Genomic DNA, 144,179 nt, shown 5'->3' on the forward strand with positions numbered 1-144,179 from the left:
ACTTAAAGGTTAATGATTTGATGAGGGGCTCTTAGCACTCTCTGGCAGCTCTGACCACCTGACATGCCAGCCACCAATGGGGCATAGGGAAACATCCTTAGTTTCCTCTTCACCATAGCAACCAATGCATACTGACCCCTGTCTGTCAGTTTCTAGGCTAGCGACTCTATACAGAGTCTACCTGTGTCGTAGCAACAGGAGAAAGCTGCAGTTGACGTTAGTTTTACAAATACCCTGGAAACACAGCTTCCCATCCCAGACCCCCAATTTTTTTCTGCTGTTTCCTGGGTGCAAAGCTGTTTGGATTCTAATAGGAGTTGGAAGCCTGAGAGAAAAAATGTGGGAGGGAGAATCTGGGACAATACCAAAATTGATGACAGGTGTGTGTAAATCGAGCTGTCAGTTGGACCAGTAGGAAGAACTAAGTTTGAATCTTAGGGGAAGGGAGTGAATCACATTCACAAAGGCACCTTGGGAAAATAGGTCAGGAGGTGAATTACATGTTCTTTACGCTACGTGAAATCCAAGGTTCAAGGAAAATCAGTCATGCTTTGTTTTTGAGGGTTATTGAGGACGGATGGGCCATTACAGTCCAGCACTATGGTGCCTCTGAAATGTATTGAACTCTTCTATGGTCCAAACATTCCACATTCATTTAATTCATAAGGCTAATTCTTTGAGACAGATATTATAACCTCCCTTTTAGTGATCAAATAACTAAACTCATTGGAGTAATTGGATCAATGGAACAGAACAAATGATCCTAATACACAGGACGACTTTATTATAGATAAAAGTGACATCTCTACTCAATAGAGGTATGGATAAGGATAGGAATTGACTGTTTCTAGAAGAAGAAACAAAAATGACTCAAACTTATAAAAGGATGCTCAGCCTCATTAAAAAGAGAAATTTAAATTAAAACAACACTGAGATACCATTTCCTTTGCATTCTGCAAAACTCCCAAAGTTTAATAAAACGCTGAACTGTGGATGGCTGGTGGGAATATAAATCAATCAAGTTTCCATGGGGGGCACAATTTGTCAATATCCTTCCAAATTACAAATGTACATGTCCTGAATTCCAGCAATTCCATTTCTACAAATGTCTCTGGCAAGTGTACTCACACATGTGAGGTGACATAGGAGATGCTCTTTGCTGCAGCACCATTGTTAACCATTGTTATTATTATTCAAAGGGGATACAGTATAAATAGAAGACTTAAATAAATAAAGGCATGTGATACATAAGAAATAATGAAGAAAGTCTTTGTGTAGTAGTCTGGAAAGAGACCTAGGGTATATTACCAGGAGAAAAGAGCAAGAAATGGAACAGTGTGTATAGTGTGTTGCCATTTGTGAACTGTGAGTACAGGGAGTTGACTCTCTCCCCACATGGAAGAATCTGTGGCTACTCTCTAGGGTTATCTGTGGGGAAGAGGGCACACAATTCTGGATTTGGCTTTTGCTGGAAAAATTGTTGACCTTCCCCTGTCTGGATAAATAGATCACATCCTCAGGGATCTACCAGTGCTCACTCCTCACTTGCTGTCAGCTTTGTACCTACTGTATTGGTGGGAACCAGGATTTTAGATTCTCTGTGAACTAGGACTCCCCTGTTGGTCCTGGGCTGAGTCTAAGGATGGTCCAGGCATTAGCATTCAAACTCGCTTTTGTTTTATTCATACCTAGTGAATTTATGTTGGCAATATACATGTTCACTAAAGAAAGAAAAAATGTTTAATTCCAACTCTGGAACTAGAAAACTCATCTTTAACTAGATGAAGATAACCTGGTATGTCATTGGCTTCTACAAAGTGGATTTCAGTGGTTAGTATAGTTGATGTCATGTTTCCACTAACTCCTCCTCCTTCTTCTTTTTTAAATAAAAATCCCTAAAAATTTGTAGGTTTTTTTAAAAACTTTTTTTAGTTGTTGATGGATCTTTATTTATATATATGCAGTGCTGAGAATTGATCCCAGGTCCTCACACATACTAGGCAAGCATTCTACCACTGAGCTACAACTCCAGCCCCTCTACTACCTTCTTAATTGCCTGCAGAACTTGGACTTGCGGATTTAATAATGTGGCGAAGTGTTCATGACATATAAAGAGGGAGAAAGGAAAAACTGGCCTCAAAATAAATCACAATAGGGATCTCATTTAAACAGTGTTACACATGTTTACACAGACACTGACTCGCTATATACCACAGATTATTAGCACTCATATTATCAAATGAGAAATGGGAAAGTAATTCTTTTAAGATTATTAATATGTTTCTACAACAAATATGATTACTCTTGCAATGGAGCATCTTATAAAAGTGATTATGAAAATACCTTTCTAAGCTCCTCTCCCAATCCAGTTGTAGTAGGACAACCCAGGGGACTGGGGAGCCACCTCCAGAGCCCATATCTCTGCCTTGTCATCCCAAACCCACGCAGATCCTGCGGGAGAAACTATTCAGACCTCTGTGCAGTACCTAGCAATTGGTGTTTGTGCAAAACACTTGAGTAGAGGTGCATGTAAAAACCTATACCTTTAGTAAAATTCTCCTCAAGCATGTTCCTGGTATTGCTAATAAGAGGGAGGAGAAAACAATAAGAAATTAATTTCATCCTCACAATCATCCAGGGGACCACAAAAGAGCAACCCGTGCCCCTGCCAATTTTTAATGGAATTTTGATTGGATTTTGTCCTGAATATTTCAGTAGACTTTGAGAAACAAACAAACAAATAAACAAACAACTTTCTTGAGTATCCAGCTGCAGCGTCCTGTGAGCACATCCTGTTCTGCTCATCTCTGCTTGGAGGACTCCATAGTCGGTTGCTATGGAAACAGTAGTCAAGTCAAACCTCAACTGAGGCCCTCGCTTGTATCCTCAATAACATATTGTTTCCTTCTGTTTGGTTCCGTTTGGTTTAAGTGGCTGTGTAAACCCTCCCTTTCTGAATAACCTGTTTTCTGTGGCCGGACATTGATGAATGGATGGCCAAAGAGAGCAAAGAACTCTAAACTGTTGGAGATGCTCCTATTGGAATGGGCCACAAGTGGTGTTTTGATGGGTGAATTCTAATGAAAATTAGGGTCTTTGTTTCACACACATATTTTCAAGAACTGGCCCACCTTTCCCTTAAGTGGAGTTAAATTTATTATATTAACTAGCAAAAAATTCAGTACACGAACGCTCGGTAATGTATAAGCTGTTGGAGGCACATGTGCAACAGAATTTCCTACAATACTCTAAAATGTCCAAGTGTTTTTTTAGATTTCCTCCCCAATTCATGTTCCTGTACCATGCTTATATGAGATCGAATGCTAATGTTACTCTAATTGGAGACCTAGAAAAACCAAGTGCTTTTTCTCGAAATGCAGTAAATTGCCATTCCCTAGCTAGTGTGGGACCAGCTAATTAACATCCTACTCAAACATGAATGATCTCATGGTGCTCTGGCTTCTCTGTTATTCCCTTGGGAGCCTGTCATCACTAGTCTTCCACTTTGCAGCCTGAAAGTCAATAGTTTTCTGAGTCTCTAAAGGACAACAGATAAGTAAAGAGGTTCTCCGAGATTATGAGGGAGAGAAAGTGTGGTTGTGGGCAAACCCTGGAGTGGGTACACCATGCTTTCACCATGCTTTAAGCTTTCCTAAGCTTAAAATATTCTGAAATATGTAGAGAATGCATTATTCACAGACTTTTAGAAACAAATATTCTGTGAAAACTGAAAACAACCTAAATGTTAGTAAGAGTAGAAGGGATGCATGAATTGTTGTATTTTCACACAATGGAATACTAAGAAATAAACACTCAGATGTTTGAGAGTATTATAAGAAAAGCTGTTACCCTACGGGATAAAATATGTACACAGTACATCATACCAAAAGAGATAGGAAGAGACAAAAGAGCATGCATTGTATGATCCCGTTTACGTGCATTTCTATCTGAAAAATTTGTGTGAACTAATCTACGAGGGAAAGAAAATCCATTAGGCTTTTCTGGAAGGATGTGTGTGAGATTGACTGGGGTCACTAGGGAACTTTTCTGAGTTGGAAAATGAGCTACATTTGATTTGAGTGATAGTCATATGGATTTATACATTTGTCAAAACTCATCCAACTGTATCCGTAGAATCTGTGATTCTAAGGATATTCTAAGAATCTGTGATTCTTACAAAATATTATATATGGTATACCTCAATGAAGACAAAGAATGTATTTTTTTTATTTTTTCTTTTTAGATATACATGACAGTAGAGTTATTTTGATATGTCATACATACATGGAGTATAACTTCCTCTTCTTGTGGGTGTACATGACATGGAGTTATACTCGTCCTGTATTCATATATGAACATAGGAAAGTAATGTCCGATTCATTCCACTCTTTCCTGTTCCCCCCTCCCTTCCCTTCATTCCCCTTTGAAGAATGTATTTTATAGCCTTTCCCTCTGAGACATTCTTTAAGTGCTTTACTTGACTGCCATGCTTTGAATGTCCCCATCAAATTCATGTTGAAATTGAATCCCTATTGGAAGGTATTTAGAGGGTAGAGACAAAATCCAATTATGGAAGTTGAAGGTGAGGCCTTTGGGAGGTAATTAGGATTAGATGAGAACACGAGGGTATGGCCCCCAGGATGGTATTTGTGATTTTGTAAGAAAAGAAAGAGAGACCCAAGCTATAGTGTTTGCTCCGTCTCCTCATGTAATGCCCTGTACCATCTTGGTATTCTGCAGAGTCCCCACTATCAAGAAGGACTTCACAAGATGCACCCACTCTTGAACTTCCCAGGCAAATAAACCTTTATTTTTTATAAATTACTCAACCTATGGTGTTCAGTTGTAGCAAGAGAAAATAGACTAAGACAATGATTTATTTTATCCTCACAAAAATATGGGAGGGAGATTTGTTTATTTGCATCTTACAGTTGGGGAAATGGGCACAGAAAGGTTACCTAAAACTCCAAAATAATGGAACTAGAAACTGGTGGAACCAAGATCTAAATCCTGGCAGTTCAACTCCAGAGCCAGACTCTTGGATGCTGAATCACAATTTCATACCTGCCAGAAGGACCATCCAGCTTGTTCTTCATTGAAATTTTTCCAAATAGGATAGCAGAACAATTGCTCATATAAACAGAAGGGCTTAAAATATGTTGGGTATCTGGATGCTTTTAATGATTCAATTTATCTTCAGTGTAGTCAACACTACTAACTTGCAGACTTGCATTGTAGATGATTAAGAAGGCCAGTCTCCTGAACTTTGCTCATTATTGTACAACACAGTTAATGTTATGAGACAAGCAAAACCATTTTTTCCAGAGGAAGATAAGAATGTGAAAGTGGTTCAGTCATTGGGTGTGAAGGAAGACTCATTCACTCTACTTTGATGGTTGTAACTGGCTATATTGTTTATTATGTATTGAGAAGAATTAACAGGTATACCAAAGTATTAACTATGGCTGACAATGGGAAATAAAATTAAGGTGAGAAGATTTCCAATTTCTTCATTATACACTTGCTTATTATTTGTAATCTTTATAAGTATGCATTTTGATGAGATTTTATAACAATGATCCAACTAACAGTTTTTGTTTCCTGAGGGGTAGCCTGCAGTCTTCATTCATTCATTCATCAAATAAATATTCACTTAATGTCTACTGGATGCAAGGTGCTAGGTATGAGGGATACACAGGAACTGGTTTTCTAGTGGTCAGACATCTGGGAAGACAATTATGGAGTGAGAAAGGTACCCTGCAGTGGAAGGGATTTAAACTAGGCCTGTGAATACTGCCCCAACTCTGCCTGCTGCTGTAGTGATCTCTGGTTTTGATGACAGAACATGACTAGGAATTGGGAAGGAGAGATGAAGTTTTTCTGAATGACCAACCTAAGGTTCTTCTATTCTCTTACTTTTTGAATAGGATTGGAAGTATACCCAGCACAAAGAAGATGTAGACCCTGATTCTGCATGCTTATGTGGCTTGTGAGATATCAGTTTTTCATAATCTTGGCTTCTCATGGTAAAGTGGTTGATTGTCAGTTGCCAGGAGACTAAATTTCAAGGTTATCACTTGAGTACTTGCCTCTGTTCCATGGTTACTAATCCTCATACCAGTTACTGTCCTCCCATTTTTACAAAATGCATAGTGGTTAAGAAAGGTTGACTTGATGCAGAGTCATTGTTTAGTTTCCAGAGTCTTGAAATAAAAATGCAAAGTAGTCCATGAATGACCAGGGTTGAAAGTACTCACTTTACAGGCAGGGGTAGTCACATCACCCCTGTGACATAAAGGAAAATATAATTATCATAAACTTGTATGGTCATTACAGTCAGAAAAGGAATGGGTAAGTGTATACTTTTTCTTCCAGTTTGAGCTTAAAACAAAATTAAATAATAGGCTGTAAAAAGTAGCCTTTCTCAGCACCATATGGTTCATTAGTACCATATGGCACACCTGAACCAGACAGTTCTTCCTGTAGTCCTGAGCTCCTGCCTGTTTAAAATGCGAATGATCACCTCCCTTACCCTCACTCCAGCACATTCAGGGTAGTTTAATCCTTCCTGGCACACTGTGTCCTTGTTGGCCTTAAATATCTTCTTTATAAGCGTGCCTGATTTTTGGAATTGTTCAGTAATTGGAAGTCAGTCTCCCTGGGCAAGTGCAAGTTATAAACTCTTCACAATGCCCTACCAGCCTAATAAAACTACAGAAACATAAAAGCAATTAGGTGGGAACATTTACAAAATGAATAAATGTTAGTAATCTATGTAATTACAAAGACCTTGTCACTCCAGCCTCACTGCTTGGATATTTTGATTTTCAATGGGAAAAAAAAATCAGAGAAAATTCTCCATATTTCATGACTCCAATCTATTCTTGGGCTGAGACCCAAAGGCTTCTCCAAGGTCAGAGAATTTGTTTATAACCATAGCTTCTGGCTTGAGTAGAGAAATAACATTTCAGTCCTTCCCTATCATTTTGCAAACCAACTGAAAAATAAGAAAAAGAAGTAGTAAGGCAAATTTCCATCTTTGTTGAAATTAGGAAAAACTCATTTCTGTAACCATAATACTGTGTGTGGAAAGAGGCTTTCAGATTAATGAAAATTGTATCAGTGTGAAGACAGAGAAGGAAGGGTGGGAACTTTGAATCTCATGGGTGCAGATTTCTCCAGAGTAAATGTCACAGCCTTAACTTGAGACAAGGTCAAGGTGTATTGACTGACAGCATTGCACTGTCAGTACCCAGCAGCTTCAGACACGTAAGAAATGCACAGACGCCATCTTGGCCAACTATGAGAGGGTGGGTGAAGGCCCCACTGTGAGAACAGACTTCCTTCTAGTTTCTAAATCTGCTAAAGAGGAATTAAGGAGTTAACCATGCACCAAAAACTTCCATTAGGTGGTTTCCCTGGGAGACGGGAAACAACCAGCCAGCACAGTACCACTTAATATTCACAGGGTATTGATAAGATTTCTGGAGGCAACAAGCTCAGAGTGCCCACCAGCTCATTTGCCTGGAGCTTAGCCCTTCTAGTCTTTCATAGTGGCTCAGGAATAATACCCCACTTCTCAGTTCAAGGATGGACAATATTAAAAAGGAATCAACACATTGACTTATGTGAACATGTTGCATTTAAAAAATCTCTAATAAGCATAGGCACATATATACACACACATAAAGGTAAAACACAGCAGAAATTCTACCATAGCAGGTAAAAATTAAGACACCATATTTCTCTGAAAAGCAATCTGGAATCATGCATTAATACCAAAATATACACACACTTCATTTCACCTAAGAAATCCTGTAGACTGCTCTGCCCAATATGGTAGCCACTAGTACTTCAAATATGAAGTAACTGAGTAACTAAAATTTTAATTTTAGTTTAAAAACTGACACATTTCAGTTATTGGAAAACTTTCAAGCATGCTTAGAACAACCTGGGTATATGAATTTACTTTTCAGCTTTCAATTTTATGAAATCTAAACAAATGTTAAGTATTCCAAAAGAAGTTTGGTGCCTCAAATGAGATATGCATACCAGATTTTGAAGAACTGGCTTGATAAGAATGTAAAATGTGTAATTGAAATAAAATCTTTGACATTTGGGTTAAATATATTATGAAATTTAATTTTACTGTTTTCTTTTTACTTTTTAAAAATGCAGCTTTTAGGAAATCTTAAAATGTATGTGATTTGTGCTGTATTTCTATAAGTCAGTTAGAGGAAACAAAAACACTGGTATGTAAAGAAAATATACACATACTGTTCAAAGTAGAAAACAAAATAAAAAAAAAAATCCCAAAGTCAGAATCCGGAAATAAAGTGAATGCATGTCCATAGAAGAAAGATTTGTTTCATATATATATATGATATATATATATCATACAATATGCCATATGCTACAATGAATTAAAGTTTTGCCAGTAGTATTGAAGAGATATCTATAAAAATTATCATGGAAGAAAAGTAAATTAATAGAAATGTCAGTAATCCAGATTTTGTAAAACTGCTATCCCAATCCTCAATTGATGTTCATGTTTATAAAATATGGCCTGATTTTGAAAAAATTAAAGAGTATAGTGACCCTGTGTCAGGTTATTTAACCCAGGTTACCTGTATGTGGTGAATCAGGACAGTGAAGGGGAGTAAAGCAACTAGAAAAAAAGTGTTAGTTAGCTTTCTGTTACTGACACTAAACACCTGAGGTGATCAACTCTTAAGGAATAAAGGTTTCTTTATTCCTTAGTTCATGGTTTCAGAGGTTTCAGTCCATGCTTGTGTGGCCCTGTTGTTTTGAGCCTGTGGTGGCACTGTACATTATGGTAGGAACAGGTGGTGGAGGAGGCCTATACACCTCATGATGGCTGGGAAGCGGAAAGAGAGGAAGAGGAAAAGACCAGGGTCCCAACATCCCCTGGAGCCCAGGACCCCAATGATCTATCTTCTTCTAGTAAGCCCCATCTCTTAAAGGTTCCACCATTTCCCAATAGTGTCATGGGCTGGGGACCAAGCCTTCAACACATGGGCCTTTCAGGAACATTCAAGGTCCAAATTACAGCATGTGTCCAACTCCATCCCTCCCCCAGAATGTATATCATATTATTTATGTAGAATTGTACATAGATGTATGTACACACATACACTACATAGGGAAGAACGGAAGGGTAAAGTTAGAACTATAAATAACTTGTAGGGATGTCCATGTTTATTGCCAACTAAAAAGAAGGAAGTTAAAGGTAATGCGTAAATAGACTCATTCCTTTTGTTCACTAACAGTAAATCCCCCACATTTTAATAAGCAAGGAGAAAGGTGTGTGTGCTAGTCAATTAATAATGACAACCTGGGGGTATGGTACCTGCAAGAGAGCCAGGTTGGGGAGAAATATGTTCAGCTAATTTTATACAATCTTCATATTTTATTAAACATGATTATTTTTATAATTTGAAAAGAAAAATAATAATAAGCAGAGTAACAATTAGGTTAAAAAAAACAAACTTAGAGGAGAACTACAAACATTTAAGGAATAGTAATGACAAAAGATTTTCTAATCCTTTTTAACTCTATTCTGTTTTATTCCTGAGAAACTCTAACAGCCAACCAATTTTTATACATAGCCATAAAGGACAACCATCATACGAATTATTGGTGGTTTTGACATACTATCCTATACTATAATGATGACTGACACCAAAAAGACATGAAATTATTTTCTTAAAATAAAGTGTAAAGACTGAAAGGGCACATTGGATCCCAAGAAAAATTGGTACAAATAAAAATTAGAAATATCTTGGTATATTTACTTCAAGGATAAAGAATCCTTTGAGGGACTCGAATTGTGGCTCAGTGGTAGAGTGTTTGCCTAGCATGTGTGAGGCACTGGGTTTGATTCTCAGCACTGCATACAAATAAATAAATAAAGATTCATCAACAACTAATTAAAAAAAAAAGAGTCCTTTGAGATCATTCCTTCACCACATATAACCCAAAACAAAACAACAGCAAAAACAACACAACTATTTACACATGATTTTTTTTTTTAATAATAACAACTCCTGTGCATGAACAGATGGGAAAATAGAAACAAAATAAATTACTTAAGGTATTGTAGAACTTTTTCACATTCAGAGTCTCTTCCCTGTGAGTCCCTTTTTAACTCAGAGGCATTGGTGTTTTCTCACACAATGTGGTCTTTGGACTACAAAGAGAAATAGTGATGAGCATTTCATTAAAAGGAGCCACCAGCATCGCTGACATTTTCTGAGACCCAGTTAGCAAGTTTGATGTTGACACCTTCCTGGTCAATGGAAATATCAATGGAAGGTGTTCAGATCTCAATCAGAACTTATTTTTCTTCTCAATTGGCCCTTACATGATTTTTCGACTGAAGGTTCCTTTCCAGTATTGCCACCAGGAATATCACTACGTTTGCACATGAATAGGCTTACCATTGTGTCCTGTAACAATTTGGTTCCTTGAAGGAAGACATGGATATCATGCACTTCAGTAGTATCATACTATTCTTGTAAAGTATTCAGCATCCCTTCTTTTGATAGGATAATACATCTATAGTCTCTGACATTATACTTGCCATAGGACTTTTTCTGGGTAATGGAATACAGTGTACGTAAAGGGTGTCATTTCCACTAGCAGAAATTTCAAGAGCCATCATGTTATTCCCACCTTTTTTTCCCTCTCTAATACCAGCATGCCCCACACAAAGGCCACTTCTTTAACCTGCATCCTGGAAATGAAGATAACATAGATGGAGTTAAAATTGACCATTACAAACATAATATGAGTGAAAGATAAATTTAGTTACAAGGTTTTGGGATTATTTGTTACTGAAGTATAACTTAGCTTAAACTTATTGATACAACTCTCTAAGCTTACAGAACTTAAATCCTTATTCTGATATGGTCTACATGCTTTTCTGAAGAACTCTGGATTTATATAGGACCTCTAGATGGTAGCCAATGAGTAGGTGTTTGCTGATCAGACTTCCTTTGGGTGAGATTCAAGTTCAAGTTATTTCAGGGAAGCTAGGGTGAATGCAGAGTGACATCACCTGAGATGTGTTTAAAACAAGTTACTCTGGGCTCATTCAGCACACTAAGAAGATATGGCTGAGTCATAGCAGTGTTGTTGAGAGTCACTATTTATACCTGTATTCTCATTAAATGCCTTAAAAATGTAAGGTTAGAAAACATTGTTGGGAGTGGAGGTGACACCTCAGTTTGAGATGCTAAAGTAGTTCACAGTGTGAAGTTGAGGAGGGAAGGGAAGATATAGCTCTGTAAGTTTCATTCTTATTTTCCTTCTTTCCTTGCAATGAAAGTTGATTCCATGACTGAAGTTATTAACCTATAGACAATAGCTCTGTTTTTCTTTTCCGCCTCCAAAGCAGAAAACTTCACATCGGCACTCAGAGTTCCAATGAAGAACTGGTGGAATTCAAAATGTATCAGGGATCCAGCTGCAGTTCAGTGTTGATGGATTCAATAATTTGCAGCAGCCCTTCACAGAGTACAGGCTGAAGTTTCCTCCTGGGATGACCTCACCAGGCCCCTTGACAGTAGTGCTGGTGAAAAGTAGAATAAAACTGTTAGTTGAGCCTTGGACAGCAGAAACAATGGGTGAGTAGAAGCTGACACATTAAAAATGGCACAGAATCTGAGTGCAGTGGTGCACCCTTGTAATCCCAGCAACTCAGGAGGCTGAGGCAGGAGTAAGTTGGAGGCCAGCTTCAGCAACTTGGTTAGACCCTGTCTCAAAATAAAAAACAAAAATGGCTGGGGATGTAGCTCAGTGGTAAAGCACCCCTGGTACCTGTGCTCCCTCCCGCTCCCCAAAAAAGGCCCAGGGCAGAAAGCTGATTTCTTTCTTTACATTATGGTTAGAGTGAGTTAAAGACAATTATAGACAGGCACTGAGGAATTAATATTTGCTCTAAAATTCCAGGTAACTTCAAGAATTTTTCCTATCTACTCCAGAAAAAGTAAAGAAAGATTAGAACCATTCCTTACAAAGGACCTGCATGTTAAGAAGAGTGGCTGGGATTGGGGGGGGAGGATACTGATTTTGTCATACTGTAGAGGGTGGAGGTGGCTGCTATGGGTCCCTGATGGCCTCTTATCCACCATAACCTATCACCAAATTACCATGACAGTCTTTATTATTATTATTATTTTTTGCAGTTCTGGGGATCGAACTCAGGGCCTTGTGCTTGTGAGGCAAGCACTCTACCAGATGAGCTATCTCCCCAGCCCCACCATGACAGTTTTGATCCCCTGGGAAGGGAGGCAGTAGCAGGTGGAACATGGACTTTGTGGGTAGATAGGTCTGAAATATCTTGGTTGTGCTGGCACTAATTTTCCTTGAGTGGACATCACCTCCCTAAGCCTCTGCTATATCAAATGAAAAAAAAAAAAGTGATAGTGCTCAACATACAGTGATTGCAAGGTTTAAGTGACATAATTCATACAAAATGACAGATGCATAGCTGGATGCATATTAAATCCTTGAGCAGTAGGATTGAGAATTTTAACTCCTAGTCTTATCTGAGAAAAGTCAAAGTGAAAGGTTGATAGGATTGTTGTTCAATTCTTATGTTAAAATACTAAGTTATAAAGTTATAGAAATAAGTGGAATGGAGTCTTATGATTGGATTTGCTTATTAATAAGGGAGTATAAAGAAGTTATAGTCAAGAGTACAACATCTAAGGAGACAAGTAGAGCAGTGGAAGGGCGGAGGGAAAGGAAAAAGGAGATATTGGGAATGAAATTGACCGGATTATATTGTTATGTTGTGTACATGTACAAATACGTAACAATGAATCCCACTCGTATGTACAATTACAATGTCTTGATAACAATTAAAAAAAAGAAAAATAGTTTCATTAAATACAACATTACAATACCTGTTCAACAGACTTTGACAACAAGACATCACTGTGGTTGTGTTGGTAGGTAAACTGGAGTTGAAAGCATTCTCTAAAATGTGATGGCAGTTGATGTCCACAGGGGTGCTAGAGAGTATGCCTAGAAGTGGAAAAGAGTGCCATTTATTTTCATAATTAGTGAAGTCACTGAACTCTCCTTCTGTTCTAAGCTTCTCCCCAGCCGCCTCCACACCACACATTTAAATTTACAATACGCTTAACGGCAGCTCTGACTCTCAGCTTTCTGCAGCAGCATATGCTGCATATGCGGATTGGAGACTTTGCCTCCCTGAAAGCTGCCTTCCCATGGGCTCCCAGGACACAAAGGATGGGATGCAGTACCTGCGATGCAGGCTGTCATGAAGCAGGCGGTGGTCCCTGCGATCAGAGCTCTCACTGCACCAGAGGCGATGTCCCGTTTTCTGCAAGGAGCTATGGATGCTGGGAAACATGAAGGGAGCTATTCAAGATTTTTAATGTTGATTCTACTAGGTAGAAATCCAAATCTGTAGCCTCTAAAAGTTGTTTTGGTATTGGAGTTTCAGGTCAGTTAGAAAGAAACAAGCCCTAAGTTTTATCCAAAGGGGTTCACAGAGCATCGAGGGCATGGTAAATCAAAGGGGATGCATGGAAGGATCAACTGATGAGATGGTCCGAGACTCAACTCTCAACAACTACTTCTATGCCTGTGGCAGACTTCACTTATAAATCATATCATTTTCCCATTGATCTTTCATCGGCCCCCCCAGAATCCTTTTCCAGGGGTCTATTATAAATCTACCGGTAGCCAGGGATAGTGTTACATGCCTGTTATCCTAGTTACCCAGGAGGCTGAGGCAGGAGGATAGTAACTTTGAGACCAGCTTGGACAACTTAGGGAGGCAGGATAAAAAATAGATCCCAAAGGATCTACTACCATTGAGGGTCACTTTTCTCCTGACATGAATAACATTACAGAGTGAGATGGAGATTCAAAGAATGTTTATGTTACATCTGTTGTTGAAGAATATCTTTCCACTTACTGAGTCCACCGATCACTATTCCTAGGGAACCGATATTGGCAAACCCACAGAGGGCATAAGTAGCAATTGTTTCCGAACGAATCTGTAAGCAAGCATAAACACCAATGCATCTGTGATCTGACCCAACTGGGCTTTGTATTTTGACTACAGAATTGATATTGACAAATAAATGCACAGCATGTGGCATCAAATAAATACCCATTGTTTCCTGGACAGTTTTTACCATCTCTCCTTGAATTTTGAGGGAGGGTGAATAGGGGCTGTGTGGATTCAAGAAATGCTCTACAATGGACTTGGAATTGATGACCGTAGTTTCAAAAATGCTATTTCCTGCTCATTGGTAATTTCTAATATTCCATACGACCTGGCCACCTGCTACGATGTACCAGGTACAGTACTAGTTGGTGGAGATACAAAATTGGCTCCAGAAAATATTCATACTACATTTATTTGATGAAGGACTTATTCAAAATATATAAAGAACTACTATGATTCCATAAGAAGACAAATACCCAGTTGGGTGCGGTGCATGCCTGTAATCCCAGCAGTTTGGGAGGTTGAGGCAGGAGGATTCAGAGTTCAAAGCCAGTCTTAGTGAAAGTGAGGTGCTGAGTAACTCAGTGAGACCCTGTCTCTAAATAAAATACAAAATAGGGTAGGGGATGTGGCTCAGTGGTTGAGTGCCCCTGAGTTCAATCCCTGGTTACCTGCACCCCCCTACCCGCCCACAAAAAAAAGGACAAGTACCCAAGGAAAAATGGATAGAGAGATTTGGAGACTTCACAAAAGATGCAAATAGCCAAGAAGCTCATGAAAAGATGCTCAAATCATTAGCCACCAGGGAAAGGCAAATGAAAAACAATGAGATACCACTATACATTTACTAAAATGCTAAAGTTAAAAAAGACCGACAATACAAAGTACAGCAAAGATAACCAAGCAACTGGAACTTGTGCATTGCTGGTAGGAATGCAAAATGACACAGCCATGCTGTTTTATGGCAGATTCTTATCAAGTTAATACACGCTGCCTGAATGAACCAGCAATTTTCCCAGGAAAAATATAAAAACACATGACCACCAAAATACTATGTATGAAAATTTATAGCAGCATTACTTTTAATAGCCCCATACTTAAAAAGCTCAAATATCCTTCAGTAGGAAAATGGACACAGTATGAATATCTATAAAGTAAAATGCTGCTCTGCAAGAGAAAGTAGAAGTAATATATGCAACAAATGAATGCTGAGCAAGTTCATTTATTGAAATAGCCAAAAGTAATCCACAGCCAAAGAAAGATCATTGGTTGTCTGAGACTAGGTCTTCAGGGGGTTGTTGGCTACAGAGGGCCATGAGGAAAATTAAGAAATGATATTAGTGAAAAAGAAATTCTCAGCTACCACAGGGGCTTCCTTCTAGTCTGGCCACAGTCTGTGTTCGCCTTTCTTTCCCAGCTCTGGTACTACCATGGGCATATTTGGATGCCTGCTTGGAAGCAAGAGAATGAAGAAAGGTAGCTACTTAATTGGGACAATAATTTTTTTCCAATATCCTGAAAAATCTATGATTTGGCTCAAGGAACATTCACTAGGAGTATATTTCTTTTTTCTTGTGCTAACTGGATTTTTAAAAGTTCATGTTTTAAGACTGAAGTGGTTGTGGTAAGTTTTTGATTGTAAAGCCCCTCTTCTCTCTCATAGTTTCTGAGAACTTCTTTGTTATTTTCAAACAGTGTGCAAACAGCAGGGAGACAAAATAATATTGAGTATTTGAACAGTCTACTGTTCCTGGAAAAGTTCATCCTTGTTCCCTGCTCTTTCTAGTGCTTTTCATTTAGTTCAATTGGCTTCAAAAACAGCCATGCTTATTAAGAGACTGTGGGGAGGGAGATGGCATAAACGACTTATGATTCTTCTTTTCCCTATCTGGGGGTTGTGAGGGGAAGGTATACACAGATATGGTCATGTATGGTTTTATAAGAAGAGGAAAGGGAGGTTGGGATTATTCCATTTGCCTTTGTCCATGAATGTGAAAGATTATGCAATGGAAAAAGGCTTATCACAGTAGTAAATTCACCCTATATAAAGACATACAAGGACAGCCATCACCGCACTACTTCTAATAGCAAAAAATTGCTAAGTGTTCATCAGCAAGGGCCTAGTTAAATGAATCACAGTATCTATGCAATAGAATACTGTCCCAGGCACTGATATAGAAGGTTATCCAAAATATGCTACTGAGCACAAAAAGCAAGGTTAAGAAGAACAGTGAGCACATTATGCTCAAAGGAGAAGAACTGGGTGGCAGAGAACGAGGGCGTGTGACTTACTTTTCCCTCTACAACTTTTTTGTGCATAACAATGTACAAAATGATGTTTTTGTATATAACAATGTTATATACTATGATGTAAACAAAGATGCAAAGCATTATCTTTAAGAAAGAAAATGATGGAGCAATAAAGGGCTCCTCTGTGTGTGGGTGCCGCCTCCATATTTTGACTTCTTATCTTAAATGGAGATTGACAGTGGGTGTAATTCAATGGATATCACCAGGGATTTGAACACAGTATGCTTCAGTCATGTGGCATATTTTCTAGAACAATGTTGGGACACATTTCACCCCTTGTTGGTTGATAAGCAGAAATTGCTGGGACTCTTCCCCATGGTTGATTTAAAATCAGAAATCTAGAGTAACAAAATGCTGCTCCCATCATGACAGCAGTGACAGAGGCCACTGAGCTCACGTCTCCATATGCACTGTGTGTCTGCCTTCATCTGGGCTTGCCCCCAAACCCAAATCAGTGCTACAGTTCTGTCTCCATTTTCTTAACAGCCTTTTCACGAAACTGCTTAGCATTGCCAGAACTGGCAGCTCACTTTTCTCATTAACTAATCTATTTTCTGCTGGCAACTGACAGTTGGGGATAGAAAACATTTCACTTAATTTAGCCTATTGTTTACTTTTGGCAGAAAAACCAACTGGTGTAGGTGGCATTTTAATAATGAGGGTAAGTGGACAAGTTTCACTGTGAGGTTCATTGAAGAAAGAACTTGTGAGAAACAAAGCCCCTGTCCTATCAGATGTGTGGGCCAAAATGCCCCTGATTGCAAAGTATAATCAGCAGTTCTGGAATAGGCTGTTATTATACTTGTGTAACATTTGGGACACAATTTGTGTGTCTGCTCTTTGGGCAACTGGGAGGGATGGTGGTGGTGTTGGGGTGAGCAGTCTCAATACTTGGGCAGCCTGCTTTCCCTTCCCTTGCCTTTTAAAACTCAATATATACTTGGGACATTAACTTCAAATAAGTTATAGAAATGGTGGTGGTCAGAAATATGCACTATTTCCTTTAGTGGAAATAGTTTAGTATAGTTTAGTTTCCACTTGTGACAGTTCCATTGTTTTGGGGGAAGTAGCCTCACCCAAGTTCCTCATCCCACCAAAGTCCAGGCAGACATGAGCTGTTGATCTGAAGTTGACATGATTATGGGGCATTTGAATCAAGGTTTTCAGATCATAGATCTGGTGTTTTTCTTCCCTGACATCCCTTGGACAGTAATAATGGCATCTTACCATCTCTTGATGATGGCCAGGCACCATTTTGCATTTAGGTAGTTTCTCAGAGCCCATAAAATTCCTTCACCTGGAAGGAAGAGGGCCTCATGATAATGAATATGGGCTCCATGAGGGTAGGACCTGCTATAAGTTGAATCAGGAATGACCCCCAAAGTTCCATGTGTTAAAGGCTTGGTCCCCAGTTGATAGTGCCATTAGGAGGTGGTGGAGCCTTTAAGAGGTGGGGTTTTGTGGAAGGAAGTTAGGTCACGGGGGGGGGGGGGGGGGAATGCCTTTGAAGGGGAAATTGGGACCTAAGTCCCATTCTTCCTTTCTCTTTGCTTCCCGCCTTCTATGAGGTAAACAGGTCTCCAATGCTATGTACTCTTGCCAGGATATACTACGTGGCCACAGGCCCAAAAACAATGGGACCAACAGACTATGGATTGAAACCTCTGAAATCATGAGCCAAAATAAAACTTTTCTCCTTAGAAGTTAATCATCTCAGGTATTTTGTCATAGTAATGCAAAACTGACTAACAAGCCTTATGACCTGTTCAGTGCTTGACCTTGGTCACACATAGAAGGCATTCAATAAATACTTGTTGAATGATTGATTTCAGTCTCAGATCATGTGTATATAGGTTTGTGTCTACAGTCTTCAAAAGTAAATCATCACTTGTATGGATGAGCTGTGTTTTTCTCTCTCCACACACACACACAGACACATGATTAATTCAATGTAGTTGAAAATAATGAGGTGCCATGTACATTATGAACGCCACAAGATAGGGATTTTTGACTTGTTTTGTTCTTTGGTATAACTCAAGTGCCAGGCATAGTGTCTGATGTACAGAGGCACAAGTGATGACAAATGTATTTAGGTGAAGAAGTGCCATTAGGAGGTGGTGGAGCCTTTAAGAGGTGGGGTTTTGTGGAAGGAAGTTAGGTCACGGGGGGGGGGGGGGGATGCCTTTGAAGGGGAAATTGGGACCTAAGTCCCATTCTTCCTTTCTCTTTGCTTCCCGCCTTCTATGAGGTAAACAGTATGGAAAAATCAGACAATTTACTCACCGACATGTATTGCTGAATGCCATTCACAAATTTGGGTCCAGCCTCTTTCCTCAAATTGATCAACTTTGAGAGGTGCTCATAAGCCACAAATTCATTGAAGAATGTCTTGTAGCCTATGAGTTTGGCAACCATAAAGCTGTCTTGCCAGTCCACTCCCATCATGAAGGAAAAGGGCATGAAGATGTAGGAGCATATTAGCTGCAAAAAACAGAATATATTTGGTTAGAATAGTGATTTTGTTTCTAGTTCTTTTTCCTCATTATCTCGACAAGATTGTTCCTGCATCCTCTATCTCTTTTAGCCACAAGAAACCCCCTCACATTCAGTTGCCCATCTTTATCTATCAGGAGTTGCTATGGTTAAATATGGGTTCATCCTCACAAAAACTCCTGCTGAAGTTTGGTCCCTGGTGTTATGATGATGTGGTGCCCATCAGGCAGATCAGTATCTTTCTCATGAGACTGGATTGGTTTTCTCTGGAATGTATTAGTACTCAAGAGAGTATGTTGTTATAAAGTGGGTGAGCTCCTTTGTCTCCCCTCTCCCTCTCTGCATGTGCCCATTTGCACTTTCTACTTTCCTACAATACAGGGTGCAAACAGTAGCCCTCACCAGAAGTTGGACAGATGCAGCCACTTGACCTTGAATTTCTAGCCTTCAGAACTGTGAGCTAAATATACTCTTTTCTTTATAAATTGCCCAGACAGGCATCTGTTATTATAACAGAAATCAGACTAAGACAGGCATCAAGGCTGGAATTGGGTCCTTTGAAGCAACCTGGTATCTTGGGGGAGGAGTCAGGAGAGAATGACTATTTGGAGGAAAGGGTGGTAGGAGACCCAGAAGGGTGTTGTGAAGATGAAGGAAGACTGAGGAACTTCTACAGTTTGTGTCAGTGCACCACAGGGAATTAGGGAAGGCTCTCCACAAACTTAAACAAATAACAGGCAGAAAAGAAACGGAAGGCAGAGGCATGACAGAATTATACCTCAAAACTCAGTTGTGGGTAGTCAAACATGTTTCCAAACCAGGACAGGGCTGAATTCACAAAGGACAACAGGGCCAAGAAGGCAATCAGATTCACAGCGATGTTTGCCACCAGAGGGATAGATGAGGATGCTCCCTGTGTTGCAGCTTCTAGGAGATTTCTTGAATCACTTTATCAAAAGATAGCAATTCCAGAATTACCAAGAAGTTGTTGGTGGGTCAATACCACAGGTGCAGAAATGGCAAAATCAGAGTTCATTTGGGTGAGAGGCAAACATTAGTTCCATACTTGGTCAAAATACTCATCCGAATTCCATGAAATCATGATGTTGAATATAGGTGGTGGCCATATTGGCATCTAACTATTATATTATCCTTTTTAATTTTTTTTTCATGATGCTGGAGATCGAACCCAGGGCCTTATACATGCTAACCACTTGTGCAATCATTGAGTTATGTGCAATCATCTCCAGCCTCAATATTGCTTTTTAAATTTGAGGCATTTATAATAAAAATTGGAAAAATGATTAAAAAGTATAGATTTAAAATTATTAATTAAGTAGCTATCAGACAATATTTATAAAATAGTCATGGTATAAAAAATGATAATTTTAGGCAGCCTGTATAGCCATCACCTCATTTAAGAATAGAATGTCACATTACCTTTGTTTTGGTTTGGATATGAGATGTCCCCTGAAAAGCTCCTGTGTTAATGCTGGAATGTTCAGAGGTGAAGTGACTAGATTATAAGAGCTGTAACATCATCAGTGGATTAATCCATTTGGTGGATTAATAACTTGAACAAACTACTGGGTGGTAACTGTAGGTGGGTTGGTAGTATCTGGAGGAAGTAGGCTGCTGGAGCCATGCCCTTGGGCAAAATATTTTGTTCCTAGCTTCTCTGCTTCCTGGCTGCCATGAGCTGAGTGCTGAGTGGCTTTTCTCCATCAGCCCTTCTGCCATGATGTTCTGCCTCACCTTGGGTCCAGAGCATTGGAGTCTGATCGCCATGGACTAAGTCTCTGAAACCATGAGCCCAAAATAAAGCCTTCCTTCTCTAAGTTGTTCTTGTCAGGTGTTTGGTCATGTGATGAGAAACTAACTTGCTTTTGAATTCCCATGTGTGCTGTTTTGTGATTCCCTCCCTACTCTTCTAATCTCAGAGGTGTCTGCCTCCCTCAACTCTGTTATTATTCCCTTTCTTTACAATTTTTCTACATGCTTTATCCCTAAACAATTCCATAAATATGCATGCCTGCTAACTTCATACGTGTAATCATCCTACAGGTTGAGCGTTTATTTATTCAAAATGCTTGGGACCAGATGTGTTTTAGGTTTTGGAATATTTGCATATACATAATGAGATATCTTGGGGATAAGACCCAAGCCTAAATACAAAATTAATTTACATTTCATATATGCCGTATATATATGGACTTAAAGTTTTTATATAATATTTTAAACAATTTTGTATATAAAACGAAGTTCAGTGGTGTGGAATTTTCCACTTGTGGCATCATGTTAAAAGTTTTAGATTTTGAATTTTAAAGTTTTTGATTAGGAATGCTCAACATTTAATGTATTCTTCAGCAACTTGCTTTTCCACTCATGATTATGATTTGATTCCCATACATATAAGAGATGACTCTCAGACACATGATGGTTCATGAATTGATATTTAATGAAATACTTTTGAACATTTTAAATCTTGTAGTCTTTTCCATCCTTTTTTTCTTTTTTTTTTAAATTATTTTTTAATTTTTACAGACTGCATTTGATTCATTGTACACAAATGGGGTACATCTTTTTGTTTCTATGGATGTGCATGGTGTAGACTCATGCCATATGTGTAATCATATGTGTACGTAGGGTAATGATGTCTGTCTCGTTCCACCATTTTTTATACCCCCTTCATTTTCCTTTTTTTCTTTTTCACAGAGAAAAAGAAAATGAACTATCTTTCTTGTTATATAAGGAACCTCCGGTTGCTCATCCTATGACTTTGTAATAGCTTTAAACAGAAGCTCAATGAGCACTATGCTGTATTTATGAAATATATTTATGATGAACAGTTAAGGAAATGTATTGGCATTCAGGTATTTAGACAGGCTTTCCCAGTGTGTTGAAAAAGACGTTTTTTGGTAAAGTCTAGTCACAGGGAAATTAAATATACTTTAATACCATGATCCACTGTGCTTTCTCTTTATCAAATTTTGCTGTTTCGAATTTGGACTTCCGTGCTCCAGCTTGTGGTCATTGTTACGGTTTGGATCTGAAATATCCCCCAAAGCTCATACGTTGGAAGCGTGATACCTAATACAATAAGGTGTTTGCAGGATTAATCCATTGATAGCTGAATGAACCACTGGCAGGTGGAACCTAGTTGGAAGAAGTAGGTCACTGGGGGTGTATCCCAGGAGGGTTTATCTAACCCTGGTCCTTTGCTCTCTTCTCTGTTTTCCCCACTGTCATGAGTTAAGCATATTTCCTCCACTATGCCTCTCTGCCATGATACTTTTGCCTTGAAGTCAGATGACCATGGACTAAATCCTCTGAAACCACGAGCCAAAATAAACTTTTCCTCTTACAAGTTGTTCTTGTCAGGTATTTTGATCACAGCAATGAAAAGCTGACTAACACAGTCATTAATTAGTAACATGTCACACTTACCCATTTTCCATTTTCATGGCATTCTTGAGGGTTATTTTAGGTTTTTCCGTCTCAGGCCAAAAGAGTTTAGCAACAGCCAATGATGCAGGTGCTGACATAACTGAAGCCGTTAGCAAGTGGGTGGATGAAACCTGCAATTTCACAAGAAAGCCAGCAAACAAGTTGAGCTTTACTCGTGCATTCAGAAGAATGATTCAAAAGCCTTACAGGGAAGAGATGGAGCAGGAGTCAATTCTATGCCAGAAAGCAATGTTTCTTTGGAGGTTTGGAAGAGCAACTTTTGTCAAGGAGCCAAGCGGTGGCATCAACCTGAGAGTCAGAAAGATAGGGAAGAGATTTATGTTAATCAGCCACATTCTTGGGGGAAAATCACAAAGTCAAAATCTGATCATTTCAGAAGATAATTCTGAATTGTATATGTTCCCTAAATTGTATATATTCCCTAAAGCCTATATTTCATTACATCATCAGTTTAGATGGGTTATCTGGGGTGGACTGGGCATGCAGCCAGGATTCCTAATCCATGTGCAGGCATGATATTCCCCCTCTCCATCTTCCTTTTGTTCTCCTGGAATCCTCTGTGCCTTTACACAATATGCTTTTATCCAGAGTCCCTTTGATCTGTAAACTATTTCTGTTTTCTTCATGACAAGTTTACTCTTTTTACTTCCCACTCCACATATTTGACATAGTTTCTGGATTCTCTTCCCTACATTTTCAGAATCCCAGATCCAGTGTCTCCCTTTGCATTCCTAAAACACCTATCCCATTATTTTCAAGTAAAGATGGAATTTCATTTTTAATAGTTTTTTTTTTTTATCATGGGAAATCTTTATTATAACATTCTCCATGTGAATTGAAATATACATATAAGGCATACTATAAGGATACACACATATTTGGGCATTAAATTTTTCTTAAAAATGGGATTCATTGTGATATGTTTGTACATGCACATAACATGATGACCAATCTCATTCCCCAGAACCTCTCCTTTTCCTCCCTTTCTTCCTCTCCCTGATCTCCTTCTTCCCCCAGTCCCCTCTGTAGGTCTTCCTTCTATTATTATTATTTTTAAATTAGTGCACTATATTATACATAAAGTGGGATTCATTGTTACATATCTGTACATGGACATGGCATAATTGATTGATATCATTCCCTAATACCTTCCCTTGCCCTTTACTTCCTCTACTCCATTGGTCTCTCTTCTATTCTCATGAGACCTTATTTATTTATTTATTTTTCTCTGTACTTCCACATATGAAAGAAAACATTCAATCCTTGACTTTCTGAGTCTGACTTATTTCATTTCTCATGATATTCTCCATTTTCATCCATTTACCAGCAAATGACACAATTTCATTTTTCTTTAAGGCTGAGTAGAACTCCACTGTGTAGACATATATACCACACTTTCTTTATCCATTCATCTGTTGATGGGTACCCAGGTTGGTTTGGCTTTTGTGAATTGCACTGTTGTAAACATTTGTATGTGTGTATCACTATAGTATGCTGATTTCAGTTCTTTCAGGTAAATACCAAGGAGTGGGATAGCTGACCTAGTCCATTTTTAAAGGCAGCATTCCCACAGTAGGGGCACAGTGAATCATCTAGGATCCATTCATACTGCTGATTCCTAATGTATTCTTCACTTTTTTCTTCTTCCTTCTTTTTAATAGTTGGTTGTCCCAGCTTGGAATAAAATTCACTTATCTTGTAGGAGATCCTAGTCACCTGAGTAACAGGGTATTGCCTATACTATTAGCTTTCTCTGGTGGTGTCTATGTCAACGTGTGGCTTGTCAGCCTACACATGGAGCACACATATTGACTATCACAGCATTCTCCAACCCTACACCATAGGCTACCAGCTCTCAAACGTGGCTCAGTTGAAATCTGAGCAGTTTAAAAAATATCGATGTCTGGATCTCACCCCAACAAATTTTGGTTTAGTTACCCACAGCTATGGGCCTTGGAATTAGGGTCTTTGAAAATTTACAGGTGATTCTAATGTGCAGTAAGGTTTGAGAACCACTGTTGGCGGTCAAGGATCCAAAAGTCTTTTTTGAAAAGAACCAAAGAGTAGATAATTGTGGTTTTCCAGGCCACAACTACTCAACTGTATAGCAAGAGAGCTGCCAAAGACAAATGAATAGGAGTACCTGGTTTCTAATAAAATTTTACTTGTGAAAACAAGTTATGATTTCTGGATTTGGCTGATGGATCATAGTTGGCTGATGCCTGTTAAGATCTTTACTAATGGTAGTTATAGTTTTTAATTTTTTTATAAACGGATTTGAACTTCCAGCCAAAGTAACCTCATTTTGCTGTAGTTGGATATAGACATTTTGGTGGCAAGAACATGAAAGTGAAGACCTCAAACTCCTTGGGATCACTATATTCAAATGCCAAAGTAACTGTGACCAACTTTTCCATACTACAAAAGGCACTCTTTTGGCCTCCTTTTCCACCTTGCAATGGGAAAGAAAAATAAAAGAAAGGAAAAAATAAATAACAAGAGCAAAGAAAGAAGAGGTTGAATTTTGCAAAAGTTAATTCCAGAACATTCTTACTCCAAAAGAAATGTATGCACCCAAGACGCTTCCAGCAATTGTAGAGAAGCCAGCAGTCATGATGGCATGAAGTTCCGACCTGGTGATGTGTGGTAAATACGGTCGGACCAGCAGTGGAGACTCAGTCTGAAGACAGAGAAGGGTAATTAGATTAAATGTCACCTTTAAAATCTTAGGGGGAGTGTGCTATCAACTCAATATTTCATTCCCTAAAACAGTATATCTAAGAGTCAACCTTAAACCAACTCCATCAGCATCACTTGAGAATTGTTAGAAATTCAAATTCTCTGACTTATGGAATCAGAAACTCTGGGGGTAGGGCCAGCAATCTGTGATTTTACAAGTTTTCCAAGTAATTCTGAGGCATGCTCAAGTTTGAGAAACTACACATCAACATCTGGTCATCTGAACTCTAGGCCATTTTCATATATGGTCAAGAGTAAACCCTGCCATTTGTGAAGTTAGTTATAGGGAGCCTCTTCCTAACCTAGGACTGGATTCTATGAGAACTTGGTGTACATTACTAAGGGCAAGCCAAGTAACTGTTCAGTGGCCTGGCCTTGTGAACTGGGGATTTCTTGTCGACTGTGACTCTCCATCATTTAGCTTCATCTAGACAGACTCGACCTGTTTCCAAAGACCTCAGCAAAATAGAGACACATGTATAAAAAAAAAAAAATCAGCAATTACAAAGACGGGTGCCCTTAGGCACTTTTGTAATTGAAACTCAGAGATCCCTCTCTGATGGGTGGAAAGGAACTGGACAGAGTGTAGTTATAAAGACTTGAATCTCATTAAGGAGGACAGCCTGCCTACCCTGTAGGGCTCTCCATCAATAACAGCTGTGCTTTCAGCATATTAAGTATCAAATTAAGTACCACAGAAGCATGGGTGCAATTTTACAATTTTCTCCTCATTATTTCTAATTGTTCTATAAGATTGAATGCATTGAGCCTCAGTTTATAGACTAAATAGGAACCCAACACGTGAGCCTTCTTATCCTGCAGGTAGTAGCAATCAACTCAAGATGGTGCCCTAATTAGTCCTGAGAGATTTTTATGACTGTAATTATTATAATTTCAACTAGGGGAAGGAAGTATGTTTCCTCTATCCCCTCTAAAGAGCTCTAGGCTAGTGAGCTGGGCTTACCAAGAAGGTTCAGTCTGCCTGGCGGAGTTGGAGCAGTAGTAAGCCTGGCATTTGGAGCTGTGTTTCACTGGGTGGCTTGATTTTTGCATCAAGTCCAATTTCTCTGGGCAGTGGTACTGGCAAATATTCACTCCTGGCTTCATTGGTGTGTGATTCAATTCTCCCTGAAGCTACCTATCCTGAGTAATGAGTAGCTGATTACCATTTCTCACTTATCCACCTCTTAGAAATGCTGCTATTTTGAGGGACATCACTTGGCATCACATTTCTTGCTTAAATGGACTTCAGGCAAAAGAGCATTTATCCCTGTGATGAATCAAGGAAGTGAAAATTGTAGCCCAAAAGTTTATCTTTAATGAGAAGAAAAAAAAACGTAAAGGCATTTTTTTTTTTCTTCAGGCTCAGCGAAGACAGAATGTTGGCCAGTTTGGACAAGTTGAGAATGAGAATATTTATACAGCTGCATGGTTGTTGGTAGAAGACCTTTCTTGGTTTTCTTTATTGCCACAAGCATTGCAGTATAGAATATGAGGCTGTCTCTTACATGTTTGCAGGTTTTTATTTTTAAATATTTTTTAGTTGTAGATGGACACAATTGACCTTTATTTTATTTATTTATTTTTATGTGGTGCTGAAGATCGAACCCAGGGCCTTGCATGAGCCAGGCAAGTGCTTTACCACTGAGCCACGACCCTAGCCCCATGTTTGCAGTTTTAAGACAGTGAAATCCATTCGAGGGGATGAGCAACTTGCCTCTGAAGAAACCTCAATAAGTCAATGAACTCAGAAAAGACTGTAAAGAATTTGTATATGAGAAGCCCTATGCTTTACTAAAATGCCTCAGCTTTTCTTTTCTTCACAATTTTCAGGAACCCAATTCCACACCAGTGTATCTGGACACTTGAGAGGTATCTTTCTTTCTCTTTTTTTCCTGGAATCTGGACATTGCCAAAATTAGGGGTTCCTTATTTACATCCTTTTCTCCACACTAAAAGAAATGACAATGCTATGGTATCCTCCTATTCTGTGTTTTGGAAAGAGACTATCCATGTAGCAAGTGTTTTGCATTGTTTGGTTTCTTGATATTGCAACTTACTTGTCCAACAAATACATTGCCAGCAGCAACTACAGACTCAATAGGAGATGACCCCATAGTAACCAGCATTACCCATCCGACCTAAAAGGAAGAAAGGAACAAAGTCAGTGATGAACTATGTGTATATGACAAACTTCAAAGTGGGGTAAAATCTTTGAACTGGAATAAAATATTGAGGCCTTTGATAATCATGAGCAGGTTGGTGATGGTGATAAACCTATGTATAAATCATCTAGCCCACAGAGCAGGCCAATCAAATCCTCCTGTTAGGGTGGTAAGTATGAGTCATTGTATATACTTTTGAACATTAGACACAAGAATTTCTACAGTTATGCTTTATAAAATTAATAAATGATAATTGCTAATACTTACGGTAGGCTTTTCTGCATTCTGGGCACTGTTGTAAGCCCTTGACTTGGGCAATGCATTTAATCTTTACTCTTTGAAGTATGTCCTATAATTGCACCCATTTTACAGAAGAGGAAACCAAAGCACAGAGTAGTTGTTTTGTCAAAGAAAGTTGTTTTGTTAACTATTAAATAGTGAGATGTAGTTGAAGTTTGACTTTTCCTGCTTAATTCAAATGAACATGTTTTGTGGGTCCCACTGTTTGTATTGACCTTTTGTGACAATTTGAATCTGAAATGCCCCCCAAAAGCCCATGTGTTAAAAGGCTTGGTCTCCAGACTGTAGCATTATCAAGTGGTGGTGAAAACTTTAAGAGGTGGGGCCTGGTGGGAGATCTTAGGTCACTGCCATGGCAGGTATTGTGGAATCTCAGTCAATTCCTTTCCCTTTTCACATTCTGGTCATCAGGTGAGCAGTTTTGCTCCACTAGTCACTCCCTGCCAGGATGCAATTCATCACCACAGACCCAAAAGTAGCAAGGCAAATCAATCATGAACCGAAACTGCCAAAGCTGAGAGACAAAATAAACCTTTCTTTTTTGTAAGTTGATTATCTCATGGTAGTTATCATAGTAATGGAAAGCTGACTAATATATCTTTCAACCAGAGACTGTGGTACTCATCTCAGGATGGGGACTTCCTGTTGCAATCTATTTCCTTTCTTTCCACTTAGTTATATGAGTGCAGTAATTCTTTTTTAAAAAAATTCATTTTCAGAGATTATTTATTAGCATGGGAAAATGACTAAGTGAAAATTGTTTGGAAAAGCAAGAGGTAAAATGATGTATAACTTCACTGATAGTAATGCATAACATCTACATGCATTTATGTAATGATACAACAAATACTTTGATGATCATTTTTTAACATTCATATTCATATTTAAGGCTTTCTCTCTATGTGTGAGATTATTTCACATAGGCACTGTATACTTTCTTCTTCTTTTTGCAAATTGCTTTATTTTTGGATCTGGTGACTGAACTCATGCCTTGTGACGCTAAAGCATGGTTTCTACCACTGAGCTACATCCCTATTCCTTTATTCTCCTTTAAAAATAACCAATTACTCCTGTGCAGTTTCCAAAGATTCTAAGCAGATACGTGTTATAATCAAATAATATTATTACCAGAATTTTTAAAAATTTAGATTCTAAACGTGAGTGCAGTAATTCTGTATATTTAAACCAACAATCAGGAAATCATATGTCCCAGAGCTCACTGTGATTCCAAATTCTGCTGGTATTCTGGTTCTTTCTCTCTCTCTTTCTCCTATCTTTCTGATTTTACAGTTTGATTTATTTACAGAAATCAACGGAAGGCTGTGGTTGTCTCTCAAGCCCTGTATGCACTGCTCTGCTCTCATGTACATCCAAACTAGTTTATAAATTTCCTAGTTTTCTGATCTGACTTAAGAGTAGGACTCAGTTGCTGAAGCAGCAAGAATGAAATTAACTCTTCCTTTAAAAGAAATTGTGTGCTGATAAAACATCCCCACCACCAAGGGTGAAAAACACTTCACTTTCCTGCTTTAATTTCTCTAGCACCTCCAAGACGAGGAGTACCTACTTTGGTAACTTCCTAAAGACAAAGAGTGAGTGTATGTGAGGCCTAGTGTGGGTAACTGTGAGGCGGGATCAACACTACTTCCCCTTCGCAGGTATCTGACCTCAATTGTTTGGCTAAAGAAGTAACTGCTTTGGTTTCATGGAGTTATCCAGTGGGTTGTAAATCAAAGCCCTATCAGAAGTCCCTGAGATAAAATTCCTTTTATGGGCACATGCCGGATCTTGGGGTTTCAATGTAATAACTTTGGTGATGGAGGTGAATATTTGTAGGAAGAGAAAGGCACTTTGGAAATGCCTGGATAAGAGGCATTTAAGACTTTGTACCTGAAATAATCAGCTCTGCACCTTTCACCTGGTACGTCCCAATCCCAATACCTTTCTGATGATCCACTGCATCAGTCCCAGGTAGTAGAGCATGGACATCACAGTGCTGAAGAAAACCACTATTGGCAGAACCTGGTGGGGAACAGAATTAGTCATGGGTCAATGGTGACCCCTGTAGTATTACAGATTTGCTATTAGGGCTCCTCTCTGCATCCTTTCTCCATTAGAAACATCATAACAATACTGGAAATGCCTCTTGAAGTGACAACACTTTTACCAGGCAGCTTCCCTCTCTATAGACTCTTATTCTAATTTCTTTTTTTTAAATTTATTTTTATTGTAAACGATGGGATACATGTTGTTTCTCTGTTTGTACATGGAGTCAAGGCATACCATTTGTGTAATCATACATTTACGTAGGGTAATGTTGTTTGATTCATTCTGTTATTTTTCCCTCCCCCCACCTCTCCCACCCCTCTTTTCCCTCTATACAGTCCCTCCTTCCTCCATTCTTGCCCCCTCAACCCCCATTATGTGTCATCATCTGCTTATCAGTGAGATCATACATCCTTTGGTTTTTTGAGATTGACTTATCTCACTTAGCATGATATTCTCCAATTTCATCCATTTGCCTGCAAATGCCATAATTTTATTATTCTTTATGGCTGAGTAATATTCCATTGTATAAATATACCACAGTTTCTTTATCCATTCATCAATTGAAGGGCATCTAGGTTGGTTCCACAATCTAGCTATTATGAATTGAACAACTATGAACATTGATGTGGCTGCATCACTATAGTATGCTGATTTTAAGTCCTTTGGGTATAGGCCAAGGAGTGGGATAGCTGGGTCAAATGGTGGTTCCATTCCAAGTCTTCTGAAGAATTTCCACACGGCTTTCCAGATTGGCTGCACTAATTTGCAACCCCACCAGCAATGTATGAGTGTATCTTTTTCCCCACATCCTCGCCAACACCTATTATTGCTTGTATTCTTGATAATCGCCATTCTAATTGGGCTGAGATGGAATCTTAGGGTAGTTTTGATTTGCATTTCTCTTATTACTAGAGAAGTTGAACATTTTTTCATATGTCTGTTGATTGCTTGTAGATCTTCTTTCTGGATAGGCTTGAATATCAAAATTATTTGACTATGTCCTTTGAAAGTTCAGGTGTTGGAGACTTAATACCCAGATTCATATGTTAATGGTACTGAAGGTGGGGCCCCCTTGATGGCAGTAGTGGCTTTATAAGAAAAGAAGAGAGATCCAAGATAGTTCACTTGCTCTGGCTTACCATCTGATACCCTCTGCCATGTTTTGATGCACCAAGAAGGAACTTTTCAATGCCAGCATGTTGGTATTGGACTGCCCTGCCTTAAATCTGTAATCTAAATAAATCTTTATTTTTTATAAATTATCCAGTTTCAGGTATTTTGTTATAACAAGAGAAAGAAGGCTAAGACAAGTATATTTCATAGAAAATGTGACCTCCCCCTCTTCTAGGATGAGGTTTTCTTAGAGAAAAAATACAATTTGGGGGGAATTTGTGATAGTTAGATCCACAAACTGAAGGCCACTGGCAAATATTCTCATTGTCCCGATTCTAAAAAGATGTGAGTTTCACCACTAATTAGCAGAGTAACCTGGGTCAAGATGAATTGTGAGGCATTTCAGATCCTTATTTGTAGCAGCTGTGAGGTTCAGGCCAAGCATGACTGGTGCTTGCACACAGTGCCTCCCATGCACTTATTCTTTTAGCTTTAAAAATAATTATTATTTAGCCTATAGATTTTTGAATCACTAAAGTAACTATATTTTGAAGACCAGCTTAGTCCTGTGTTAAAGAAGGATGTAATTGGCTAGATCCTATTTCTCTGTTGCTCTTTTGGAACCTGCAGCCTGTGTTTTTACAGGGAACAGTTTCCACCTGCATAGACCACATGGCTGTGGGCTAGAGGCTCAGCCCCACTTACCTCAACAATTCCCCACTGTTCCCCCAGCTAAATGGCCAATAAGCTGCCACCAGAGACACAGAACGACCAAGGACGATTTGTACGAGATCTAATTTAGAAAAATCTATTAATAATATATACTAAAAGACATTTTGTGCCAGTATTCAGAGTTCACTGAGCCTCTGACTAACTTTAATTGGTAGGTAGAACTTTCCTAAAAGACTGAAGGAGTTAAAGGGGCTCATCCAGGGATTCTGCGTTGAAAGGAAAGCAGAAAGGCCACTGCCCTGGGGCAAGAGAGGAACAGACAGGTCTGAAGATGCCCTTGCTGTCTGCCTAACAAGTTACTCCTTCTTGTGGTTTTATTCTTTTTCCAATTCTCAGTTCAGTTTACGATATAAGCATATTTCTATCTCACTCTATAAATGCTTGACCTTTCTCAGATAAGGCTTAGTTATCTCAGCACTGAAGTATCAGGTCAGCAGTTTTAGGAAAGATTCAGGCCTTGATCTGATCATTGTACATTGTATACATGTGTTAAAATGTCACTCTGTACCCACGAATATGGACAATTATTATGTGTCAATAAAAAATAAAAAGTAGCGAGTTGGCACATTACTGTAATCCCAGTGGCTCAGGAGGCTGAGACAGGAGGATTGGGAATTCGAAGCCAGCCCCAGCAAAAGCAAGGTACTAAGCAACTCAGTGAGACCCTGTCTCTAAATTAAATACAAAATAGGGCTGAGGATGTGGCTCAATGACTGAGTGCCCCTGAGTTCGATCCCTGGTACACCACCCCCCCGCAAAAAAAAAACCCAAACACAAACTATTTTAAAATAAAGATCCAGTGCTGGTGTAGTGGCACATACCTGTTATCCCAGCTGCTTGGGAGGCTGAGGCAGGAGGATCACAAGTTCAAAGTCAGCCTCAGCAATTTAGTAAAGCCCTAAGTAACTTAGTGAGACCCTATCTTAAAATAAAAATGAAAAAGGCTGGGGATGTATCTCAGTGGTTAAGTGGTTAAGCACCCCTGGGCTCAATCCCTGGTACCAAAAAAAAACAAAAAAAAATCCAGCATAAAAATTTGCCTAACCAAAGCTAGGGTGATTTAGAGGAAAATTTGGAAAATTTGGAGTCTCTAAGGGAGAAAATGTATGAACATTAACACCACAAAAAAAAAAAAAAAAAAAAAAAAAAAAAAAGCTAGAGAAAAATCCAAATATACCTTTCTGACTTAATATTTGCAGGGACTTGCCAGAAGAGAGTGAGCTTTCTGGTGCTTGTGGGAACCCCAAGAGGGAATTGACTGTGCCTGTGCAGAGACCAGTTGATTAGCAGAAGGCCCATCCCCCAGGATTGCTTTGGCAAAGGCTGTACAGAAGGAAAGATGAGAAGGGTGTAGCATGAGGATGACTCTGGAAGAACATGGGTTAATGTGCTTGAGCAGCTGTCCCAGTCTCCCTGGGCCTGAGGACTTTCCCAATGCAGAGCTGTTACCTGGAAGCCATTGGGGGCCACATGCCCATTCATTGCTGGGTGCATGAAGTTCTTTCTCCTGAAGTCCCAGATACTATCACCCCATAGGATTTTTCATAACTACCTCAGACAAGACTCCCCCCTCTCAATATTTGGATATTTGTGACCTCCTCTAGATGTTTCTCTTAACATTATACAGAAGTGACGTGGTGAAATGTGTGCAGGCCACTAACTTCAGATCACACGGGAAATGCAAAAGGCTGGTAATGTGTTGTATATCTACAAGAAGCCCAGCAATTATATACCTGGTGTTTGGTCATTTAGGTTCTATCTGAGCATCTACAAAGATTGAGTATCTACTGACAAGACAGCGACTTCATGGGAAAAGTTCGGATTTACCTTAAATGCAAAGAAGTGGTCTGTGTATTTTTCACCAAAGACAAATACAGCACCAGCATCAGTGTAACCCAGAAAAGTCTGATTTGAGAAAGAAAAAGAGATTATTAAAAGCACTGAAGAGGTGGTTACAAGCCACAGGAGCACTAGGCTCTGCAGAGGATGAAGACCCAATAAACTTGTTGGAAAACTAATGTTCTCAGCTTTGCCCAATGAATGGTAAGGAACTGTATTTTTGAATTATACCTGCATACGGATTTTTTATCATGCCTGACTCCAGGATGTTAAGAATGAGCTGAGTGTAGTAATTCGATCCAGCAAGCCAGAGATAATACATGGATGCCACTAGTTAACGCTGGATGCAAAGGAAGCTCACTTCTGTATGGGGACCAGTTTATAAGTTGACATCCCTTTGGGCAGGATGATGTGGGCAACCGGGATAGGTAAGGACAGCAGTAATCAAAATAAACTAGACAGATTAATGTATTCTACACAAACAGGTATTTGTCTGATTCATGCTATGGAATTAAAATTTGGGTCAAATACTGTAGACTTATAAACCTATTTCTGACATGCCTTGAGGATTACATCCAAATGTTAAAAGCATCTTAAAAGCAAAGTGTTCTTTTGAAACACTTACCTGCACTTGTTTGCCCAACCAATCGAAAGCAACAAATCCAGGATTAGTCCTTAGAATTAAGAGCCCAAGAAGAAATTGTAACCCAATTCCCCAAAAGACAGGTCTCCAGTACACCTATGCAGAATGACAGAGATATTATCTTATTAGAAAATTAATTCTGGCTTTAGAATAAACATCAAAAGAATCACTGATTGCTTGAAAGGATCCTCAGGTGTGGCTTGTGGCCCACCTTCTTTGGGAGGCCTGAGGAGTCATAACAGAGGGACTTTTGTTAGAACCATACGTTCAAAAGCTCAGAATTGCATTTCCTCTTCCTAAACCTGGGTTTGAAGTCTTCAGTGCTGATAAATAACCACTAAGTTCTGATAAGTAACTTAGACACAAAGAATAGTCTAAGAAGTGTCATTAAAGGAAGAAGGACCTGACTGTCCTAGTCTTACTATAAGTATTCAACAAATATAATTACTTCTGCCTGGAAAATGGAAAGGCAGAACAGTGTGTCTGAGGCTTGTTGATCTGACAATTTTATAAGTGAATTAAATGAAATGCTGTCCTGTTGAGGGACTCTTGTTTCACTATAAAGGGAACCAATGCAGATCCAGGATGTGCAGCAGAAACGGACAATCATCTGTTTTCATTTTTGGTGCAGAAATGAGTCCTGAAAAGACCTATTGGAGCAAAGGCCAAGAAAGTGGAGCTGTTTACCCAAACAGGGCAAGTCATTTGGATCATATCAGGTGAACTTGGTCCCTGATTAATACTTTTTCCTTGGGTCAAGCTTTTAGTCAGAAAAGTCTTCCAGGGCTTGCCATTATGATTCATACGTGAGAGCTTCTAGGTCTCAGAATTCTTGCCCATTTCATGAGTTATAGGCTGACAGACAAAGATGAGAATTGGATTCAATGGGGAAAAAAACTATATAAGGACAAATTTTTTTGGAGTAGAAAAGCCTGAATTGCAAATGGAACTTTGATAAAGTGCAGGATCAAGTGCAGAATATTAAGTAATTTGTAGTCTGGGAAAAATGAGATCAAAATGAATGTGTTTTTCTCTGTATATGTGTTCGATAGGCGCAGGGGGTACATGAGTAGAAATTGGATTAGACGGGGAAAGAATGTCTTACTGGCTATGTAACTGGAAATTACTGAGAACGGAATGAAATAGTAACAGACAGTACTTTGAAAGTTCCAGAAGAAGAATAACTTAGCCACTTAAATCACAGCAAGTTAAGAAAAATATCGAAGAGTTAAATTCTTTTATGATCTTTTCTTGAGCAATTTTCACATGGGGAGGGGAAGCAAAAAAAAAAAGTTCAATCAATTTCATACTTACTCTGGTTGGGTGCTTGGAAAACAGAAATAACAGGATAATATACATTATGAGTCCACCAAAGGATACCAACTGCTGTTGACCCAATTTGGCAGTGTCGAGGATCAGCCAGAAAATAACCCCTAGGATCAATAAGCTCCAAATCACCCTAAGAGAACAGAAGGGAGGCATTGGAATCATTCATTGTGCTAACTTGAGGCTTAAACAAAATTAAAAAATGCAGGCAGGAGTAACATACCCTGGCACCAGGAAGCTATGCTTTCACATACTGCAACAGACTCTTTTTGGTTGTGGCTATAATGGCAAATAGCCAAAAAATTAAGCAATGTGTTCTCATTCTGCAACTCAGACCCTTCACCAGCTCACAGATACACAAAGGTATCAGAGAGGAGAAAGGATGTTTGGAGAGGAAGCTCTGACTATTTCTTCAAGACAGCTATCTGGAATTTCCACCTTGTCTTTGGGGATGGGTAAGATGTTACCTTTGTCCCTTTAAAGGAGAATTTGAAGAGTGTCCTCTGCAGTTGGGAGGCCTCAACAGAGCTAAATTGGATGCTGGGCTGGGTTGTGACTCCTTGGGGAGTCTAGTGGGCATGACAAGCTGACTCACTGTTTTGATGGCAGAACCAGAAAGGCTGCTTGCTGTATTGAGATGCACAATCCTGATTTATTAGGCCAAGGATGTATGAAGTTTCCTGTTAGAACACTTGTGCGTCTCCATGGAGAGAGAGATCCTGGGAACCACCCAGCAGGGCCCCCTGTAGGGAGAGGAGATCCTACAGAGAAAAGCTGAGGGAAAAGCCTACAGGGGTCACTGCAGGACTTGGGTCCTATAGGGAAGAGTGGGTTTTCGCTATTCATGAGGCCCTTCCTCCAAGGAGGAGAGTCTGCTGCGCAGAGCAGGAACTGTCTGAGTCGGAACTGTCTTGGCCTTGATCCCTAGATTTGAGGTTGGTAGAGAAGCAGAAAACAAGAGAAATGTAAGCTAAATGAAAGATGAAAGATGGTATCTTGGTTGAGTTCCTAGTTTTCATTACTGTATGGGCTGGGACAGCTTCATATTAAAAGTATGTCTGTGACCACAGGATTATTAACTAAGAGTTAAGGGTCATGGGGTTTTGGCATTTTAATACAAAATATGAGATAGATAGCTCCTACTGAATGAAATGGAAAGGATGATGGATGAAAAAAATTGTTGTATTTTGGTTACAATCTGTGGGTCATGATTTTAACTTGTTGGCTAGAAAAAAAGTCAGAAGCTAGTTGTCCTTGATATCAAGGCAAATTTTAAAACCCTAGTTTTTATGGAGCAAAAGATAATGAAAGAAATGAGAGGAAATGAAAGCCTAATTGAAAAATTATTGGAAGGGTAATAAGGAAATGTAAATAAAGAGATACCAGTTGACCTAAATTAACCAGAAATAGATTAAAAAAAAAAAAAGGTTTATGCTCATCACGACATTTACAATAGCAAAAAATTGCTGGGCATAGTAGTGCATGCCTGTAATTCCAAGTTTGATCACTAAGCCTTGGCAACTTAGTGAGACTCTGACTTAAAATAATAAAAAATTAAAAGGTCTGGGGATGGAACTCTGTGATAGAGCACCAGAGCACCCCTTGGGTTCAACCCCCAGTACCACACACACACACACACACATACACACACACACACAAAAGATAAAAAGCAAAAATTATAAATAAAATAAATGCTCAACCATAGAGGGAACTAAAAAATAATCAAGATTGAATATATTTTGTAAATAAGATAAATAAGTTGTATGAGGGATATGTATAACTTGTGGGGCTGGGTCTTTAGCTCAGTGTGTACAAAGCCCTGAGTTCCATCCCCAGTGCCACAAAAGCAAACAAGCAAACAAACATCACTGCCCCACCCCCGCACCAAAAAAAAAAAAAAAAAAAACTTGCATAAGAAAATGATGTTGGCCAGGGGTGCAGCTCAGTGGTAGAGCACCTGCCTATTATGTACAAGATCCTGGCTTGATTCTCAATACTGCAAAAAACAAAACAAAACAAACAAAAACCTATCTTCATCATTTTGTATTTACAAACCAATTCTTTTTTTTTTTTATTATTGTAAACAAATGGGATACATGTTGTTTCTCTATTTGTACATGGAGTCAAGGCATACCATTTGTGTAATCATAAATTTACATAGGGCAATGTTGTTTGATTCATTCTGTTATTTTTTTTCCCTTTCCCCCCACTCCTCCCACCCCTCTTTTCCCTCTATGCAGTCCTTCCTTCCTCCATTCTTACCACCCTCCTTATCCCTAACCCTAAACCTAACCCTAACCCTAACGCTAACCCCTCCCACCCTCCATTATATGTCCTCATCCGCTTATCAGCGAGATCATTCGTCCTTTAGTTTTTTGAGACTGACTTATCTCACTTAGCATGATATTCTCCAATTTCATCCATTTGCCTGTAAATCCATTTGCATTTACAAACCAATTCTTTAAACAGGTACTGAGATTAGATGAACTTTCGTGCTGCTATTCCCTGACCTGTGCCAGGATAGGACTTACTGATTGATCGTGAGGCCATTCTATTGACGATTTCTAAGGAGACCTAAAGTCACTGGTGCAATGACTAAAAACCACACTGTCTTATACTCTGAACTGCTTTTTGATATGTAGGTATCCCTCTAATGCAGCACCTGGAAGGTTATTAAATTAATGTCTTTGGGACAACATTTTATCATTCAGTAGCACTTGAAATTAAGGCTACTGATTGTAGGGAGGCTTGAACACATTTCAAATGAGTCATCACCTCATCTAGGCCTTGATTTTCTATTTGTAAAATGAAGGCATCATAATGGATTGCTCCCAAGGTTTGTTTCTAGCTTCAATATCCCATAAATGAGGAAGCAATTTTAGAATAAATGTTTGGAACTGTGTTGGAAAAGAATTATATCTCTCTCAATTGCAATAAGAGAAGCAATTGCATTTACCACTTCAGCCAGAACCAGTGGCTGTTCAGCAGGCGTCTGCCTGGGGATAGTATCTCATCAATTCGATGTTCATATTTGGCCATCAAGTGATCCCAGACAACGAAGAAGATGGCAGCCACGGTGATCACAAAAAGAGGAAGTGCTCTGTGAAAATTCAGCACACAGGCGGCAATCACCATAGCCAGGTAACCTGTCCAGGAGGCAAACACAGGCTTTGACCATCACAGCGACCAGCTAGACCACAGCCTCCAGCCTTGATCTGGCAAGGGGAGGTTTAATCAAGAACCCATTGAATGCAGGGTGCTTTGATGTGGGTACTGACTTCTCTGGGGGAGGTTATTTTTTATTTATTTATTTTTCCAAAGTGAGTCCCTACTATTCTCACCATGAAGACTAGGAGGAATGTAGCAGGGGCTCCCTCTTCCCCTTTGCCCTTCCACCACTCCGTAATCCTTTTGCTAAAGAGAAGTTCATGAATTCCTTCCCTCTCATCAAAATCCCTAGTGCCCAGAAACTAAGAAAGATAAGAGCCTTGAGGACTAGGCCTTCTAGTTTCTTTCGGGCTGACTTTGAATAAAACTTCTTTCTTTCTGCCAACACTCATCTTTCCAATATTAATACCCAGTGGAGTGCAGCCTGGATACGTAATTCTGGTTACAGAAAGGGTATTATTTATTTTCTTATGGGCTTTAATTCTTGAATCCTGATGTTTGACTATTTAGCCTTTCTCTTTGTACTTCCCCACCCCAGCATTCAAACTCAGCAGGTGAGCTACTATCAGAAAAGAGCCAAGTATTAAAGCAACACCTGACAAAGAGGTATTGATTTTTCAGGTTCGCAGTTTAGATTTGGCCTAAGCTTGAACAGGAAAATAGACCCACCAATAATCTCTAAGTGCTACAAAATCTCTAAGGAAAAGGGTGGGAGCAATGACTAGAGCCATAGGGGCTCTTAAAGAGCAGAGTCTCAGATGAGAATAAGATCCCTGTTCCTAAAGATCAGCAAACTACTGTCTGCCAGTCTGCTCCTTGTTTTTGTAGATGGCAAGTACAAGTGCATTTGTTTACTTGTAGCTGTAGTTTATAAATAAAGTTTTATTGAAACACAGTCATGTTTATTTGTTTAAATATTATCTGGCTGTTTTTTTTTTTTTTTTAACCACAATGGCAGAGTTGCATTGTTTTGGTAGTATGCATACTATCTTACCAAGTCTAAAATACTATGTGGTGTAGGGAAAGATTACCAACTCTGCTGTTTCCTGTTTCAGTTGAGAACTAGCAAAACCTGTGACATTGGTGGTACAGCAGTCTTGGATTAATGTCTGTGGTCTTGAGAGGAAGCATTTATGTTTTGTAGATAGGGTGTTCTTATTTATTTATTGGTACTTGGGATTGAACCTACGGTGCTCTACTGTTGAGCTAAAACACAGCACTTTTACTTTTTAATTTGAGTCAGGGTCTTGCTAAGTTGCCCAGGCTGGCTCTGCCTGACCTTGTGATCTTCCTTCTTTAAAATGGGCTGTGGAGGCTTTGCCTTGGAAGGAATAAAAGCAGGAGATATTGTGATCCTGACTTCAGGCAAAAGGAGTGGGTTAGATGGCCCTAGATTCTTCAACCCGTATTCACATCCTGAAATTAGGTTTTTGCTTTGTGACGATCACCATGTCTACCAGTTAACCAAGTCTTTTCAATTTGCATTAATCAATGCACCTCTCCAAATTCATATCACAATGACAAAGTCTGCGTGAGCCCCCAGAGTAGGGTAGGCGTTGAGGTTTGAATGTTTTCCCTAAAGTTAACAGTATTGGAAACTTAATGCACAAATTCATATGTTAACAGAGTTTGGAGATGGGCCTTGGGAAATAATTAGGATTAGATGAAGTCATGAGGGTGCCCCCCGCCATGTGACATTAGTGGTTTTATAAAAAGAAGAACAGAGAACCAGGCTAGCATGCTTACTATGTCTCAAATTGTGATGCCCTCTGCCATGTTATGATACACCAAGAAGGTCCTCACCAATGTTAGCACCTTGACATTGGACTTCCAAGCCTCAGGAACTAAATATACCTCTATTCTTTTTAAGCTACCTAGTCTATGGTATTTAGTTATAGCAACAGAAAATGGACTAAGACAGTAGATGATTCAAAAAATCACCTGCTGGCCTTATAAATGAGTCAAGGAAACAATGTGTATAGGCTCCCCCTATTGAGACCCAAGACTCAGGGGCTTCTTTATGTACTTTTCTACTTCTCTGGATGATTCAGTGAGGTCCAGGGAAAAAGGAAAGGGAAGGCTTATTTTCTTTCCACAGAAAACTAATAGTTGGAGGATTCCTGAAAAAAAAAAAAAAAGAAAAAGAAAAAGAAAAAAGAAAGACAACGGTATTCCTATTGCTTTTTGGTATTTACCAGCCAATAAAATGCCCCAAATCATGTACCGAAGAGTGGTTTTGTGTTTTCTACAAAAATCACGAACTGTATCATACTTCCTTTCCAAATACCTGGAACACAAAAGCAAAAGGCAGGTAGAAGTAAACACTCCAAACATGAAATACACTGTGATGCTAAGGCTAGATTAGGCTTTGTATAGCAAGCAAGGAAACAACGAACATTCACGAGGCATATGTCTTACAAAATGGAAATGGGAAATTCATTTCATTTGAGACTAAAATCAACCATGACTTGGATTAACCTTCACAGAATTGGGTGTGCCAAACCCCCAGGAATTAGATGCAGACAATATGTTCCTGGGAACAGAGCAGGGAAGATGAATAATGAACTAAAAACTGAAATACCCCATCTTTCACCACATAATCATTGCCATTACAGTAACGTATATTCATGAGCATTCTGTGCATCCTAATCTTGCACCAAAGACAGCTTAGTAATAAATCATTTGTAAATAATAGTGGCACAATTTTTTTTAAAGCTTCATGTAATGGTTGTACCCTTTTTTGCAAAAAGTGTTCACATAAAATCTGAAGATTATGTGGCAAAATATGGTAAACCACAAGAGTGCTTCTCAATAGGAAGTATCAGAGTAGATCACAGTCGTAATGACAGATATTACTGCATGTCATTCTCATTGTTATGTATGTGTGAATATGAGTACTGAGAGTTAGAAATGCTCTAGAAGATCTTGGGTGAATAAAGGTGTAATAAAGACCACATTTTTCAAGATCTAATTTAGGAAAAGCTAATAACGCATTACTCTCAGTTGTGGATATGGTGTTTTAAAAAAAAGTAGCAGTGACAGAGAGTGAAATTTAATAGGGTACATCTGTCTGTTATAGGTTGACTTGATTTTTTAAATGCAGGGGATGTGTGTTGTTCCTTATAGTAACCTGACTCCACAGAGCAGAGTGGATAGAGAGAGACACTTGGATTATTTGGTTATCTAGGTTGAACAATTTCCAAATGCCTGGTGGTTGTTTCAGTATCATTAACATTAGTGAAACCTGAGTATGTCTGACCACTTGAGAATTTCTCAGTCCTTCTTGGGTCAAAAACTAATAAAGTAAAATAAAGGATGAAATTCAGTTCAGTTTCTAGTGGTAAATATTCTTGACAGTTTATATGTGATGAGACCTCCCAACCCTAATTCTGACTGACTCCGGAGATACCTTCTTATATATAAAAATCATATTCCTCAAACCTGGCAAGGTGACACATCCCTGTAATTCCAGCAACTCAGGAGACTGAGGCAGGAGGATCATAAGTTTGAGGTCAGCCTTAGCAACTTATCAGGACCCTCAGCAACTCAGTGAGATACAAAAAGGGCTGACCTAGGTGCCCCTAGGTTCAATCCCCAGTACAGGAAAAAAACAACAACAATAACAACAACAAAAAAATCCCCTCAGAGATGTAGAATTTTAAATCAAATTTATGGGGAATTTCCAAAATGAATAAATAATGCAGTGTTATAATAAGAGTATCAGACAATCTTGGACCAGGTATCAAAAGCTGAAATTCCAAGTTAGTTATGTTCTCCCTGGCTGATTAATCTTGGGTAGTTTACTTCTCTGAGCTTTGTTTTCCTGGTCCAAAAATTAAAGGTAATAATCTTGCCTCTCCTACATTATGGTAGGAACCTTGGGATACTATCAGGATGCTACAAGTTAAGAGCAACAGTTTATTGAGATTTCAAGTGGATTGAGTTTTGAGAAATCAATTGTTATTGATTGACATTGAGAAGATAAATTAACTACTTTTGTATAGACTGGAGCAATTAGTTGGTAATTTGCACCTTTAATTAGAAGACCATCCTGGGTGAATTTAAATCTAGAGAGTAGGTTCCCAGAACATCAGCAGTCTGAATTGACCACATCGATCATCCTAGAGCTCCATTAATTTTTCTGAAAATGGGCTTGGGTGGGTGGGAATGGGAGTGGTGATAGTTTCTAATAAATCATAACAAATGTTAAAATTTAGAAGGGGTTAAAACGAAGGGAATCATACAAATAGGAGCCAGGCATGATTATTTCTTTGGTTTAAATGCTGTACCCTTTCTGATGTGTGTCTTGGTCATCCTCCATGTCTTCTTCTTTGTTTCTTAGAGAATCCCGCTCAATGGTGACCAGTTCTTCACCCTGGAAATCAAACATTACAGCTGACATGGAATAATAAGAATACTAGGCATTATGGACCGTGGTCTCCGTTGCTCAGAATTGTGACAAAGAATTTTCAATAGGTCTTTTTAAATTGTTATGCAAGAAAATGGCTCCTATTATCCACTGCATAGACATTTTTTCCTCTTATAATCATGAGAAATTCAGGATCATATTTATGTCTCCCTTTCCTCCCGAAGTAGCCATCGGCATTACTTCCTTAAGGGAACAGGCTCATATTTCTGCTTTTTCTCCCATCTCTACTTTAATTATTCAACACCAGTTCTGTTTCCAGGCAAGTGTTAAATGAAGTTTAATATCAGAGGTTCCATAAATCTCCCTTCATACTATACCAGCTCCAGTTTCCAAAGAACTGAGTTCAAAACTGGTTTTATTTTCCTGGCATCCCACTGCTTGGTCTGCAGATGTGAATACAAGCTGAGCATCTTCAAGAACTGACAAACCAACATTCCCTTGGGAAATAACATCCTATCATCCTTCTATCATATTTCCCATTCCCAACTAGATCTTGCTCTGATTAATTAAGTGCAGTATATACTTGAGCCATCTTTCATGGACACTCTTTCTAGGTACAGTGTGAGCTCTCAAATATCCAGGAACCAGCTTATTCCCAGGAAGCCAGAGAGGGTTTCTTCTCTTCCTCTATTCTGCAATAATGTCTCATCTGATAGGTCTGGCTGTTGTAACCAACAGCAGTGGAAGCTGCGGGTGGTGGGCATACAGATGTGGAGTGGTTTTGAACATGCACCAAGGGGTGTACCACGTCAAATTTCAGATTTTGTTTTCTGTCATAACCATTGTGGCCTCTGATTCTCTGTATTTTAATGATATTATAGAGATAAATTATTAGTGTGCCTCTGAGCAGACAGGATCCTCAAAGATTAGATAACCCTGCTGGGTGAGGTGGTGCAAACCTATAATCCCAGTGACCCTGGAGGCTAGTGCAGGATCACAAGTTCAAGGCAGGCTTGTCTTAAAATTTTAAAAATAAACAATATATAAATAAACAAGGGATGAGGCTGTAGCTCAGGAGTAGAGTACCCCTGGGTTCAGTCCCTAGTACCACACATACACAAACACACACACACACAAAAAAAAAAAAAAAAAAAAAAGAAAGAAAGAAAAAGGTTCTTTAGTCTTCTAAAGTCAAACTCTATTAAACTTCTGATTCAGATTACCTCCATTTTCTGGGATGGACCCCAGAAACTAGGAAGGAGAGAACAAAAGCAGAAGAAAGACCAGCTGAGTTCATGCTGAAGATGCTAAGAATAGGGGTAGAGATGATTTTTTAAATTATTTGAAAAAATTTGTTCTAATTAGTTGTACATGACAGTAGAATGCATTTATACATTTTGATAGATCATACATAAATGGAGTGTAATTTCTCATTTTTCCTGATTGTACGTATTGTAGGATCACATTGGTCATACAGTCGTATATGTAGAGAGGATTCTTACTCCTTTATTTCCTTCTAAGATCTAGCTTCACCAATACTCAAAGTTTGGTTTACAATGTTAGATGCTCATTATTTTCTTGCAGTGAAAGTGTCCCAAGTTACCCACTCTTTATGGAAAGCCCAGCATTACTATTGTTTTCCTTTTTTCAATACTTTCTTATCTTTTAAAGACACAATACCAAAACTTCCTTGACTCTCACAATCATGGGACATATGACCCCCACCTTCCCATCCCTGTCTGGCCTCTGGGAAGAGTTGCCTTTACTTTTCATGACCACTTCCTTACTTCCTGTTCATTGTGGAATCACTGTGATTATGTTTCTACTGACCAGCTTCTGCCACAGTCACCTGGGGCCTGCTTTGCAAAATCTAGTAGCTATCCCTCAGTCTTCACTTGTCTGATTATATTATTAAAATAGCTAAAAATTTTTTTTTTTTAAAGTAGACTTTTTAGAGCAGTTGGAGGTTCATGGCAAAACTGATCTGAAAGTACACACTGCCTCCAGACTATCAATATCCTGCACCAAAAGGATATATTTGTTACGACTAATGAAGCAGCATTGACACATCGTTATCACCCAAAGCCTATAGTTTACATTAAGTTCACTTTTGGTGTGGTGTGATTAACATATACCCACCATTGTAGCATTGTGCAGAATTGCTTCACTGCTCTAAAAATGCCTCTATTCATCCTTCTCTCCTCCCCAACTCCTGGAAACCATTAATCTTTTACCCTTTCCATAGTTCTGCCCTTTCTAGAATGTCTGTATTTGGAATGGTACAGTATGTAGCCATTTCAGATTGGCTTCTTTCACTCAGTAACATGCACTTAGTTCCCTCCAGTTCTCCTGATAGCTTGATAGTTTCTTTCTTTCTAGTGCTGAAAAACATTGTGTTGTCTGAATGTACCACATTTATTTATCCTTTCATCTACTGAAGGACATCTGGGCTGCTTCCAAGTTTTGGCAATTATAAATAAAGCTTCTATAAATGTCTGTGTGCAAGTTTTTATGTGGTCATAAGTAGTTTTCTTTTTTGTTGATGGAAAAATAATTAGTAATACAAACACTTTTTACAATATATTAAGTGATATACTTAGCTACCAAATGAAAGGCACAGTATAATCTCAATACAGATGACACATGAATGTGACTTTTTTTGACATAAAAATAGACTAGATTCCCAAGATGTCAGGCATTGATTTTTTTTTCTTGGATTTATCCTCTAAGTTTTATTGCTGGGGATCAAACCCAGGACCTCAAGCATGCTAGGCAAGCATTCTACCACGGAGCTGCATCCCCAGTCCTGTTACCATGGTAATGAGTCTCTCAACCATTGTTCAACTCTACCTGTTTGGTGTTTCCTTGTTCCCGGCTTTGCACAACTCGACTCCTAATTGAACTGTTTTCTGATGTGTTCTCGTTTTCAAGAAGGTCCTCATTCTAAGAAAAAGCACAGAGTACAAAAAATAAGATGTCAGCGCTTAAGCACAATGTCGTCGCGTAAATGACACCTAGAAGAATTCTGAAGGATGAGATGAGGAAAGAGTCGGTGTTCAGATGAAGCTTCTGATTTAAGAAACGGTGTCTGAATCAGGTTCAAAAGCACAGGTGATTTTGCCTTGTTTTGTTCTGATAGGAAAGATCTGTGTGTTCCAGTTTAAGGGAAAGGAAGAAGGACAAGTGCCCTCATCTAGGACAGATAATGGTCTAATGAGCAGAGCTGGACCAGGGGGCACGTTTCTACTCTCTACCACCCACATCACACAGGGTTTGAACTTACAAAGGGAAACAGGATGTAGTAAACCACAGGCCTATTCTTAGATGTTGGATTTATGAGATGCTAGTGTTTTGTGTGGTTTGGAGTCAAGGTTGGGATTAGTGAGTACAAGAAAATGCCTTCTTTTGTAAATTTTTCTTGATTTACAGAGCTAAATAAAGTCTGCTCCTTGAGGAGCTGTTTGGACCCCCCAGCTGCCACAAATACCTGACATGAAGCCCTTCGATCTTTTTCTGGGTGACTAATCTCTCTCCCATCTTGTCCCAACTTGCTAGTTTTTTGGGTAAAGCAACCAACCGATAAATGGTGTTAGGAAATGCCCTCTGCTAAAAAAAAGACCACAGTGTTTTTTAACTTTAGATCACTAGTTTCAAAGAACCTAGAAAACATCACAATTCCAACTTGTAATATGTTTTTTACTTATTGAGACACGAGACTGTATCAACATGAAAAAAGTTTACAGCTGCACATGGTTTATGCACAAAATAAACTGCCATGCTTCCTTTTTGTGTCACAGATGTTTATGTCTTTCTTTGTCCAACTCCTTGTGTTACAAAACTGGGGCCTTCTCAGGAACTCAGGCACCACAAAGAGCCCCTCTTCAAATTCCGATTCTTTCTATCAAGTCAGAAATATTTCAGACGTGTTGTTCAGAGTGACAGGAATGGGTTTATTGAAGGGATAGGAAAAGGGAAAGGGGAAACTCTCAAGGGAGAAAGTGGATCCTCTGAGAGAGGATGGGGACAATGTGCCTCCCCTGCACTCCAGTTTTATTGGGGATCCCAGAGATGTTTCCAAAGAATCCAGCACAGGTCCACCTCTTGACTTTTGACTGACAGCAGGGTGACATCAGACTTTCGAGTCCCTATTGCCATGGCAACTCTAGGTCACCTTGGCCCATGCTGGCCAGTTCTTGCAGATTTTATGGTTAGGAGGACTATCCTTATCTCCAGAGTTTCAGGATCTGGTTACAAAAGTCTCCTGGGTTTCTCCCATTGATATTCATCTTGGGCCTGCATCTCTCCTGCAGATAACAGGTAGTTTGCTAAGGAATGTGACATAGCCTGTCCATTTAGGCCAGGCAGGACTGCAGGTAAATTGCTTCTTGGAAAAGAAAGCATGCTGGGGTCAGCACAGTGGGCCCACTTAATGGAATTATTCTCTTAACCTTGTGTTCCCACCATCCTCATCTGTCTGTCCCCTAACACTTGTGTATAGCAGACACTAACACATTTTTGTTGAATTAATGAACTATGGTGGCTTTAATGTCCTGCTTCTATAGCAGTGCAATATCTTTGGTTGCCTGGCATAAAATATAGTGAAAGGAAAATATATGTAGTATGGGAAGGTGACAAAATGTTCCTAATTGCTAGAGTTGACTTATAGGTACTTAGGGCCTCATTTTCTTATTCTCCTACTTTAGCCAGCTTTCTGTTACTGTCACCAAAACATCTGACATAAACAAGTTAAAGGAGGAAAGATTTATTTTGGCACACTGTTTCAGAGATTTCAGTTGCCTCTACTGCTTTCAGCCTGAGATGAGGCAGAACATGGGGGAGGGAATGGCAGAGGGAAGCTGTCAACCCATGGCAGCCAGGACCAGAGACAGAGAGGAAGGGTCCAGGGACAAAAGATAGTCTCCAAGGGCACACCTCCCATGAACTACTTCCTCCAGTTATGCTCCACCTGCCTATAGGTACCAGTCAGTAGTGCATTCAAATTATTAATCCATCAAAATAATCCACTGATGAGGTTATAACCCTTATGATCCAACTATTTCCTAAAAGCTCCACCTTTGGACATTGCTGCACTGAGGACCAAACATTCAAAACACGAACTTTTTGGGGAAATTCCAGGTCCAAACCATAACACCTTATGGATGATTAAATTTTCTGTAATATTAAGTTAAAAAGAAAACAGCGTGAGTTGTTGGAAAAATGACACAGATCACTAAGGGGACAGTCCTTAGGGTTCCTAATTACATGTGTGACACTGTAGGTAACATCTTCCCAAGCCTCAGCTCTTTCACTCATTCGACACACTTTCTATTTGGTGTTCTTAGTCCCTTCCAGAATCCTGACATTTTCTGGCTCCCTTAGGAGCGTCAGTTTCTTGATGCTGATTTTTCCTGCCACCTGGTGGCAGTATCTGGAACTCCATTTGTGGAATGTGGATCTTGCCCTTTTAAAGTTAAAGAAGGTGGAAGGAGTATGAGCGTTGTGTTCTAAGGGGACTGAGTGGTTGCTCCTATTAGTATCTCTGGATGAATTTTTCACTGTGTAATGGGATTATTCCCTGCCCCTCAGCAGAGTTCAGGCCTTGACCTTTTTGAATTTTCAGGAGAAACAATGTCTACCAGTTGAAGATTTACAACAGAAATAATGGGGTTATTGTGGGTGTTGATTGGTGCCTGGAAAGTGAACATTAAGATACCGATATTTTTTTTCCTTCAAATCAGAGCCATGGGGACATAATAGAGGGCTTATAATGACTAGCCCTTGGGTTTTTTTTCCATCTATTTAGCAATTTAGATTACCTAGGTACCTTTGTGTTCCCCACACCTATAACAACCATGACTTCTCAGGGAAAAACCTATCACCCTACTGAATGGGGTAAGAAAGTTGTGGGAGTTGTACAACTCCAGGCGGTGTACAGCATGCCCTGTTTAATTCCTCTCGTTTTAGTTTCTAGGTGTGCTAAAGGAGGGTGGTCCTGGATTAGGTTCCCTTTTAAAGGGCAGATCCTTGTAGCCTGGAACACATTGTGTCTGGTGTTTGTTCCTCTTTGATCTTGTTCTTTTTAGGCTTCTAGAACCACTACAGATCCCCAGTGGCTATTCTAGGCAGGTGGACAGGAGTCTAAAATTTTATTTTTATTTTTGGTACTGGAGACTAAACCTGGGGTACTTTACCACTGAGCTATATCTCCAGTCTTTTTTATTTTTTTATTTTAAGGGTCTCTCTAAATTGCTGAGGCTGGCCTCAAACTTTTGATTCTCCTGTCTCAGCCTGGTGCACTGCTGGGATTATAGGCATGTATCCCTGTGCCTGGTGACAGGTGACTTTTATATTAAGCTCTTCTTTTCATTGAGTTTCTAAATCATATTATAACTCATAGAACACTGGAAATCACTAAAATTACGCCCCTCCCCCGCCCTGCAACAACCTCAGCAGTGGTATCCCCTTCCAAAGAATTTTAGCTGATACATGGATACCTAGAAAAAACTATGTTTCCAAGCTCTCCTTGAAACTAGGTTAATAGAAAGGGTGCCCTAGTGGGGCAACTCAGGGAATGTTCCCTAAGGAGCAGGTGCTCCTGGTAACATTTGTATTTTTCTCTCTTGCTGCTTGATATGTGAATGGTTCCATGCAGGCCATGGCCACAGGTCGCATCCCAGAGATGGCAGAGTGATGAGTCGTAGGAACACAGTCCCTTGAGAAGCACGCTCACACCAGCTCTGTGTTACCTACCTCCCAAGATGAAACTAACTTCTCTGACTTCTGGCTTTTGCTTTTACTTTGCCGGAATGATAAAATATTTATTTACTAGATGATGACATTGCATTAAGCCCTTTGCAAAGCTTTGTATTTGATCTTCATAAGAGATCTGCGAGGCAGATTCTGTGACCTTCATTTTTACAAATGAAGAAACTGAGGTTAAGATACGTAAATCATTTGACTTGGGTTGTACAGTCAATAATAGCTGAGGTAGAATCTAAGCTCAGACTGTATGTCCCCAATCCATATGATACCTGTTAGACCTGACCCTTTGGACCTTATGAATATGGAAAGATATAGAAGTGTACCTGTGGTTTGAATTCCTTTTGGTTCTCTTTAAATTTAGAAAACTTGATTTGAATTTGAGATTCTAAAATACGAGAATAGAGCCAGGCATGGTAGAGCACCCCTGGGTTTAATCCCTAGTACTGTAAAAATCTATCTATCAATCAATCAGACAAAAGTAGAAATAATAGAAGTGTTGAAAGTACCAGAAATCATAGCCTTACACTATTAGATGAGATTTAGATTGGTGATCAAAGCTGATTATTTTATTTTCTTTCTATTGATATGTATTATCTATCAATTTTAGACTTCTCTTTATACCTTTAAGACAATTCTAGAGGCAGTCAATATAGTATATTCTGAGAAGTAATCACACTTTAAATATTACTATGAATATCAAGATCCCAATGCCTGGGACAAAAATAGAACTTTTGTTACTGGCAGTCACGCCAGGGAATCTGCCTGGATTATAGCTGGCTGGATTTGGTTGTCCAACTGCCTAAGAAACAAGCAAACGATGAAAAAAGGATAAATGAAATTCATGCAGTTTGAGCAAATGGGGGAGAAACATTTAGGTTGTTTATCCAGTGCTTTTACAGAAGCAGTTACAGTTTATAGAAAAAAGAGCCAGGAGATATATACATGTAGATTAAGCTAGGCTATGTTGATCAGAGAACTTGTTCTCCCCACCTCAGAGTGGGGCTAGTTTTGTAGCTTTATAGTTTCCATTCTTGGCATGAAGAGGTCTGGATATTCTGTCCCCTGTTCTCTGCTGAATACTATATGTATATGCAACCCAGTGCTAGGCATAGAGGTGCTGATAACTTTTTTGAATGAATGGAAAGATATTCCTAGAGGTTGTTGAGCTTTTAAGTAATGTTTAAAATAATGTCTCTATAATTGAGTATAGATCAAATAGTATATGCTCTGATTTGTCTTCTTCAAAACTCTCATTGAAATTTAATTTGCATTATGAGATTCCCATTATGAGAGGTGGGACCAGGTAGATCATTAAGAGGTGACTACTTCTCTGCACTCAGAGATTAATGAGTTAATGGGATTAATGAATTAATGGGTTATTTTGAGAATGAGACTGATATAAAAGCCAGTTTGGTTAGAGCTCTCCTGAGCTCCCTGTCTTTCACCAAGCAGTGCCCTGCACTTCCTCAGTACTGCCAATAAGAAGGCCAGTACCAGGTGCAACATGTTGACCTCGGACCAGAACTGATAAACCTCTTTTCTTTATAAATTACCCAGGATACCATATTGTGGTCTTAGCAGCAGAAAACAGACAGCAGGGGACTACTTGCCTTTCCTTACTTCTCTGAGAAGTTTCCCCGATGTTGTAATGGTCCAAGTTCTAGATGCCCAGATGAAAATGTCAGAAATACACATCCAATTTCTGTTGTTTTTCTGAGCTTCTACAAGTGATCTAACATTTTTGTAATTATTTTTCTAAATATGGAATAAGGCTAGAATAGAGCAACTGTCTCACATGGTAACCTAAAATTCCAAAATGCAATACAAATAGGTTGTAGGAAGTGGGCCTTACATAAGCCTTAGGATTGAGGTTTCTTTGAATGTTCACTAAATGATCCGTATTAATCAGTGATTCAAACCTTGGGTTCCATGGTCGTACCTGGGGACTCAGCTTACTTTCTTCAAGCCTCACACCCCACTGTGTGGGAATGGCCACGATGCCTACCTGGTAGAGTGTGCAGCTTGTCCAATGCTGCAGTCAGTGCTCATGGACTTTTGTATTAATTTTATAGATTAGTTTGCTTCTCACTTTTTTGCCTTGAGGTCTTTATAGTCATGTTGTCTTCCACCATTAAAATTTGGCTTATAAAAATCAACATCTGTTTGGTGAACCTGATCTCTTCAAATTATTTGGGATCATAACCTCTCCATTTTTTAACTTTTACAATCTACAAATGTCAAATGTTTTAAGACCATTTGTCTGATTACATGGGCTCTGCCTAGGAATGACTGCCTTTTCAGGGACAGTACTCTGGAAGCCTTTGACCCTGTTGCTCTTGACTCTCTTGGCTCATGTTACCTTCTGGCTCAAGTCTTGGTTTTTATAAATCCTTTAATGGGAGTAAATGGGCACTAGACTGTTCCTCCCTGAAACATTCCTGTTCCTCTAAGCTGTTGGCGTGGATTAGAGGCTGGGGAAGAAGCTGCCTGGGGCTCACTGTCCTACTTCGCTTACACAATTCTGTCACCTCTGACTGGCCTGGGAGGTTCTGAGGTAGGGCAGAAGAAATAAGAAATAGGCAGAAAGGAGACATACAGGAAGAACAGGAAATAAAACTTTAATTCAGAAGTTCTGGATATTTCTCCAGACCTATAAGTCCCTAAACCAATCTCCCAGGCTTGTTACTCCCAGATTCTTGGGAAAACTGTTAATCTACCTGCACACTATTAATTATTCCCCCAATGAACAGATTAAGCAAAGATACACACAACATTTTAAGAAATCTTTGATAAAGGGAACTTTGCAACATTATCTATTGATCAGATAAATACCATGAAAATGTTAGGATCCTGGGAATGACCAGACCACTATAAATTGTCTTGGATCACCTGGCTGATATCTCTATGTACCTTCCAACATCTGCCTCTCACCAAGTTTCTTGTTCTGTCTCTAACTGGTGTGTGCTGAAGTTCTTTTCCATCACATAAATCAAGAACCCTGTTGGAGGGCTGGGGAGATAGCTCAGCTAGTAGAGTGCTTGCCTTGCAAGCACAAGGCCCTGAGTTTGATCCCCAGTACTGCAAAAAAAAAAAAAAAAAAAAAAAAAAAAAAAAAGAGTGGAGTTCCCCCTTCTCTCTGGGAAGTCCTTGGACCTGTCTCTGAGACACCTGTTCTCTGGACAGTTTGACCAGGATACAAGGAGTCAGGTTCCTGTTTTCCCGTGAGTGTCATTAATGCTAGCAATGCCTAGGGCTTCATAACTCAGCTAACATTCTCTCTCCTTGTGATCTTTGAGAGCTGAAGGCAGAGAAAGGGATATCAGGACAAGAGAGAAAAGGCAGAGTTCTAAACCCAAAGAATTAAAGGAAGGTTTATGATCAGATTAAAAAAAAATTTTTAACATGCAAGCACTTTTGTGATGATACTGCTAGAGGAAGAAGTCATACAAAAATGGATGGAGCTGGGGATGTGGCTTAGTGGTAGAGTGCTCATCAAGCATGCGCCAGGCCCTGGGTTCAATCCCCAGTAACACACACACACACATACACACACACACACACACACACACAAACACAAAGATGAATGGAGAAAATTTTCAAAAAGGAGTGATGGTACTTTTTCTTTTTTCTTTCCAGTGCTGGGGATTGAACCCAGGGGCACTCTACCACTGAGGAACATCTCCAGTACTTAAAAATATTTTAAAAAATTTTGAGATGGAGGTCTCCCTACATTGCCAAGGTTGGCCTCAAACTTGTGATACTCCTGCCTCAGTCTCCAGAGTTACTAGGATTATAGACATGTACTACTTGCATCTGGTGTGATAGTATATTTTATTTATTTTTATTTTTTAATTTTTAATTTTTTAAATTTATTTTTTGATAGTATATTTTAAATCTATTTAATGAATTAGAATCTAAAACAACTCCAGCGATTGGGATTCTAGAATAAATTATGAATATTATACTCTCAGCGATTGGGATTCTAGAATAAATTATAAATGTTATACCCTCTGACAATGGAGAAAAAGATCATCAGAATGCTATCTAAAGGGAAAGGAAAACAGGTAGAAGACAGGGTAAGTAGGTAAATTCTTCACATTTTAGTTTCTGGGAGCTGAAAGAGATTATAGTGTATGATAAAAAGGTAAACATTAAAAACATATATATTCACCTAAAATCAAGTGGCAAAGGAGAAGGAAAGAAAATAATGGAAGATGGAAAAGGTAATAATTTTGAAATGATAGTCTGAAACTAGTTATTTTAAAAAGGGAAACATCAAAACAAAATAAAACAAATACGACTTCAAAAGAAACCCATCAATCAACACACCAAACAAACAAACAGAAAAACCCCCACGAAAACCACACAGTGAGGAGATTTTTTTTTTTTTTTTAGGAAGCACAATAAAATGTAAGAGGAACTAAGAACAAACAAACATTTCTGGCAAATCAATCAATCAATCAATGGATTTGATTGAATCAACTGGAACAACAAATATACAACCATAGACTGAAAATGACTCATTGACTCAGAAAGGAAGAAAAATGCTTGATCATTGTCTTAATCCACTGAGACTGAACTGTGAACACCAAAAGGAAATCATGTCCAAAAAAGAAGAAGTCATTAAGGTATGATCTCACAGTAGACATGGCTGGTGTAAAATAACATAAAGGAAATACAAGTGGAAAGGTAAAGAGGTTCTCCAAACCCTTCAGGCTAGGGCAGATCAAATGAGCAAAATTAAGGATTTAAAAAAAAAAAAAAAACCCAAATAACACAATATGATCAAATCGGCACCTATTGAAGTTTATAACCTTAACAGAGAATATATTGTGGCCAAGACAGCTGGTTCTTCCCAATATATATCTCCACTTCCTTTAGAAACAGAGCTCTTAATTTTAGTAGACCCTAACACTGGCCAGCACAGAGAGATGCAGTTTCTAATCTCCCTTATAGCTTCAGGGCAATATCCCCAAACCAGTTGGTGAAGCCTGGCGACCTCTTTCAGAATGTTTCAAAATACATAAAACCAAATATGTAAGATTAAAAGGAAGCCAGTTATATAGAGAACTATTTTTAAAAAGAATTCATGATAGAATAATATATGTATCTTTGTTAAATTAAAAACAAACAAACACAACAAATTCCAGTAGCAAGTTATAATAGCTACCTTAATTTCAGTGCCATAGATGTAAATTATATTTACAACAGATACAAATTCATTTTACTACTTGTATGTGTGTGAGGGCGTTTCTTGGTCTTTCATATTAATTGTAAGCAAGGAGTTCTATCTCCTTTTGGATTTCTGGAATGGAACATACCCCACCCCCAGCCCATTTAAGGCTTTCCTGCCTGCCTATCCCCTTCCTTACACATCTCATAGTTACGAAACGAGCATAAGTAGATACATTTGGGAGGATATGAGCCCTTTCCCTGTCACAAAGCCCTTCCTCCCTTACTTAAGAGCATTGGAGATGTTTCATTTCTGGATATGTCCATGTTATTGTTCAGTAAATTTACTGATGGAAGAAATTAAAGACTACCTAGGGATGGCTGGGTGTGGTGGCACATGCCTATAATCCCAACAGTTTAGGAGGCTGAAGCAGGAAGATTGCAAGTTCAAAGTGAGTGTGAGCAACGTAGTGAAGCCCTAAACCAACTTAGTGAGACCCTGTCTCAAAATAAAAAATAAAAAAGAACTGGGATGTGACCCAGTGGTTGAATGCCCTTGAATTCGGTCCTTAGTACCAACAAGCACAATGGCACAGGTTTGTAATCCCAGAGACCCCGGAGGTTGAGGCAGGAGGACTGAAAATCCAAGGGCAGCCTGGACAATTTAGTGAGGCGCTCAGCAACATATCAAGATCCTGACTCAAAATAAAAACTGAAAAGAACTGAGGATGTTGCCCAGTGGTAAAACACCTCTGGGTATAATCCAAGTACAAACCAAACCAAACCAACCACCCAAAACTGCCATCCCCCAAAAGAACCCAGAAATCAAACAAACAAAAATACCCCCCAAATAAAATACGAACAAACAAAAACTTACCTAGGAGTAAAGGCATTGACATTGTGTTCATTTGCATTGTGGTCATTTAGATTCTTGAAAGAGTGGCAAATAAATGTCTTAAGCATTCTGCTTCATTGTCTGAAAGATGACGTCCTGACTTTTCTAAAAGTGGTTGTTTCTTTCCAATTGGAATGTGTGAATCCTAGTTATATATAGATGTTGAAATGCATAGCTTTGTCCTCATTCTGGAGGCTCCTAGAGGCCCAGTATGGTTGCTGTGTACAGTGGCCACTTGGTGGCTCCATTTCCTCAAGGTTGTCTGACATTGGAGGTGAGGGCTAACCGCTGCACCACACTTCCCATTCTAGTAGGCTATTGCCCTGTAAGCAGGTACCCAATTAAAAATATTAATATGCTAAACCACATCGTCAATTTAAAAAGCAATTGCTTTATCTATTATCTAGGGTTATGTATAATAAAGTAAGTCCTTGTCAAAAGGCATTCTGACATCATTGCCCAAACTTAAGACAAATTGAATCACAAATTAAAAATCACAATAAAGCAAGTATAGTGAAATGTTAATCGTGGAACAGAGATGGTGGGTATATAGGTGCTCACTATAAAATTCTTTCAACTTTTCTGCATATTTGAAAAATTTTATAATAAAATGTTGGAAGAAACAAATAATGTTGGCCATTAATTATAAAATAGAACATAAAAGACAGTGTTAGTCCATATTAGGAATTGAAAGTCACTTTAGAATTCATGTGTTGAAACTCTGACCCCTGCAATGTAACTGAACTTGAAGAGAGGATCTTTATGGAGATTAAATGAGGTCAAATAAAAAATAAAGATTTTTGAAAAGATTAAATGTACTCGTAAAGGTGAATCCTCATCTGAGAGGTGACCTTATAAGAAGAGTGTGCTCTCTCTCTCTTTTTCCCTCTTTCCCCGTGTGAGAAGTAGGCAGCCTACAGGTTGAGAGAAGAGGTCTTAGAATGAAATCTTTCTTGCTGGCATCTTGAATTCAGACTACCCAGCCTCCAGAACTGTGAGAAATTCCTGTTGTGTAAGGTCACCCAGTCTAAGGTATTTTGTTTTGGTAAAAAGAAAGCAGGGAAATCTATTCTTGTCAGAAGAATGTAAGTTAATGAATATTGAAGAAATAAAATCACCTTTTGGTAACTCCCCAAGTACTAATTGATTCAGGAAAAGGTTCTCAACAGATATTAAAACAATTGGATGGGATGTGCTGGGGAACTGGAACTGGATATCATAGTCTTGAAGTGTCACTTCTCAGATTACTCGCTAATCAAAAGAGAAAAATGTGCCATTATAATGGAGCGATCTGCCCCACCTTAACCAAGTCATCACCAATATGGACAAATTGACATTCTGGGCCTCCTGGTGTGAATGCAATTAAAATTATACACCCTCATGTATGAGATGTCATAAATGTTGGATCTGTCTGGGCCCAGCTGCACATGCCTGTAATCACAGCAACTTAAGAGACTGAGGTAGGAGGATTACAATTTTGAGGCCAGTCTGGGCAACTTAGGGGGATCTGTTTCAAAATGAAAAAATAAAGGTTGAGATATAGCTCAGTGATAGACCATGCCTGGGTTCAATCAACAGTACTGCATGAAAGAAAACAAACAATCAAAAAAGCCAAAAAAGCAACCAAAAAACAAATGTTGTATCTGAATTGAATTCCAAGGAAATAATCATATGCTGAAAATGAGATTTTTCAATACGGCATATAACTGGAACCGTTCAAAATGCCAGTGTCAGCTGGGCTCAGTGGTGCATGCCTGCAATCTCCGCAATTCCGGAGGCTGAGGCAGAAGCAGAAGGATTGGAAGTTCGAGTCCAGCCTTGGCAACTTAATGAGACTTTGTTTCAAATTAAAGTAAAAAGGACTGGGGAAGTAGATCTGTGGTAGGGCACCCTTGGATTCAGTCCCCAGTACTGGAAAAAGAAAAAAGGCTGACTTCATGAAAAACACAAACAGATGCTGGAGAATGGAATAACTGCACCAAACTCAAGAAGAATAACCAAGGACTTTTTTAAAGTTGCACAAGATATTTTGGGACACTTGGAAATTGTAACATGAATAACATACTATTATTGAATCAATGATAATTTTCTTGGTTGGTGAAGGAACAGCCAGCCACTCTTTTGAAGGAGCTCCAGACTGGATTAACTACGACAGTCAGATGTGAGGGTTTGTGCATGTAGGTGTGTGTACGCTAGTGTGATCTGCTTGTATTTGAAGGTGGTTAATGGCAATGACTCTCCCCTTGACCAAACTCTAGTCAAGTTCTTCTAGGCCCTTTTCTCATCTTAGGCCTCAGTCTTGACCTTTAAAAATGTTAGACTCTCAGCACAATGACTGTCCATCCTCCCACAATAAGAGACTTCAAAGAATATAGGCACGGGCTGGGGAGATAGCTCAGGCGGTAGAGTGCTTGCCTTGTAAGCACAAGGCCCTGAGTTCGATCCCCAGCACCACAAAAATAAATAAATAAATAAATAAAAATAAATAAATAAATAAAAATAAAATACTGGCACAGTTTCTAAAAGCTCAAGGCTAGGCCCTAGGTCCCCTCAAAACACCTATCTGAGAATGCCCAATGCTGCCTACAGAAGTTACTTAAACCTGCTCCTTCTCTAAACCTTGAGATAGGCAGATAAGCTCCTGAACCCCTTCTTAGAGCAGTTACTTTGGATAGCTTACCATTATAGATCCTTTCTCTGCCCCTTTGAGATGTAAATCTTCTCCCACCCAGAACTGTCTTCAAGACTCTTTGCAATGCAAATATTCAAGAAGGTAACTCTCTTGTCCCCAGTGTGTGTGGGCAGATAGGAACCTAACTTCCTGTAAGTTGCAGTTAGGAAACCCACTGGGTGTCACACTGACCAATTCCCTGCCCCTTCCTGCTTTTTGCAACTTCCACTTCACTGCTACTTGACGCTCACCCCTTCCCTGTTCTCTCATTCTTGCTTTAAAAGGCCCATTCACCTCTGCACAAATCGAGTTTGGTTTGAATTGGACACTCTTTTTCATTGTAATAGTTTGTTACTGAGTGATCTATCCTCATTGTTTTTACTGATGTTAAGGTCAAACTTTGTTCTTCTTTGACATCTGGGGAGAAAAACAAAAGATCTGAGTTAAATTTGTCCAAATGACAATTTTTGAACATTTTTTTCTGTGACCAGGCACAGCTGTGGGGCTCAGGAGCCCAGGGCAGGAGGATGGAAAGTTCAAGGCCAGTCTCAGCAATTTAGTGAAGACCCTATTTCAAAATAAAAAATAAAAAGGGCTGGGCATGTAGTTCAATAGTAAAGTCCCCCCTGAGTTCAATCCCCAGTCTCCCCACAGTAAAGATCTTCTGTGTATATAGGGTCCCCCTCGCCAGGAAATAAATAAAAGTCATATAAATGCAGAACATCCTGCCCTTGCTCCTACTGGGTCATCTTTCATTCTTACTCTAGGTTGATGTTTGTGTTGCTCATTTGTGTTTGATAGTGTGTGGCATAGGCTATATTGTTGGACTGGAGGAAGATGCTCCCATGAGAACTCTTACAAGGCACTTGGAAGGGAGACCAGAGAAATCTAAAGTCACTCCTGGAGAAGCTGATCCTGATTGTAATGATGTGATAATGCCCTCGCTCTTCATTCTGTGCCAGCCACAGCTCTCTGTACTTTCCCACGGGATATTGGTTAACCACTTGGCTATGGTTTGAATGTGTCCCCCAAGGTTCACGGGTTGCAACTTAATCTCCAAGGCAATGGTTTTGGGCGATGAGATCTTTAAGGGCTCTGCCCTTATGAGTAGATTAATGTTGTCATGGCTGAAGGGGGCTTTTTATTGAGAGAGTAAGTTTGTTAAAAAAGTGAGCTCAGTCCCCTCTTGTTCTTATACCCTCTGTCCTTCTGCCATGGGATGAACTGTGGGAAGATGTAGCAAGATGTCAGTAAGTTGATACTGAGCTTCCCAACCTCCAGAACTGTAAGAAATACATTTCTATTGTTTGTAAGTTACCCAGTCTCTGATATTGTGATTTCTGTGATATTACTGCTTCCATTTTCTTGCCTTACATTGATCTTCAACTCCTTCCAGTTTGGGTCCCACTCCTACCACTCCATGGACATCACTCTTGGCAGGATTAGTGGTTTCCACATTCCTAATCCAGTTTTCATCATGCACAGGGGACCACCTCTGTGTTCCCACTTCACAGATATCACACTTTGCCAGTTTCCTCCCACCACCCAAACTGCTTCTCTCTCTTTCCTGGGTTGTAGCAGCTTTTTCCACTCCTTAAATGTTATACACAGCTTCTTACAGTTCTGTACTAGGCATTTCCAATCATTCTCCAACAAATATTTATTGTGCACTTACTATGGGATAGACACTGTGCAGGGCGCTGAGAAATACATATATGGATGGTCCCTGTTCTCAGGGCATTTTAGGAGAAAAGTTGTCAGCCCTAAATCATACAATTGGTTGTTTAATTATGCAAAATAAGAAGGAGAAAAAGAGAGGGAGAGAAATAAAGGTAGTGTCAAGAGACGTTGATCATTATTAACGATATCTACATCTTGTAACTTCATCTTGGAACATCTCAAATAGTACTTAAACTATTTAAACTCATGTTTTCTCCTATAATTTTTCGCTTATACAGATCTCACAATTTGGAATCTTCCTGCACATTTAGTGAAACTGACCTCAAGTCTACACTTGGGAAAAAGTTGCTTTGTAGGGATTTCTAGTATTAGTTTGGCCATCAAGCACTCCTTCCAAAAGGGTGCTGATTAAATAAATATGAATTAATCAGAAACACATGGAATAAATTTACAGTAAATAAATTCTTTTAAGAAAAGAATTTGCCATTCAGCATGGTGGCACATGCCTGTAATTCCAGTGACTTGAAAGGCTGAGGCAGGAGGATCCTGACTTCAAAGCCAGCCTCAGCAAAAGTGAGACCCTAAGCAACTCAGTGAGACCCTGTCTTTAAATAAAATACAAAATAGGGCTGGAGATGCGACTCAGTGGCTGAGTGCCCTTGAGTCCAATCCCAGTACCCCTTCCCTCTAAGAAAGCATTGACCTAAGTAGAAAATGAATAAAAATATCCCAAAGCCTCTGAAAAATAACTTTGTACAATTCTCTGATGAGGTGTGGACATTGGGAGCCAAGTTCACCAGGTCTGTTAGGGACCTAAAGGATCTGAGGTTTTACATTTTGCTGACATGATAAAAACACAAAGCTGCGTGTAGCATCTTCCACAGGCTCCATATCAGTGGATTACAGTGTTTGCTGTGAAGAAGAGACAGATTTCACGCATGCATTTCCAATTTGGCTTGGCCTGTACCAAAAGAGCAACCCTAAGTAAAAGGTTTAGTTAGTCGTTGTTGTTACTGGGATTTTTCCTAGGCTCTAGTGCTTTCCATTGCTCTCCCAATAGTCTATGATGTGGGGTGTTAGTAGACCCACATCATAGACTAGTGGTTTGGATGAGGAAACAGAGGAGTTGGAAATTTATAACTTCTAACAGACCTGCATGGTGGACCCAGCAGATCCAGACAGTCTGACTCTGAACACTCAACTGGCTACCTGAAGAACCCATGTCCTACCCTCCTCATACCCAATATGCAGCTCTGAGCTTTTCCGTCTGCCAAACTCCTCCCCCTCATTGACCTGTTTCAGAAGCTTATCACTGTCTTCCCTCTCCCTTGACAAGGCCACTCGTTATTTTCAGCCAAGGTCTAAGCCACACGCAGGACAATCAGTAACCAGAGCACGACAGGCAGCCTTTCCTGCTCCCACCTGTGCTTTCTCAATTCTTCCTCCCCTAGGTCTTTCTTCCTCTTCTGTGACATAAAGTCCTTGTGCTTTGCAGGGGAACAGGGAAGTGGTGATGTGGGCCAACAGGAAGCCTAACATTTGCTGGCTCCCAGAAATGTCTCTGTTGGCAGCCTTGTCTCTCTCTTCCCTTCCAGCTCAACATGTAACTAGACCTGTGTTCTCCATCTACTTTATCTGTATGGGCCTGGGCATCATTTAAGTAATTTTTCCTTGCAAACTTGTCTGGCTGTACAAATTAGACCAGTCTTCTCCAACCAACTTCCTCCCCACAAATGTTCCTGAACCCCTGGACTCTGGTGGATGAGAAACTCAGGCAGGGCTCAGTAACTTTAATTAAAAAAATAAAAGTTGGCAAAGTTGTAAAAGTGATAAAATGGAAAGGGGAGGGACATTGGCAGGGAAGCAGGGCCCATCAGGGACAACTGTACAACTTCACAGCTCCTGTTGTTTGGTATTCTCTAAAGTTGAGCAGGTCAAAAGAATAATGTCCCTAGATGGTGCACAGGAGTGCAGGTTTGCTTCTCTTGTTTCAGACTATGGTTGAACTCCATATTGAGAGACTGCTTTCCAACCATGTTTCATGGAGGGATTTATACCATTACTTTAGTTATACCTCCTTATACTCTTATTGGTTAGTTTATTCTGGAAGTTTTCCAGGTTCATAGAGTACAGAAATTTGTATGTGAAGAAATTTAGCTTTAAACCTAACTTTATTATTAGTTTTGGATTCTTGGAAGTTTTTACAGTTAGCAAAGTGCTTTGGGTAAAGCAGGAGAACTGGCCTACGTTCTTGGCTTCTTCTCTTCACCACTGTATGTTCCTGCTCATGCCTCTCCCACCTTCCCATTCAGGACCTCGATTCATACATATAAAATGGAATGTGGAAAATAGTTCTTGACATAGTAGCTTGAGCAACTATGTCCTTTGTTCCCAAATGAGTATTTTCCTTCTACCTGGCACAGAGTAGTTGCTCAATATAATTTACTGAATTTATGAAGAAATAAAATATTCATTTGGAATATTTGGGAAAAATAGTGATTCCCTGACCCCCCAAACTAGGTGAGGTCACCTTCTGATGCCATGAATAGTACTTTTCACATACCATGTTGTGCTAGTTTGCCATTGTTTAATTTTTAAGCGAACATTGGTATTCTGTTTCCAGTTCCTAGCATAATGCCTGGCACAATGTCAGAGCTCAATAAATTTCCAGGGAATCAATGTGTCATGCTTTATGTCAAACAGATTTGGCACTCAGAGGAAATGAAAAACAAAAAACAAAACTTTGAATTTATAGGACCAGGAGATTGGAGGGAATATTGAGAAGTCTGCAGGTACATTTCCTTGTTTTCTAACTCCACCATTCCAGGTAATTATGTACTTTGTTCCTGAACATTCACAGGAGGCACACATAACTTTCCTAATAAAATTCTATCTTTATGTATTTCCAAAGAACCAGGACATGCATATCATCCTCTTCATTCTTTCTTTTATTCCTTTCTCCCCCCCTCTTTTTTTCCTTTTCCAAGAAAAAGAAAAGGGTAGTAAGCATACCAAAGTGGCTCATTATAGGGAATTCAATAAGTCACCTAGTCCATGTAAGGAGTGGAATTAGATCCTATCAAAGATCCAGAATCTTGACTGTCAGCAAAAATTGTGCTGTACCATGTCTGCTTATATCTGCAATCTGAAGGCAAGGGTTCCAAACTTCTGTGAACAGTAGACACTTGGGGTTCAGGCTCACAATAATCCTATCTGTATAAAATTACAGATAGAGTCACCTTTAATTTCTTTTCAGTTTGATAAATTAGCAGTTCAGCAAGCATTCAGGGTCCAGCTTCTCCACTCAATATCACCAGTGTCTGAGTGAGATGGATTAGCAGAGACTAGTTCTTTCATTTTAAAGGAACTGTCAAATGGAGATTCTGTCACCAGTAAGTGAGCAATAAATCCAGAACCTGGGAACTAGTCTTGGACCTGTTCTAACTGAGATAAGAGCATTCTTCTGAACATCTCTACAGCTGACTCTCTGATGGCCAGAGATATACTTGTAGCACAAACTGCCTTGTCAGCCATTTGTAGTTGGTGGACCTATGGCTGATCAGAGATTTCCTAATCATTTCTGTCATGACATCTGCATGGAAAGTCATTTAAACCTTGATAGGGACAACAAACCAGGTCAAATTTCATGTAATCCAAATGCAGAGTCCCTCAAAAAGTCTCTTGAATCAGAAGAACATCTCTTTTAGGACACGGATGGTAGAAAGAACAGTATTCAATCTCCTCCTCCTTTTTTTTCTCCTGTGATCATTAGATGATGAAATCCTTTCTGCACTTCTGGTAAAGGGCGGCAGTGACTGCTGCAAGCCTCAGAACCTCAGCCCTGCTCTATTCCTGACTGATCATCCAGTGCATTCCAACCTAGAGATGTGGCCATCCTACTACCATTCACCACATGGATAAAACTGTCAGTTGCTTTTTCAGAACTCTAGGGGAGGGGAAGCTTACAACAATTCAGATCAAATGACTGAATCTCAGAACAGTAAGCTCTGCGGTATCTTCCATTCTCCTCTCCCCAGACTCAGGACTTAATTTTTTTTTTTTTTTCCCAACTAGAATGAAAACTAGCAGCCTATGGAGGGGTAAAATGGGATGTGAGCTGCCCTAAAGTTCAGTTCCCAGACATCTGCCATTATTTGACCTGTCTTGAAATTCCTTAGAAGACTTGCCTCACAAAGCTTTCTTTATTTGGTCTGACTCAGAGGTCATATAGTAAGTACTATTTCCTTGAGGGCAACTGTTTAACATAGGCAGCTGCTTGAGGTGGTGATAACAAGGTGGAGTAAACAACAAGCTGAGCAAAATCTTGATGGAAAATCTGGGAGATCAAATGTCCATAGCTCCAGAAATTCCTGGGATTGTCCCACATAACACGTGACAATGAATATAGTCTACATAGAATTATGTAGTTAAGTCACTAAAAAAAAAATGAGAGTAACAACCACCACAGAAGCAACATATGGCAAAAGCAATAAACCCTAGAGAAGAGGGGACAATCTGTTTTCCACAGTTCCCACAGTACATTTTGAGAAGAACAGTTTTCATCCAAAGAAGGAATGGCCCATATAAACAAAAACAGCAGTCAGTGAACACTACCCATGTGGAAGTCTAGATGTTGGACTTGTGTAGACAAAGACATTAAATCATTTTAAATATGTTTAAAAAAACTAAAGGGAAACCATTTTCAAAGAACGAAAGAAAAGCATGAGAATAACATCTCTACTAGGGAATATCAATAAAGAGAATTAGAGTCTGTGACATGGGGGCATCATCACGTAGCACATAAGCACAATGGCAGTTCTAGATGCAGAGGAGAGAGAGAAGAGGGTGAAAGGAAATTGAAGAAATAATTGTTGAAAAGCCCACAATTTGATGAAAAACTTGAAGCTACAAGATTCATCATATCTATATTGATGGGTTTATAATTATAAAAATGTGATTTGTATGATAATACTATAAAGAAGGGGAGGGGAATGGCCTTGTATTAAGTTTTTATATTCTACTGAAATTAAGTTGGTATTAATCCTAATGAGCTATTTATAAATTGTGACATTAATAGCAATTTCCAGGAAAACTCCGAGAAAATAATGTGAAGAAATATACTTAAAAAAAAGACAAGGCTATTAAATTGGTACACTAGAAAATATATATCACAAGAAGGCAGTAATGGGATGGGAAGAAAGATATTTTATATACAGTCCTCTGTGTATGAGTGTTTTGTTTGTTTGTTTGTTTTGGGTACCTGGGATTGAAGTCAGGGGCACTTGGCCACTGAGTCACATCCCCAGCCCTATTTTGTATTTTTATTTAGAGACAGGGTCTCCCTGAGTTGCTTCGTGCCTCGCTGTTGCTGAGGCTGGCTTTGAAGTCTGATACTCCTGCCTCAGCCTTCTGAGCTACTGGGATTACAGGCATGTGCCACCCCACCGGCTGCATGTGAGTTTTGAATCCTGGATTAAAAAAATTTGGAAAAAGGTTTTGTACTGACTTTTTTATTGTCATTATTTACTAAACTTCACAGTACCATGAATATTATTATTTATACATCTACATTGTTTGAATATTATAAGTAATCTAGAGATGAGTTAAAGTATAAGAGAGGACACGTGTAAGTTATAGTGACTACTATGCCATTTTATGATAAAGGACTTGAGTATCTATAGATTTTCATATCTGTGGGGGTCCTGGAATGAATATGCCACAAATATCAAAGAATAATGGTATATAGGTATATGGAAATCACACACGAAATAGCAGATGCAAGTCCTACTTTATCAATAATTACATTAAATATAAATGGATTAAGTCTTTGAATGAAAAGGCAGATATTGACTGAATGGAGACAAAACACAATTCAAATATATGCTGCTTATAAGACAATTTAGATTCAAAGACTTAAATAGGATAAAAGGATAGAAAAATATATGCCATGCAAATAGTAAAAAAAACTAACTCAAGTGGCTTAAAATTGATTTTAAGATGATTTTAAAATTAGAAACAAAAGTATATTTTATAATGACAAAAGGCTCAATTCATCAAACAGCTAACCATTATAAATTTACACATACTTGAAAACAGAGCTCTTAGACATATGAAAAAATTGACATAATTCAAGGGAGATATAGAAAACTCAACAATAGTTGGATATTTCAAGACCCTACACTCAACAATGGATGGAACAAGTAGAGAGATAATCAATAAGGAAATAGAGAAATTGAATAATGTTGTGGACTTAACAGACATATACAGAACACACCACCAGTAACTAGAATATACATTATTCTCAAGTGCAGTTGGGAACATCCACCAGTCTAGATCATAGGTTGAATCAAAACAAATCTCAATAAATTTAAAAACATTGAAATCATGTAATGTATCCTCTCTAATCACATTGGAATGAGTTTAGAAATGAATAATAGAAACTTAGAAGAAATTTATTAAACACACTTCTCAATAACCAATGGATTAAGGGAGAAACCCTAAGGGATATTAGGAAACAATCCGATAATAGTGAAAGCATACCATACCAAATTTTATGAGCTAATGTAGTGCTGAGAGGGAAATTCAGAGTGGTAATTGCTTATATTAGCAAAGAAGAAACACCTCAAATCAAAGCCTAAACTTCAACTCTTAGAATATAGGAAAAGAACAGCAAACTAAACCAAAAGCTAGCAAAAGGAAGGAAATAATAAGGATTGGAGTGGAGATAAATGAAATCGAGACTGGAAAAACAGAATCAGCCCAAGAAACCAGAAGTTGGTTCTTTCAAGAGAACAAAATGAACAAATATTTACGAGACTAAGAAAAAAAGGAATAAAACCAAACTAATTAAAATCAGAAATATAAGTGGAGCCATTATTACTAACCTTACAGAAATAAAAAGGATATTAAGAAAATATCATGAAAGCTGGGTGCAGTGGCACTTGCCTATAATCCCAGCAACTCAGGAGGCTAAGAGGGGGAGGATCGAAAGTCTGAGGCCAGACTCAGTTACTTAGTGAGATCCTGTCTCGAAATAAAAAATGAAAAGACTGGGAGAACGTAACTCAGTGGTAGAGCAGCCCTGGGTTTAGTTCCCAATACTGACAGAGGAGAGAGAGAGAGAGAGAGAGAGAGAGAGGAAGAAGGAGAGAATACCATGAACAATTATATGCCAACAAATTAGATAATGCAGGTGAAATAGACAAATTCATAAAAACACACAAGTTACCTACACTGACTCAAGAAGAAAAAGAAATCTCAACAGACCTGTAACAAAGCTGAATCAGTAATCATAAATTTCCCAACAAAGAAAAGCCTCTGCCCTGAGGTGGGGAGAAGAGATGAAAAAAGAAAAATAACTAAAATCGTGAATGAAAAAGGAAATATTATTATTATTATTATTATTATTATTATTATTTTTGTTGAACGAAGTGTTGGGGGCTGAGCCCAGGGTCTCATCAGTTGTAGGCAAAATGTTCTACCTCTGAGCCACATCTCCAGTCCTTACTCTTGATCTTACAGAAATATTCCTCAGATGGTTACTTTCTTTTAATTTTGTGGAACCTGATGGCCAGTTCCTTAAAGGTCAAGGATCATCAGATTTTTTTTTAACTGCAAAACTAAGAAACATGTACCTTCCTTGAGTCATCAGTGGTTGCTGGGTGCTTGAAATGTGACCAGTGTGACTGAAGCCCTGGATTTAATTTTGACTAACTTAAGTTTAAATTGAAAAATGAACACTAGATTAATTGATTTGAAAGCATTTAAATATGTTTGGAACAACTTGGTTATGAATCTACTTTTGAAACTACACATTTTATGAAATCTAAATACAGATCGAGTATTCCTGAAAAAAATTTAACATTAGTGTTGACATGTAAGTATGAAATTCACATTGGGTTTCAAAGGCTTGGTATGAAACAAATGTAACATGTAAACAAAATATAGTTAAAATCAGTCACATTTGTTTCATTTTACACTTCTAATGGACTTGTACAAAAAATTAAATTGCATATGTAGCTTGTGCTATGTATGTATCTCTTAGAGTTTCTGCCTTCAGCCCTCAGCAAGAATCTCTTTCCTGTTTTCTTTTCAATGTCTCAACCGCTGATAAGTAAGTGACTCCTCTTTTAAAGGAAACCACTTCAGGAATGTTTGAATGAGAAAGAAACTAGATCCCTAACTGCTTTTCCTCTGGGCTGTCATAAAAGTGACTTTGGTTATTGTCACGTAGGCTCTTTTCCCCTAGAAATAAGTGTAGGTACAATCATGCACATTTGAGGGAAGAATAGAATATGTAGTTTTAAGACTTCCATCACAAAAGCAAATTATTATTTTATGTTTTCTGTATTTTATTTTAGCTGTGGAAAGGCAGCTCCAGCCCAGCTTGTTCTGAGTGATGTGCAAAACTACTCAATCTGAGTGTGATCCATGTCGACCTCCCAGACTCGTGTCTTAAGGAGAAACAATGCCCTTTCCCTTTACTTTGAATAATTATTTTCAATCTCAGAACTTACTATTTTTTTTTTCAGCCATACTGGGAATTGAATCCAGTAGTGTTCCACTAATGAGCTACACTACCTCCCCATTAAAACATTTTTTGTTTTGAAACAGGGCTCTGCTAAATTGTTGAGGCTGGCCTGAAACTTACGAACTCTGACTTGCTGGGATCACAGGCATTTACTAATGTATCGGGCACCTCAGAACTTTTATACTTATAATATCTGCTTGAGAAGTTTATGTCAATGTTCCAGCAGGTTCTGATCCCTAATGGGACTTACATTTTCATGATCTCTTCAATTTTGGTCTTCATTTAACAAACACTTCAAACCTGCATGACTGGCTCACCAGGCAAATCATTGAGTAAGTCAGCTTTTCCTCTGTGTAGTGGAGGCCCAGTCTAGGCCTGCCCTAAGAATTTCTTAAGTGGGTTCCACCCAACTGACTTTAGAGCAAGCAGTCTCTGTGCCTTTGAGGGCCATTTGTGCAAGATTGATGCTTATTCATGTGGAGGACATTGGATTTGGGATCCTAAAAGACACCCATTAATAAAAGGGTTCTTTCAAAAACTTGCCTGAATTTTCATCTTTAGAGATTTTGAGATTTATGTGACCTCCTCTTCTATCAACCTTATCTTCTCCTTTCTTCTCTAGATCCTTCTTTACCTCCTTTTAGTTTGGAAAAAACTTTAAGTTACCTTATTCCAAAAAAAGCCTTCCCCAAATATGAACACTTGAGAAACGTATTTATGGAGAGGGAAGAAGAAACTTTTTAAGGAAGTTATGCTGATAGAATTGGACATCTGCCTGGGTATGGGGCCACATGCCTATCATTCCAGTTATAGGCAGGAGGATCACAAGTTTGAGACGAGCCTCAGCAACTTAGTGAGGCCCAAGCAACTTGGTTAGACCCAGTCTCAAAATAAAAAATAAAAAAGTCTGGGAATGTGACTCAGTGGTTAAGTGTCCCTGGGTTCAATCTCTGGTATAAATAAATAAATAAATAAAATAAAAAGTTCAGTGTCCATGTGGAAAACCAAATCAAACAAACAAAAAACTTGACTTCCACTTTACAATACAAGACATATTAACATCAATTTCAAGGGGACTAGAGACCTCGATGTGAAAAGAAACATCTTTTAAAATTTTATTATTAATTTAATTTCGTGGTACTGAAGATTAAACCCAGGGGAGTTCTACCTCTGAGCTGCATCTCCAGTCCTTTTTATTTTTATTTTTTTTAATTTTGAGACAGGGTTTTTTTTAGGTTGCCCAGATTGACCTTCAACTTGCAGTCCTCCTGCCTGAGCTTCTGGAGTCTATGGAATTACAGACACACACTGCACCCTACTCAATGGCTTTCTTTTAAGCAAGATATGGAAAAGAGAAGAAACTGGCAAATGGGACCATGATAGGATTAACTTTTGTTCATCGAAATACATCATTAAAGCCTGGAAAACATCTTCAGAGAGATTCAGAAGACATTTGCAAATCATAACTGTCATAAGGCTTGCAGCCAGAACACTTAAATAAGTCTTTCAAATCACTAAGAAAAAAGCAAACTCCAGTAGAGAAAACAGCAGGAGACTTAAACAGGTTTTTATAAAGTTGGCATGAGATGACCAATAACACGGGAAAAGTTAATTAAACCTCAGTAACGTAAGTCATGTGCTCCATAATGTTTTGATCAGTGGCAGACCACATATGTGATGGTGGTCCCATAGGATTGTAGTGGAGCTGAAAAATGCCTATCACCTTTGATGTCATAGCTATTGTGATGCTTTACTCATGTGTTTGAAATGATGCTGGTGTAAACGAATCTACTGCGTTGCCAGTTGTAGAAAAGTGTAGTGTATACAATGAGGTATCGTGCATGATAATAATGATAACAGAAGACTGTTACTGGTTAATATGTTAACTATACTACACTTTTTTGATATCTTAGCGCGTGCATCTTGTAATTAAAAAAATGTGTACTGTACAGTGTGCTGCGTTACATTGGCAGCAACCTTGTACACCTTGAGTTTATCCCATCTCTTGATTGAATCAAGAGGCCAGGACAAGTGATTGACCTATAGCACCTAGTTTTACATAAGTATACTCTAGGATGTTTGCACACCAACAAAATTGCCTAGTGATGTATTTCTCAGAATGCATGCTGTTGATTGATGCATGACTGTACTGCCACACACCCACCGGAATGGCTGAAATTTAAAAAGCCATTTGAATACTGGTGAAGATGTGGAGGATAAACAGAAACTCATGCTCTGCTGATGGACCTGTAAGTCAGCACGGTCATTTAGGAAACAGTCTGGCATTACTAGTAAGAGTTGAAAGTGTGTATGTACTCCAATGACCTAGCAATTCTATTCCTGAGCACGATCTGCATTAAATGGTCACAGTGCTTCCGAAAGCATGTGCAAGAGCATTCATAGCTACATTGTCTGCAGAAGTTTCAAAAAACTTCAAGTGTAATAACCACAAATGTCCCCGGTGGCAAAATGATCACTTGTGGCATATTTACCGGACAGAGTACTGTACATCAGTGAAATGATGAACTGCAGTTACTTGTGACACCATGACTGAATCTTAGAAAACTGAACAAAAGAAGCCAGCTATAAAAGAATTCATCCTGCTTAATTCCATATATGTTCAAAAATAAGCAAAGAATACATTTTATATGTTTCTGGTTATAGAAAGTTCAAAACAGCAAAAGGGCTGCTTGGGGATACATAGTTAGAAGTTGAGGAATAAGACAAGCAAGTTGGGACAGTGGGTAGTCCTGGGGTGGAGCGGCGGGGGAGGTAGTAGTGAGCATGTGTAGGGTTGGGACTACTCAGGGATATCAATGCCCTGTTCTCTGATCTGGGTCACAGTCCACTTTATAAAAAGTTATACATCTGATAACTGGGTGCAGTGGTGCTTGCCTGTAATCCCCCATGGGCTTGGGAGGCTGACATAGGAGGATCCCAAGTTTGGGGCCAGGGTCACCAATTTAGCAAGGTCCTAAGCAACTTAGTAAGACCCTGTCTCAAAACAAAAAGATAAAAAGGCTGGGGACTTAGCTCAGTGTTTAAGCATCCCTGGGTTCAATCCCTAGTATCAAAAATAAATAAATAAATAAAATTCGTATACTTGGTTTTATTTGTTTTATGTATGCTATATTTCACAAAAATAACAATTTAAATGACTCCCCCACTCCATTTTTCCTCCCCTGAGCCTGTCTCCCTCTTGCCCCTGCCAGAAGAGTATTCATTCTGCCTTCATTTTTTTCCCAGTCTAATTCCCACACACAACACAAATTTCCCCTCCTCACCCCTAGCCCCAGGTCACCAGTAACCTCCTATCTGGCAAATCCAAAGAGTGTGTGGCCTCTTGCAGGGGCCCTTATGGCCCGGGGGTCTTTCCTCTAGTTCTGTCTTCCTTGACTTCTCTAGACACCTCCCTCTCCTGGTTCTGCTCCTCCGTCCCTACCTGTGGCTTTGCTTCCTTCTCTGCACTCCAGCTCTTTAAGCTCCGGTGTGTCCCAGGATTCCCTCGTGGTGGCTTCCCACATGCTTGCCCATCTCTGTGCTAACAGCCTCCAAATCCATGTGATCTGAGCTCTAGGTGGATATGAGCCACGAACTCCCTACCTGATCGACACCCTTGTCAAGATGCCAGGAATCTCCCAAATGTCAACCAACAGCCTCATTCTCTTCCTGTTCTAATTTTACTCCAAGATGTCCTGCCTAGGGGGAGAGAGAGAGAGGGAGGGAGGGAGGGAGGGAGGGAGAGAGAGAGAGAGAGAGAGAGAGAGAGAGAGAGAGAGAGAGAGAGAGAAAGAGAGGGAGAGAAAGAGAGGGAGAGAGGAAGAGAGAGGGAGAGAAGGAGAAAGGGAAAAAGGAAGGGAGAGAGAAGGAGAGAAGGAGAGGGAGAGAAGGAGAGGGGGAGAAGGAGAGAGGGAGAGAGAGAGAGGGAGAGAGGGAGGGAAAGAGAGGGAGAGAGGGAGAGAGGAAGAGAGAGGAAGAGAGAGGGAAAGAGGGAGAAGCGGAGAGAGGGAGAGAGGGAGAGAGGGAGAAAGGGCAAGGGAGAGAGGGGGAGAGAGGGAGAGAGGGAGACAGGGCGAGGGAGAGAGGGAGAGAGAGGGAGAGAGTGAGAGAGAGGGAGAGAGGGAGAGAGGGAGAGAGGAGGGAGAGAGGAGGGAGAGAGGGAGAGAGGAGAGGGAGAGAGGGAGAGAGACAAAGGAAAAGAAAAAATGGAAAAAGAAAACAACAACAAACCACCAAACCAAACCAAACCGAACCAAACAACCAAACAAAATTTAAAAAGAAAGACAGATTTTCTGTCTAGAAACAGGGAATCACTTCCAGTTTGACATCTCAAACTAGATACACTGACGCCTCACTCATTAATCAACTCCAGCAACAAGAGCTACTATTATTTGCCTATACTATGTGCCCGGCACTGTTTTTCATAAACACATTTATCTGTATCACAAACACTTTTTACGTGTATTAGCTCAGTCAATCCTCTCGACAATCCTGAGGTACCATCATCATCCTATCCAACAGAAGAAGATGGAGGGTTCCAAGCCAGAGTAGCGCTCACATCCTGATCCTGACTCCAGATGGCCACTGAGGAACAGCCTCTGTCCAGTGTTAGCACCTGGACCCTGCCTGTGTCCACTGCCTCAGGCCTTATTGAATGATTATACTAACCTCCTAACTGGTTTCTCAACTGCACAGGAATCTCTCTCCATTTTCATTCACCTTCAACAAGGCCACTAAACTCATTTAAAAAATAATTTGGTCATCTTAGATTTGAGCGGTTCCCCCTCAAATGCCTCAGTATGTTCCGAGGCCACAGGATCTGGCACCAGCCTGCGCTGTCCTCTGTCTCCTGTTCCTTGCTCCAGACACAGGTTCTTCTCTTTTGGGGCTCTGGGACTGCGCACATTCAATCCTCTCTATCTGCAGTGTTCTGCGGACCCAGCCCACCTCCTGCTTGCCTGGAAAATGCCTGCCAACCCATCGAGTCCTAACTGCAGTTCTCTCTCCCTCTGTGCTCTTGTCATGGACTCCACACCACCCAGCGCCAACTACGTATTTATTTACAAATTGGGACTTATTATGATTCAAGAGAATGGAAAGGATGGGATGGGGTAGAGGCAAAATGGATTTGGTGCAAGTCTCTAGCATTTAAAAGAAATATTTTTTAACATCACATTATGTTGTAATTGCCTATTTCCGCCTTCTATTCTTCCTCTTCCTCCTCCTTTTCCTCCTCCTCCTCTTCTTCTCCTAATTATTATTATTATTACTGGTACCAGGATTGAACCCAGGGGTGCTTAACCACTGAGCCCCATCCTCAGACCTTTCTATTTTTTATTCAGAGACAGGGTTTCACTAAGTTGCTTAGGGCCTTGTTAAGTTGATGAGGCTGGCTTTGAACTCACGATCTTCCTGCCACAGCCTCCTGAGCAGCTGGAATTATAGACGTGCGCCACCATGCCCAGCTCCCTGCTCTGCATCTTGGGGGCAAAAACAGTATGTCACGCCTCCTTGAATTGGTATTCCTTCTTAGCAGTGGTAAAAATAGGTCTCTGGAAATTCTTGTTGAAAAGCAAGCTTTGGAAGCAACCAGCCAGTCACTGCTTGTTGGTGATGGAGGTGTTCGGTGTGGTACTTTGCTGGGATCTGATGCCCTGCTCAGAACCCTGAAGCTTGGAGAAGTTCTGCTTTGATAGAGGAGCGTGAGGGATAGGACACGGGCCCCTGGGGCATACTATTCACTGTGAGCAGCAAGTTGCTGAGATGTGAACTGGTGTTTTCCTCACTGCCACACCTACTATGCCCCCATCCAGTCCATCCTTTCCACTCTTTTTTGACACATAATATACATAACATACTTGGCGCTCCCCCCACCCCCCGCCGTCATTCAACACTTACACAGGGGACAAGGGTATGCCACTTTCAAAACATGCCATTCTCACAGAAGAATATTTTGAACTAAGGTAATTGAGAAGAAGCAGAGATGAGAGAGCTCTCTGCCCTCCCGCATCTTCCTAAAAGCACGGCATATTATTTCCCTTGTCCCTCTTTCCTATATAAGGAAGAGAAGACCAACTCTTCACCAGACATTGAGGTGGCCCTGAAATAAGTATGGGAAAACAAACCTTCATAGAAAAGCTTTATCTTCCATTAGTCATTCCCCCACCATGCATTTCCTAACTGCTTTCCCAAAATTTATTGAACTTAACAGCCCCAACCCTTTTTCATTTGCCTAGTCAATTCTCCTAATGGGACACCCTTTGTTAAAATGATATATAAACTCCCAAGTCTAACTTGGGTTTTTCACTTTTTTGTGAAGTTCCCTACATGTGAAATTTAAAATGTCACTAAAATTTATAATACTTTTCTCCTGTTAACTTGGCTTTTATTTGTTTAATTCACAGTCCTCAGGAATTGCACCTGAAAGGGTAGAAGAAATCTCTTCTTCCCATGCACTTGTAAACTATCAGATGGATATCATTGTGACTATAGAATAGACAAACTGGGCCTTGGGGAAATAGTAACTTGTGGGTAGAAGAATCAGAGCTTATGTCAAAGTCCTTTTTCCCCTTCTTTTCTTATTAATACCCAAAGGTTTTGTTTTGTCCATCTAGTGACCAAGAGGTCCAAGGGGGCTGCTGACACCTCTTCATGCAACTTTTGTATCTTTTCCAAAGCTCACATGCTAAGTGTCAGGTCAGGAAAAGAAGCACGCCTAGGAATAATTCTGAAAATCCCCATCCTACACCAAATTGGAATAGCCTGCTTTTTTTTTTTTTTTTTTTTTAGGTTAATTAACTTTTAAATTAATTAATTAATTAAAGCAGCATGGTGAATGGAACCCAGGTCCCTGAGCATGCTAAGCCAGCACTCCACCACTGAGCTACACCCCAGCCCTGCCTGGGGTTTTCCACAGGCCTCCTTCTGATTCTGTCCGCCCAGCCCTGGGATGAGCAGCGTTAATTACTCAGCGAGTTTTGGTTGATGACTTGAAGTCTCAGACTTGCTGCTCTGTTCTGGGACAGACATCAGGGCCACTCTCAGGAGCTGTGGGACCTAGTTCAGGAAGAAGGAGTCTTGAGACTCTGGCTCTATCCAAGATTGAATTTCCCCCATTCTTTGGAAGGATGCCTGCAGGTAAATACTGTAACAATGCTGTGAGCCCCAGGGGGGAAAAAGGGAGGAGAAGCAGTTTTGTTTCTCAGTGACAGAGTCAACATAAGTCGTTAAAAGAGACTTTTCAGGTTTGTCAACACAGAAGAGCCCAAGAACAAAAAATAGTGGGCTTAAAGTGTGCCTTTAAAATCCTTGATCCTGGCTCAGTAATCCCACTGCTTTAGCTTAAGAAACTTGCCAAGCGGGAAAGGAAAGAGCATTATTTCCATTTACTTGGTTTCAAACAGAAGAAGCAAGTTCTGCTTACCTGGAAGCCAGTGTTGCTGTAGCCCTCGGCTGTGGGGGCTGCTGTACTTCTCAGTTCCATGTTCTTTTCACCTGCTGTCTGGGCTCTGAATTCTCTGATGTCTGCTCTGGAGGTCGGTGGTACCTGGGCGAAAGAACACAGTCTCTGCTGTCAGAATGCCACCTGCCGTGGTGGAGACCTGGGCATTGCTTCAGTTTGGAAAGGTCCACAATAATCTCCTGAAATGACTTGGGCTGAAACCAGGTTGGGTGGGGCTGGAGGGGCCAGAGGGCTGGTTCAGGCCCGCCCACCTCATTTACCTTTCTAATGATTTCAATTATTGGCTTTGTGTGTTCACTTCTGGGAAGAAGATTTTTCTAAGTGCACAGGAGTGATACTTCCTCGACAGACCTTAGTGAAATAGCTTGTTTCTTGTGGATAGTGTTGAGGACAAGGAGTGTTGTGGCTAGGGCAGGGAAGGCAAGAATTGGTTCCTATCAAGTGATCACCTACACTGAGCAAGGCACAGGTTAGGTGCAATGCATACATCTCTGCAGCCCATTTGGACAAACTGAGGTGGGGAAAATTAACCTTTTGTTTAGAGTCACATGGGTAATAAAGGAACAATGAGAAGTCAAAGTCAGTCTGGCCATTGAAGAACCATTTCTCTACATCCCTACTTCACGCTGGGTTGTTTTCAGAAATCCTCTAATTCACAAACATGGCAGATAAATGAAAGGTGACCAAGTGGTCACTTAACAAAAAGATTTGTTTTATGAAAATATTAGCTGTAGAATCCTTTCAAAATAAGAATTTTTCCCTTAGTCCTTTTAAAATGAACTACTATGTATCTAATTATTATAATTGTGTGGCTTCTGTGAAAGCATGAAAATGCTTGTAATAAAAAAAAAAAAACAGAATGATAAAATTTAACACAACCAAACAGTGGACAAAAGAAGGGATGGAAATACCAACTATTGCTGGTGGTTATTTTGAGTTGTGCTTTTTACTGGTGGCTGTAATTTATATTTTGATATTTATATTTAGCTGTATGTTTTATAAAGTGCCTAACTTACTTTTATTATCATGATATAGACTATATAGAGAGGTTAAGGGCTTGCTGTCTGGATTCAAATCCTGGCTCTCTCTCTTAATTACATCAAACTATAACTTAAGAGCAAACTCAAGTCTGCTGCCTGTTTACATGACCTAAGAACCAGGAATGGGTTTTGTATTTGTAAATGGCTAAAAAACAATCAAAAGGGAGAATATTTTATGGTATGAGAAATATATATGAAATTTCAATTTCATTGTCCAGAAATAAAGTTTGATTGAAATACAAGTATGCTCATCCACTTCTGTATTTTCTGTTGTTGTTGTCATTCCACAAGGCCAGAGTGGCAAAGATTGTGTGGTTCAAAGATGAAAATATTCACTACTTGGCCCTTTTCAGAAAATGTGCCCTGATCTGAGTCACTAAATATGTGAATCTGGGCAAGCAACTGTGTTCTCTGTGCCCTGGATTCTTCATCTATAAAATGAAACTCATAGAGCCCTTTTAAAAGGATTTCTGAGATGATAACCTGAATTACTAAACTCAAAAACACTTGGAATAGTGTCTGACACATAATTCAATATCATTCAAACTTTACGCTTTAGCTCTTTAGTGTTTCTTACTGATGAATAAGACTTGGAATTTTCATAGTTCTTTCCCATAATTACAAAATACTATAATTAGTAGTCACTATGTTACCAAGGACAAAAAGCCCAATTGGAAGTGATTGAGAGAGGTATGCATAAACAAAGCACATACGTGCAAAGCTTTTATTGCGAAATTGTTGGAAGAAACCATTTGCTGCAACCTGTTATAACTTCCATGAACTCAAGACTCAATCTAGTTTAAAGTCATGACTGACCCTTGCTTTCTAGAAGGAAAAAAAAAACCCTTCTTTCTACCATTTATGATTATAATCACAGAAACTTGCCTTAATGCCTTTCATTCATTTTGTGTGTGTTAATGAAAGTTTAATGCTCTACATTCTTGCAGAAATATTTTTAAATGTAATAATGTAATGTGTTTCTGTCCATTGGCTGTGGACAAAAAGTCTGAAAAAAGAGCAAGAACATTTGAGAGCATATCATTGTGCAAGTGAGAGCACTGATTAAAAGATACCGCGATGTCCATCTGGTGTTCTTCAACTCCACCAGCAACAAGGAAAAGCTGAAATCTAAGTAGAATAGATTGCACGTACAACCACCATCCTAAAATGCCAAAACAATGGTCATATCCAGAGAAATTGCAGTTAATATGGCATGGCTCTGAAGCCTGTACTTAAAGAGCTCTCAGAACTAATGAAAAGTCAAACTTTTCTTGCAGTACTAGAATTAATGGCTCATGGTGCCTAGTTTGGAAATAGAAAATGGTATCGAAACCTTTGCGAGTCAGCATTAAAAATCCTTTCTCCAGTCATGCAGAGTCCTTGCTCATAAGGAATACCTTGCACCAAGGACTCTGAAGTTGTCCCTTGTCAACTCTGAGCTGTTTTCATCATAGTGTCCGTCAAATTTAGTTTTAAATATCGAAACCATTTTGCAGCAACCAAATCACTGGACTTTTTAGTCAAGTGATTTTTATATCCTATTCCATCCCCCAAGAGTTGGCTTAAGAAGACTGAGAATCCATGGACCACTTGTGCAGCAGCTCATTAAAGAGAACCCAAACCAAAACCACTCCATGTTTATTAAAAGTGTGAACGTTAAAAAAAATTACAAGGTGAGAGATTGTTTGCTTTATCTTATGCATATATGGTTCTATAATGAGGTCAGTCTTTTAGTGACAATATTTCCAAAAGGAATAAAATGAATTTAAAAAAATTGTGTATAATGCTTGGCTGATGCTGAACATGATGTATTTATTATATGTTGCAGTATAATTTTCATTTCCCATAGCTCTCCTCTTCTTTGAAGAACATTTCATGTATTACACATCAACATTTGTCTATTTGGTTTGAAGTAGTTTAATAAATAAACCAAATAATATTAATTTGCTAAATAATATTAATATTAAAAATATTCAATGCATAAATATCATTAATATTAAATATACATATTTTGTGTATAAATGTATAAAAATGTAATTCTAGGTGGTTTACAAGTTGATAAATCTAGTTAACCATCTTCAGTTATTCAGATGATTCCCCCCCAAAAAGAAAAAGCAATGAAGATGTATATTTGGGTCTGGGGTGCAGCTTAGTGGTAAAGCATGTGCTTAGTATGTGTGAGGCTTTGGATTAAAAAAAGTATATATTTGAAATTGGAAATACTTGGGGATTTGTGTTTTAAACCAAATTGTCTTTTCACAGATAGCTTTTACTTTTTAATACTCCTGCTGAACCACTAGATGCAAAGAAAGACCAGCCAGAGCACTCACAGCAGTCAGTCTGGCTGTAGCCTCTTGCCATCTGGGTAATGCCCACCTGTTAGCAAAGGCTTATGTGTCTGTGTGTGTCACTTTAGTTGGAATTCTGGGAAGGATGAGCTTGGCAGCAGGGGCAGACCAATAAGGAAGGGAATAGAACTAACCATTGTTGAGCACTACAGCATGTACCTGGTAGGTACTTATTTTATCCTCACAGCAACTATTCACCTGAACTATTAGTATTCCCATTTCCAGGAGGCAGAGTGACTTTTCCGAGGGACCCAACTAATAAGTGACAAACTCATAATTTGAGTCCATGCCTCTAAAACCAAGTTCCATAAAGAGTGAAGTTCTGGAAAGAACTGAAGTCTGGGGGAAGCACAATTGAATTAGTACCCAAAGTGCTCACTCCACTTATGGGAAAAGCAAAGCACAATGAGGTAACTATAAAAAGGTTAAGTAAATGGAAAAACAGTGGAGTAGTGGCTTAATTCATCTGTGTACTTTGAAATCTTCAACAAATTTGCCTTTGCTTACTTGAGGTTGACTCTGAAAATGAATCGTTACACTGCAAGCCAGACTAAAGGGGCTGTGCTCATCTTTGTCTCTGTTCTCTCCTCTGAAGTCCTCTGGTGTGATCCGCTGGGTTAATTATGTGTAATTTAAAGCTCTGTAAACCCAGGCCAAGGTTAGAACACTTGAGGCTTCAGCACCACAGTGTACCATGGTGATGTAAGAGAAGGTCCTTAGGAAACATGCACTGGAATATTTAGGAATAAATGGATGTGACATCTATGATTTACTTTTAAATGATTCAGAAAATAAAACAAAACCACACCCTGTAAATGTGTATGAGCATGAGACAAAAGAAATACATGAGGCACTACATCAATGGTGAATACGTTATGAGAGTTTTATATTTTTCTCGAAAGTTTTCTCTAAGTTCAAAATTACATCAAAATTAAAAGCATTTTTATCAGTTATGTATGTGACTCAAGCTTTCTCAGAATTATAAAATTGCTGAGTATTAAAGAACTTAGGGTTGTGCCCCAAATGCAAATTATCTTTAAATTTTACAATAAATCTAAAAGAAAATGCCTTAAATCATATTAGACACCTAACACATTTTCAGCCTTGCTCATCTCTATCTAAGTATTTCATGTATTGACAGAACCTTAGATAGTACTCTCTTGGTTCTTAAATCAAGTGGTAGAACATTTGGAAGTTGAAGAATGATTTGGGAACATCAGGAAATAAGGACACATTTAATCCATTTACTGCTCTAGAAATAATTCATGAGCAAAAAAGGACTATGTCCTTCATACACAGTGCAACAATGACAATCAAATAAAAGAAACTGTATAGCCAAAGCAAAACAACCTCAGTTTATGAGTTTTTCTGTTAACATTAGTTCTGTTACTTATTTGCTTTGCTGGCATTCATTAGCATGGTTCAAAAGCAGTCATTCTAGGTGACTTCCATTCATTTACTCAATACAAATTGTGACTACCAAGAAAAAAGAAATCTGATCTCCCAACTTCCTCTTAGGACCTCACATGCGGAGGCACTGGGACTACTGAGGAGCATGGTGCTGTGCTTGACTCTCACCTCTTCATTGTACTTTCTCTTCCTTGTAGGCAAATCTTCTAGGCCCTTCGGACTGTTCTGCTTTAGGGCACTTTCATTGGAACATGAACTGGGCCCTGGATTGGCTCTGTCATTGCTTGGTTCTCTTAGCTCCTTAGCAGGGCTATCCCAGATCAACAATGCAACCATCTTGCCAGCACACCTGTGCACCGTGGACTCTCCTGCACTGGACACAGGGTTAAGCGTTGGGTGTCAAGGATGCACAGAGAGTAGGTATGTAAGAGCTCTGAACAACTGGATCTCACCTCCTAAATATACCCCTAGTTTGGACCTAGGTCTTCTTTTTCTAAGAACACAAGAAAGTTGGATATTTTTTAGACAGTGTATCTAAAAGATATAGGAGTGATATGGGAAAGAATGATTTTTATAATTGATTGAAACACATCAAATCTAATTCATGAGTCCCTAATGCTATATGCATATATATATTATATATATATATTTATATATAAAATTTGGTACTGGGATTGAACCCAGGGGCACTCCAGCAGTGAGCTACACCCCCACTCCTTTTTCTTTTGAGACAGGGTCTCAGTAATTTGCCCAGGCTGACCTCAAACTAGCAGTCCTCCTGCCTCAGTCTCCTGAATAGCTGAAGTTACAGGTCTGTACCACTGTGCGTGGCTAATGATTCTTTAAATAAATAATAATAAAATGATATTAATAATAATAAACCCTAGAGAAAAGCTGAAAAGAGGAAAGGTAGTATATATATTGTCTATTAGGAATTGTATTTCAGGATAAGCAAATAACCCCATTTGATAAGAAACTGTACCTTATATAATAATATCAAAAGCAAAGATAAGAGAAATGATAGAATTTGAAAAGCATGATTTTAAGATCCCTTTGAGCAAAGATTATCAATTGATATTAAGTCATTGGTTAGGAGCCAGACATGGTAGTGCCTGCCTATAACCCCAGCTACTCAGGAGGCTGAGGCAGGAAGACTGTAAGTTTGAGGTCCGCCTGGGCAACTTACCAAGAAAAAAGGGTTGGGATGTGCTGTGGTAGATCACTCCTGGGTTCAATTCCTAGTACTGAAAAAAAATTGGTTAGGTAGTTAGTGGGGTCCTGAACATTGTATGGGGCCAGAGTCACAGGGTACAGTTGACATCCTGGCACAGGGGATGGTGGAATACCCTGATGAAGATGTCAGGTCAATCCCAGACCAAATGGACAATTTGCTTTAAGTGAGTCCATCATGTACTTTGAACTTCTGGTGTGGGATTTATGAAATATATTCCATTATTTTGTTTTTGCATATGTATGGTTTTTTAAAAATTACAATCTCAAAAATCAGACTGCCTTGTTGTGATCTTCTATTTATTTATTTATTTTGGTGGTATTGGGGATTGAACCCACGGGTGCTTTACCACTGAGCTACATCCTTTTTCATTTTTTATTTTGAGACAGGGTCTCACCAAGCAGCCCCGGCTGGCCTTGAACTTGTAATCTCCTGCCTCAGCCTCCCAAGTTGCTGGGATTATAGGTGTGTACCACCATGCCTGGCTCTGAGTCTGATCTAGATATCCTATTTTCAGATTGGGATTTTGAGCAGTTTATGTGACCTCTCAGAGCCTCTTAGGGAGTTATGGGATCTGCTGAGAATCTTCCTTGTGAAATTGTTGAAATGGAACCTGTTATGTACAACACCCCTAAAATTAGCTATTGTTATTGTAAATTCTTGACTATTTCCTGAAAAATGCATATTATAATCATGATAAGCTTACACAGTTATTTATCTCTTCCCCCCACACTCCAGCCCAGGTCTTGGGATTCTAGGTTTCCAGTAGGGGATAATTTGGGAAACATCATGGCACCAGGACCTGGGTTCCAGGTTCACCCATTATTAACCCTCTGTAGGACCTGAGTAAGACACTTAAGGACTCTGACCCTCAGCTTCCTCATTATAAGCCTATAAGACAGGTGGGTGGGTAGAGAGGCCCTCATGTGTGGCATCCAGGGAAGAAAGATGACACATGCATGGCAGGAAGATGTATTCAGTGTAACTTTGTTCTGACCCCTGGGACACCATGCATGTAAGAGAAAATCTGATGCTTCTCTCCTTCCAGGGGCAATACACAGACTCTATTTTTTAAAAATTTGCTAAAATAAAACAGATCTTCTCTGATTCTACTTCTTCCTAGATTTAATGAATATTTATCTACTGCATCCTTTACAGTTTAAATTTTTTCAATTATTATAATTCTTCCTGAATAAAGATTCCATAACATGTATTCCCTTAGAAGATACCACATTCGTACCTGTTCACTACATCAATCACTCATCTCCCCTAGAAGACTGTAAGCTCCATGAAGGTAGAGGCCATTGTTTTGTTTGTTGATACATTCCGAGCATTTACAATAGTCCTGTGCATAGTATGTGTTTGATAAATATCAGTTTTGTTTGTTTCATTTGCAGTACTGGGGGTTGAACCCAGGGCCTCAGGCATGCTAGGCAAGCGCTCTGTGCCACACTATAGACCAAATAACAGTTCAATTTTCCAAAAATCCTTCTAACGTTACCAGCTTGGATATTGATTTCTAGTTGTTTACTGAGTATGAACTGACTCTTGATTCCATAACCCTGATAATAAGAAGTAACACCTGGGGTTTAGGTATGTAGTCTGTGAAATGGGTATATTCACCAGGAGTGTTTTGAGTCAGGGAAATGTCACAACTGTTGAAAGCATGGGGAGTAGGCCTGGTGTGCAGAATGTGTCACCTACACAGCAAATTGGAATTTCCCTCAAACTCTCCCTCTGCTTGCATTAGTTACAGGAATTATGTAGGAATCCCAGTTCCCAACCCTGCCTCTTTGTTGACTATCTGGGCATGGCTAATCACAAAGGAGTCGACCAAGGTCAAGAATCTCAAGTCTTCCAGAGTAGTGTGGGGTAAGAGATCAGGAAATGAAGAGTACATTTAGCATAGCCCTGGTCGGGGACCTCCCTAGTACTCTGTCACACTCTGTGGGAGTCCATCCAGTGAATAGTGATAAAGCACCCGCGCTGCCAAAACCCCAAATGGTTCATGAGGCTTATAAGTTAAACACCCTGGCTGGGGGGTGTAGCTCGGTGGTAGAGCTCTTGCTTAGCATGCTGTAGTGCTGGGTTCAATCTCCAGCACTAGGAAAATGTCAAACATGCATCCTGGGTCACAGTGCTAGAACCTTTGGAATCAAGCAAGGTATGCCTGTAATCCCAGCAACTCCTGAGGCTGAGGCAGAAGGATGACAAGTTCGAGGTCAACCTCAGCAACTTAGTGAGACCTTGTCTCAAAACAAAAAATAAAAAGGATTGGGGATGTAGATTAGTGGTAAAGTGCCTTGGGTTCAATTTTTAGTACCAATAAATAAAAAAAAATTAAATTATATATATATATATATATAATTTAATTTTTTTTAAAAAAAATTATATATATATATATTTTTTTTTTTTTTTTCCTTTAAATGAGGATGTGACTGCTGAGTGGTAGAATGTCCCTGGGTCTTACCTGCTTTGCAGACAGGGACTTTTCCTGCTGTTCTTCACCTGACTTTGACATCTATTCTAGGCTCTATTCAAGCACTATTCTAGGCTCTTGGAAGCCATAACTGCACAAAGCAAAGATCTCTGGTCCAATGGACAGAAGACTGAATGAGAAAGAGCGAGCCAACAGTCATGCCAAGAATTTTATGCTGGACCCCTGGGTGGAGTTGACATGGCCTGAGATGGGGGACTGTGTAGACCTGGCAACTTTGGGAGCTCAGGGAAGTCCCCTGTCTAAACACCTGTAGAAGCATCTTTTACTTCTCCTGTCCTTCCTGAATACTCTGTAGAGTCCTGCCTGATCATTAAAACCAGTTCTCCAGCAGATCCCTATCACTCTTGGCACTGAAGTGTGTGCTGCATCCCAATCCCTGTCTCAAGGAGCTAGATTTCCAGTACAGTCAGCAAGGGCTGGATTTTGTTGGAAGAGGAAGGGTGTCAGTCTAGCATCTAAAACAGGACACAGGTGACAATCGGGTAACAATAGCAGCAACTCTTCTCCCTGTGAGTGTCCATGGCATAACTCTTAGATACATTTGTAGAAGGTAAAGCATGGTACAGATCAGACTGGAAGAATAGGAATTCACCTGGGGACAGTAATGTCTAGCATAAGAGAAGGAAGGATGGGCCAGTGTCCAGCAGGTACTCGATGGCAGACTTGTGTATTTGTTTGTACTATTTTGATTCCTTATAAAAAAATGGCAAGGCCCAGAGTGAGGGAGCACGCCTGGAATCCCAGTGACTCTAGAAGCTCAGATAGGAAGATCACAAGTTTGAGGCCAGCCTGGGCAACTTAGCAAGATACTGTTCAAAACGTAAAACAAACAAACAAACAAACAAGAAACAAAACAGAAGACTGGCGATGGAGCTCTGTAGCTCAGTGGTAGAGTCACCCTGGGTTCAATCCCGAGATCTCCTACAAAGATAAAAGAAAAGAAAAAAAAGAAATGACATAAAGTGAATCGGATTGAATGTCAATTGTACGTTCTGTGCTGTAAGTACAGATGCTTCTCAAGTCATGTCGGGGTTACATCCTGATAAACCAACCTGGATTTGAAAGCACTGTAAGTGAAGATGTGTTTAATATGCCTAACCCACTGAAATTCCCAGCCTAGCAAGGCAGTACGTAGAGTGGAGGCTGTCTGCTCTGGTGATTGAGTTACTGGGAGCTGGGATACGCTGCTCCTGTGCAGTATCTCTACAAAGGATTTGACTACAAATTGCTAACCTGGGGAAAGATATGGATTCAAAGAATGCATATTTCACATCTTGGTAAATTTGAAAAATTGTTCAATTGAGTGGGGTGCGGTAGTTCGCACCTGTAATCCCAGCAACTCAGGAGGATGAGGCAGGGCGATGGCAAGTTCAAGGCAGCTTTGGCAACTTAACCAGATCCTGTTTGAAAAAATAAAAAGGGCTGGGGATATTGCTCAGTGGTGGAATGCTGTTGGATTCAATCCCTAGTACCGAAAAAAAGGAAAAGGAAAAATTGCAAATTGAACCGTTCTGAGTCTGGACTATCTGTATACGGATTAGAATGAGGTGGTGGCAGTGGAGGGCAGACTGTCTACATTAAATTCCCAGCCCTGACACTTACTAGCTGGGTGACTGTGGGCAATGACTCAGCCACCCTTTTTTGACAGGTGTTGTATAAACCGAATGAGTTCATATGCAAAGCATTTAGACTAATACTGGGCACACAGTAAGAACTATTGAAGATTAGCTCTTACTGTTTTTTTTTTATGGCTAGGAATATAGTTTTAAATAATTATAAATTCATCACAAAACAGGTCATAGGATTTTTGTAACTGTATAGAAATCTTGTAAACTCGAGCAAAGAAGTTCTGATAATATCCTGGAAGCCTTCAAAATGGCCTGGGGACTTGCCTACCGTGCACAGGGTCCTGGGTTTGATCCCCAGGCCTGCAGAAAATCAAGTAAAATGACACTGTCCTGGTATGTGGAGGGCTGCATGAGAAGCGACAGAGAGGTAATGTGGCCCTCAAGGGCACTTGCTTGAGTTCACTCACGGACACTTCCTGGTTCCAGGAAGAATTAGTAATTCACATACTGGAAGTATAAATTCCAAGAAGCCAGACACTGGGCCATTTTCACACCCTTTCATATGATGGGGGCATTTTGACTTTATTGTTTCCTTTCTGCCTCTCTTATCCATCTTTTAAATCATAATCCTTGTTATCTATCTGTGTCCTGGATAAGCCATATTATAGACACAAGTCATAAATGCATGCATTTAAGATAGAGTTCACATTATTTATCTTAAAGTAAGTTCTCTTTTAGTTTATAAACCAAATGCGTTTTTTGCTATCTTTGCTAAGAGAGGATATCTTATTTGGATATGGTCTGTAAGTGAAATGATGTTTTCTCCCACCAAGTTTATGGATTTCTGATTTCACTTGTAGAGCAAAACAAAGAACTCAGATTCTAGTCAAGGAAAAAATGTCTCAAGTCCACGTTGGTGAAGTCATAATTCTCTGTGACTCTATCTCTGTTTGGTTTTTCTTTTCTACTCCTCTCTTGGACTTCCTCAACTTCTTCTCTCAAGTGTTTTAATCCCAAGCCTGACTTGTTTCTTAAGGCACTGTGTATAAATAAACATTGGATAGTGATCATTCGTAACTGGTGGAGCAGTTGCAATATGCAGAGTCCTGTGACTAATGACCACAGATGAATCAAAGCCTTACTAACAAAAGGGACTGCATTTCCTCAGTCCACTCGGTCACTGCAAGTCACTTCTCAGCTCTTTTACACTGATGGTGCCATGACTTCTGGGTGACAGGGACTTGTTGACGTCCTTCTTCTGATCCTGAGCCTGAGCCCTCCCTTCGTTGCTGTGACCCCACACTTACCCAGCCTTTCCCGTTGTTCCTCCTCTCTCTGCCTCCTCCTCGTTCTGTTTTTGTTTGTTTATTTGTTTTTGAGGTATTGGTGATTGGACAAAGGGTGCTCTACCACTGAGTTACATTTCCAGACCTTTTAATTTTTTCTTTCGAGACAGGGTCTCATTAAGTTACCTACACAGGACTCAAACTTGCAATCCTCCTGCCTCAGCCTCCAGAGTCACTGGGATTACAGGTGTGTGCCACTCTGCCCTGCTCTGCCCACTCCTTTTTAATTGCCTGTGTGGCTCCCCTTCTTCCACCCACCTTGGGACTCTTAGTGTCCCCAGGCTGTCCTCTTACTTTAACAGCATTTTATGGGTCAGGGAATATTCTCAGATAAGGTCCAGGAAGGGAATCCTCTGAAACTATTATTTGCATGCTTGCACAGGCTTTTCTGGAGAGTAGATGTTGAATTTTCAAGACCATCCTTAAGAATCCATGACCCCAGAAGAACGAGTGGAGAGGTGCTGGGAGGAAATGAGACAAGACTGCAGATGCAGATGCTCACCCCATATTTGCACACTTCCACCTGGGTAGGCTAAGGCTGAGATGAGACCCCCCAAGCAGGTTCTGTCCTGTTTTCTTTCTACTGAACATGACGAGGCCATTCACCTTGTTTTCTAAGCCAGAACCTTGGGGAGAGTCTCACTTGTTGATTTACTCTCACCTCTTACATCCACCTAGTCACCAGTTTGTAGGGGTATTTCACACGTGGACATTTGATCATGCCCCTCCCCTGCTCAGTAATCTTCAGTGGCTCACTATTGCTCACAGGAAAAAACCGAAAACAAAGACCAAACACACCTTATTACTTTTTATTCCCCAACATGATTTGTTCAGTAACAAAGAATACCTGTGGTTTCTAGATCATGCTAGACTTCCTGCTGCATTTTGCACAGGCTGTTCCTCTGTGTGGAACAGTGCCCCAGCAGCTCTTGCCTCGCCTTTATTGTCTGCATGCAATCTACCAGGCACACCAACTCTTCCTTCAAGTCTGTCTCATTTAGAGCTGTCCTGTCTTCCCTAGCTGACACAGGCCAGGCTCCTGGGATCTGCCCCCTTACCAGGAGCACCCACTTAGGTATACAATCCTGTTTCATGCCTCATTATGCTGCTTCCATTTTATACTGTAGTGAGGCTCTAAAGTCCTTATGTGGTTTACAAAAGGCAGTGGACTTACTCTGTATAGAAAACCAAAACTAGAATAATGAAGGGAACAAAGGAAAGTCCATATGCAGAAGTTTGATGGTCCAAATCTTTCTAAGGCAAAGGTGAGCAAAGCAGTTATAGGACAATTCTAAAACTCACATGGTGGCACATACCTGTAATTCCAGTGACTCAGGAGACTGAGGCAGGAGGATCTCAAGTTCGAGGACAGCCTCAGCAATTTAGTGAGAGACCCTGTCTCAAAATAAAAAGCAGAAAGGTCTGGGGATGTAGTTCAGTGGTAGAGTATCCCTGATGCAATTAGTACCTAGTAATTGCAAAAGAACAAAACAAAACAAAAAACCTCACATAGGGGATTCACTCCTTTCAATTTCATCTGTGTCTTTTATTCCCCTCATATATTCTGAGATTAATTTGTGGCTGTGAGGATTAAACAAGAGAGCAAAGTAGCAGTATGCCTTGAGTTAAATGCACTTTATAGCAATTGTCTACTTTCCTTATTTCCTCTGATGGTCTCTGAAATCTTTGAAAGCAAAGAGCTTAGTGCTATGCAGAGTACTATGTAAATTCTCTGCCAGTGTGAGCAGTGTGAGATGGTACTGCTTTTTGTTGTTAAGAATACATTTTTTGGATGTTTATACAAAATAATTAACTGGAAAGAAAATATTTCCTAATAATTTTTAAAAATTCTTTTCCTTTTTTTTTTTTTAAGCATTGAGGATTGAACCCAGGAGTGCTCTACCACTGAGCTACATCCCCAGCCCTGTTAATTCTTTAATTTGAGATGGAGTCTCACTAAGTTTAGGCCCCGACTGGCCTAAAACCTGCCATCTTCCTACTTGAGCACTTCAAGTCTCTGGGATTCCAGGTGTGTGCCACCCTGTCTGGCTTCTAACAGTTCTTATAAAAATAATTGACTATGCCTTTGAGTAAATAGAGCGTCTACCTGGTATTGATATTCTTCTGACACCTGGAGAAAATAGTGCATAATAACAGCCACTTCCAGGTTATTATCTACCAGGGATTGTTCTAAGCGCCATTATCTCTTTAATCCTCAGAAAAGCCTTGTTCCCAGTTCATATTCGAGACAGCTGAATACCAATGACTTAGTTATCTTGCCAGTTCTTGTTAAAGCTGCATTCAAATCCACCAGGCAAGATGGAGTCCCCACCCCTGTGAGCTTTTCACTCTGTGAAGAGCATTTTCTCTTTTAAGCTCACCTCATACCTCATTTAATCCTCATGACCGTCCTGAGGCAGGTACTATTATTGTCTCCCTTTCATAAAAGGAAAAGGAAACTCAGGAGTGTCAAGTACCTGGGCCCAAGTTATTTGGCTAATAAGTGACAAAGGCAAAAACTAAGCCCAAGAGAATAGATTCTGGAGTCCAAAGTCTAACCTCCTGACATGATGTTTTCTCTTGATCCACCCACTCACAAGTATTGGAGTTACGTCCCAACAAACCCAAAATAAATTGAAAACACCCTAAGTAGAAATGTATTTGGCACACCTTGTCTGCTAAACTCCCTGCTTAGCAACATAGCACATGGCAGACAGTTGTTTCCCTTTCTGATCATGGGGTCCTCTAGGAGCTGAGGCTCTTTACTGCTGCCCAACCTTCTGAGAGGATAACACTGCATGTTGCTAGTGTGAGAAATAATCTGATTTCAAAATCGAAAGTATATTTTCTGCTGAATTGATATTATTTTCCCACCATCGTAAAGTCAAAAATTCCAAGTTGAACCACAGTAAGGTATGAACTCTCTGTAGAAACAGAAATTAATATTCTGACTCAGTCACCAGTGAGGGAGCAAGGTAAGGGTTTCTAGGGAGACTGGCTTTCGGGTTGCTGAGAGGGACCCCTCAGCCCCGCAGGGGTGGACCTGGGGGTATGTGGCCTTAGGTGTGAAAGGGTGAAAGTCAGGCGGGATAAAGTACCCCACAAGTCCTTCACAGAGGGTGAGCTGAACTGACCAGCTCCACGCCTTGGAGTTCAGATCCTTTGGCCTAGTTCAGGGATTAGGGACACACAGCTTCCCCTCTGTTGAGGGAGGCAGGACTTCAGCCCTCCGCAGCTATTTGATATGGGCCCTTAACCTTCTGCCCTTCATGGGAGTTTAGAGCATTTTATGAGCAACAATTCATAAACAATAGTTATTTCTGCAATGAAATATTTGACCACCTCTTTAGTGGAGTTTGTTTTTTTGTTACTGGGGATTGAATCCAGGAGTGCTGGACCATCTCCAGGACCCAACCCCCTTTTTAATTTAAGACGTTTTACTTCTAGGAATTCATCTTATATAAATACACAAATCCTAAACTCACAGGTACAGAGATGTTAATTTTAGCATTAAAAGTAATAAAACATTAGAATAACTTTTGGGAATATGGTGAATTATGATACATTCACATCATGGAAGAATAACAGAAGAGTAAGGCACACCTGTAAAAACTGATATAAAAGAATTTTGCAAAGTATGTGTGGAACACACACTTCAGATAGAGCACTAATATCCAGAATCTATAAAGAACTCAAAAAAATTTTACACCAAGAATAAAAATAACCCAATCAATAAATGGGCTAAGGAAATGAGTAGACACATCACAGAAGTTCTATAAGCAACCAACAGATACATGAAAAAATGTTCAACATCTCTAGTAATAAGAGAAATGCAAATCAAAACTACCCTAAGATTCCCTTTCACCCAAGTTAGAAAGTCTATTATCAAGAATACAAGCAATAATAGGTGTTGGCAAGGATGTGGGGAAAAAGGTACAATCATACATTGCTGGTGGGGTTGCAAATTGGTGCAGCCACTCTGGAAAGCAGTGTGGAGATTCCTCAGAAAGCATATTACAGTGATACAACTACATCAATGTTCATAGCAGCTCAATTCACAACAGCTAGATTGTGGAACCAACCTAGATGGCCTTCAATTGACAAATGGATAAAGAAACTGTGGTATATATACACAGTGGAATATTAGTTAGCCATAAAGAAGTATTAAATTATGGCATTTGCAGGTAAATGGATGGAGTTGGAGAATATCATGCTAAGTGAAATAAGCCAATCTCAAAAAACCAAAGGCCAAATGATTTCTGTGATAAGTGGATGATGATACATAATGGGGGGGGGGAGGCAAGAATGGAGGAAGGATGGATTGTATAGAGGAAAATGAGGGATGGACAGGGGCTGGGAGGAGGAAATATAATACAAGGAGACAAACATCATTACCCTATGTACATGTATGAACATGCAAATGGTGTGACTCTACTTTGTGTACAACCAGAGAAATGATAGTTGTACTCCATTATGTACAATGAATTAAAAAAAAGTTTTTTTGGAAAAAGAATGCAGAATCATGTTTATACCATTATCTTATGTGTGGGTATATTTGGAGAAGGTGTGCATATGAATATGGTTAATTACCCAGATTAGAAATTGGGACAGCAGTTGAGAGAATTTTTCAGGAGCCCAGACCAGTATTTGGAGTGATTAGACCATGGATAGTGGCAACATAGAAAAAGAGAGAGGGACAGATAGAGTAATAGAGCCACTGAAGATAATCTGGTTTATTTACTGAGATAAAAAGTTTCAGAGATTAGCAACTTGGTGGCACCAAGCTGGTCAGGGCATCAAGAATTTGAGGTTCTCATGGGACATCCAAGAAAAGTCGAAAAAGAAGTTTGAGTCAGTTTGGATGTGGCCCTCGGAAACCAAGCTGGGGACAGAAATGCGAGTTGACAGGAAGTTAGATCTGTAGCATGAACAGGAGAGAAAAACGTCCAAGTTTAACCCCAAGGGCTCCTATACCTTATAATGAGGATAAAATGAGATCACACACCTAAGATCCCAGCTCAGTGCCTGGAATATAGTAGGTACTTAAAAATGTGAGTTTCTCTCCCTTCAAGAAACAATTGCTAAATAAGCTGACCATCAACAATGACTCCCCAACCTAAATATGACCCATCCCATGATTGCTGAGAGGAGGATGATCACATTAAGTATCTTTGCCATTCTCAGAAAAATAATTTGGTTCTCTGTACCCCCCAATTTAAACTACAGATGGTCTCTGTGTTCTGAACCTCCTCTCTGGAGTGTCTGATGGAGGGCCAGATGCCAGATTTACCTTTTGGCTCTCCAAGAGAACACTTTATATCCCATGAAAAAGTCCACCAGTCCCACTGCCTGCGTGTAGATAAACACATTTTAAAGAAACCATTTATATACTTAGAGGAACCAGGAAATTCCACCAGAAAACTTTTAGATCTCATAAGTGAATTCAGTAAAGTAGCGGGATATAAGATCAATGCTCATAAATCTAATGCATTTTTATACATAAGTGATGAATCTTCAGAAAGAGAAGTTAGGAAAACTACCCCATTCACAATAGCATCAAAAAAAATAAAATACTTGGGAATCAATCTCACAAAAGAGGTGAAAGACCTCTACAGTGAGAACTACACAACACTAAAGAAAAAAATTAAAGAAAACCTCAGAAGATGGAAAGATCTCCCATGTTCTTGGATAGGAAGAATTAATATTGTCAAAATGGCCATACTACCAAAAGTGCTATACAGATTTAATGCAATTCCTATTAAAATCCCAATGACATACCTTACAGAAATAGAACAAGCAATCATGAAATTCATCTGGAAGAATAAGAAACCCAGAATAGCTAAAGCAATCCTTCGCAGGAAAAATGAAGCTGGGGGTATTGCAATACCAGAACTTCAACTATACTACAAAGCAATAGTAACAAAAACGGCATGGTATTGGTACCAAAATAGAAAGGTGGATTAATGGTACAGAATAGAGGACACGGACACAAACCCAAATAAATACAATTTTCTCATACTAGACAAAGGTGCCAAAAATATGCAATGGAGAAAAGATAGTCTCTTCAACAAATGGTGCTGGGAAAATTGGAAATCCATATGCAACAGAATGAAACTAAACCCATATCTCTCACCGTGCACAAAACTAAACTCAAAATGGATTAAGGACCTCAGAATCAGACCAGAGACCTTGCATCTTATAGAAGAAAAAGTAGGTCCAGATCTTCAACATGTCAGCTTAGGACCAGACTTCCTCAACAGGACTCCCATAGTACAAGAAATAAAAGCAAGAATCAATAACTGGGATAGATTCAAACTAAAAAGCTTTCTCTCAGCAAAGGAAACTATCAGCAATGTGAAGAAAGAGCCTACAGAGTGGGAGAAAATCTTTGCCAATCATACTTCAGATAGAGCACTAATCTCCAGAATCTATAAAGAACTCAAAAAACTCAACACCAAGATTACAAATAACCCAATCGACAAATGGTCTAAGGAAATGAACAGACACTTCACAGGAGAAGACCTACAAGCAATCAACAAACATATGGAAAAATGTTCAACATCTCTAGTAATAAGAGAAATGCAAATCAAAACCACCCTAAGATTCTATCTCACCCCAATTAGAGTGGCGATTATCAAGAATACAAGCAACAACAGGTGTTGGCGAGGATGTGGGGAAAAAGGTACACTCATACATTGCTGGTGGGGTTGCAAGTTAGTGCATCCACTCTGGAAAGCAGTGTGGAGATTCCTTAGAAAACTTGGAATGGAACCACCATTTGACCCAGCTATCCCACTCCTTGGCCTATACCCAAAGGACTTACAATCAGCATACTACAGAGATACAGCCACATCAATGTTCATTGCTGCTCAATTCACCATAGCCAGATTGTGGAACCAACCTAGATGCCCTTCAGTTGATGAATGGATAAAGAAACTGTGGCATATATATACAATGGAATATTACTCAGCCATAAAGAATGATAAAATTATGGCATTTGCAGGCAAATGGATGAAATTGGAGAATATCATGCTAAGTGAGATAAGCCAATCTCAAAAAACCAAAGGAAGAATGATCTCGCTGATAAGTGGATGATGACACATAATGGGGCGTGGGAGGGGTTAGTGTTAGGGTTAGAGTTAGGGTTAGGGAGGGGGGCAAGAATGGGGGAAGGAAGGACTGTATAGAGGGAAAAGAGGGGTGGGAGGGTGAGGGGGGAAGGGAAAAAATAACAGAATGAATCAACCAACATTACCCTATGTAAATTTATGATTACACAAATGGTATGCCTTTACTCCATGTACAAACAGAGAAACAACATGTATCCCATTTGTTTACAATTAAAAAAAAAAAAGAAACCATTTATTTCCATCCCTTATTTCACTACCCTGCCCTGATTTGTCTTATCCTAAGGTAGACCCCAAAAGGATAGGCAATATGAATGTTTGAATTTTCAGGTCTGGGGGAAAAAATGAATCTCATTTACTACTAAGGGAAATTTTTAGTTTGAAAACTTGGTGAGGGAGCATGTCCTAGCCATTTCGGATGTACTGTGCCACTTTCTTCAATTACAAGCATCCATATACCGTTTCTGTGGGAAGACCTGGTTTCTTAGTACTTTGGGCGTTATTTAGGTTTCCTGAGAAGCTGAGAATTTCAACTTCTGAAGATGAGTGAAAGTGGAGTATGGACAGGAACTTGGTCTTACAATTTGGCCTATCACATCTGGGAGGTAAGGAGGAGGCTGGGAGAAAGGTATGTTTTGGGGAAGATCCAAAACTTTTTATATTGCTAACATTGACGTGCTGTTGGACACCCAAGTGGAGATGTCAATTTCAGCTGAATTTATGAGGTTGGAACCAGAGTTGAAGATAGAAATTTGGGATTTACTGTCATTTAAATTAAGGGTGATTCACTTTTTTGTGTTGTGGACACCCCTGGTTATCTGGTGTTCTCTTCTAAGAATAGTACACATAAGATTATAAGGAGAGTTCTGGAGACGTAGCTCAGTGGTAGAGCACTTGCCTAGCATGTGCAAGGCCCTGGGTTTGATCCCCAGTGACATGGTTCACCAGCTGCTGAACCACATAGCCAGCCCACTAATCCATGCTGAGAAGCAGCAGTGAGGCAGCCGTGGAGCCGTGGAGCGGTGGAACAGTGGCCTGGCCAGGCTGGAGCACAGGTGGTGAGCACGTGCAGGGGCCACACAGAGCCCACCGTGTCCGCACGAGCCTGAGGCCCAGCTATCCAGGGCAGAGGGAAACCAGGGTGCACTTGTCGGGGTCCTCTCTGCCACGTCCCGCATGGAGGAGGAAGGGTTGACTGCCGGAGGAGGATGTTGGCTGTTTTTCTGTATCTATTACCCAAAAAACTTATCTACTCAATAAACACATGAGATTCAATACTCTTTTTATGAGAGGGGGTGTCATGGGTCTGGCCATACCTACTCTGGCCTCTTCACAACAATCAAGTCACCCAACTCTCTTTTATTTTATTTATGCTGGTAAAAGGGGGCAAGGACTGGGAGGAGCTTCTTCTGTGATGGACAGAATAGGGTGGAGTTAGGGGAGCCATTCTCCTAGGGTGAAAATTCCAGGAGACAGGGAACCACTCCCAGGCAGTGCCACCTACTTCCCGGTGGTTCCTAGAAGCCAGGCCTCTGCAAGTCACATGACTCAAGCTAGTCTGATTCTGCTATATAAGGACGGTTTCCCACATGCACTGACCTGTTGTGCTGGGTCAGCCCTGCCTGGGCCTATGTGGACACCTGCTCCACATAGCACTGCAGCTCAGAACACCAAGCATCCATGATCAAATGGTCAACCTCTCACTTTCCAACAGCTGGGAGAAAACGGAATGTGGGGCAGACTTGAAGGGGTTGCAGGACTGACGAGTAGTGTTGGTACTTTGCCAAACCCCTATTAGCATAGCATTGATCCGGTGCTATACAAACTCCTAGACTACTATATTCAGCGGGCAACCTGATATCAGGTCTCCTCTTGCCTTGTAAGAGTTCTGTTTCTGTTCTTGAATAAATCCTACTCCTTTCACTCTTGCCTTCGATTCCGTGAATTTCTTTCTTGGGATTTGTGAGACAAGAACCTGGGAAGATGTTGGCGGTGAGCTGTTGTGTTCAGCTGCAACACTGGAGGTCGTAGCCCACCTTCAAGTGCTGCAACACATTTCGAGGCTGCAGAGGTCTGCAGCCTATGCAGACCCCACTGGCTCTAACAGAAGCAGAGAAACTCTGGTTTTACCAGTACCACACACACACACACACACACACACACACACACATTATGAAGGAAAACACTAAAATGTAATTAGGCATTTAAAAATTGTGATACAACAATATAATATGCTTCTGTATTGATAGATTAAATAACAGACTGGTGGTCCTACTAACTACTGTAATTTTTTAAAGTAATAACAAAATAAATATTTTTAGAAATCTGAAACAACTGTAATGTAATACGAAAATGTTTGTGATTTCTCTTGGTGAAAAAAGTCACAGGTATTACAAATACTACTTTATTCATGAATGAAATACTAAATTTCAGTTGGATATTAATGAAAACAGGATATATCCAAGTTCATGGATCCCACCAATGGTGCTTAAAGTTACAGAACATTATGAAATCAACTAGTCTATACATGGGTAAGAAGCACATGGCTCCAAGAAGGAAGCTCTGGGACATTCTGGCAATAGGCGGGTGAGGCAGAGGTGGAGGAGCTCAAAGGAGACAGGGAAGACTCTGGCAGTGAGGCAGGAGAGAATCAGGAGAGAAGAGTCGAGAATCCAAGACAAGAAACGTCTTTGGGAGGGACCAGAGTGAGGCATTATCTGTAATCCCTCCTGGGATTTGCTATGTACATGATCTATTTAGATTCTTCTCTACTGCATCATTCTCATTGTTCATTCATTCATTTACCTGATATTGTTTTTGAATTCAAATAATAGGTGTTCATGGACTGGGAATTCAGAAATAATGGCCTCTTACTCTCTATCAGGCATTCAGAATTCATGAATTTCATCCTTACAACAACCCCATCATATATACTTTTTTAAAAAAAAATTGATTCATTGTACACAAATGGGGTAAAACTTTCGTTTCTCTGGTTGTACGCGAGGTAGAGTCACAGCGTTTGTGTAATCATACATGTACATAGGGTAATGATGTTTGTCTCATTCTATTATACTTCCTTCCCTGTCCCCTCCCCACCCCTCATTTTCCTCTATACAATCCATCCTTCCTCCATGCTTGCTTCCCTGCCCCCCGATAAGTATCATCATCCACTTATCAGAGAAATCATTTGGCCTTTGGTTTTTTGGGATTGGCTTATTTCACTTAGCATGATATTCTCCAACTCCATCCATTTACCTGCAAATGCCATAATTTAATTCTTCTTTATGGCTGAATAATATTCCATTGTGTATATATACGACAGTTTCTTTATCCATTTGTCAACTGAAGGGCATCTTGGTTGGTTCCACAATCTAGCCATTGTGGATTGAGCAGCTGTGAACATTGATGTGGCTATATCACTGTAGTATGCTGATTTTAAGTCCTTTGGGTATAGGCCAAGGAGTGGGATAGCTGGGTCAAATGGTGGTTCCATTCCAAGTTTTCTAAGGAATCTCCACACTGCTTTCCAGAGTGACTGCACCAATTTGCAACCCCACCAGCAATGTATGAGTGCACCTTTTCCCCCACATCCTCTCTAACACCTATTGTTGCTTGTATTCTTGATAATTGCCATTCTAATTGGGGTGAGATGGAATCTTAGGGTAGTTTTGATTTGCATTTCTCTTATTACTAGAGATGTTGAACATTTTTCCATATGTTTGTTGATTGCTTGTAGATCTTCTGTGAAGTGTCTGCTCATTTCCTTAGTGCATTTATTGATTGGGTTATTTGTCTTCTTGGTGTAAAGTTTTTTGAGTTCTTTATAGATTCTGGAGATTAGTGCTCTATCTGAAGTGTTTGTGGCAAAGATTTTCTCCCACTCTGTAGGCTCTCTCTTCACATTGTTGATTGTTTCCTTTGCTGAGAAAAAGCTTTTTAGTTTGAATCTATCTCAATTATTGATTCCTGCTTTTATTTCTTGTGCTTTGGGAATCATGTTAAGGAAGTCTGGTCCTAAACTGACATGATGAAGATTTGGACCTACTTTTTCTTCTATTAGGTGCAGGGTCTCTGGTCTGATTCCAAGGTCCTTGATCCATTTTGAGTTGAGTTATGTGCAGGGTAAGAGATAGGGGGTTAGCTTCATTTTGCTGCATATGGATTTCCAGTTTTCCAAGTACCATTTGTTGAACAGGCTATCTTTTCTCCATATGTTTTTGGCACTTTTGTTAGTATGAGAAAACTGTATTTATGTGGGTTTGTCTCTGTGTCTTCTATTCTGTACCTTTGGTCTACCTGTCTACTTTGGTGCCAACACCATGCTGTTTTTGTTACTATTGCTCTGGTACTGTGATACTGCCTGCTTTGCTCATCCTGCTAAGGATTTCTTTAGCTATTCTGAGTCTTTTATTCTTCCAAATGAATTTCATGATTGTTTTCTCTATTTCTATGAGGTACGTCATTGGGATTTTAATTGGAATTGCACTGAATTTGTATTCTGCCTATCCAAGAACATGGGAGATCTTTCCATTTTCTAAGGTTTTCTTTAATTTCTTTCTTTAGTGTTGTCTAGTTCTCATTGTAGAGGTCTTTCACCTGTTTTGTTAGATTGATTCCCAAGTACTTTTTTTTTTGAGGCTATTGTGAATGAGGTAGTTTTCTTAATTTCACTTTCAGAGGATTCATCACTTATGAATAGAAATACATTAGATATATAGGTATTGATTTTGTATTCTGTTACTTTGCTGAATTCATTTATGAGTTTTAGAAGTTTTCTGGTGAAATTTTTTGGCTCCTCTAAGTATAGAATCATGTCATTGGTAAACAGTGACAGCTCGAGTTCTTCTTTTCCTATTCATATCCCTTAAATTTCTTAGGTCTGTCTAATTTCTTTGGTCTGTCTAATTTCTCTGACTAAAGTTTCAAGGATGATGTTGATTAGAATTGATGAAAGAGGGCATCCCTGCCTTGCTCCAGTTTTTAGGGGGATTGCTTTCTATTTCTTTTCATTTAGAATGGTGTTGGCTGTGGGCTTAGCATAGATAGCCTTTACAATGTTGAGGTATGTTCCTATTATCCCTATTTTTTCTAGTGTTTTGAGTGTGAAGGGGTATTTTGTCAAATGCTTTTTTGGCATCTATTGAAATAATCATATGATTCTTAACTTTAAGTCTGTTGATGTGGTGAATTACATTTATTGACTTCTGGATGTTGAACCAACCTTGCATCCCTGGTATGAAACCCATTTGCTCATGGTGCACTATCTTTTTAGTATGTTTTTGTATGCGATTTGCTAAAATTTTGTTAAGAATTTTTACATCTATGTTCATTAGGGATATTGGTCTGAAGTTTTCTTTCCTCAATGTATCTTTGTCTGGTTTTGGTATCAGGCTGATACTAGCTTTATAAAATGAGTTTGGAAGGGTTCCTTCCTTTTCTATTTCATGGAATACTTTGAGGATTATTGGAATGAGTTCTTCTTTGAAGGTCTTGTAGAACTTGGCTGAGAATCCATCTGGTCCCAGACTTTTCTTGGTTGGTATGCTTTTGACGTCTTCTTCTATTTCATTGCTTGTGTATGTCTTCCGGATTCAGTTTGTGTGGATCATATGTCTCTAGAAACCTATAGATGTCTTCAAGATTTTCTATTTTGCTGTAGTATAGATTTTCAAAATAGTTGCTAATTATGTTTTATATTTCAATAATGTCTGTCATGATATTTCCTTTTTCATCACAAATTTTAGTAATTTGAGTTTTTCTCTCCTTCTCTTTGTTAGTGTGGCTAAGGGTTTATCAATTTTGTTTACTTTTTCAAAGAACAAACTTTTTGTTTTGTCAATTTTTTGAATTGTTTCTTTTGTTTCAATTTCATTGATTTCAGCTCTGATTTTTAACTATTTCCTGTCCTCTATTACTTTTGGTGTTGATCTGTTCTTCGTTTTCTAGGGCTTTGAGCTGTAGTGTTAGGTCGTTTATTTGTTGACTTTTTCTTCTTTTATTGACTGTGCTCCATGCAATGAATTTTCCTCTTAGTACTGCTTTCATAGCATCCCAGAGACATTTTTTTAATCCCAGAGATTTTGATATGTTGTATCGTTGTTCTGGTTTACTGCTAAGAACTTTTTAATATCCTCTCTGATGTCTTCTGTTATCCATGCATCATTTAATAAGATATTATTTAGTCTCCAGGTGTTAGTTTCTGTTTTTTATTTTATCATTGATTTCTAATTTCATTTCATTATGATCTGATAGAAGACAAGGGAGTATCTATTTTTTTGTATTTGCTAAGAATAGCTTTGTAGCATAACACATGGTCTATTTCCATGTGCTACTGAAAGGACAGTGTATTCGCTCATTGATGGATGGAATATTCTACATATGTCTGTTAAGTCTAAATTATTGATTGTGTTATTGAGTCCCATGGCTTCTTTGTTCAATTTTTGTTTGGAAGATCTTTCCAATGTTGAGAGGGTTGTGTTAGTCACCTAGTATTATTGTGTTGTGGTCTATTTGGTTCCTGGAATTAAGAAGGATTTGCTTGACCTACATGGATGTGCCATTTTTTGGGCATAAATATTTATGATTGTTATGTCTTGCTGATTTATGCTTCCCTTAAGCAGAATGAAATGTCCTTCTTTATCCCTTCTGACTAACTTTGGCTTGAAGTCTGCTTTATCTGATACAAAGATGGAAACCCCCACTTTTTTACTGAGTCCATGTGCTTGGTACGTTTTTTTCCATCCTTTCACCTTTAGTCTGTGGGTATCTTTTTCTATGAAATGAGTCTCTTGAAGTCAGTGTATTGTTGGATCTTTCTTTTTAATACAATCTGCCAGTCTGTGTCTTTTGATTGATGAACTTAGGCCATTAATATTCAGGATTATTATTGTGACATGACTTATATTCCTGGTCATTTTGGCTTATTTTTGGTTTTTAACTTGACTAGGTTTCTCCTTTAATTGACTATTCCTTTAGGGTAGTTTTTCTCTTTGCTGACTTTCATTGTTGTATTTCATTTCTTCCTCATGGAATATTTTGCTGAGAATGTTCTATAGTGCAGGCTTTCTATTTGTAAATTCTTTTAGCTTTTGTTTATCATGGAAAGATTTTATTTTGTCATCAAATCTGAAGGTGAGTTTTGCTGGGTATAAGATTCTTGGTTGGCATTCATTTTCTGTCAGAGTTTGAAATATGTTGTTTCAGGCCCTTCTAGCTTTTAGGATCTGGGCTGAGAAATCTACTTATATCTGTATTAATTTCCTGTATATGTAATCTGATGCTTTTCTCTCACAGTCTTTAAAATTCTACCCTCATTTTGTATGTTAGGTATTTCCTTTATAATATGACTTTGTGTGGATCTGTTGTAATTTTGTACATTTGGTGTGCTGTAAGCCTCTTGTATTTGATTTTCCATTTCATTCTTCAGATTTGGGAAATTTTCTGATTCATTGAATAGATTTTTCATTCCTTTGGTTTGTATCTCTGTGCCTTCCTCAATCCCAATAATTCTTAAATTTGATCTTTTCATGATATCCCATAATTCTTGGAGGTTCTGTTCGTGATTTCTTACCATCTTATCTGTATGGTCAACTTTGTTTTCAAGATTAAATATTTTGTCCTCGTTGTCTGATGTTCTGTCTTCCAAATGAACTATTCTGTTGGTGATGATTTCTATTGAAATTTTAATTTGGTTTATTGTTTCCCTCATTTCAAGGATTTCTGTTTTTTTTTTTTCAGAATCTCTATCTCTTTATAAAATGATCTTTTGCTTCCTGCATTTGCTCTTTTAACTGCTGATTGGTGTGATCATTCAATGCCTGCATTTTCTCTCTTATCTCATTGTTTGCTTCTCGGATCATTTTAATTACATACATTCTGAACTCCTTTTCTGACATTTCTTCTACCATGCTGTCATTGGATTCTATTGATATAGCATCTAGGTTTGTTTGGGACACTTTCTTCCCTTGTTTTTTCTTGTTGTTCATGTATCCTCCCCTCTATTGGTGTGTATCTGAGGTATTACAGTTTACCCTCTATAGACTTGTAGTGACCCTGCAGGTTTCCAATACTTCACCTTGAAGTGAGAGATCAATATTAGCATCACACGATACAAACAATATGTATCCTCATGTGTGCTAGGTGAGCATGCTCTACCATTGAGCCACAACCCCAGCCCCAACAATATGCATCCTTAATCCAAATAGTCCCTATTAAGATATTAACAGTACTGTCTTAATAAACAGAGATGATGAGTTCGATTATTATCTACAGCATACACAATAGGTTTGCAATAACAACCACAATTTCTAATGGTGGACAAAGAAGATGGAGGGGGGGTGTAGGATGTAATGTTAATGAGATAAGAAGTGAATCTATAGAGATACTATGTCATAGGAATAGTGAAAACAGAATTAAAAGAAATTGGTTGTTAGCATGAGAAAAGGGAGAAGGAGTCTCTAAGGAAACAGATAGATAAAAGGAAAATAAAGAGAGTGAGAAAAATAGAGAGAAAAAAAGTAGGAATAATACTAGGTATAATAGGAATAATTATAATAACACTACTAATACAAAAATTCTACAATAAAACTATACTGTACAGTTTAAACCTCCTAGTCTTCATCAGCCTGATGCTTGAGAGGTACTTGATAATGCGGTGTCCCAAGAAGGGAGCTGCCCCACTAGGGATGGTGGTTTCTAGGTCAGGATAATCCACCATAGTGGACAGAGGTGACCCCACCTGTTGCTAGATGGTCAGCCAAAGCGTGGGCGCTAGACCCCACAGGCGCCGGGCTGGGTCGCCCCCATCATATATACTTTATTGCTACTCCTGAGACATGAAATTGAGGCATGAGAGGGTAAATAATTCATACAAAGAAATGGATGGAACCTGGGTTTAGACCTGGCTCTGAGTCCTACACTTGAACCACCTTGCTATAAACAAAACAAAGGCTCTGTCCTGCAGTTTATCTGAGTCAATCCACTGGTGAGTCCTTTAATCAGAAGTCAGTTCTCTAAAGAATAAAATTAAAAGCAAAACCTCAAATTGTCTCTTGACTCCACACTGCCCCCATGTCTCTGTTTCAGCGCTATTCCCTGCTCCTTAAACAGATCCACTTGTAAAAATAAAAGATTGGTGCTACTCTGTCTCTTCTCACTCTCTGCCTCACCTCACGCCAAACGCTCTGCCCCGCCTACTTCCTCAAGCTGCTCTTGTTAAAGACACCAAGACTTCTGCCTTGCAAAACCCAGGTGGCTGCTTCTCAGTGGCTACTTCTCGGTGCTTATCTCTTAACTCCAGTCCACTTTCTGGAAACCTGTCTTTGACTCATTACTCTCCTGGTTTTCCTCCTTCCTCACTGCTCACCAGAATCAGTCAAATGTGTTGTCCACACGGAAAAATAGTCTGGACCCCACACTAGTCACTTTGAGTCAGAATGGGTGGTCTGGGTACTCATGTCCCATGGTTTTTAAATAAATTGTAGAAGTCAGGTTTTTTTTTTTTTGTTTGTTTGTTTGGTACAGATCCAAGTTTGTCTTTGACTTTACAAATTACCGTTTTTTATAGATTTTAATATTTCACAGATTTTTTAGAATTATATTTTCAATATTAAAATTTAAAAATTACTTTTAAAATAGAAAACAACAGGTATAACAAATAGGTTCATGGTATTGTGCTAGAATGTGGTTAGTGCTATGGAAGAAAAAAGGAAAAGTGAACTTGTTCATGCTCCATTTGTATCAAAATGCATTCTGCTGTCATGTATAACTAATTAGAACAAAAAATAAAAACAGGAAAAGTTCAGCAGAAGATGGGGGATATTGGGAAGCCAGGGACAGGATGGCTCAGATCTGTTTCTAGGCTGATCCCACAGGTACAGTCATCTGTTGGTATCCAAGGTGGGTGGGGATTGGTTTCAGGAACCACTTGTAGATACCAAAACCTGAGTTGCTCAAGTTCATCACATAAAATTGCATAGTATTTGCATAAAACCTATGTACATCCTTCCATATGCTTTAAATTCTCTCTAATTTGTATATAACATCCAATACAATGTAAAAATGCCACACATGTAGCTGTTATACTGTCCTATCAAGGGATAATGACAAGGAAAGAAAGTCTATTCCTGTTCAATCAGATGCAATTTTTTTTGTAATATTTTTAAAATTAATTATTTTTTCTAGTATTTTCGATCTGTGTGATCAAATCTTTGCATGTGGAACCCAGGGATACAGAAGGCTTGACTGCATGAATGGTTGACCAGTCACTGGGAAAAGCTATTTAAAATGCCTTAAGGCAGAAGCAGGAAGATGTAGGAAGAGCTGCGGGTGGATCAGGGTGGAGGAACTGCGGGAGCAGGCAGAGGACTGGGTAGGGCCCTGCGGTGCATAGCATGATCTCACTTTCATTTTGTTATGTTTTTGCTGTGTTGGAACCCAAGGCCTTGCACATGCTAGGCAAGCACTCTACCACTGAGCTGCACCCTGACGTGCATTTAAAAACATGTTGCTCAGCTGTTGTAGAAAACTAACCGAACCCATCTCTTCTCAGTAGACATACTTCTAGGGCCACCTTCTGCTTTTGATTAGCTTAAGCAAATCTAATCAATTCTAAATACTGACCCTGTCGGGCCTTGTTAGAGGTGATGTCAGACCTTTATTGTCCCCTAGTAGCCCTCATTTATCTTTATTTTGGCCCATGTCACCCTCGGCTTTAAACGTGGCATTCCTGGTGGTTTCCAGTTAGAGTTTGTCATTTGCAGAAAAATTTTCATTTTAATTTATTACGTACATCTGTTTCTTACAAATAATACATTTATGCATCTCTATTAATGTAGCTTTCCCCCATATTTATTCTCATTCACTTCTGTATCCTTGATAAGTGCTGCAGGAAAACCTCATTCTGACAATATAATTAAGGTATGATTTTGTTGTATTTTCTTAACCTCTGTCACTCAAGGAGGGAGCAGAATAGAATTTATGTGGCTGGAAAAACAAGGTGGCAGTGATTTATTTATTATATCAGCCTATAGGAGGGTATTAGAATTTATTGGAACAAAATGCAAACATGGAAAATGGTCTCTAATTAGAACCTGGTTAGTATCACTTGACTGGGAAGGTAGGGTAGTGACTGGTGGAGCCCTAGAGACTGCTCTGATTTAAAAAACTAGGGATATACAACTAGAGAAACAAAATTTGTACCCCATTTGTGTACAACGAATCGAAATTAAAAAAAAAAAAAAAACAGAAAAAAACAAAAAATAAGGGATAAAGAGTCAAAGGGAAAATATTACATTAGGAAAAGAGAATTCTCACCCTTACTCAGAACAGACTGGTTGCTGAGCTCTCTGGCTGGTCTAGAGTTAATGCCTTATCTATGGAATGATACTTGAATTCCTAAGCACGTCCTCCTTGATACTCTATTGCTGTTGTAGCAAAAAGGCAGATAACTTTTAGGAACTTTGGAATCTTCTCTCTCTCTCTCTCTCTCTCTCTCTCTAAGTATGTTGCCCAGGCTGGTCTTGATCTCAAGTGATCATTTTGCCTCAGCCTCCCAAGTAGCTTGGACTATAGGTGTGCAGGTGTGCACCATTGCACCTGGCAAGTGGAATTCTCTTAACTCACCTCCGTGCTGTCTTCAAATTATTGCCTCTACCTATCTGCAATTTTCTAAAACTTATTTGTCCTTGAAGGCACAAGGTATACTGAATTGGTCCCTTTAGTGCATTCCCATAAAACTTTGTATTGACAAAAATGGTTCACTTAGTAAGAACCCGTATCTACCAGATTCCACAGAATAGTCTTTACAAGTGTTTAATTTATTCTTATTAATGATATGGTATAGATATGACTTTTAGTCCATTTTCCAGATGAGAAAACTGAGGCCCAGAAAAGTTAGGTATGGGTCCAAGTTTACACAAAATGCCAATAAGCCAAGCTCCTAACCTCTTCTTGAATTTTGATTTGTATCATTGTTATTTGTTTATATGTCTGATTTTTCCTATGAACTTCTTGAAGAATAGGGCAATGTCATATTTGTCTTTAAGTTCTCTGTACTTCCCGGAATAGCTCCCTACACATAGTAGGGGAACAGTAGCTATGGGGTAGGGCAAATGGTACTCAGGGTGCTACATGCTTGTACCTTGAATTTCCAAGGTTTTTCATACCTTCCAACAAAGGATATTATAATAAAATTGTGGAAGAAATTAAGGGAAAGCAAAAGTTTGCCAAAACACTCCTTTTTCATCTTGGTTCTAAAACAAGTCACATGGTAATGAAGAAGGAAACACATCCATGGGGGGGGGGGGCGTTCCCTTGGGAAGGGGTTCTTTTACATCTGATTCAAGAGTCCTTCATTAAAAAGTTGTGTTGAAATCCAGTCCCCTTATAGATTAAAATGCTGGGAAGGTGCAGCAATTTGGTTTCCTGGAGATGATGGACTTCGTTAATCCAATATCAAACTGGGCTGGGCATTACTGAAACCAGATCTAGGAAGACCTTCCTTCCTTCCTTCCTTCCTTCCTTCCTTCCTTCCTTCGCTGGGAATTAAACCTGCACTGAGCTATATCCCCAGCCTTTAAAAATTTTTAATTTTGAGACAGGGTCTTGTTCTGTTGCCAAGATTGGCCTTGAACTTGCGATCCTCCTGCCTCAACTTCCCTAGTCACTGGGATTACAGGGATGCACACTGTGCCTAGCTGGGAAGGGCTTTTTGATCTTCAAGATCAGTGGACGACTAGGAGAGCTCTCTGTGGCATTTGTTCCATGTGTACACAAGCAGTTGGAAGTAGCTGTCTGTAGGTACTTACGGTGCCAACCATAATAGAACCCCTGTCTTAAATTAGTTAGGAAATTATCTCTGCTTTCCTTTATAGATTGATATCTATGTATGTATGTATACTCAGACAAGACATTCCTTTGTTTTGCTTATTTTTGAAGTTTATAGAAATGTTATCATAACTGCATATATCCATCTGAAACTTGTCACTTTGCTTTTTTCCCCCTCAACATTACTTCCTAGATTCAATTCATCCATGTTGAGGCTTGTAGCTATGATCTAGTTATTTTTATTGCTGTGTATTATTCCATTGTGTCAATATACCATCAGTTCACAGTCTTCTGTTGACAGACATTTGAATGGGTCCAGTTCTTTATATCAGGAACAATGCTGCTAAGAACATCTTTGAATGTTTTTGGCTAGGCGAATACACACATGCCTATAGTTCCTTCCTTTTGGAGGCAGGAAGATCTCACGTTTGAGGCCAGCCTTACTTAGTGAGACTGTCTTTCAAAATTAAAAAAAATAAAAATATCTGGGAATATACCTCAGGGGTAAAGCACCCCTGAGTTCAGTCACCAGTACCACAAACAAAACAAAACAAAAATTCCCAGAACCAAAAGGAATATGTTTTTGGTGTACAGGTGCAAGAGTTGTTAGGGTATATGTTTAGGAGAGAAATTGGTCCTGAACTTTTCAAGATAGTGCGCAATTGTTTCCCACTGGAAACTGTATTTTCACAAATATGGAGAAGGCAAAGGGAGGAAGAGGGAAGGAATGAGACGGGTGGGGGAAAGTGTAGATGGGAGAGCAGGTTCAGGACATTTTAGGCATAGGCAGACTCTCTAGAGTGGGCCTGAATTGAGCTGGGTGGAAAACCAAGACTGGAGCAGCGTGGGAGGGGACATTAGCAGTGTAGCGAGAGAACGGGGAAAGCCAGGATAAAGCATTTTATTTCATTCAATGTGATGGGACACTACCAGAGAATTTTAAGTTATGGAGTGGATGTGTTTTGATTTACATTTGTAAGTAACATTCTGACTGCTCTGTAGATACTGGGTTAGTGCTGGAAGTGGGAGGAGCTGAGTCTATTGGGTCAGTTCAAGAACCCAGGGACCTAGCAGTGTGGAGGTGTCGGAGCCAACTGGGTTGGGGGCTAGAGAGCGGGTACCTGTGGTAGAGAGGTAAGACCTGCTGTAGCAGCAGAGGTGAGCTGAGAGGAAAGGCAAGCATCAAGGCTCAGTCAGAGTCCCTCCAGCCTGTTCAACCTCCCTCCTAATTTCTTCTCAAATGTGCGCATCCCTTCTTTTTGCATTTCACTACCCCATCTCATTCTCTCTCACCTTGACTGCTGCAAGAAGGCAATGACCATCTCGTCCACGGGCCTCATGCCTGCCCTCTCCTACTCCTCCCTCCGTCTTCACGTAGCAGAAAAGGTTATTTTTCTAGGGGCCTGGGTGTGTGGCTCAGTGGTGGAAGTCTCTGGGTTCAATCTCCAGCACGCAAAGAAAAAGGAAAAAGAAAAAAAGAAAAAAGGTAAGTCCCCCCACCCCCATCAATGATTTTCCTAAACAAAACTAATCTCATTACTTCTCCTTAAAATTCTTCAGGGAGTCCCTAAATGCCCTTAGAGCAAAGCCCTTTTCCTTTGGAGAGGGAAAGGAATTATAATATTAAGTACTTTACATACATGGAACCTTCATTTAATCCCTTCTAGAATCCCATGAAAAGTGATTATCCCTATTTTATGAGTAATAAGCTGGGGCTAGAGGTGAAGGAATTTGCCCACGATCACAGGGTAACAGGACCTATTTACATAATCCAGTGGTTCCCAAACATGGCCAAGTGGACCCTTACTGGGGGTGGAGAAGCCCCCAGGACAACAGTATCCAATATACGGGGAGAGCGACTGAATTCTTTCCTCCCTCTCTCCCTCCCCTCTTCCTCTGTCGTCTCTGCCCATTCTTCTTCTATCTCTCTCCTCTCTCCTCTGTTCTGGTTCTTTCTCTCCTGTACTTTTTAGGAGATTCTGAGGATCTTTCATTTGGGCACCTGATGAGAACTCCGGTCTTGGGCTCCGCTTTGACCATCCAGAGCCCTCTCTAATTCTTGCTTCCTCTCCCAACCCTGCTTCCCTCTCTGCCACTGACAGGGTTGCCTGCGGCTGGCTCCAAGGACTTTTGAGAGCTGCTTTTTACAGATTCCAGATTCTGTGGGTTGCTGAGTTTTTAGGAATCTCATGAACTGGGTTTTAAACCCTTGTTTGCCAAATCAGGGTGGAACTGAAACCACAGATTGGCTGTGGAGAAGGTTTGGCAAAAGTCAGTAAACAAGAGTCAATTGACCACATGGAAAGTACGATGAAGAGTATGTATATTTCATTTTATTGCTTTATGTAACTGTGTGCTATACATATTTATATTAGAAAGTTTGTAATAATCTTATACGTGTATATGTATACGTGTAGCACATATGGACTTGTTTGGAGAGACTCAGTGTTTAAATATTATCCAGCAATAATTTTGTAAGTTAAATAATATGGACACATAAAAATAAGTGTACATTCTAAAGATGTATGGGCCATTTCTTGGATGTGCTTTGAGAAATTATTCACAATAAATAATCCCCAAGAAGGCTGGTGTGATGGTTCACACTTGTAATCCTAAGGACTCAGGAGACTAAGGCAGGAGGATCACAAGTTTGCGGCCAGCCTCAGCACCTTAGTGAGACCCTGTTTCAAAAAATAAATAAATAGGGAGCTGGGGAGATAGCTCAGTTGGTAGAGTGTTTGCCTTGTAAGCATAAGGCCCTGGGTTCAATCCCCAGTGCCTTCCCCCCCCAAAAAAAAATAAAAAATAAACAAATAAATAAATAAAAATAAAGGGTTGGGGTTGTAGCTTAGGGTTAAAGCACCCCTGGGTTCAATCCCCAGTATGGGAAAAAAAAAATTCTTAGAACAAATTCTTTCCTTGATTTCTGTCCACAGAGTGGGGTCTATAAATAAATCCTGTGACTGTGAGCCACATATGTAATCTGAGTATGCTCAGGTCAGTTCACTCCTTGGTTACAAGCAGGTCTCAGTGATGTTTTGCAGACCTTGCCCCTATCTGCTCTTTCAGGTTCCATAGTTTCCCCCTGATGATTCTGGGGATTCGTAGGATCTGTCACCAATCCCAATCCCCTGTAAGACCGTTCAAAGGCTTTCCTTGCTTTTAAGGAAATTCAACCTCCTAATGAGTTCTTTTCTCAGTGTCTTCATCTTGGGGCCTTTGCTCGCTCTTTCTTTCTTGCCTCTGCTCCCTTCCTCCCTCCCTTCCTTTCTTCCTTCCTTCCTTCCTCCCTCCCTCCCTCTCCCCCTTTCTTTCCTTCTTTCTTTCTTTCTTTCTTCTTTCTTTCTTTCTTTCTTTCTTTCTTTCTTTCTTTCTTTCTTTCTTTCTTTCTTTCTCTCTCTCTCTCTCTCTCTCTCTCCTCCTCTCTCTCTCTCTTTCTTTCTTTCTTTCTTTCTCTTCCTTTCTTCCCTTTCTTTCCTTTCTTTTTTGTACCAAAAATTTAAGCCATGGTTGCTTTACCACTGAGCCACACCCCCAGCCCTTTTTATTTTTTATTTTGAGACAGGGTCTCAATAACTTCCTTAGGGCCTTGCTAAATTTCTGAGATTGACCTCAAACTGCGATCCTCCTGCCTCAGCCTCCAGAGTCGCTGGGATGATTAAGCATGTGCCACTGCTGGGCCTTTGCACTTTCATCCTTTCTGCCCAAGGCCTTTCCCTCCTGCCCCTGAAAAATGCTGACCACTGGCATTTCCAGCCTCAGCATTTGTCACTTCCCAGCAAGGACATCCTTTACCCCTCCCCCAGGTTCTTTCAGAGCATCCTTTACTCTGTCACATGCTGCTCACCACTGTTGTATCCATACACGTCTGTGTGGTTTCTTAATAACTCATCTTTGAACTCTTGGAAGCTGACTTTGCCATTGCTGCTTGCCTGGCATTTGGGACAGAACCTAGCACTGGGAAATAAATGTTTGTTACTTTTTTTTTCCTGGTAGTGAGGATTGAACCCAAGGGTACTCTACCACTGAATTACATTCCCAGCTCTTTCCATTTTTAAAAATTTTGAGACAGAGTCTAAGTTGCCCAGGCTGGCCTAGAACTTGTGGTCCTCTGCCTCAGCCTCTGGAGTTGCTGAGATTACAGGCATAGGCCATTACACTCAGCTAACCTTTGTTACTTATCAGTTAGACGCATTCTTAGTTGTGACCAAGGGATCCAATGGAGGCATCCCTGTGTGTGTTCCTTGAGAAAGTGATTATTAAAGGTGACTTTAACTTACACCTGCTCAAGCACCTTTGCAGTCTGCTGAAAGGTGAAAAAAAGTATAGCAGACGGGAGAGTGTGTACCTGGGAGGAAGCCCTAGGGGCTTCCGGAGCAGTGGATGTTCTGTCCTTGATATAGGTGGTGGTGATATGTGAAAACTTTTGGACTGTGTGAATGTTATGTTTCAATTGCAAAAATAATAGGCAGCAGTGTGGTATGCAGGTTGTCTGAGCTCTGGACTCACGTAGATCTGTGTCTGAGTCCACAGAAATGAGATCTGACCAGACCACTTCTTCAGGTATCAGTTTATTCATTTATTAAATGCATAGAATAACATCTTTTCTTATGGTAAGACCTAACAAATCTTAAGATTAAGAAGTGAATAACACATAAAGGCAATTCTTTCTTTTTTGCCTACATTATTTCTGAAGACAGGATAAAGGAATATGTTTTAACTGGTGCATTTTGGAAAGATATTATCAAAATGTTTCTCAGACGGTTCAATACTTTCTTGGAACCTGTGTCACTACCACAATTTACATTCCTGGAATGATCTCCCCAGTCAGACAGGAGGGAGGGGACTGTATTCTAGTGCTCACATTCATCCATCATGTGACAACTTGGGGCAAGGCACTCAATTTTTTAGCTTGATATTCCTTATCTGTAGGATGGGAGGGAATAATTCCTGAAGCTACTATGGATGAGCTCACCAGTCTAAAATGAGAAAACATAAGTAGTGATTCAAGGTTATCAAAACAGGACTGTTATCTGTAGGCTTATCTAAGTAGGGGAGGGAACTGGAGAATCCTGTTGGTATCTTCCAACAGGGGCTCTGCCTAATTCCCTCCAGGAAGGACAGTGGAACTGTACAGCATGGAGGGACACACTGATTGACTTCTCTGCATGTTCCCCCCCAATTACATGAGATTTACCCAGCCAGAACTTGAAGAGGGCAAGATTATTAAACACGCCCCCCCCCCCCCCCCAGTCAAATCTCCTCCTTTGAGGGGATTTCCTGATGGGTTTAAGTTCGTTCCTAAAGCAGTCAGTGATGTCTGAGGGCAAACCGTTGTCCTCTTATTGCTTGCCCTGGGGTATCAAGGGACTGTGTGTGTGTTCTAAATTGTTCAAAAACAGTTTGGGTGATAGTTTCAGTGCACATCCTGATTCTGATAAGTTTCTGAGGAATGACCACAAAAGAGAGCAGAAGAAAGGCTATCTGCTGAGAGGAATTCTGGACTTTCAAAACATCATCATTAGGTGTACAGTGAGTTGGAGCCCTCCGTATCCCTGAACCCAACTACCATGGGTCAGAAATGCCGTGTTGTTGCCAACATGAACTGTATAGTTAGGTTCACGATGTCTAAGTCTATACTGAACAAGTACAGACTTTTTCTTTATTATTCCCTGCAGAATATAACTGCTATTTACATAGCATTTGCTTTGCTGGAGGTATTATAAGTAGTCTAGAGATGATTTAAAGTATACAGGAAGATATGCATTTGTTACATAAAAATACTATGCCATTTTATATAAAGGTCTTGAGCATTCATGGATTTTGGTATCCATGAAGGGGCCTAGAACCAATCCCCCATGGATGCTGAGGGATGATTGTACGTTATGATAGGAAGACCAAGAGTGATGCTGGGATGCTGGCCCTTTAAGGAGTGATAATTTTATTCATGGATTTTTTTTTTTTTTTTTTTGTACTGGGGATTTGAACCCCAAGGCACATTACTACTGAGTTACATAGTTACATCACCATCCTTTTTTTTTTTTTTTTTTTTTTTTTAACTCTTTGAGACACAGTCTCACTAAGTAACTCAGGCTGGTCTTGAACTTGCAATCCTCCTGCCCCAACCTCCAAAGTTGCTGGGATTCCAGGGGCATACCTGCCTGGTTATTATTCATAGTTTAAAGCTTCTCCTGTTGTTGATATCCTCATATCCTATTGCCATGACCAGCGTGGTCAAACTTGCAGTTCTGGTGAGGGGCAAAGGGGGATTAGAAAATAAAGACTCATGAACACAGATTTTGAAGATTAAGCTGGGATCAGGTGGAGCTCTGCTTTCTGATGGAGATGCAGATCTAAAGAGTTATGCCAGTAATCTTTATTTCTATGTCTATTAGGTTAAAGACTATGCAAGCATTATTCTTTGTATTCAGGAAAGTTACAGAAACTAGAACTTCTGTGTAGCTTTTCTGCATTTCCAATCCACAGTTGCAAAGTGCAATGTTAGGAACCCCGTGTAGCTCTCAAGAAAGTCCATTGTTAAAAGTTACCGTAAAGCCGGCAGGAACAGGAGAAGCGGAGTTGGTGAAACATTGTGGTTGTCTAGCATTAAGAATCCCTTCCTTCCCAGGAGCTGTGTGCCTGAGATCAAGGTCAGAGCTGATAGGACTCTTGCACAGAGCCTCCTCATGCAGGGCAATGACACAGCAGCTAAGAATTCTGTGCCCTTGCACAGAAACATTCCCAGGCACCGGGCTTGCCACAGTCATGAGGTCATCAGAGACGCCCAATCTCAGTCCCTGCTCTCCCATCCTCTGTCACCACTCTCCACACCCTACCAGTTACTAATTCTTAATCATGATTAAGTGATCCTAGAAGATTATTTTCTCTGTGATTTATCCAAGTTCACAAATTGTTTCAAAGTATTAGTTATATAGTTTATAGTTAGTTAGATTTTAAAAGATAGCTTAATGAGATCTACTTTAGGAAAAGTCAAGACACTGGTACATTGGTTTAGGGAAGGACTAAGATTTGTGCGAGATTCTAGGAGTCAATAATGCTCTGAGTCACGTCTTCTCAGAGTTGGCTAAATTCAAATGCCTGACCTGAAGGCCATGTGTGGGAGGCAGTCCACTTGGTTTCAAAGCCAAGGAGAATCGGATCACCCATATGGACTATGTCTTTAGAAAGCAGGTTTTCTAAACCTTTGTGCTGGGGACACAAGGTGACTTAGTGTTTCTTTCTAAGGACATTAGAAGACTTTATTTTATTTGACCCCAAATGGTAGCTGTAGTTTTTTTGCTCACTACATTTTCTTTTGTGCACACTTTGGAAGGGCATTCTCCTGATTGTAGGAAATTCAATTTCAATTGCCAGGTTGTTCTGGAAATGCATGTAGCTTACTGGCGAGCTTAGCAGGTGGTCAAGAAGAGTCCTCACATTAAAGTGATCAGATTTGAGTTGAATCCTGTAGAGGGCACAACTGGATTACAAAAGCCTTGGGAAGATAGCTGGGTGGGAAAGACTGAGGAAGTGGGAAGAAACTACATGAGCCTGGTTTGAGGAAGTGGTGGACTGACTTCTTTTTTTCTATTCCTTGCTATAGTTTGATACTTCAAGGAAAAGTACTTTTCCCCCAGTGCTTTGAATATCATGCAACCACCCCGATGACTTTGCTGATGACACTCTTATGACTTCCTGACTGAATAATGATCAAATACAGACTGTTTAAAAACTTTTCTTCCCTTTTCTTTCTCTTTTTGTTCTGCTTTTAAAAATATTTAGGTATTTATTTATTTTTTGACCGTTTGAACCTTTGGTTCTTCTTTTCTTTACAAATTTTTAGGTTTGAATCTCTAGTAAGGAAAAGAGCATCTTCGCTAACCAGGGATAAGAGGATAAGAGAAGACCCTGTGGGACAGGCACAGTGGCACAGGCCTGTAATCCCAGCAACTCTGAAGGCTGGGTCACGAGGATCTCAAGTTTAATGCCAGCCTCAGCTACTTGGCAAGACCCTGTCTCAAAATAAGAAATAAAAAGACTGGGGATGTGGGACACAGTGGTAAAGCACTCCTGGATTCTAGTCCTAGTACCAAGGGGCATGGGGGAAGAGAGGGAGAAAGAGAGAGAGAGAGAGAGAGACAGACAGACCCTGGCCTGCATCCTTCCTCCCTCCTGCAGCTGCCACACTGTTAGTTTGTTTTCCAGTCTTTTCCTCCTGCTCTCAAGCAGGCGACTTTATCCAATAAGGAAACACCTTTAGTTTTGTCCTAATAGGGTCAGATGGAAGCCGAATCTGGCAGGACTTTGTGTTCTTTGCCGCTTTGGGAGATCAGGGACTTTGTGTATTGGGAGTGAGAAAACATTTTATATTTTGAGGACAAAATCACCTAACTTTTAAGTGACTTCGAGTAAGTTCTATGAGGTTTATCTCTGAGGCTGTGACTGTCTCCGCCAGGATCGCTGCTATTTCAGCAGGATTATTGGGTAGAAGTGTCCTTTTGGTATGAGGTCTTCTAGTCTTCCGCAGCACGTCTCACTGTGGGACAGAGTGGTCTCCCAACAGAAGGCATTCAGGGAAGCATGCACAGAGGAGGGGCGCTTGGGATGCCTCCAGAAGTCCTCGCTCTGTGCTCCACATTTATAAGGTTCACAGGATTCAATTAAAATGAACTATTTATAGTTAGCAATACTTTTTATTTGCAAAGGCAAAATAAATTATTAAGAAAAAGAACCTCAAGACATTCTGATCTGAAGGGGCAAAAGAAAAAGAAAAAAATTCTCACAGAGATGGGTGTGTATAGGTATGTAGGGGATGGGGGAAGCAGAGTAGGGGAGTGGAAGTGGGTGTTAGAGCCTAATTCCTCTGTGCAGACACATATGTCCAGGTCACACCTCTAGTGCCAACCCCCTTCTGCATTCCACAAAGGCCTTATGAGAGGAAGTAACTTTCCCAAGGTCAAATGGAGGTAGGGTAGAGCTTAAAGTCCCCCCTTGGGGGTGATTTATTCTGTGGAGAACACATGGGGACACAACAATTATTTCAGGCTATTATGATATATTTGACCTCCAATGAGTTTATTAGGTTTTCGTCACTAAAAAAAAAAAATCTTAACACATGGGGTCCTGAAGGGGGTGTGGAAAAATATTAGCTATAACATTGGAATGTAGCCCTCTAGAGGACCACAGTTTATAAGCAGATATTACAGTCTGTCTGGAGTATTGATATTTCATGAGAAGGATGATTAAAGGAAAAAGATCTAATAAGCCTCCTTACGGGGACAATGATATAAAAAATGGTGGATAAACCACATGTCAATCACATTTCTGAGGCAGCCCTCTCTCATATAGAACTCATGATTTCAAACATTTCAAATGTGCATCATGAATCTCCTGCTGCAGATTAAGATGCTGGCATCTGAAGTTCTCAGCATGGCTCCCCCAGGAGTATTAGCAATATAACTCTCCTACAAATAGATAGTAACCAGGTGTCAGGATTTGATTTAGTTCTTTAATGAGAGAACCAGCAGGGAGACAAAAGCACTGGTTCAGAGAGCTTTTGAAGGCGAAGGATCAGTGTTGTCCTTTGGGGTCACGGTGTTCCCTTGGAGTGCCTGGTTAGATATGGGACTTTAACTTGCCACCATGCAGGGAAACCATGTCAGCATTGGGGTTTGCTTTTCTGCTGGGCCATAAAGTCAATGCAATGAATAAATTTCTGCAGGCTAACTTCAAACTTTACATCGCTAAAAATGACTTGCAATTTTCTTGTGGATTATTTGTGACAATTCCCATCACGGGAGTTGGGAGGTTGGGCCATCTTATTGGGGAATGCTTTACATGCCACAAACTTGAAGCAGCTACCACTCTGCCTTCCACAGGCATGGTGCGCAGTTTTTCTTTAAGAGGAGCATGGATTTATGATTGCTGTTCTCCTGATTATTGCTGATTAATCACCTCTGCTGTGTGGATTCCTGATCAGGGGATGATAACTGCCCTTTCAGATTGGCAATGATTTATACACATGAGGCATTGTTCTAATGGTTTACAGTATAATTTCACTTAATTTATACCACATGAGGTGTATGCATTTGTCAGGGTTCTCCAGAGACACAGAACCAATAGGATGTATGTATACAATTTGATCTCTGTGTCTGTGGGTTCTGTATCCATAGATTCAATCAACTGTGGATTAAAAATATTCTGTATTGTACACGTATAGGCGTTCCTTTCCTTATCACTATTCCTTAATCAATACAGTACAATAGCTGTTTACATAGCACTTATGTTGCATTAGATAGCCTACAAAATGTAGATTTAAACTATATGGAAGAATGTGCAGAGGTCAAATATTTGGACACCCTGTGGCACAGGCAAGTTGACATGTAAAATTACTCATTGCAGTTATACTATGGAAACAGAGGCTTTGATTAGGGAAGTGACAAGCCCAATAGCCACACGATGAGCAAGCTGCTGCTCTCCACCCCTCCCACGTCTGCCTTCTAAGGTGACACCACAATTCTCCTGTGGCCTTAATCCTCCCAGTTTTCTTTGTGGTCTTTGAGCTTCTCCCCATTTCAGAATACATCAGCCTCCAAACCTTTCTTTCAGAATGTCTCTCACCCCTTATTCTTCCTACCCCCTCTCACTCTGTAGTTGTACTCACTGCCTGGAGTCACATTCCTGAACTTGGAACTTGAGTCCCTATATATTCTGGCTCACCTTCTAGTTCTCTGTCTTCTCTTCCCTCTACTCTCTCCTATGGCCAACTGAGCCAAAGCCACTGACCTGCTCACCTTTCCTTTCCTGCTTCCTGGACTTTCCCTCACCGGGACTTCCTTTTTCCTGTGAGTCTTTATGAATACCCATACATCCTTCAAGTTCCCACATACAGGCTTCTTGGTTTACCCATTTTAGTAGAAACCTGTCTTTCCTAACTTGTCAGGATGTAGAGTCTAGTTTATAAGTAGGCATTTGGTTCCCAGGATGTGTTTTTAAGGATACACAGAAGGAAGAAGGAAGATTGGATTAGATGGGTAAGTTAAAGTGTTTCACTGGGAGAGGGTAAAAGTCATGTGGGTTTGAGGAGTGAAGGAAGGAGGGATTCTGTTTCCATACCAATACTAGCTCATTATAAAAACTTTTCCTGGGCTGGGAAGATAGCTCAGTTGGTAGAGTGCTTTGCCTTGCAAGCACAAGGTCCTGGGTTTGATCCCCAGCACGCAAAAAAACAAAACAAAACTTTTCCCTGATGTCCTGGGCAGAGTTAACCCCTCATCCCATAAGCACCCCCTGCCCCAGCTCCCTTCCAGTCACCACTTTTTTGAATGAACTTCTTTGAACACAGCATGAGTTGTGCTAAACTGCAATGGAAGTCTTCCTGTTCAGAGCTAGGTCATGTTCTTGTTGGTATTGTCCAAATCCAGAACATTGCTTAGAGACTTCTCACTCAGTGGAATGAGTGCATTTCCTGGAGGCAAGGATGGATTTATAATTGATATTGTCTTATGTTGACTCTTAGAAACAGACCTGAGATGAGAATTTGTGTGCCAGTGACTTATGAAGGAAGTACTTCCAGGGTCAAGGACACAGAAGGAAGGAAGCCAAGTGAGGAGCAATCTCAATGTCTATCATTGTTAGTATCAGCTTGATCCTGCAGTTCTGGAGTATCAGTTACATCTCAGAGCGATACAAACCTGAGACAAGGAAGCTGGGCCCATATCTATTGGTTATTGATGAACGGTCACCAAGGAAAAATGTGGAGGATACTAGAAACAGTGAAAAGGGAGTGAAGCACCATGCTATGGTTTGTCTTCACCAAACTTGTGTTGAAATTTAATTCCATTATGAGATTGTAAGAGGGTGGAAATGTAATTGACTATGGAAACAATTATGATTAACTGAGGTCACATGGGTGGGTAATGGGATTGTGACTTTATAAAAAGAGAAGATACCTGAACCAGGTTGTCTGTTTTGCCTTGGGACAGTGTAATTTAGGTTAGGCATATAATTGGAACCAACCCTGCAGAACTTACTATGTAGAGTATAAGCTCTACAGGGACCGAAATTTGGTCTGTGTTGTTCAGGACTGAGTCCTTGGTTCTTAGAAAAATGTCCTTGGTTCCCAGCACATTGTAAGACTCTGTATATGTTGGATGAATGAATGAGAGAGACAGTGAAGCACCATTTTCACATGCTACACTCCCAAGAGAGCTTTTAAGAGTTCAAAAGGTAGAAAGATGCTATTGATTTGTCCTGGAGTCATGAACTTTACAATCTTAAAAAGCTTAAAATCTTGGATGCTTCTTTGCAGGTAGAACTTTGCTCCAGAGCCATAGGTTTGTGAGTTTCAGGGTTTACCTGGGGACTCTACATTCTCCTGGCCCTGGTGTACATCTTCTTTCCCTCTGTTGTAAACACGACCTTTTATGTGCTCATGTATGAAGATCAGATTCTTTTTTGGAGGAGGTAAATAATGCTGGTGTCTTAGTCTGTGTTCTGTTGCTATAACTGAACACCACAGAGTAAATAATTTATAAACAATGTTTATTTAGCTCACCATTCTGAAGGCTATTAAGTTCAAGATTAGGTGCATCTGGTGAGGTCATTCTTGCTCATGGGGACTCTGAAATTCTCAAGGGGTCACAGGGTATCACAGGGTTAGAGAGACAGAAGTCCTAGCTCAAGTCTCTCCTCCTATAAAGCTACAATCCCATTGGATTGGGCCCCACCCTTATGACCTCATTTAACCTCAATTACCTTCCAAAGGCCCCACCTCCATGTCCCATAATTGGATTAAGTTTCCTCCCTCTTAATACCTCACAGTGGGGATTAAATTTCAATATAAGCTTTGGTGAGGTCATTCAAAACATAGCAAGTAGATAATGGTGGATAAGTGATACATGGACTCACACCAAATTTTGCCCGTATAGATGTGTGTTTAAAATACTTTTATAATCAGTTTATGCCACTTTTCTCTGTGAGCTCAGTGAAGTCCCAACCCTCAGACTCTGAAGCTGCTCCCACTACACACTATGTGAGAGACTGAGGGGCACAGGTACAGTCGTGTCCCATAAGTAGGGTTGGCTCACTTTACAGACAACTGGAGTTCTCAAACCAATGACTGATACGGAAGCCATTATGGAACAAGCCTCAGGTCTCCGAAGGGGAAGGGACTCGCTGGATCCTCACTCTCTTCACAAGGGTTGGGCTAGTCTCTGTTGCTGCTGATCCATTTCTCTTGAATATCAAGGTTAGACGTGATCAGATATGTGCTTATAAAAATCTTGTTCTGGCTGCTGCGCTGGGAAGAAATTATAGAGAAAATAGGGGACAGGAGAATAGACTACTTAGAGGTCACTGAAGTTTCCTTTTCTCTGATTTGCATCACATTTATTAATATCACAATTTAACAAATCCTGGTTATTGTTACCCTTTTCATATCTAAAGGATATTCTTTGACCACCTACAGCATGCCAGACACTGGGACAGATATTTTCACAAATGCTATTGCATTTGAATTTCACAATGACTCTGACAGGTCAACAGAGTATATGCATTTATTTATATGTATATTCACTTTCAAAGAGGTTGCTGCAGTTTTCCAAGCAAGAGAAGTTAGTGGTTTGGATGGTGGAGGTGGAGATGGTGAAAGAATAAGAGGTGGACTTGGGAAGAAGTTATTATCATCAAAATCTGGAGTTGGGAAGGAAGGCCACAAATGTGCACGTCACCCTTCATTTCCAACCCACCCCACACAATAAAGACTCATTATTATTTGAAAAACAGATTTCAAATAATTGGAGCTTCTCATCACACCAAGACATTCTGTTTGAGAGGCATGGAAGGAAGGTGTGGATGTAGACTACTTGAATTCAGTTCCTACCACCTACCTTTGTGGCCTGGGGATGCCTGAGTTGCAGGTATTTAATCCCCGGCAAGAGGATCATTAAGCCCTGCTGGACTCACCTCACAGAAGGGGTGTGTGTGTGTGTGTCAAGGACACTTGGTCATTCAGGAGGATGCTCCAGGTACTGTAGGGCTCTTCTCCAGGGTCTGGGCTGACTTATCACAATGTGGTGCCTCAGTCCCTTGTTTTCTGTCTGAAAAGGTCAGGGAGTAGCCCTTACCTCTGCACAGCCTGCAGGGGGTAGCAGGCACAGGGTACTTCATACAGACCATGCTCCTGGGAGGCTGCAGGAAGGAAGAACAGGACACAGCTCAGGTTTTTTGGGAAAGAGGGTTCTAGAATGCCAGAGGTCTGCAGGCCTCCATGTGTACATTTTGGAGGAAGTGTTCCTGTGTTTGGATAAATTTAAAAATGGTGACTGCAGTCCCGGGACATGCAGATTTGGAGAAGTTTGTTATGCAGAGACGTTGCCACCATCAAGAAAGGCCCACTTTCCTGGCAGGGTGGGCACAGGGTTTGCAGACAAGCCCAGTCTATCTGCCACTGCCATCTTGAAGTCTACTTTACCCTCCTTTCAAGTGTCTTGGAGGATTATTTTCTTTAATGGTGGAAACTGGGAGCAAGGTAGGAGGAGGCAGTGGAACTTGGGAGAAAGGTGGTGGGGAAGCAGGTGAAGCTGGGTGGGGCTGGAGGTGTGAGTGGAAGCTGGAGGAAGCCCTTTCAAATGCTGAGTGCGACTGAATGGGCGGCTCTCTGGATTGCTGGAGGGTAGTTCCTTTCTTGACGCAAACCAGGCAGCTGGTAAAACACTCTCTAGGTGCCTTCTGGAAGCATACCAGGCACCTGTATCTCAGCTAGATTTGCTTAGCGGCTCAGCTACCGCTACATCTCTCTACAGGTGGAAAGAATGACTGTGACCTAGAATTGTGGAGTGGCTCCCCTGCACCTTTGGGTTCATTTGTAGGCCTTGGGACTCTTCTCCTCACTATATGCAAGCATCTGTAATTTCCAGGATGGATGGATCTTTATACTCCACTCTAGAGGCTTGTGAATATACTTGCACATCTCTCCAGAAGTAAATTGCTTAGGAAAGATGTCTCAGCCAGCTGTGCAGAGTCTTGTTGCTCAACATCAGCATGGATCTGTGGGTGGGAAGGCAGCCTGGGGTCAGGCCCAGCTGTGGAGGAAATGACCTTACAGCTGCAGGACAATGGATAAGAGATGAATGAGAGCCAAAGACCAGGGTAGATGAAAGAGTTTCTGCTGAAAACAATGTCATGAGGGTGTGGCTGGTTTCTGTATTACAGATGATGTTGCAAATCTGTGGGTGCTGATTCATGCATAGTTAATGTTGAATTTATGCATGTGGGAGGGGCTTTTGGGAAATTGGTGCATTCTAAATGTCCTCTTGCCCAAACTCCTTATTTTACCAGTTAGGATCCTGAGGCTTAGAAAGATTAGTCTGATGTCCTGAAGTTTCACAGTTGGGAAGCTACTGAATGAAAATGAAAACTCAGAGGCCTGGGGCTCTCAGCCTGTACCCCCAGCAGATGGAGTAGAGAAACAAGAAAGGGGCCATCCATTGGCAAGACACTGGGGTTCTCTGGGCCTTATTTTCCCCATCACATATAAATAAAGGGATTGTGCTAGAGTTTCATCTGTCAGATACTAATTCTGACATTTCACAATCCCAGAATCCTTTCCATTTTCTATTTTTCTAAAACAAAATTATTTGATTCCTTAAAATCAACTCTTGTCAACTAGCGTTACTTCCATTTGCACAACATTGAAAAAAAAAGAACAATTCCTTGACTAATTTCAAACTGATCATTATTGTAATAAAGAAAAAAGTCAAAACTTGCAATGCATCCAATTAATTATGTAAACTATCAGTTAAGGAAGAACAAGCTAATATTTTATTTTCTTTCCTTATGAAGGAAAAATTTAAATATTTTGCCTGGTAATCTTCAAGTTTTCATTCTGCTAAAAGCAGTGTAAAGTATGGCACATGTAGTTCCCCTAAATAAGTATAAAATATACCTTAAACGAACAAATAATACTCATAGCAAAACACATAATCAATACATTTTGGAAAGAAATTTCAAATGCATGGCAGTCCCTAGGCTAATTAGTGCATGTTAATTAATTTTTACCTTGTCTTCTTTTTAAAAAAAAATTTTTTTAGCATATACCACTTCCACCCTTTTTTTTTTTTGGTACTAGGGATTTAACCCAGGGATGCTTTATCTGTGAGCTTCCTTCCCAGTTATATTTATTTATTTATTTTTTATTTTGAGGGAGGATCTCATTAAGTTGCCCAAACTGGCCTAGAATTTATGATCCTCCAGCCTCAGCCTGCAGAGTAGCTCGGATTACATGTATGCACTGCTATGCCTGGCCTTTGTTTTGTCTTCTGTGACATTATGGATTCATTATTATACATGGCATATTTCATATAACTTAATCCAATTGCAAAGATCTCCAGAGGAAATTCCATTGCTTCTTTTTGGTCACCCACTTCAAGGTTGTAACCATTTTGCCCACTGGGTTTTCTTTGAGTTCGTTTAACCTAAATTTCTCACTTGGTAGGAACATTTGGGCACTGTGGGCAGCTGAGGCTAAATTGGACATGGCTCACATCACTGGCTGATGCTCAGGACTGGCTGCTTAGAACTTGGAGTTGCCAAATTTAGCTTCAGGTCTTGGGTGCTGTTGAATCAACCCAGACTTGTGGTAAACACTAAGGGATGGGGTGGGGGAGCCATCGCTGAGCACTTGGAAAAAGTCCTGTAGGACAAGGAAAAGGGGTGGGATGCTAATGAGATGGTAGACACTCAGGGGAGACCCCTAAGTATTCATCAGAATTCAGGACCTATTTGGACCTTATTAATTTTGTACCATGTGAATATATTTCTATTTAAATAAATAAAGTGATTTTAGGAAAAAGAAGGGGAAGGCTTCTCCCACCTTCTCTATCACTCCAAGTCTTTCACCCAGGTGAGGCAGGTGCTACGGAAGGGAGAGGCAGCCTGCGATGACTCAGAATTGCCACTGGGTGGCAGTGTTTCACCTTGCTTGGTTCGCGGCAACCCCCCCCCCCCCCCCCGTTCTGTTTTAATGAACTTCTGGGCCCCTCCCTCAAGATTCAATTTATGGGCTTCAAGTGAAAATGTGAAATAGGATCCTGAGTGGAAAATAATGGTCGTAACAGATATATTCTGACTCCTCCTTGTCTTCTTTCCTATTAGAACATCTCCCCATTAAGAGCTGCTTAGGGGCTGGAAGGGGGTCAACATTGCCAAGGCGGAATCTCAGGGAGAAGCTGGGCTCACTGGGGCTCAACAGGATGTGATGGGAAGAGCCAGGTCAGACTGGGGTGCCGCGGAATGGTATGGAACCCCGAGAACCTAAGCAAGTGCCTCGCCCAGATGGAGACCTGGGTGTTTCTTAGAGCAACTGGAGTCCCAGGGTCACTCTTTCTGAGGGCTCTCCCTCCGGGAGAGCAACTTTCCCCACACAAGGCAGAAGGCAAGACTGTGCAAATTAAGCTGAGCGGCGGGGATGTTAACCTTGGGTAGGTTATAGGACGCTTTTAGGCGACCTCTTTTGTGAGATGGACGTGTGGATCCACTTCAAAAAGTTCCAGGGTGCCCAGTCTGGGACTTCTGAATCATCAGAGAATAGAATTAAATACAGTTTGCAGGGTTCTGCTAATGCTAAGTCTGTTCTGTGAGTCTGGGTTATAGTCCAGGAATCCCACAGAATGCTCGAAGTTTGGGATCTAGTGATTGAAGATACTATTTTTGGTTCCTTTCAGTGAGAAAATTTTGTGATTTTTGTATTATGTGATAACTTTTTGTTAAGTACACAGTCCTGGAATCCACTCTTTTAAGATGCTGAGCTGTGTATCTGTGTTCATTTTCTCAAGATGTCGCTGGACCTTTTTGGAAGCAGATTCTGTGCCTGGGAAGGCCTGTCCTGACTCTGTGCAGGCTTTACCACAGACTCGGTGTGATGGGGAGGCCCAGTGATGGTGGATGACTTTCACCTCATGATCATGGGGTGCCTCAAGTTTAAACTTTAAATTCCTTTTCTTATGGAAAACCTGTAAACATGTACAAAATTAAGGGGCATAGTATAAAAAACTATTGTTTATCCACTCCCTGGGTTCAAGGTTTTGTTATAGTGTTTTCATGGAATCATATTTTCCTCTTGTATTTGCCTTTGCTGAAATATTTTCAAGTGAAATCCAGGATTGTAGTAAAATTTCCCACCCATTATTAATTTTCTTCATAATTTTGGTGCCATTTTCAGAGTTTATTAATAACCTCTTGGTACATGTTGAGAGTCCCTAATATGGAAGTCCAAAACCTGAAATGTTCCAAATCTGGACCTTTAGTGTCACAAGTGGAAAATTCCATACCTTGAAACTTTGTTTCATGCACAAAATTATCAAAAATATTGCATAAAGGGTTGGGTATATAGCTCAGTGGTAGAGCAAGTGCATGTGTGAGATCTTGGGGTCAATCTCCAGTACTACCCCCCACCAAAAAAAGTATAAAATTACTTTTATGCTCTAAGATATAGAGGTATAAGTTATATATGAAGCATAAGTGAATTTTACACTTAGAATTGGGTCTCATCCCCTAGGTATCTCATTATGTATATGCAAATATTCCAAAATTCTAAATCTGGAAAATTTTTGGTCCCAAGCATTGAAATTAATCCTTTAAATGAATACAAAGGATACTCCACCAGTCATCTAATTCTGTCTCAAACTCAGATTTTTCCAGAATTGTTTCCAAAGCATCTTTTTACATTTAGTTTTGAGGTCTAGACTTCTGATGTTATCTCCTAATATCTCGAACACATGCAGTTGCAGATGGACCTTGATAGGACTGGACATTTAAAATAGCACATTTTGTTTTAAAGCCCCAAGCACAACATTTTACAGAAAAGTGAAACAGAGATTCTCACAGATTCCAAGTTGGAGGGACCATTCAGCAACCCCTATCCCTAATTTTAAGGACTGCTGTATATTTCAGGGTTTTCTCAAACTCTGCTGTGGTCACCAGGGGAGACTAGACTTAGAATAAAGGCTTGTTAGCTCTAGATGTGTCCTGAATTATTTAATTTCTCCAAGGCCAGGACATTCTCACATTGAAAGGTAGATCTTTCTAGGCCAGGACATTCTAGCATCGAAAGATGTTCTGTTAACGGATTTTCAGTGAACAATCTCTGTAGCCTGACTCTTTCCATCTATGTTATAAGCTGCTGGTGTCCACAGCATGCAAATAGCCTTGGCTGGAGGCACATGGAAGCATCCCTGTGAATGCTTCAGCTGATGGGTAGGCCAACCCACAGTCCTGTTTTTCCTTAAACCTACCCATGCCAGTTCTCCTTTTAATATAATCATATAATTTAATCAAACTGTAAATTGGTGAAACGTGAATGCCAAAAGAAATGAAATTGTTTCTACCTTCTCTAAATTTGTTGAATGTAATATAAAGACGTGAAGCATGTGAACTGATTAAAAAAACCTGGGTTATGAATTAGGACGTGACTATAAAGACCTGGGAAAAATGAGAAAAACCTGGTGAAAGTTTCCATTCAGATTCCTGTGTAGGGGAGGAAACCGGAAATCATGGCCAATGCAAAGAGGTAGAATTTCTGAAAGACACACCATGTGGATGCCAATTAGCAGATCTATCCTTAAATGAAAGACTTGGTTCAACATCAAGAGTAGGGAAAGAACATTCAGATGTATGAAATTAAAATTAATATGTAAGGTATGTATGTACCATCTTTTATGATTCCCTATTTCAACTTTCTTCCCCTGTTAGCCTCCCACATACAGGTACAGGTAGTGTGGGTTATAAGGGTTATTAGCTTGGTTATTAGCAGGCATTGGGTAAATTTCATCTCTTCTTTCTTTTTTCAGTGATGAGAAACCACAACTTCCTAAGATAGCTGTTTGTATTTCTCAACAGCTCTAGAATTTTAGAAAACCCCTTTAAAGGCAGATGGTAATTTATGTTGGGCCAAGATTTGTCTTTTGGGTGTACACAGAACCAAGGGCAGCTTTGCACACAGGAGGACAGTTACCACATCCATTGTGAGTTCCTCTCTCTTGATAACAACTTTTTTTGGTCACATTTTCAGGATTCCTTACTTCTTTAGTCATTCCTTTCTGGGCTTGCTCTATATGACCTCTGTGAGACTCCAGTGACTGTGGCACTGGAGAAACATCTTCACCCTGCTCCTATTGTAAATACTCCCTTTGGTTGAGCTGTGTCAAATGTTGCTAACTCAGGCCTTGCTGCCAACCTCAGCTTTCCAGACCTTTCCTGGGGGCTGCTGCTGAGCCAGGCATCCTCTATCCTGAAATTCTACATTTGACTTTTTTTTTTTTTCAGCCTGTATGTGGGAGGAATTCATGTGCATTGGATTTCATCTTGGTTTGAGCCCAGTTTTCTAGATTTGTGTTCCTTCTGTTTGCTATCTTAATGGAGTCATCCAGCATATTAACAATTTCTCCCAGTGAGATATTGTTGACTAATTTGGTGAGCAGACCTTTGTAGTCTTTCCTCAAGTTGTTGGTGTATAGGACCAGGCATCACTTAATGATGGGGACACATTCTGAGAAATGTGTCAATAGGCAATTTCATAGTTCGAACAGCATAGAGTGTATTTACACAAGCCCAGATGGCTGCAATGTCACTCTGTGATGTAATTTTGGATTGCTGTCATATATGTGGTCTGTCATTGACTAGAAAAGTTGTTATGGGGCATGGCTGCATATTAGGCAGAAATGGATCGGGTCATAGCTGTGTGATATGTTATAAGGTCTTGCTCCCTGTCCTAATTCATTTAATATTTAATTAAGCAATTATTTATTTACTTGTATGTGCTCAGCATTGTTCTAAATGCTGGAAATACTGTAGTAGACAAAGCAAAAATTCCACCCTTATGAAGCTTATGTTTTAGTGGACATCATTTTGGCTAAAAGATCATGCCTCATGTCCCATATGCCTTTGTCCTGATTTGATTCATCTCAGATTTTTTCGTAAGGACAGCTAACTGAGCACAGATCATGTGTTGAACCCTGGTCTTCATGTCTGTAATAATGGTGAACTGATCTAGAACACTGGTTGAGGTCTTCACCCACGAGATTGGCAAAAAGCTCATATTATAGTCCTGGAGTCAGTTCATTCTCCCTTAAAGATTATCCATTTACCTCTTGAAACATTTTCAGTGTAAAAGGAAATTTCTCAAAACTTCCATTTTCAAGCAGGGACTCCCCCCCACCCCGACCCCCCCTCCAAAAATTTTAGTGTTGGCCTGTGACTCTGCAGCTGTTGTCTGTTGCCACGTGGGGGCGCCGCTGAGCACAGTCTCTATCCATTAAATCCCGAGTTCTACGCCCCGGAGGCCAGTAGGGGGGGCCTTTAAAGGAAGGTGATTCTGCTCCCTTTGTGCCTCACTCCGTTCAGGAGGTTCCTGGGTGGATTCTCTGGAGAAGCTCCTGGTTCTGTCATTGTCCGCTGGGGCTGCGGGGGACCATCCCTTCTCTTTAGTTCTGGAATACTTTGGGCAGATAGGTAGAGAGTTTGAGATCAGGGTTGAGATATTCTTCCTTTGCGTTCTTCAAAATCTAAAAAGACTTATTGCACTCCCTTCTCGAGGTAATGTTAAGTGATTAAAATTTTCCCAATTATTTTTTTGTCTAAAGTAATAATCTGATTACTTCCTAAGGAGGGTGTCAGGTGATGAAGTGCCACTTTTTGGGGTGCTGCTGACCACTGACTACTCCCCATTCATGTAGTATGGGTGGGTTGTTAGTGCAATGGGGATGGTAGAGATGGTGGTGAGGTGATATTTCAAACTGTAATGTATGAGTTGCCATTTCTTAGGGGCCACTAAGGAACTTCTGGGCATCTTTAAATATCAGTGAAAAAAAAAAAAGAAGTATTCCATCCATTACTTTGACACACATTATTTCATTTGATTCCCAGTATAGCCTTGCAGGGGAGCATCATTTTAGCCATTTGACAGATGAGGAAACAGGCTCAGAAGTGACAGGACCTCATTGCAAGTGAGTTTGAAGCTAGGAAGGCTGGCTCTGAAGTCAGATGGAGTCCACCACACAGCGCTTCTCCGTCTTGCTCCCAGGCTCTGCGTTGACCAAGACCTCCCTACAGCATTGTTCAGAGAGATTGCTAGAGAGCTTGGAGTCTTATCAAGTTTCTCACGAGCTGAGAGCTTTTGAAATGACTTGCCCTTCCCATTGAACTGCTGATTTTATTCCTGAAGTAGTACATCCCATTAATCTAGTTACATAAGGCGAGTGGAAGCATGGTAATATGTCAGAGTTATGAGAGTCGACGGAGTTGCGGACTGATGTTCAGGGAATTTATAAGACAAATGCGTAGTGAAAGAACCTGCTCTTCTCATTCCCAGTTCAAACTCGTTGATGATTTTTGCTTAGAGCTCTGTGCCATTCTTAGAATAATGAAAATTATTGAAGTGTTAAAATGCACAAGACTCCTGGTTCTTGCCAAGATAGAGTAACAGGTTTATTTTTATGCCATTAACAGTGATCAAACTCAGCAAAATATTTGAGCAACTCTTATTAGGCATTGGACAGTGGACATCACTAACTGTGATTCCTCTTCTTTTTTTTAGTACTGGGGATTCAGGGCCTATTTCATGCTAGGTAAGTGCTCTATGACTGAGCTATATTACCAGCCCTCCCCTTTTTTGAATTTTCTGATTTATTTTTAATTAATTTTATATGTGTCATATTTTAAACAAATTTTGTTTATAAACATATGCAATACTATTGCCAATAATCCCCAGCTTTAAAAATTTTATTTTGAGATAGGATCTTGCTAAGTTTCCCAGGCTGTCTTTGAACTTGCAATCCTCCTGCCTCAGGCATGCACCCCGAGCTCAGTCTGGCTGCAATTCTTGAGAGGAGGAAGGCATACAAGGCAAGTTTCCTTTCATACTGTCTATTTGTTCAAGGCATTTTCCAAACTGTAGGGAAGCAGATCTCAAGCAAAAGTGGCAGTCTTTCTGAGTGGGGTAAATGAAGACAGAAGTTAAAGGATGCTAAGGCTGCTGGGACTCGTAGGTTTAAGTATCAGAGAGAAGGCAGTTGAAAATAGAATAATACCAGAAATCTGCTTAGGAATTTCCTTCCAGTTCTTGGCAGTTCTTTAGTTGAAGAAGCACTGAGTGAGACTCTGAAAATTCTAGCTGAGAGCATTTTAGGGATCTACGAGATGAACAGTGGTTTTAGAAGTTATATCTTTTTCTTCTTTTGTGGTACTGGGAATGAACCCAGCTCTATCACTGAACCCTTTTTATTTCTTTTTTTATTAGGTTGCTGAAACTGGCCTTGAACTTGTGATCCACCTGCCTCAGACTCCCAAATTGCTGGGATTACAGGTGTGTTCCACTGTGCCCAGTTTAAAAATTACATCTGTTAGAGATATCTTGGAATTCTAATCCAGCTAAAGGAGAGCTGGATGTTATTTGAGACCCCAGGAAGACTAGCCCTAGGAGGAAGGACAGTATCCCAGGGGTTAGAGGCATGCTGTAGTATTGAGAGCAAAGGTGACTAGGTCTGCCTTAAAGTCAACACTCAAGACTCAACAGGATCAAGATGACATGTTAATAACTGCTTATCAGAAGAAAATGATGCATCTTTTAGAGGAAGACAATTCCAGAATCTCTGCAATAAATCACTTTCCAAAAGTCTCCTCTTTTAATACCATCACTGGGCATTAGGTTCCACTATATGAGTTTTGGAAAGGCACATATATTTATACCAAACTAGCACATATTCAGACACGTGAAGAATCAAATTAAATATGCAGATCTTCCTTATAATTTGAGACTCTGAAAACTCTCTGCATTGACTTTTTTTCTTTGGAACATTTGAGCTCGACTTCAGTGACTAATGGAATACAGAATGTCCAAGCTTTAGTGGTGAGATTGAATTTCTAACCTAGATTCTTAAATTGGTTGTTTTTGAATTATTCTCCATGTCTTGACTGGACTTTCCTGACCCTTGGTGGAAAAATGTGACTCCATATAGAAAGACTGGCCTCCCTAACTGGACCTCAGTATTTTGTGGCTCAACTGAGAGATGCCATTTTGAAATATGTCTTAGGGTTCCTTCTTTTCTTTGAAAGGATTTTCATGTGACCCGTCCCCCCTCTCCCAAGGGATTTTGTGGTATTGGGATGGGTGACGGGAACAACTCAGGTCATGAATATTATGGGTATTTGAGAGAGTATCCTAGATTTTGCTAAACAACTTGATGACTATAAAATAGGGACCGACTGTAGTATTTGAGCAAAATTTGTAAAATCTTCAGAAGAAACATCTTTTAGCTTTTCAACTCATGACAAGAGCCTAAGCATTTTTCATAGACAACTTCCACCTGTGTTGCAACTAATTTAATTTTTTACCTGTTACAACTGATCTGTAAACCTTTTGATTATATAAAAAACCAGATGAGGTATGAAGAAAAATCATTGGTAGCCTTCTGCTTTTAGCTGTAGTTAGTGGACCAGTTAGCATTTTTAGTAGAAACAGACGTAAGGATATTATTTTTTCCCTTTAAAAAATAAAGTTGCTCTCTAATCAGAAAGGAAGCAGAAGGTTTCTGTTGGTAATCTTTTTATTCTGATGACTATTGGACTTGGGGAGATTTACTGTTCTTGGAATAAGCACATTTATTTAATGAGGGAATAAAATCAACATTATTAATTATTTTAAGACAGGAAACATCTTGAATCATGAAATCTCTTAATTCCTGGGTCTTAATCTTTCTCCTGTTTCTAATGGCTGATGGCTCCTCCTGTAGAATTATGCTTCTGTGCCCTTGGAATGCTCTGTAGTTAATTAATAATTTATCGTTGGGTGAAGTGATATGCAGAATAGGGGCAGGTGTTCATTCCATGATTTGGCTGCTAACATGATCAGGGAGGTTTTCTTGGTTGAAAAGCTGAAAACTGAGGTCCAGAGGCTAGAGGGCAGAGGCTCCAATGGAAGTCACACACAGGCTGCATCTTTTTCATTTCCTCATGTGCAGTTTGACAAGGCGTCTCATACATGGATGAGATGAAATTTCCCAGACTCTGACTCTCCTTTGGATTGCATAGACTCCACAACATTTAATAATTTGAATCCTTGAGACAAAGCTTTTACTTGGGCCTAGGAAAATTAGCATGCAGTTGAGAAATAGATTTTAAACACATGAGCAGTACTCATTAGCTTTTCTTTTCTTCTGATTTTTGGGTCACATCCATTTTAGTTTCAGTAAATGAGGAATTTTTTAATGAGTTATGTGATATTTGCTGAAGGTTGTAATTTTGGCAGATGCTAAATAGAAACAAGTTTTTTTCTTCTCTCCTGCCTTCCCCTCCCCATCATCTTCTTATTTGAACAGCATTCTCAAATGGTTTGCCAGCAACACAACTGGCTTCTTGAGATGGGCACCTGACTAACAGGCAGAGATTTCCAGGACGCCCAGCTCTCTTTGTTTTGAGCTTTCTCCAAAGAAACACCGGCTTTTCAGAAAGCAGAGTACTGTTCTCAGTGAGGGTTTTTTCTCCAAGGGAAACAAAGCTTGAGGTGAGCTAGGAAGTCATTTGACCTACTTCCTGTCTCTAGCAAACTAATACCATGACATATAAGTGTGTGGGGGATGATTTTTTTTACATATAAAAATAACTTGCTTTATTAAAATTATAATGCTCGCTAAAAAAGGATATGCAAATATGACAGATAACAAAGAAAAAGTAAAAGACAAAAACCCAATGCTCCCATTCCTCAGATTTCACCATCTATGTGCAGGGATCAGCAAACTTTGCTGTAAATGTATGGGTAGTAAATATTTTAACCTCTGCAGGCCTTTGTCACAGCAACTCTGTAGTTGTAGCCTGAAAGCAGCCTTGGATAATATGTAAAGAAATAGGTGTGGCTGTGTCACAATAAAACTTTATTTAGGGCCAGATTTGGCCTGCGAGCAGCTTGCCAGTCTCCATGTAAAGTAACCCTTATTTACTTCTGGTGAACATCATTTCCAAATCTTCTCTTTTTCCTTCCCACTTCTTTGCAGATATAGTCATAGAGAAAAAAGGGAAATAATTTTATAGAAATGAAAGCACTTTTACAAAAATGAAAGCTATATTTAGAAATATTTGAAATTCAACTTTACTTGAATTTGACAGAAGAAAAAGAACTGAACTGGGGACTGTGGGAGCTTCCGGGATTCAGGCCCATTTCTTCACCACTAGTGATTAAAGTTCCTAAAATATTCCTCAGAAATAAAGGGAAAAAGCATGATGAGAAGGCTGGGTAGCTCACTTTTTTAAAAAATTTCTGTTTTCAAGTTTGGATGGGACAATTGATTTCCTAACTGTGACAAATGAGGAAATATGCATTCCTCCATTTCTTGTTGCTCTGAATCCTGATGACTCATTTGATTGTGTTTAAATTGTCAAGGCTGAATATTTATACTCTTCACTTTCCTTTTGTTTCTTCTCCTTCTTCCTTCCTCCTTCTCCTTCTCTTTCTTCTTCTTCTGGGGCACTTTACCACTAAGCTATATCCTCAGCACCCCCCCCCCCCCCTTTATTATTTAATTTGAAATAGGATCTCACTAAGTTACTAAGGGTCTTGATAAGTTACCCAGGCTGGCTTCAAACTTGCCATCCTCCTGCCTCAGCCTCTGGAGTACCAGGGATTATGGGTGTGCACTACTGCACCCCGTTACATTCTCTTCTGTAACCACAATGACTTAGGTTCTTTGATCTTAAATAGATGGGCTAATGCCCATCTCTAATTATTTTATCAAGGTTTCTCTATTCTCTTTATTAAAAAAGTCAAGCAGTACTTTATTTCCTAGTAACATTCCCCCTGCCCCTCTCCCTCCATGGGCCTTGTGCAGGCCAGGCAAGTGCTCTACCACCATGTAACACACCCGTCCCCAGTAACTTTTGCATATGGATGTTTTATTTCCTGATTTGATTTAAGGTTCATAAAAGACAAATTCTGCTTGTCTAGTCATACAATTCCTATCAAGTGTTGGGTCATTTTTAAACTGGTTGCTTCCCCACTGATCTTTTGCTTGACTGCATTTGTGGTCAAGGGTTCCACTTTCAATCCCCCATGCCATGTCTTCTGTTCTTTTCTGTTGGAACAGGTCCACCTTTGTATCCGTGTGGAGGCATGACTTGGCCGTGTGTATCAGGCTCCAGGAATCTCCTTTTCCCTCGGGTCCTTGTAGGCACTGCCCCTTTGTCTCCTACCTCTATGTACTGCTTTTGGGAAGTCTGAGCACAGTTTTATTTCTATTCCTTAGGGGTATCATTTTGACTCCTAGATGCCTCCCACCAACTGTTAGAGTGTAGTGCAGTTGTTCTTTAGTACTTGTCAGGTATTTGTTCCAGGGCCCCTGAGTATACAAAAATCCATGGATTCTGAAATTTCTTATATGTAATGGCCTACTATTTGCATATATCCTATCACATCATCCTATATACTTTAAATCATCTCTGGATTACTTCTAATACCTAAAGCAGTATAAATGCTCTGAAAATAGTTGTTATGATGTGTTGTTTAGGGAATAATGATGAGAAAAATGTACTTGTTCAGTATAGACTCTATTGTTGTGGGTCTAACTATATAGCATATGATTCATAGTTGAATCCTCAGGCGTGGAATCCATGGATGTGGAGAGTCCATTGTGCAGTCTCGAGAACATATCACAGTGTTAATCATTATACATCAGTTTGTGCCAGCTATTCTTGAATCTTAAATGTCCCCCCAAAGCTCCTAAAGACTAAAGACTTGGTCACCAGCTGTTGGCGCACTGGGAGGTGGTGGAAACTTTAGGGGGCGGAGCCTAGTGGAAGGGAGTTTGGTCTTTGGGGGAGTGTCTCTGATGGTGATTTTGGGACCCTGGCCCCTCCTTTTTCTCTCTCTTTGTTTCTGGCTGCCTTGTAGTATGCAGATTCTTCTATTACATCCTCCTGCCTTGATATATTACCTCATGACAAGCCCAAAGGCAACTGGGCCAAGTGACTACGGACTGAATCCTGAGCCAAAATGAATCTTTCCTCCTTTTCAGTTAATAATCTCAGATATTTTGTTATAGTGAAGGAAGAGCTCACCAACATAGTGCTCATTGTGCTTCAGGGTTAATTTTCTTTTGTGTTGTAGGAATTTTCTTCTTTACTGACTTTTTGTATTCTACTTACTGAGTCTTTCTTTCTTTCTTTCTTTCTTTCTTTCTTTCTTTCTTTCTTTCTTTCTTTCTTTCTTTCAAGAGTAAGTCTTTGTTCCTGTATCATCTGTTCAATTGCTTTTATAGCTTTCATTTGCTCTCATGAACTCAAGGCTCTATTTCTTGTTGATATTTCGGTTTTGTTTTTGTCTTTTTGTCATTCCTACTTAGTATTTCTGAAATGATGTTGCTTTGATCCCTATTTTGTTTCTATCACCATCCATTACTTATTCGTTTTGACTTTGGATTATTATTTTATTAAATTCATATTCTTCTTACATTCTGTAAGTGCAAGAGGCACTCATAGGGAATTAATATTCTGTTACTTTGATTGTACAATTTTTTCAATTGCGTTCTTTGCCTCTCCTCCATTTCTTCTTCCTTTTTCCCTTGATCTCTTTCTTCCTTTGTATTTTTTCCTGTGCTTTAGTGTTGGTCTAGCTGCCATGCCATTTCTTTTTATCTTTTTCCCCCCAACATGTTTTATTGGTGCATTATACTTGTACGTAATGATGGGATTTGTGGTTCTATTTCTTTTTACCTTAATGAAGGTTGGCATGAATGATTCACACCAATATAATAGAGTGTAATCAATATAATACAGTATAAATGAATTCTCTCCAGGTTTCAACCTTACTTAAGCTCCTTTTGTCTTTCTGTGCAGTTTTATTTTTATGTGATCAGGGTTTGGGGTGCATGGCTGGAGTGGTGGAGGAGAGTTCTGCTGTGGATGTGCAAATACTTTCTTGTAGCCTACCGTCCTATAGCAGGATAGCCTCTGACTAGGGGAGTTATATTCCCAAGCAGGGTGGAAGCTGGGGGTTTTGGGAATTCCCTATTAAGCCTTACCTCTCCTGAGATCTTGATGTCTTGTAGTGACAAATACAATTCTTCTCTTAAGAATTTCCTCCCTAACTTTTCCTGGGCTGCATAGACCTTACCACATACTTCTCTCGAAATTAGCAGGTGTAAGTGAGGAGTTAAGAACTGTGTCTACTCACTTTCTTTCTGTCATATCCTTCTAAAAAGTGGGAATTAAGTTATGAGTCTGTAATTGTTGTTGCTATACAAAACACAACTTCAATCTCAGTGATTCCCCCTCATTTCCCTCTACGTAATCTAAAGTTCCTCCAGGGGGTATGAAAAATGGTGGAATTAGACAGACTTCATTACCCTATGTACATGTATGATTACACGAATGGTATGAATCTACATCGTGCACAGCCATAGAAATGAAATGATGTACCACATTTGTGTACAATGAATCAAAATGCAGTCTGTAAAAATAAAAAATATTTAAAAAAAATCTCAGTGATTTACAATAACAAATATTAATTTTCATGCATAAGAGTCTGCAGGAAAGCTGTGGTTTGTCTGGTCTAGACTGAGCTCAACTGGACAAGGCTGGACTCCAGGTTTCCAGTCTGGTTTAGGGATGCTCCATATCCTCACTCTGCAGTCCAGGATGGAAGGGAGCTGCTACCTGCTGGGATTACAACAACATAAGAGCCCAAGTCAAGACATACAAACACATTTAAGAATCCATGTTTGCTTCATGTCTGGGACTACATTCTTTTGGTTCAAGCAAATCACATGGTCAACCCTAACCTGTGGGATGTACAGTAACAACATGTGGCACAGGACAAGGATGTAAAATAGTTTACTTATTTAATTATTTATTTGGTGCTGGGAATTGAACCCAGAGCCTTGGGAATGCTAGGCAACCACTCTACCACTAAACTGTATCCCCAGCCTGAGGATGTAAACTTTCATAAGTGGGAGGCTATAAAGAATTGCAATAATTTTTCTAATTGAATTCAGAAGCTCTGTAAGTCTTTTGAAATTCTTCCATATCTTACATTTTCTGGAACTTTTGAAATTTAGGGTAGGAACTACTTTTCCTTGATTTGAATTTGGATAATATTTTCTTTTGATTTTTAAACGTCTTTATTTTATTTTATTATAATTAGGGGATAAGCCAGTGCAGACCTATAATCCCAGTGACTTGGGAGGCTGAGGCAGAAAGATTGCCAGTTCAAGGCCAGCCTGGCAATTTAGCAAGACTCTGTCTCAAAATAAAAAATAAAAATGACTGGAGGGTGTAGCTAGGTTGTAGAGCACCCTGGCTTCAATCTCTAGTACCAACAAAAGAAAACAATTTGGGGAATGATAATTACACATTACACATCTATAAACAGAAGTCCCTTTCAACTCTGAGTTTTAGGTACAGGAATTTCCTTATTACAAACTAAACCATCTTTCTCTGATTGGAATTCTAACTCAGGGCTTCTCCCTGGGAATGCTTGGTCCACAATATATCATTTTGGGTTTGACTTCTATTTCCTCTGGATGTCTTCTCTGTTTGAGTACGGTATTTAAATGTTTAAAAATGAATACAAAGCACCTTCAGGGTGTAAATAAAGTAGAAGGTATTAAAAAGGGGATAAAGTGATATATTTACTTTCTCAATTTTTACTTACTAATGAGTCACTAGAAAGGTGATTCAGGATTCTGGGTGGACTTGGGTACATGAGTGGACTTGCCAGTTGGTGAGTTCTACTGGTGATCAGCCCCTCCCTAGACTTTTCCACTGGGAGAACCTCAGGGTCTGGAGTTGGAATTATTGAAGGATCTGGTATGAGGGGACTGAAAGTGTATGGTATACACATACTTAAAATATACTGTGTTAAAGAAGAATATAGCACATTCATTGAGGGTCTAGTGTCCTAGGTTTTGGAGATTCTAGCTCAAGAAGTGGAGAAAACTCTCTAAACCAAAGATGGGAGATGGTATTACCCCAGTGTAAAAGAATGGAGGAAGGTTTTATTACTTCAAATTTTAGACTTGACCAACTTTGCTATTTCTATAATCCTCTGGGGTTTGCATCCTCATGCTGTCTATCAGGCATGGGCTTCTAAGGCAGGCATCTTTTGTTGATTTGACTTGTCCACTCTGAGGACTTGGACTTGGTCTTCATCCTTTACAAGTGGTTCTACTCTGTTTACTTTTCATAAATGTGTCACTATCTCTAATCTTATTTGTCCTGTGTTAGTTTTATAGTTTTTAAAAAATTACCTTAATAATTCCTTAAACTTCTTAAACCCAGGGGGATTTCAGAAGAAAGCAGAGATAAATGCATTTACCCAGGCCACTATGTTTAGCTGGGTCTTTCCTTTTATGTTTTACCTTCCTGTGCTTCTCTTTCATAGGTCACCTTTGATCTCTTTTCTGTTTAATTGGTTCATAATCATCCCTCATAGTCCAGTTGAAATCTTCCTGTCCTTCACCCTTTACCTGCCTCATATTTGTGGAAGCTTTGATGAAGCACCATTTATGTGCTAGCTAATGTGCTTGGCATTGAGGTTACACAGATGAAAAGATACACAGATTTTGTTCTTCAGTCCAGTTTACTGTCTGGGGTGGGGGGGCGACTGTCCAGTGAGTAGCATTTGCTAGACATCCAGATAGTAGAATTAATTCAGGTAAATTCAATACTTGGGAGCACACTAGTACTGCTTTGAATTGAATATCTGTGTTCCCCTCACCCCCCAATTCACAGGTTGAAACCCTAACTTCCAGTGTGATGGTGTTAGGAGGCAGGGAATTTGGGGAAGATGATTAGGTCATAAGTGTGGAACCCACATGCACTGGATTTGCATCTTTATAAAAATTAATTAGCCTATGTGCATGTATATCACAATGATTCCCACTTTCATATGCAATTATAATGTACCAATTAAAAAAAATAGGAGACTAGTAGAGTTGAGGAAAGGGGTCAGGAGGAGGGAGCAAGAATGAGAAAGAAGTACTGGGAAACAAAATGGAGCAAATTATGTTATGTGTATGTATGAATGTGTCATAATGAGCCCTGCTATTGTGTATAATTATAAGGCACTAATAAAAACATAAAAAAGAGGTCTCATAAAGCTCATGCCTCCTACTGGGCAAGGACAAAATGAGCAAGTCCCTTCTATGAACCAGGAAGAAGACCCTTTTCAGACTGTGACCGCTTTGGAAACCTGATCTTGGACTTCCCAGCCCCCTAAACTGTGAACAGTAACTTTCTATAGTTTAAGCTATCCCGTCTATGGCAGTTAATTACAGCAGATTGAACTGCCTAAGACAAGTGCCCGGAAGAGTGAGAAAGGCTTCCTGAGGGAGGCAGCCCTTGGGTGAACCCTAAGAGGTGTTTGAAGCAGAGGGACCAGCAGGAGTTAACAAGAGGGCGTGAGAGGAGCGCAGATCCCAACTCACGAACTAGCTTGGCGTTACAAACGTCAAAGTCATTTCCTTCCTTTGCACTCCACTGTCATTTTAATATTTATTGCTTTACCATTTTTTTATGTGTAAAACCCAAATGTGGTCAAGTCCCCAGTCTCAGTTTTTAATATCCAAATACAGTCCTTCAACTATAATTTCTAAGATTTACAGATCCCTGAGGAAAAAGGGCCCTGTTTTCCCTGCCCCAATGTTGACCAGTCCTTTTCTTTTCCTGTGCCCTGGCGCTCTGCAGAGGATTGCTGTGTGTGATGAACTTTTATTGCAGGCGTGAGGGAAGAAACTCAGGAAGAAACAGGGAAGACAGCTCCATCTGTAAGCCAAGGCAAAGTCCTTCCTTTTTCCTGAGGCTTTTGTCTGCAGTCGTGTAGCTGGGGCTCCTTCTCCCATAATTTTCCCCATTTCTTTTCTTCCCTGAGTTCCCTAAACTTACTTCCTTTTGAGTTTCTAGGGGAAACCACCCAAATTCAGTTGCAATTTTCCTTGTTAAAATTAATTGCTTCTGTGTGGGTTCCTATAGGATTGTCTTCCTTAATCGAGTAATCCTTGCCTACCATCTTTCAAACTGTGGACCAAATAAACTCCATCAGATTGAGGAACTTGACTTGTTTATATAACAAAGCATAATATTTCACTCATGGTAATTATTCAAATAAATCCCTCTACATGTATTGCTGAGAGTTCAAGAGCTTTGCAAAAATATTATTGCATTTAACGTAAGGTGTTTTCTTCAGGTTGTTGCACGTCAGTTTGATTCTTAAGTTGCTCCTGATTCAAATTCTTCTAGTCAGTGACAAATGATGGAGGTAAATGCTGTATGACATCCACAACTTTATCTGTGCTTCCATTTCCTTAAGTAACAGGATGGGGGGTTAAGGATCTTTTCTGCCAACCCTCTCAAGAGTAGATCTGTAATGGGCAAAGAAACTCCGCTTGTCAAGGGCCCTTGCAAAGGTCAAAGATCTCAGGTGGATGGGTTGGAGTTTTGGGTGCATGTGGGGCAGTGGTAAAAGGGTACTCATTGGCATGGATGCTCTTTTCCACAGGGGATTCAAATGCTATGGGACCTTCACCTCTTCCTCTTTCTCTGTGATAGTTTGTTCTTACCAATGACTACAGGGATTTCTAAAACTTCCCTCTGATATTCATTGGTTGGTGGCACCAGGATTTAATATGGTCAGTTTTTACAAAGAATGTTTTAGTCAACTGGGGTTGACTGGTGGTTGTCCCTGTGAAGGACTTTAATGACAGTTTCTGGTTGTCAGTTCTGACAAATTACATGGTGGATTGAGTAGTCTCATTAATAACATTTGTTATTGTTGGGTTTTCTGATCAATAACCCATAATATTCCAAATCACATGGTAATCATTATTAATTGTAGGAATTCTTCTTTCTGATTACCAGACTTACACATTTTGAATAAAATGTCTTTTTTAGAAATACAAACAGTTCTTTGATAAAATGTTTGGATCTCAAGCTGTAGGCAGTTTCTGGGTTATTTTATTTCTTTTCTATAGGATATACTTTAACTTCTGATCAGGGGTTTACATTTCTAAAATTTATAATTCCCCCCTGCCCAAAGTCTAAGAAAATACAACTTCAGCTTGCACAGCCACATCTGATGTAGATTTCTGAGAACTAGTTGGAGACATGCTAGGTAAATAGTCGTTCTTGTGGGAAGCCTCTCCATGTGAGGCCTAGTGCTAGTCTAACATCTGGCAGGAGATCCTTGGAAGTACTAGTTAGTTCCATTGTGTGCAGAGCAAAGCTCCAGAAGCACCACCATGACTTTGGTGAGGTTAGTCATGTTGGTAGGGCAGCCTTGGGCTGTGCCTGCTTCTCCTTCTGTTCTTTGGACTGAAAAAGTTGGTTTGGATTCCTCAGATGTGCTCAACTCCAGTGGGAGAAAATGGCTTCCGGATGAACTGGCATCCTTTTTAAACTAAGTGACACAAGTCTTCTCAAAGTTGCTTTACAATCAAGTAATGAGGCAATTTGTTCTAATAGCAAGTCAGCTTAATGTAGAAGAATGTTAAATTATAGCAATAGCTACAGGACTTAAAACTCCCCTTCCATAAAATATTAGTATGTGAAGTTTACTAAGGACTATGAGATTTCTCTTCTAATATGGGTAACCTGAGTCCCTTATTTTTAGAGAATTAGCAGCAATAGGAATAGAGATGGTAGGAAGGTGGTGTGCCAGTCAGGCATGCAGTTGTGGGGACTGGTAAGTTCAAAATCTGAAATCTGCACAGGTTGGCAGGCTGGAAGCTCAGGCAGGAGTTGGTACTATATCATAGTCCTCTCTCATTGGTTTTACTTCTTATAGTTGCAGTTACTCACAGTCAAACCTGGTCAGAGAATATTGAATGGAAAGTTCCAGAAATAAATGATTCATAAGTTTTAAATCTCATGTCATTCTGAAATGAGATGAACTCTCTCACTGTCCTGCTCCATTCTGCCCAGGATGTGGACCATCACTTCATCCAGAGTGTCCATCCTGCACATGCAGGTTGACGGTTGTGGTGCTGTGGTGGTTGTGTTCAGGTACCTCTTAATTAGTTTACTTAATGGTGACCCTGAAACCCAAGAGTAGTATTGGTATCAATTCAGACATGTCAAAAATAAGCTGTAAAATGATTCCTTTAAGTGAAATTTCAAAATAATATGTTAGTCAACTTTCTGTTACTGTAACAACCTGAGATAATCAACTTGGAAAGAGACAAGGTTTTTTGGTTCATGGTTTTGATTTTGGGTCTGTGGCAAGGCAGCTCATCATGGCGAGGAGCACCTGGTGGAGCAAAGCTGCTCACCTCATGACTGAGAAGTGAACAAGTGAAGAGGACGGACTGGCGTCCCACTATGGGAAGCCTCCCCACAATGACCAGAAGGCCACCCTTCAAGGGCACACCCACAATGACCAAAAGGCCTCCTGCTAGGTCTCACCTCTTACAGGTTTCTACCACCTCCCAATAGCCCCAAGCTAAGGACCATGCCTTTAACACACAGGTCTTTGGGGGACATTCCAGATCCAAACTATAGAAAATACAGTAAGATATTTTGAAAGGGAGATACTACATTCACAGTCTTTTTTGCAGTATATTGTTATAATTTTTCTATTTTTATTGTAAGTTGTTATTTTTAATTTTTTACTCTGCCTGGTTTAAAATTAAACTCTATCATATGTGCATATATAAGGTTTAGTAGTATCCATGGTTTCAGGTATCCACTGGGGGTCTTGGGATGTATCTCCTACAAATAAGGGGAGACATATATAGTCTTTTTTTGGGGGGTACAATACAGGATTTATTGGTGTGTGTGAGATTAAGAAGGGGACAACACAGTGGAAGCCCTCATGAGTGCAGGGCCCACCACTTGTCCAGGGTAACATGATTGGGGACATATTTGAGCCCACAGTCATCAGGAATGAGCCACTTCCCAGTCACCACATCTTCAAATTCCTCAACATTAAATTTGGTAAAGTCCCACTTCTTTGAGATGAGGATCTTCTGGTGGCCAGGGAACTTGAACTTGGCCCTGCATAGTGCCTCAATCACATGTTCCTTGTTCTGCAACTTGGTGTAGATGGACATGATGACTTGGCCAATGTGAACTCTGGCCACTATGCCCTGGGGTTTCCCAAAGGCACCCTGCATACCTGTCTGGAGCCTGTCAACCCCAGCACAGGACACCATCTTGTTGATAAACAAGTTGTTTTGCCACAACTTTTTACCACGTACTTGTTGGCACAAATACAGGCAGATTCCAAGGCTTTAGAGGATAACTGTTCATATTCATCAGACACCATGTGGTCACAGAGTGGGAACTCATCTACTTTTGCCTTTTTCCACCCAAGGTCAAAGATGTGGATATTGGCATCAGGGACACCCCAGCAGAAATAAGACTTTGGGCATGGATTGTTTTACAGGTAACACTGGGCAGGGCGGTGGCCCTTGGTGACACCAGGATTTTCAGTGTTGCTTGGAAGTAAAAGAGTGACTTCTGTAGTCTTAGGGCTGAATATCTTCTTCAGAGAAAACTTAGTTTTTGCTCTTAAGTTCTTCACCAATTGGATGAGGCCCACCCACATCATGGATGGTAATCTTTACTTAGTCAACTGATGGTATATGTTAATCACCTCTGCAAGGTAACCTAATCACAGCAACACTTAGATTAGTGTTTAATTGAATAATGGCTACTGCAGTCTAGCCAAGTAGACATGCAAAACTAACCATCACAGTAGGTAAAGCTGGAACTTTTGCAGTGGGCAGCAGGAAAAAGAGGAAAAGGAAAGCTGGATGCTTGAGGTGGATTCTTGGGGTATGGTGGAGAATCAGCAGGGAATTGAATATGTTGACATCAGAGCCATCATTCTGGGACTGGGGAGGAATGAAGAG

General features: G+C 39.9%; 1 protein-coding gene, 1 non-coding gene and 1 pseudogene across 4 annotated transcripts; 1 reads left to right on the forward strand and 2 right to left on the reverse strand.

The window, feature by feature from the left end:
* Positions 1–9,759: 9,759 nt before the first annotated feature.
* On the reverse strand, positions 9,760–76,073 carry Slc28a3 (solute carrier family 28 member 3). Of its 3 annotated transcripts, none has more exons than XM_047524930.1 (18): positions 75,859–76,073; positions 45,576–45,668; positions 42,646–42,731; positions 40,552–40,643; positions 38,145–38,334; positions 35,177–35,321; positions 33,845–33,958; positions 33,208–33,285; positions 29,428–29,508; positions 27,082–27,162; positions 24,837–24,962; positions 22,262–22,392; positions 19,593–19,761; positions 18,605–18,802; positions 13,976–14,057; positions 13,296–13,394; positions 12,933–13,053; positions 9,760–11,593 (listed from the first exon to the last, which is right to left on the reverse strand). In XM_047524930.1, exons 1-18 carry the CDS (start codon positions 75,916–75,918, stop codon positions 11,467–11,469), a joined length of 2,073 nt encoding a protein of 690 aa, XP_047380886.1. In that variant the 5' UTR covers positions 75,919–76,073; the 3' UTR covers positions 9,760–11,466. The 3 variants fall into 3 exon arrangements, with proteins under 3 accessions (XP_047380886.1, XP_047380888.1, XP_047380889.1); XM_047524932.1 differs by lacking the exon at positions 75,859–76,073 and adding an exon at positions 75,403–75,467; XM_047524933.1 differs by lacking the exons at positions 40,552–40,643; positions 75,859–76,073 and adding an exon at positions 75,403–75,467.
* A 33,930-nt stretch (positions 76,074–110,003) lies between these two features.
* Trnat-ugu (transfer RNA threonine (anticodon UGU)) lies at positions 110,004–110,076 on the forward strand. Its single transcript has one exon. It is a non-coding gene; the product is annotated as a tRNA-Thr (tRNA).
* A 33,059-nt stretch (positions 110,077–143,135) lies between these two features.
* Positions 143,136–143,872, reverse strand: LOC124964170 (60S ribosomal protein L10-like; annotated as a pseudogene).
* Positions 143,873–144,179: the final 307 nt, after the last annotated feature.

The sequence above is a fragment of the Sciurus carolinensis genome, chromosome 14, assembly GCF_902686445.1.
Source record: "Sciurus carolinensis chromosome 14, mSciCar1.2, whole genome shotgun sequence".
Lineage (NCBI taxonomy): Eukaryota > Metazoa > Chordata > Mammalia > Rodentia > Sciuridae > Sciurus > Sciurus carolinensis.

Coding starts and splice junctions, on each gene's coding strand:
- Slc28a3 (XM_047524930.1), bottom strand. CDS start 75,918: ATGGAACTGAGAAGTACAGCAGCCCCCACAGCCGAGGGCTACAGCAAC. Junction 40,644..42,645: donor CAAGACACACATCAGAAAGG/GTACAGCATTTA, acceptor TTTGTGTTCCAG/GTATTTGGAAAGGAAGTATG. Junction 19,762..22,261: donor GCCATGAAAATGGAAAATGG/GTAAGTGTGACA, acceptor CTTTTGATAAAG/TGATTCAAGAAATCTCCTAG.